The sequence below is a fragment of the Podarcis tiliguerta genome, assembly GCF_965153285.1.
Source record: "Podarcis tiliguerta genome assembly, chromosome: 1".
NCBI classification, from domain to species: domain Eukaryota; kingdom Metazoa; phylum Chordata; class Lepidosauria; order Squamata; family Lacertidae; genus Podarcis; species Podarcis tiliguerta.
The window spans coordinates 120,638,437-120,782,615 of record NC_139534.1 but is presented as its reverse complement, the minus strand read 5'-3'; the positions used below and the strand labels follow the sequence as shown (position 1 = coordinate 120,782,615).

At 43.2% G+C, this 144,179-nt stretch overlaps 2 protein-coding genes and 1 long non-coding RNA gene across 12 annotated transcripts in view; 2 read left to right on the top strand and 1 right to left on the bottom strand.

The window, feature by feature from the left end:
• Window positions 1-14,775, top strand: part of CKB (creatine kinase B) — an 18,553-nt gene extending 3,778 nt beyond the window's left edge. For all 3 annotated transcript variants that reach the window (XM_083439014.1, XM_083439016.1, XM_083439015.1), the window contains exons 3-8: window positions 1,235-1,389; window positions 4,985-5,117; window positions 6,576-6,747; window positions 9,175-9,298; window positions 10,539-10,728; window positions 14,370-14,775. In XM_083439014.1, coding sequence (XP_083295140.1) covers window positions 1,235-1,389; window positions 4,985-5,117; window positions 6,576-6,747; window positions 9,175-9,298; window positions 10,539-10,728; window positions 14,370-14,548 — 953 coding nt within the window. In that variant the 3' untranslated portion in view covers window positions 14,549-14,775. The remainder of the gene's footprint in view (window positions 1-1,234; window positions 1,390-4,984; window positions 5,118-6,575; window positions 6,748-9,174; window positions 9,299-10,538; window positions 10,729-14,369) is intronic.
• Window positions 14,776-43,758: 28,983 nt separating this feature from the next.
• On the bottom strand, window positions 43,759-111,701 carry MARK3 (microtubule affinity regulating kinase 3). 8 transcript variants are annotated; one of them, XM_083435917.1, is made up of 19 exons: window positions 110,635-111,701; window positions 99,107-99,145; window positions 94,583-94,774; window positions 90,443-90,496; window positions 87,478-87,526; window positions 81,863-81,928; window positions 76,882-76,952; window positions 75,325-75,381; window positions 73,865-74,101; window positions 72,895-73,014; window positions 69,984-70,083; window positions 69,645-69,757; window positions 67,385-67,538; window positions 63,795-64,012; window positions 61,339-61,442; window positions 54,575-54,832; window positions 51,144-51,170; window positions 46,185-46,229; window positions 43,759-44,361 (listed from the first exon to the last, which is right to left on the bottom strand). In XM_083435917.1, exons 1-19 carry the CDS (start codon window positions 110,695-110,697, stop codon window positions 44,016-44,018), a joined length of 2,313 nt encoding a protein of 770 aa, XP_083292043.1. In that variant the 5' UTR covers window positions 110,698-111,701; the 3' UTR covers window positions 43,759-44,015. The 8 variants fall into 8 exon arrangements, with proteins under 8 accessions (XP_083292043.1, XP_083292046.1, XP_083292044.1 ...); XM_083435920.1 differs by lacking the exon at window positions 46,185-46,229; XM_083435918.1 differs by lacking the exon at window positions 51,144-51,170.
• On the top strand, window positions 48,211-49,629 carry LOC310677703. The gene is made up of 2 exons (XR_014511374.1): window positions 48,211-49,430; window positions 49,552-49,629. It is a non-coding gene; the product is annotated as an uncharacterized lncRNA (long non-coding RNA).
• Window positions 111,702-144,179: the final 32,478 nt, after the last annotated feature.

Genomic DNA, 144,179 nt, shown 5'->3' with positions numbered 1-144,179 from the left:
GGATGCTAGACTAGGTGGCCTCTAGGTTTGCAATTTTTTGGGGGGGAGCGGTCTGTGTTAACAACTGGACAGGCTCCTGAACTGTGTGCGATTGCATAATCTAAGCAGTGTGACATTTCCAAGCAAGGTTTTTTTTTTTTGCCTTCATGGTCCTATACTGGTTCCAGGCAATACATATCTTGGTTAGCTCCATTGGAAACTAGTTCCTTAAAGGATTGCCCACCCCCAGACAGCATAAACACACACAGCATGAAGCTAGAATGCATGCCATGGTTATGTGAATTGCAGGATTTAGCACTGGGTGCAGAACTTGGTTTCCTGGGAAACTTGGCCGGCTGATGGAGAGAAAATGTTTGCAGTCCTTACTGCAGTTTCTGCCGAAACTTCAGAAGCCAAAGGATTCTCTTGATAAAATTCCAGAGGTTTGAGTGTGAAGCTTCTTCGCTGCATAACTCCTTGTTCCTGCAATATTAAATGGTGCAAAAAGGAAAGAAAAAAATAACTAGAGTTATGCAGGAAGACGGTTCTCCCTCCCCATCAAATTGCATCATGCGTACCAGCTTCAGAATCTTGATTAACTGGGTCAGAATTTTAATATGAAAATACAAAGCCCTGTAAATGAGAAATGGTGGCCAGACTCTTTGAAGAGGCCAGTATGGGGCTTTCCAAGCTGTAACCTTCCACTGGGTGATTATATTCGTACGTGGAATAGATGCAATTGAAATCAATCAACTTTAGTCCTTCGGTTTCAATGGGTCTACTCAGAATATGAATGACGATGGATAATTGCCCATTGTCAGTAATCTGCCAGGCTCTTTCTCAACACTAGGCAGTGCCCTAAAGCTAGAAACCCTTTGTAATATCAGTGAACAAAAACCAGTTAATTGTGACCGTCCAAGTCTAGTTTCGGGATTTCATAATGTTGAATGGGGACAGTGATCCAGGCACCTTTGCTAAAACTAGCTTTATAAAAATATTGCATTTTTGTTGTTGATGTAAGCTGGTGTTCCAGATGGTCATATGCATTTGTCTGCAAACTGCAAAATTGATTGAATTGGGCTTCGGCCTTTACACCACAGCGAAACATGCTTTACTTATACCTTATAAAGTGAATGGCATACAAAATCTGTTTTTGTTCTTCCTGATGACTTGAGTGCATGAAGCTGTTGGTATCTTGGAACTAGACTCGAGCACCATCCAAACGTTGGCTTTTCTGGCTTCTTGACCTCTGTAGGGCACCCCTACATTATGACAGTAGGATGTGTAGCCGGTGATGAGGAGTGCTACGATGTGTATAAGGAACTCTTTGACCCCATTATTGAAGACCGACATGGAGGCTACAAGCCTACAGACCAGCACAAGACGGACCTGAATGCCGATAACTTGCAGGTAGGAAAAACCTCTTTAGGTTTGTTGGAATTGCATTTTAAATTGACCTTACAGGGCTGACAGGACTTCAGTACATCTGGAGGGGGGGGGGCAAAAGCTCCCTTGGCCTGGGACAATATCATAGGTACTTGCCAAATGTTACACCCTGCCTAGGCGCCGCCTCTTGCAAAAGCGGAACAAGCTTCTTTGAAGGCATCCTTAGTTTGACCTTGATATTTGCATGGGTTGACTAGGATCACTGCTCCTGCTGGAAGAATAGTAGACTCAGACCTGTAGAGTTGGGGAAGGGACACCGGGGGCCAACCTCCTGCAATGGTGGGATTTTAACAAAAGCATCCACGACAGATGTCCATCCAACCTCTGCTTACAAACCTCCAAGGAAGGAGAGTCCATCACCTTCCAAGGGAGACTGTTCCAATGTCAAAGAGCTCTTTCCACCAGAAAATTCTTCCTGATGCTTAGTTGGAATCTCCTTGAAACCTGAAGCCACTGGTTCGAATCCTACCTTCTAGAGCAGGAGGAAACAAGCTTGCTCCCTCTTCCACATGACAGCCCTTGAGATATTTGAAGATGGCAATCATATCCCCTCTTTTCTAGGCTCAACATACTCAACTCCCTCAACCCTTCCTCATAAGGCTGGTGGGAGAAAGTAATAAACTCCCCCAAAGAGCTGGTTAGCACAGCCACCGAGACGGATCCAAACCCATATTTCTTAAAAGAGGTGATTCTTTCCATTAAAAAGCCCTAATAATGGCTGTCTAGGCATATATGCAGACATAGATAATGATAATTTATTAGGCTTGGTTGTGTGTAGGGGGGCAAACGCCTTTTTGTAGATTGGTACTTACTGTGAGTGCCTGGTGGCTATTGCTTCTTGGAGAAATTCTGGTGGGACATGTTCCTCTTAAAGCAGGCATATGGTGCCTCTGAATGAGATTGGTGCAGGATTAGTCTCTCCCCTTTGCTTCTCTGCTGCTTCTGCAAAGTTAACCCCTCCTCCCTCTGTGCCCCACTCACCCCAGTGGGAAGCTTTGAAGGAAGAACAATTCCTAACAAAGGAATAGAGTAGCCAGCAATATTTTGATCGTCTGCATAAAACGGATAGTGCTACATGTGGCTGAGAAAACTGATCTGTCTATACCTGTGGTTCTCATACTTTTTTCTCTGGGCCACACTTTCAGAAGAAAAATTTGCTCATGCCACACAATTTTGTTGTTGTTGTTGGAAAATGAAAAGGAACAACTCTTAGCAGTGCTTGATTTATGGCATAGAACACAACTATTTTATAACATGGTTACAGGACATCCAGGAAGTATAAAACAATGTGGCTACGTATGATCAGGAATCATTCCCAAAATATAATAGATTGTCCTTGGATTGTCCTCCCCGACACATGCTGAGAACCACTGATCTATCCATTCACACAGCCAGGGACACTGGGATTGAATGAGCCCTAGATCACGTTGATGGCTGTTGGTTTTAGTGGTGCCATTAGGTAATCTTGGACTTTTAGATGTAATGAGCTTATGGGGCCCCCCTCTGGTAAGCTGTGTTACTTCTGAATGCGGTAGGCTTGACTTGCTGTTCTGTGGGTCTCATTCTGCTGTGTGGGGCCCGGGATCTCAGCCCCCAAGTCCTAACCTGAGTGAGCTACTGGCTGGAGTTGACCAGCAAGCAGTCTTTCTGTGTGTTTGGAAGGTAACTTCCTTCCTGTTTAATGTTCTGTGTGTGCACATAAACACCTGCACACTAAATCTATGGTCCCATCCACACCATATACAGTGGTACCTCGGGTTAAGTACTTAATTCGTTCCGGAGGTCTGTACTTAACCTGAAACTGTTCTTAACCTGAAGCACCACTTTAGCTAATGGGGCCTCCTGCTGCTGCCGTGCCGCCGGAGCACAATTTCTGTTCTCATCCTGAAGCAAAGTTCTTAACCTGAAGCAATTAGGAATCTGTAACTTGAAGCGTATGTAACCCGAGGTACCACTGTATATAAAAATATAAATGTACCACTTCATATATAAATGTACCACTTTATATATATATAAATTTATACCACTTCAACAGTCAGGGCTTTCCCCAACAAATCCAGGGAACTGAAGTTTGTTCAAGGTGCTGGGAATTGTTACTCTGTGAGTAATAAATGGCAATTCCAAGGGTTCTTGAGGTTGCAGCGGGGGAACTGTGGCTGTTGAAGTGGGATGAATTTCCTTGGAAGGGATGGTGTTGATGTGGCCAGAGCTTATTTAATTTAAATTGTAGCTGCTTCTCAGGATTGCTAGTTGGCCTGGTCTCACGGACAAACTGAATCTTGCCGCTTTCCCTCCTTGACCGCATCCAACAATCGGGAGGGCTGTGGAGCAGGGGCAGGACACCTGCCTGGAATGCAGAAGGCCCAGGTGGAATCCCCAGCACCTCTAGGTAGGGCTGGGAGAGATCTGAAAACCTGGAATATCTGTCAGTTGGTGTGCCAACAAATCCAACGATGGAACTGAAACTTGTATTTTATCATGTGAACCACCCTGAGATCTTGTGTATTATCATCATCATAATAATAATAATAATAATAATAATAATAATAGCAGCAAACTGCCTTATTAATATAGTAATCCCAAGAGCATTCTCTTTAGCAAGTCTGCCCTTTATGGCCAAAGTCCTGTGTCTTAATACAAACACGAGCCATGTAACTATGACTTCTTCCCTTCAGGGATTACCGTATTTTTTCGCTCTATAAGACGCACCAGACCATAAGACGCACCTAGTTTTTGGAGGAGGAAAACAAGAAAAAAAATATTCTGAATCTCAGAAGCCAGAACAGCAAGAGGGATCACTGCGCAGTGAAAGCAGCGATCCCTCTTGCTGTTCTGGCTTCTGGGATAGCTGCGCAGCCTGCATTCGCTCCATAAGACGCACACACATTTCCCCTTACTTTTTAGGAGGGAAAAAGCGAGTCTTATAGAGCAAAAAATACAGTACTTTGCACTTCTCTGCGTGTGGATGACAAAATGCTGCTTTCTGCAGAACTCTAGGACCAGCGCTTTTAATTTAGATCAGGGTTTCCCAAACTGGGGTTTCTAGCTGTTGTGGGACTACAGCTCCCATCATCCCTAGCTAGCAGGACCCAGTGGTAGGGGATGATGGGAATTGCAGTCCCCAAACAGCTGGAGACCCAAGTTTGGGAAACCCTGATCTAGATGCTGGCTGCGCTTGAAATGTTCTGGCTGCACCATCGTCTGGATTGCTCAGTTGGCTAGAGCATGGTGCTGATAACGCCAAGGTTGCAGGTTCGATTCCCACAATTGCATCTTTATTCCTAGACTAGAATGATCATCAAGGTCCCTTCCAACTATATATATATATATCGTGGCAGCTGAGAACTTGTGATCTGCTGGCTGGGAAATGCATCTGCACCATCTATAATGCATGGCTGTGAGGCAGGCCATTAAAGTTTCAGCGCAGAAGCTTCTCTGAATGACTTGTGTTTTAATTCCCGGGTGGTTGCACTCATTAAATGCTGGCCGGGACAGCCTGATGAATCGCCTGCGGTTGCGCCGGGGTTGGTTCTAAGACTTTCCTTCCTGTATCTTGCAGGGTGGCGACGACCTGGATCCCAACTACGTCCTGAGCTCACGTGTCCGAACTGGTAGGAGCATCCGTGGCTTCTGCCTGCCGCCTCATTGCAGCCGAGGAGAGAGGCGTGCTATCGAGAAGCTGTCCGTGGAAGGTAAAAGGTTCTGGCATTTGCATGCTGCAAAAAAAAAAGCAGCGAGCAGAGACTCTAGCCCTGAACGTAACCTGATCACGTGGGACGAGGAAGAATGCAAAACGCATGAATCATTCAAGCCTTGTATAAGATGACATACGAGTTCTAGTTAAACAAGGCGTTTGGGACTGAATCCTCTCTGGGTGTGCCCCCCCCCCCAGTTTAGGTTCTTGGCAGCATTTAGGAAACTGGCACCTCTGTTCCATAGCACCTCTTTAAAAGACAAAAAAGGACTGCATTGTTGTCTCCAAAAGGTGAAATGTGGAAGAGGAAGTTTATTGTGCAATAAAGGCAAGCACACAGCCAGACAAGCCACACCTGCGGCAGGAAGCTGGAGGAGTTCTGTGTTCTTTCCCATGCTTGCATAATAAGCCTTAGCTCCTCCCAGGTATGGAAAAGCATACCTGGCCGCAGATAAGCATGCGTTGCTCCTTGGTATCCGACAACTTAATAGGGCAACAAAAGGGTCAAGAATAGTGGGCTTAGATTCCTTTTTTCTCTCTTCCCCCATCCCTGACTACCTGGGGAAATTGTCAGCTAAGCTGGTGGAGAATTAAAAAATTATATATAAGCACACCTGAGTTGCCATGCTAAGCTTGGATTTGCTGCCATCTTAATATGCTGAGGTCATGTCTGTGGCATGCATTTGAAGCACATGACTTCACCCAAAGAATCCTCGGAATTGCAGTTTAGCGGAGCTACAATGATCAGCACCTTCGACAAACAGCAGTTTGCAGGATGGGGGAGGGGAGCCACACGAATCAAATCTTAGCGTTGGGACCCAAGGGTCATCTAGACCAACTCCCTGCAATGCAGGAATCTTGGCTAAAGCATCCGTGATGATTGGCCACCCAACCTCTGCTTAAAAACCTCCAAGGAAGGAGAGTCTGCAGCCTCCCGAGGGAGACTGTTCCGCTATCAAACAGCTCTTACTATCAGAAAGTTCTTCCTGATGTTTAGTTGGGATCTCTTTTTTTGTAAATTGAAGCCATTGGTTCGAGTCCTAGCTTCCTTTATGATGCGCACTTGTATAATTGAAATAAGAACGTTGTTTGAATTCCCTTAGAGATTGTGACGTGTGTTATGTACTGAAGTTCTCACCCTGGGCCAGCAGGGGGATACTGTAGATAGTTCAGGTCCACATATGCAAATAAGGGATCGAAAGTGACGTCCAGTGATTGGATAGTTACAGAAAGTTGTTACAGTTACATTGTACTGGAGCTCTATATAAGCAGGCTGACTGAACCCTTCAGTTCAGTTCTGTTCTGGCCTGTGAATAAACAAGAGCTGTTTGAAGAATCGCTATATCGTCTGATATGTTCACCCACAACTTAACAACGTGTTAATTCATTTTTTTAAAAAACAACAACAAAAGAACCCCAGTAGTAATTCTGCAATCCTCTCTCTTGCTTTTTCCAGCTTTGGCTAGCCTGGAAGGGGACCTGAATGGGAGGTACTATGCTCTGAAAAACATGACGGATGCGGAACAACAGCAGCTCATTGATGACCACTTCCTCTTTGACAAGCCGGTCTCTCCTCTGCTCTTAGCCTCCGGAATGGCACGCGACTGGCCTGATGGCCGGGGCATCTGGTGAGTAACACCCAGTAGAGGCAACCCTTAAAAAAAACGACGGAAGGAAAGAAATGGGGGGTGCCAATATTAACTTGGCTGGCAGCACCTAATATGTGTAGGTAGATTCTGGTCTTGCATGTCTTCAACAGACAGGAGGAACAAGCCCTGGTCAGGAAACAGGAGAATTAAGACCTTTTGAGCCATGATTAAAAAGCAATTGCTTCCAGTGTAAAATGGCCTTAGGGTGCAGCCTTTGGTGCCCCCAGATGTTTTGGATAACAACTCTGACCACTGGACATGCTGACCAGGGCTGGTGGGAATTTTAGAAACTTCTAGAGGGCCACAGGTTAGCCACCACTCTGTAACTAAACTCACTTGGAGCCATTAGGCTGATTCCAAGGGAGGTGTTGAGATCGACTGCTCTTCTGATAAAACAGTTTCACGACCTATTATCGAGCAGCTGTTCCCAAAGCAATGGTATCCACTTCCAGGATCTTAGCTTGGCCTCAAAGAATAAAGGCAACGTGAAGCGTTCCCTAGATTGCCCTGATATTCAGTTGTAGTGTGTGAATTTTGTATTGGGAGCAAGCCAAGTCATGCGCCAGGGAGTGCCGGTTCTGGGATGGGAATGAATCCCTGCTATGCAAATAAATCCAGCATAGCTCACTTCTCCAAGGAGCCTGGATTGTAGATGTGGGCATCCCCCTCCAGTATGATTTAGGGTTGTTATACGTAAGAGGATGAGAGTTTTAAATGGCACAGCCATGTCTTGGCAAGAATATTTGGAAGTCTGAACTTGTCCCAAAGCGAAGATCAGAGCTAGGAATTGAGGATTTCAAAAGCAGAATGCCACTGACTATTGCAGGCACTGAAAATCTTTCAGTAAGATTTTATTACAACCTTTCATAATACAATGCAGTAAAAAACCAACTGATCTAAACGAGAGACGGAGAAGAATGCAAAGTCCTCTCTCACAGGTAGATCTTAACTTGTCCCACACCGAAAATGGTGAACCCTCCCAGCTCTCACCTGCAAGCTTCCCTTTCCTTCTCCCATCCTGCCTCTCACACAGAGTCCTTCACCAAGCTTCCCTCGCCTTCATCTGTATGCAAAACCCCTCATAAACACTGAGTAAAGGTAAAGGGATTCCTGACCATTAGGTCCAGTCGTGACCGACTCTGGGGTTGCGGTGCTCATTTCGCTTTATTGGCCGAGCGAGCCGGCGTACAGCTTCTGGGTCATGTGGCCAGCATGACTAAGCCGCTTCTGGCGAACCAGAGCAGCGCATGGAAACGCCGTTTACCTTCCTGCCAGAGTGCTACCTATTTATCTACTTGCACTTTGAGGTGCTTTCGAACTGCTAGGTTGGCAGGAGCAGGGACCGAGCAACGGGAGCTCACCCCGTCGCGGGGATTCAAACCGCCGACCTTCTGATTGGCAAGTCCTAGGCTCTGTGGTTTAGACCACAGCGCCACCCGCGTCCCTTAAACACTGAGTAGACAATAACAAAACAACAACACAAAGAAACAAAGTAGCAGCAAAAACAAAGTGGAGGGGAAATTAGAGATAAAAATATTAAGAGTGAAAAAATAAATTAAGAAGAAAGGTAAAGAAAATTATCATTGAGGAGTTTATTTGCAAGGCACCTTCAAAGCCTAATGCCTCATAGATTGGATCCTAACTAGGCTTCCATTCATGGATGGGACTAAGATCCAGTAGATGTTCCTATTGGCAGAATTTCCACTAATTTACCTCACTGCACTGCAGCTCATGCTCTGCCCCCAAATCTCTAGAGCAGGGTTTTTTTTTGGTGGGGGGACACAATAAACTCTAGGGACAAGGGGAGATCTTGATAGTTGCTTCACCCCACAGTCTTCTACTGGTGGGAATGATAAGTTAGCAGAATTCCAGTTGTGGGATCCACCTGCCAATGGGATCAGACTCAGGATCTCGGTCCAATCCCATTTTATCCTTGCAACAAACCGAATAGGCTGAGAATAGGCTGAGAAATGGCGATTTGCCAGGGCCCCCTACTTGGGATCCGAATGCAGATCGCCAGGTTGTGAGTGCATTGTGTTACCCATTGCACGACCCTGATTTGTCGCTGGTTTAGAAACCCAAAAGTCTTTACCAGATGGATCCCTACATTTTCAAGGTTTTCTTGTTCAGCTGAAAGCTAAAACAGTCGATCTGCGGTGTGCATAACATTTGGTTGAAGGCAGAAAGCTCAAAACACCCTGGGGTAGTTTTGATGGCCATCTAAAAGGGGGGTGGGCTTCTGCAAAGTCACCGTGGGCACAGAAAGCGTCTGTGGAAGATATCTTGAAAGCTACAACTGCAGACGGAGCAAGGTTTAAAAATGTGGCTAGCTTAACTTAGATCTATGGCTCGAGGAAAGGTTAAAGGAACAGCTCTCAATGCCGTCCCTGTCTTGTGTTTTTTCAGGCACAACGACAACAAGACATTCCTTGTGTGGATCAACGAGGAAGATCACCTTAGAGTTATTTCTATGCAGAAAGGTGGAAATATGAAGGAAGTTTTCACCCGCTTCTGTACTGGGCTAACGCAGGTAAATATAAGTGTGTGTCGAAGCAAGTGGAAGTCTTTTCCCTCCCTCCCTCCCTCCCTGTGTGTGTGTGTGTGTTTGTGTTTTGATGTGGTGCAACCTTCTCTGCAGAGCTCAAAAGTGCTGACCTAAGTGTCGGCTCTAAACTCAATGCAGCAGAGTGTGGCTTTGCAAATTCCCAGTTCAGGCAGAGGTGGTGGCGCAGTGAGAAGAGAATGCAGCTGCGTCCTGGCAACAGAGCCCCTGTGCCTGCGCTTGAGTGCTTCCTACCTTTGTATCCGGAGGAATGAGAGGTCTCAGGCAATTGACCTTGGCCATGTGCTCCTAGGGGGAAGGCCTGTCTCTGAAATTTCTGGAGAGTGCTGGAACGCTGGAACACTTGCATGCTTAAAGCTGTTGTCCTCTACAGATGGAAACACAGTGCTCTTTGAGATTTCCTGCATGTACGCAGCAACCTGATAGGCTCAAATAGATGCTCTAAGAGGCACATCCATAGTGGTAGGCTTTTGTAATCTGTTCCTAAGGTGTACCCCTCTGAAAGGGGTAAGAGGGCAGGCTTCTCTTCTGTGTTTCCAAATCTTGCATTAATCATCTGGGTATTTGGTCACTGCCTCTAAGAAAAGAGTCAGTCGAGTGTGAGGCAGTAGCTACATATTGAGTGGGGAACCTGTCTCAGCCTGAGGGCCACTTCCCTTCACAATCCACCTTCCAGGGGCCACACGCTTGTGGTGGATGGAGCCAGCTGCAAAAGTTGGCAGCGAAACAGGTGCAGTTTGCAGTCTCAAAGCCAGAAGTTTTCATGCTCTTCTACCTCTTCATCCTGGCAGGCAAGAGGCATTTTTTTTGCCTTTTGAGGACATACTCCTGAAGGGCTGCATTAAGCCTCTAGGCTGTGAGGCCATGTGGTATAGTGGTTAGAGTGCTAGGAGACCAGGGTTCAAGTCCCCACTTAGTCACAAAGCTCACTGGGTGAGCTTGGGCCCAGCCACTGCATAAGCTCCTGGTTTCATCTCCCTTTTATCATCGCAACTGCACAGCTCATTAGGTCAGGCTGAGAGGCTGTGGCTGGCTTCCTGGCTGAGTGAAGATTTGAACCCTGGTCTCTCAGGTCCCTAGCCCAACACAGCTGCAGCTGACGGACTTCTACCACTCTGCAATTATAGCCACGAAGGGGCCTTGTAGCTCCTTAATCTTGGGAGAGGAAGGGATTTCTTCATAATGGCCTGTCTTTCCCCCCACCTAGATTGAAAACCTCTTCAAATCCAAAAACTACGAATTCATGTGGAACCCTCACCTGGGCTACATCTTGACCTGTCCATCCAACCTCGGGACAGGTCTCCGTGCCGGAGTGCACATTAAGCTACCCCACCTTGGCAAGCACGAGAAATTTGGTGACATCCTCAAGAAGCTGAGGCTGCAGAAACGGGGCACAGGTGAGGAACCCAAAGCCTGGACTTGGGGCTTTATATCAAATTTACTCCATGCTGTTTTGGCAAGAGCAAGTGGTACTCCGGCTCTCCCGCAGACCAAGCCATCAAAATATGCGAAATGATCACAGCAGGCATTTTTAAAAAACGAACATTGAAAATTAGGGCTGCACATGGCCATTCTCTTGATTTGGTGGCCGGATCCAGCACTTTGGAACGGCCCTGATATAACCCTGAGGGCAGCCAGACACTGGTCAAAGCACTGAACCCACTTCATGCAGTTGGAGCTGGGGAATCATGTGCAGGGTTTTTTTTGAGGGTGGGAGAGCCCTGATTAAACATACGGGGGAAGATAAGGTGATGACAATAACTTTATTTACATGCCACCCATCTGACCGTGTTGCTTCAGCCACTCTGGGTGGCTTCCAACAAAATATTAAAACACAAAAAAGCCCTCAAACATTTCTAACCTCCCTGTACAGGTGTCTTCTGAAAATCAGATAGGTGTTTATTTCCTTGACATCTGATGGGAGGGCATTCCACAGGGTGGGTGCCACTACCAAGAAGGCCCTCAGCTCTTCCCTCTCGGATGCAAGCAGGCAGCCCACTGTTGGCACCTGCCCCACCGACAGCCCTGGACTGGGTCACCTCCATTCAGTCTGTGATCCAGTGTTAACAACCATAAGGGAAACCGGTCAGGGCAGCGGACACTTTTTCACCAGGTGCCAAAAAGGAGTGGTGTTCTTCAGCACAAACATTGGGAGAAGACAAAGCTTTCTATTAGTTGCCTCCCACAAATAAATTTTATTAGTTTCCCACTATTTCCCAATAATAGCCCAATTATAACACTCAGTAAAAAGGTAAAGGGGACCCCTGACCATTAGGTCCAGTTGTGACCAACACTCGGGTTGCAGGGCTCATCTCGCTTTATTGGCCGAGGGAGCCGGCGTACAGCTTCCGGGTCATGTGGCCAGCATGACTGAGCCGCTTCTGGCGATCCAGAGCAGCACACAGAAATACCGTTTACCTTCCCGCTGGAGCGGTACCTATTTATCTACCGTATTTTTCGCCCTATAGGACGCACTTTTCCCCCTCCAAAAATGAAGGGGAAATGTGTGTGCATCCTATGGGGCGAATGCAGGCTTTCACTGAAGCCTGGAGAGCGAGAGGGGTCGGTGCGCAGTGACCCCTCTCCCTCTCCAGGCTTCAGGAAGCTATCCGCAAGCCCTGGGAGCCTGCAGGAGTCCCTCCCCCGGCTTGCGCCGAGCTGCCTGCACCCCGAAGCCTGGGCGCGCTGAGCAGTTGCGCCGGGGCTTCGGGTAGCTGTGCGCAAGCTGCGGGAGCCCTCCCCTGGCTTGCGCAGAGCTGTCTCTTATCCTGAAGCTCCGGCGCGTTGAGCAGTCGCGCCAGTGCTTCCGGTAGCTGTGCGCAAGCCATGGGAGGGCTCCCCCGGCTTGCGCAGAGCTGCCTCTTATCCCGAAGCCCCGCCGGGGCTTGGGTAGCTCTCCGCAAGGCGCGGGAGCCCGGCGCTGGGCTCCTGTGGCTTGCGGAGAGTTGCCTGCAAGCTGAAGCCTGCTAGATAACAGGACCAGTGGTCAGGGATGATGGGAGTTGTAGTCCCAAAACATCTGGAGGGCCAAGTTTGGCCATGCCTGGCATAGAGGGACTCTGTATTCCTAAATTTCTTAGAGCCGCAGCATGCTACTCGTGTTTCGGAATTTATATCTCCTTATTTGAAGGACCACCCCAAAGCCAGCCTCATAAGTCAAAATAATTAGAAATAACACAGCAATACCTCCGGTGCAATAAAATAAGTCATGAATTTGGATCCCATTGTTTGCTTTATTGTACTAGCCTGGCTGTGGGGAACGTCTTTCATCCCTTCAGGCTATCCTTTATATGCTGCTAATATATAAAAATATCAAAGTGGTTTACAACAACACATAAAAACATATAACGAAAAGAATATTAAAAAGTTAAAAACAGACCCATTTCTGTCTGGCTTCAGGCCTGGTTATGGTACTAAAACAACCATTACTGAGGATCCTGACTTTTATTAGGAGAAAGAGGTTAGAGATCATCTATCAATTCTCGTTGGCGTCTCCCTGTCATTCATCACCATTGACGATGGTTTCTTTCTGGAGAGACTGTTGGGAAAAGGGAGTGCCATGCTTATTTAGGAATATATATATATATATATATATAGACAGTGGTACCTCGGGTTACATACGCTTCAAGTTACAGACTCCGCTAACCCAGAAATAGAACCTCGGGTTAAGAACTTTGCTTCAGGATAAGAACAGAAATCGCGCAGCGGCAGCGGGAGGCCTCATTAGCTAAAGTGGTCTTCAGGTTAAGAACAGTTCCAGGTTAAGAGCGGACCTCCGGAACGAATTAAGTTCTTAACCTGAGGTACCACTGTATATATATCCCACAATTCATAAATATCTCAGAGCAGCTGACAACAATTATCCCATACAGTAGAAACAATATAAAATATTTAAATCAGAGTTCGGCAGTTACAGAAGGATATTTTCTTAATTGTTGGCATAATTTTGGCAGCGTGCAAACATTTGCAGAAGGTGTTCGAAGGTGCGATTAGAAGGCACCTGCTGAATCTCTTTCGGAAAAACTCCACAGGGGCGGAGCAGTGACACTAAAGACTCAGTTTCTTGTTGCTGTCAGAGAAATCTCGCCAGCTCAGGAGATTGGCAGCAAGGCTCCTGCAGACTGTTTCGGGAGACCGAGCTGGATATTACGGTTCAGGTGCTCCCTAAACTACCCTGGACCCAAGTTGTTCAGGGCTTTATAAATCAATACAAGGATTTTGATGTTTCATTGACTTCACTCCTCCTTGCTGGATCAGTAACAAAGGAGGGAAACAAAAATGGCTGCCAGCCATATGGGAAAGAAACCGTGTGAGAAAAGGCTGAAGGAACTGGAGCCTGGGGAGTGGTGGGTCCAGCTCTGTGCGCCTTTTAGCGGCCCCCACATTGTGGGAAGCGAAGCTACAGGGAACCAGGCAACAGGGTCTTCCCGGTAGTGGCACCTGCCCCCGTTGAGCACCCTCTCATCAGATGTCAAGGGCAGTTGTGCCAACTTGAATAAAATACTGTGGGGGCCCAGGTAAGCCCTGCCCTGCATAATCAATCGCATGATGAAGTGCACACACATCATTTGAATGGGAACGCCCATCAACTTTGTGGGGGCCCAGCGCCCCTCAAATATTTTATTGTGGGGGCCAGAGCTCCCACAGTCCCTAGGAATTGGTCAAGGAGATGAGGAACTAGGGAATCTATTTAAAGTTTTATTATCTTTTTATATACTGTATTTTCCCATGTATAAGACTATATGTTTGTTTAGTCGTTAAGTCGTGTCCGACTATATTCCCCCCCCTTTTTTTTTAGTTTAAAATTGGGGGTCCTCTTACACACGGAATGTTGAAATTGTTTATTTATTAATTTTGGGCTCTTATACATGGAAAAATACAGAATGTTGGAAGCCACCCAGCGTGGCTGGGACAAGCCGGTCAGATGGGCGCGGGGTACAAATAATAAATTGCTATTATCTGCAAGGCCAACTTGGGTTTTATGCAGAATTCATGGCCTCTCGATTTGATCCCCCTTTTCCTTTTTGGTTTTCCTCAGGTGGAGTTGACACGGCTGCGGTGGGAGGCGTGTTTGATGTCTCCAACGCTGACCGCCTCGGGTTCTCTGAGGTGGAGCTGGTACAGATGGTGGTTGATGGGGTGAAGCTCCTGATCGAAATGGAGAAACGCCTTGAGAAAGGCCAGTGTATTGACGACCTCATCCCAGCTCAGAAATGAAAAGCACTTTAACACCCCAGCTCTCTCCCCCATGCTTCTTCCTAACTTATTGGATAATTAATTAAAAAAAAAATGATGCTCCAATCAAAATCCTGGAGTCGAAAGAGAAATTCCCACTTAGTAACACTTGTAGAAAGTCTTCCATCCATATGTGTTAGAGTTTATTTTTTTGATGGCTGAAATGTCACGGAGAAAATGAAATAAAAACCATTGTTTGGCCTGACAAATGATTGATTTGTTGCCTTCTGTTTTTCAAGGGCATTTAGCGGCTAAGCAAGGCTTCTGGCTCCTCAGAGGAATTGGGGATGAACTAAGATTATAAGATAATTTATCATTTGACTCTAGCTTGCTTCACCAACATCATTCTAGGACCATTATGCAAATCCTGAATTGATATATATCCAGAACTCTCTCCCTACCCCCACCCGCATGCCTCCCAGTTGGACACCCTCCCATCAGATGTCAAGGGAAGGGGTGCCAACTTCATAGAATCATAGAATAGAATCATAGAGTTGGAAGGGCCATCGAGTCCAACCCCCTGCCAAGCAGGAAACACCATCAGAGCACTCCTGACATATGGTTGTCAAGCCTCTGCTTAAAGACCTCCAAAGAAGGAGACTCCACCACACTCCTTGGCAGCCAATTCCACTGTCGAACAGCTCTTACTGTCAGGAAGTTCTTCCTAATGTTTAGGTGGAATCTTCTTTCTTGTAGTTTGGATCCATTGCTCCGTGTCCGCTTCTCTGGAGCAGCAGAAAACAACCTTTCTCCCTCCTCTATGTGACATCCTTTTATATATTTGAACATGGCTATCATATCACCCCTTAACCTCTTCTTCTCCAGGCTAAACATGCCCAGCTCCCTTAGCCTTTCCTCATAAGGCATCGTTTCCAGGCCTTTGACCATTTTGGTTGCGCTCCTCTGGACACGTTCCAGTTTGTCAGTGTCCTTCTTGAACTGTGGTGCCCAGAACTGGACACAGTACTCCAGGTGAGGTCTGACCAGAGCAGAATACAGTGGCACTATTACTTCCCTTGAATAAAATATTGTGGGGGCCTAGCCTGCATAATCGATCACATGACGAAGTGCACACACACACCATTTGAATGGGAATGGCCATCAACTTTGTGGGGGCCCAGCCCCCTCAAATATTTTATTGGGGGGGGGTCAAAGCCCCCACAGCCCTATGGAGTTGGCTCCCTATGGTCAAGGAGACAGACTGCGGCATGAGGAATGGCAGGCAACCCCAGATGAGCTATACGGTGGTACCTCAGGTTACAGGCGCTTCAGGTTACAGACGCTTCAGGTTACAGACTCCGCTAACCCAAAAATAGTACCTCGGGTTAAGAACTTTGCTTCAGGATGAGAACAGAAATTGCGTGGTGGCGGTGTGGCAGCAGCAGGAGGCCCATTATCTAAAGTGCTACCTCAGATTAAGAATGGTTTCAGGTTAAGAACGGACCTCCGGAACGAATTAAGTTCTTAACCTGAAGTACCACTGTATATTGAAGGGTGAGGGGGAGCCCTGCCCCCACCCCTCCTTTTCACTAGAGCTCAGGGACAGTGTACTTTAGGGTTTTCTCCACCTCATTCTCGAAGCAGCTGAAAGATGGTTTAAGACTTAAGATGGTGACTATCTTCAATGTCTCCTAATGGGGAGTGGCTGGCTGGAACGGGCAATGCTGTGCAACATTGGCACCAACTCCAGGGGGCCGTGGGTGCTTGGGTACCCGCAAAAATATAATTGTGGGGGCTTGGCACCCACAAAGTCCATGAAAAAAGCCAGCAGGGGGGCTGGCTCTGAGAGAGCAGTTCAGCTCCATCCTCTGCACAGCCAGCAAGAGAGGTATCCTTTTCAGGGGGGGGGGCTTGGATGTGGAGGCAGGGGCTGAAACCCCCCCCCCCACGGAAAAGGGTACCTCACTGGCTGCAGATTGGAGGAAGAAGAGTCTTCACTGCTGCCATCACCCACCAAAAGGTGCACGTGTGCCGTCACACACACTGCATGCAGGTGTGTGTGTGATGTCGCATGTCTGTGTTGTGGTGGTGGGCACCCACAAACCTGAGGGTGTGATGGCGCCCCTGCTATGCAACTGGTCTGCTGGCTTGGGCATCACTGCTGCTTACTATGCCCGGGGTAGGGACACAGTACAGCAACTTGGGCCTGGGCATGAGCACCAACAAAGCCAATCGATCACTCTTGCCAGCGCACAGGCAGAGTTGTGACCATACAATACAATAATCTTTATTGTCATTGTCCCATGCAGAACAACGAAATTGAAAAAAATCTACATCAGACATTCAAAAACCAACAAGCCTGCTATCCCAGCTATCCCAGCCTGGTTAACCCCCTAAAAACTCTGATACCCCAAAATTAAATGCAATATACTCCCATAGAGACTACCTTACACTGCGCTTAAAACCCAAATCACATTTGGATAGAAACTGTTTCTCAGGTGGCTAGTCCTAGTCTTTATAACCCTGTGCCTTCTTCCAGATGGGACGCAGGTGGCGCTGTGGGTTAAACCACAGAGCCTAGGACTTGCCGATCAGAAGGTCAGCGGTTCGAATTTCCGTGACAGGGTGAGCTCCCGTTGTTCAGTCCCTGCTCCTGCCAACCTAGCAGTTCGAAAGCACCTCAAAGTGCAAGTAGATAAATAGGTACCACTCCGGCGGGAAGGTAAACGGCGTTTCTGTGCGCTGCTCTGGTTCGCCAGAAGTGGCTTAGTCATGCTGGCCACATGACCCGGAAGCTATAGCCGGCTCCCTCAGCCAATAAAGTGAGATGAGCGCCGCAACCGCAGAGTCGGTCACGACTGGACCTAATGGTCAGGGGTCCCTTTACCTTTACCTACCTTCTTCCAGAAGGCAGAAGCTGAAAGAGATCATTTCTGGGGTGCGCACTATCTCTGCAGCTTTCTTATGACACCTGCAAGCATAGATTTGATCCAAGGTGGGAAGAGTGCACCCAATTATTCTCTCCGCAGTCTTTACAACCCTGGACCTTTGCCCTGTCTCTGCATTGCACAGGTGTGCAACAGTGGTGCCAGATGTGTGGCGGCACCTTTCTTCACTGCTGCTCCTGCTTTGTAGGAGTTCCAAGGCACAGCTCTGGGCATCCCTCCTCCTGATCAAAACAGCCGCTGCATTTCATGGTTGGGAAGTCCAGTGCCCTTTCTTTGTTACGGACCACAAAGGCAGTGTGGTATGGCTGAGAAATGCAGGCAGAGACCAAAAGCCGGGGTTTTCATTGTCTCTTCTTCTGCCTTCATGCAGGGCCTTCATCATGCCATTTTATTCATACAGCAGCCCTTTGAGGGAGATTGAATTGAGGGGTCGCAACAGGCCGCAAACCACCCAAATCTATGGCTACATAGAGATTTCAACATTGTGTTTCTACCGTGTTGGTCCCAATGCTGTAAGGAGTGGACTACAGTGGCTTTGAGGGTTCATGTGTCTTGAAATACCTGAAGGGCCTGTCAGGCTTGTTCTCCTGTGGTTCCAGAGGTCTCAAACTAATGGGTGGAAATTGCAAGGACATTGGAGCAGCTTTTTAAACAGTGGAACATACTGCCTTGGGCAGTGCTCTCCGACCTAAACAGGCATTTAGGTAGAAGTTGGGCATATGCTAAAGTTGCATCCTACATTCAGCTGGAGGGTTAGACTATAAGATCTCCTTTCAACTCTATAATCCTGCAAGTGACCTTCAGGTATACTAAACAAGATTGAGTGTCAAATGAACATACAGATTAAATATATATATATATGAGAGTGTAACAGTGACATCAAATTCTCCAAGCACTTCAAATTATTATATCAAGATCTCCTGGGCTGCATCCCAACTGATGCTTCATCAGAATGAAAGGGAGAATTTTTCACAGCTGTGGACTCCATTTATAACTCCTCTTTCGACTTTCCAAAATTGTGCTAGGTCATCTGGTACACTACTTCTGCAACAACTCAATGCAGTAACAAAGGGTTTGTTGTTCCCAAAGACTATTATATGAAGGAAAAGTTTCAAAATCTAGAAAGGGGTGACCTTGCTGTTGCTAATAATAATAATAATAATAATAATAATAATAATAATATCCTGCCCATCTGGCTGGGTTTCCCCAGCCACTCTGAGCGGCTTCCAACTGTATATTAAAAACAACACAGCATCAGACATAAAAAACTTCCCTAAACAGGGCCGCCTTCAGTTGTCTTTTAAAAGTAAAATAGTTGTTTATTGCCATGACATCTGCTGGGAGGGCGTTCCACAGGGCAGGTGCCACTACCGAGAAGGCCGAAATGCTTCTGCTCTAACCACTGCACAACACTGACCCTTTTGCCCACTTGTCAGGAGGATGGCACAGATGGCTAGCCTACCCTGAGCACTCAAACAACTGCCTTGCTGAGTGATTGCACGACCACCAATCTGTTTTCACTTGGACCACATCTGCATCATACATTTCATGGCTGTCATGGCTTCCCTGCAAAGAATTCTGGGAACTGTAGTTTGTCAAGAGTGCTGAGAGTTTACAGGAGACCTCCTCAGCACCCTTAATGAACCGTACTGCCCAGGATTCTTTGTGGGAAGCCATGACTGTTAAAGTAGGACAAAAGTGCTTTAAATGTATGTTGCAGGTGTGGCCTCAGTAAGTAAGCTATTCACCCATAACTATACTTGCGCCTGACCTGGGACGCGGGTGGCGCTGTGGGTTAAAGCCTCAGCGCCTAGGGCTTGCTGATCAAGAGGTCGGCGGTTCGAATCCCCGTGGCGGGGTGCGCTCCCGTTGTTCGGTCCCAGCGCCTGCCAACCTAGCAGTTGCACCCCTGGGTGCAAGTAGATAAATAGGGACCGCTTACTAGCGGGAAGGTAAACGGCGTTTCCGTGTGTGGCTCTGGCTCACCAGAGCAGTGATGTCACGCTGGCCACGTGACCCGGAAGTGTCTTCGGACAGCGCTGGCCCCCGGCCTCTTTGAGTGAGATGGGCGCACAACCCTAGAGTCTGTCAAGACTGGCCCGTACGGGCAGGGGTACCTTTATACTTGCGCCTGAGAGAGAGCTGGATGTTCTTTCATTTACAAACACTGCAACACCTTGAGAATTATATTCAGAAGTCTAATGGGGGTCTGGGGACTGATTCTCCACACGGCTCGTTGAGATTGCAAACATATTGTTGATGCTTATCTCTATCAATTTGCAAGCCGAGAATATTTTTCTTCCACTCAGTGTGATATGTGATTTGCAGGTAAACCAGGAGAATCGAAACCTGTTCAACATTTCAAAAGGAGATTTGGGGCCATAGGAGCCAACTTCCTGGGGCAATGGGTGCCCGAGCACCCACAAAATTCCCCACAGATTTCGGTGTCAGGGCCATGCGCGCTGCGTGGCACCCACGGCCCTAGGTACCCAGGGCCAAGCTGGCACTCCTGCTGTTGACATGCTGTTGACACCCAGCTCTATTTCTCAGTAACGTCTGAATCAGGAGAGACTGTGAGACTGGCTTAAGCCTTTTCCTGGACGCAGTGGTGGAGGCAAGCAATGTTTCTGGACACCGGCTGCCGGAAACTACAGGAGTGGATCGTGCTCATGTGCTTGAATCTTGCTTGTGAGTTTGCCACAGGCCTCTTGTTGGCCACTGTGAGAAAGGTAGGCCGAACTAGGTGAGCCATCTTGTGTTCTTATGGATGAAGGCTAACAAACTGAATCTTGGTAAAATGGAGATTCTGTAGGTGAGTGGTTCCCAGGTCTGGAAGTTGGGGAGTTCAACGGTTCTGGGCAGCGTCACACTTCCTCTGCAGGAACAAGCTTGTACAGTGGTGCCCCGCAAGAAGAATGCCTCGCAAGACGGAAAACCCGCTAGACGAAAGGGTTTTCCGTTTTGGAGGTGCTTCGCAAAACGAATTTGCTATGGGCTTGCTTCGCAAGACGAAAATGTCTTGCGATTCCTGGGTGTTTTTTTCCCTCCCCCCCCCCCTTTTACCCAAGCCCCTAAACCGCTTAACAGCTGTTAGCTAAGCCGCTTGACAGCTGATCTAAGCCGCTTATCAGCTGATCTAAGCCGCTTATCAGCTGATCTAAGCCGCTAATAGCCTTTTAACAGCTAATCCGCTAATCCCTTAAGCCTTTAATAGCCGCTAATAGCCTTTTAGCAGCTAATCCCTTAAGCCTTTAATAGCCGCTAATAGCCGCTAAACCGCTAATAGCGCTAATAGCGCTAATCCGCTAATGGGCTTGCTTCGCAAGACGAAAAAAACCGCAAGACGGAAAGAGACTCGCGGAACGGATTCTTTTCGTCTTGCGAGGCACCACTGTACAGTGGTACCTCGGGTTACATACGCTTCAGGTTACATACGCTTCAGGTTACAGACTCCGCTAACCCAGAAATATTGCCTCAGGTTAAGAACTTTGCTTCAGGATGAGAACAGAAATCGTGCTCCAGCGGCGCGCCGACAGCGGGAGACACCATTAGCTAAAGTGGCGCTTCAGGTTAAGAACAGTTTCAGGTTAAGAACAGACCTCCAGAACGAATTAAGTACTTAACCCGAGGTACCACTGTAGTTTGGGGGATGCTCTCAGAGCCACCTTTGTCACCAGAGGCTCAGGTGACCTCTGTGGAAAGGAACACCTATTATCAGCTTGGGTTGATAATGGGACAAACTGTGCCCTTTCCTGGACAGGGATGCTTCATGGGCTGGTGACCTCACAACAGGACCACTCTAATACTCTCTACCTGAGGCTTTCCCTGTGGTGCTGAAGTTAGTGCAGCTTTCTGAACAACTTAGGACCACCTAAGGGTCTTGGGACTAATGATGTGTCTGATGCCCCCCCCAAATTCCTGCTGCATTTGCTTTCATATGTTTTTCTATTCCTGCCTTATCAGTTTTAGGTTGTACATTTTGTAAGGACCCCACAGATGCAACAATTGCCCAGAGAATGAAGTCTAAGCAGCTTGGTAAGACAAGAAATCCTTTTGCTTCGGTGAGTGGCTTGGCAAACGTGATTCAACCTTTCCTTGCTTCCACGAAGGAGAAATATCAAACGGGTATATACTAAATAGGAGGGATGAGTGTTCCCTACTACAAAGTAGATACATACCCTAAATTGATTTAGATCATTCATATATATATATATATGAATGAGGAATTATGAAAGTGCAGAACAGAACAGAACATGGTGGCCACAAAGAATAAATCGAGGTGTTCTGACACGAGCAATTATTCTTACTGTGTATTATTGCGATGCTAGCAAAATCTCTGTCACTGTGTGTGTGGGGGGAGGAAGGTCTTATAAATGATGTACGTAGATGTCAGGGAGTGCAATTTGTTGCTTGTATGCATTAAGCCAGGGGTCAGCAGACTTCAGGCTTATGAGAGCTGTGCTTTAAATTAGAAATCTGATGTGCACTAGCCAAAGCCAGATGTAACCATATAATTATTGGGGTGTGCACGCACACACACACTCACTTGGCTCTGGGTATGGCAATCATGGGGTTTTTTTTAGTGGAATAAATAATGTGCACTGACTGCCTGCTAAGGTTGGTGAAATATACTCAGAGTCGCAAAGTGATTTCATGCTCTTTATTCAGCTCATAGTGGTGAGGAGGAATGAATGAATGTCCCCTCAAAGTATCTGCTTTATATACATTATTTACACAATGGGCTGCACATGATTGGCTAATTCTGGAATTCTACTGTAAGCCAATCAGGTTGTGGATTCACTTATATCTGGAGCATGATTGGTTGGTTCCTGCCAACCAATCATACTGCTGCATTGTTCAATGACCAATCAGACTGCTGCATTCTGAATCCTATTGTTCTAGGACCAATCAGACTGCTGCAATTTGGATCCTATTGTTCTAGGACCAATCAGACTGCTGCAGTTTGGATCCTATTCAACTCAGTACATAACAGCTGGGGAGAGAGATTCCATTCAGTCGCCATTTCAAGGGGAATTTACTTAATCCACCCCTTTCAGGAACAATACGAGAACTGAAATACACCAATCTTCAAAATTTGCACTTCTCGAAATGCATTTCACCGGGTAAGTTAATGTGCACAAAAATGAACACATTAGTGAAAATAACATACCTTGTGCATTATGTTATATATTATAACAACATACACAATGCATTCAATTAGGAGAAATTTCACCAATATGTGTATATCTGGCAAAATAGAAAATTGTGTGCATTAGGAGAATTTTGTGCATTAGGTGTGGAAATGTGAAGACCTGGATTTAAGACTGGGAAATTAAAAATGGAGAAAAACGAAAATTGACAGATTCTCTGTCCGTTCGACTTCCAAAATGTTCGGAAACCAAAGCGTGACTTCTGATTGGCTGCAGGAAGCTCCTGTAGCCAATCGGAAGCCGTGGAAGCCCCGTTGGACGTTCAGCTTCCAAAAATAGTTCACAAACCGGAACAGTCACTTCGGGGTTTGTGGCATTCAGGAGCCAAAACGTTTGAGAACTAAGCTGTTTGAAAACCAAGGTATGACTGTACTCTGAAGGACACTGTCTGGGCTTCCCACCACAAGAAAGTAAAGGATGCGTGTTGACCAGTGGCGTAGCGTGGGTTTCAGCACCCGGGGCAAGGCAAGTAATTTGTGCCCCCTAACCCATGGATTTACGCCCCCTAACCCTAACCCCCAAATGTTGCGCCCGGTGCGGCCGGCCCCCCCTGCACCCCCCACGCTACGCCACTGGTGTTGACTACATGAAACAAATGATGACTTGGAATGGATAAGTCACGCTCCACTCTGGAATGAAAGTACTATTTTTGCCCAGCTTTCAAAACATACTCAGAAATCTTTAATGCCTCTTGGTTCCCAGCTATGGGACATTTGGCACAACTGAGTGCTTTCCTTGCTAGGTAGCTGCAGCTATGCTTTGATCTTGGCTCATAATCCCTCCTTTGCTAATTCTCAACATGTTCCTTCTTGTCTTCCTACCCCACTGAGGGAAAAATAATAATGCTTGAGTTCACATATGAAATTAATCAGGACTAAATTAAAACTAATGGGGGCACTAATAATGCAGGAGGCCCCTTGGGCGCAGTGACTCCCCCCCCCCCACTTGCGATGAACATCGAAATCCACAGTGATTCACACCATTGGAAAACACAGAGGCAAACCAACCACATTGCTCTGCGATCTCTGCAGCTTTGCACGTTTCTGTTTATGTAAACGGAGAGCATTTGAGTGTAGTTTCCCCCTTTACTGCCAGCAGGGGGAGATGTTGCTTTACCTAGCTGTGCTTTAAGGGTGTCACTGGTGAAAAGAATTGCATATGGCGGACTCCCCTTCATTGGAGGCTTTTAAACAGAGATTGGATGGCCATTTGTCGGGAATTATTTAGCTGTGTTCTCTGAATTGCAAGGAGTTGGACTAGATGATCCTTGGAGTCTCTTCCAGCTCTACAATTCTGTGAACTAAACATGGGTCCCCCAACTGTCTGGGGTAGCCAACCTGGTGCTCTCCAACCATGGCTGGACTCCAGCTCCCATCCTCTCCAGGCAGCATGACCAACGGTCAGGCACAATGGGAGTTGAAGCTGAATGATATTTGAAGGGCACCACATGGCTACCATGGCTAGGCGATATCTGGTTTTCAACATTGTAATAATAAAATTTAAGCAGGTGGTGCTGTGGGTTAAACCACAGAGCCTAGGACTTGCCGATCAGAAGGTCAGCAAGTCCCCACAATGGGATGAACTCCTGTTGCTTGGTCCCAACTCCTGCCAATCTAGCAGTTCGAAAGCACGCCAGTACAAGTAGATAAATAGGCACCGCTCCGGCGGGAAGGTAAACGGAGTTTCCGTGCACTGCTCTGGTTCACCAGAAGCGGCTTAGTCATGCTGGCCACATGACCCAGAAGCTGTATGCCAGCTCCCTTGGCCAGTAAAGCGAGATGAGCGCCGCAACCCCAGAGACAGCCACGACTGGACCTAATGGTCAGGGGTCCCTTTACCTTTACATATAATAAATGTTCATAAATGTACCAACCAAGCACGTACATAGATCAGCACAGGAAGACTGACCTGAAACCATTTTGACTCCCAAACTGACCAAATGTTTTCTCTGCAAAGGGTCAGGGAGCTTTCCCATTGTCTCAGGAATTGGGTAATCACCATCTTAAAGGAATGGCCAGACTACCAGGAAAGGCAATTAGATAAGGCATTATCAAATAACCTGGCAGACAGGAAAAACAACAACATTCAAATTTCTGTTGTAGACCACCTTTTCTGTGGTGTAGGTATGATGTTTGTGGGGGGTGGTCTTGGGTTACAGCCCTTCTGTGATGTACGTATGATGTATGGAGGGGTGGTCTTGAGCTCCAGGGCAGGGAATTTAAAATGTTTATATAAAGCCTTGCACATCATTGTTTGAGGTCCTCCTCCTTTCCTGCGTGTGAGGGGAGCACCCTGTTGCAGCAGATCAATAAAGATCAGGCTTACTAGCTGCTTTGCTTCTCAATATTCTCTGGTTGGCCTCTGGTTATTTTCTCCTACCAATAGGGAACCCACGTAAGGACTCTATATGGGCTCTTGGATACTCCATAAGGGGAAAAGGGCAGATTTTATTTACAACAACATCGCAGTAAATAAATAAGACATCGAAAAGCCCACCACCAAATTAAACAATTTCCACATAAATCAGAGGGAGATCTTACACAAAAATACAAAGAATTAATATCAAAAACCAGCAACAACCCCTTAAACAATACCCAGCCCAAAAATCTGCTCAGCACCCTCAGCTTTTGTAGCTGGAGTCAGAGCGGGGCCTGACCTCACAGGCCAGGTGGAAAAAGGCCCACAAGGCAGGGAGCAGGTCTTCCAGGACTCACAGCCAAAGTAGCCTACCCTTGAAGTTACAACAACAACAACAACAACAACAACAACAACAACACTCCTCCATCTGACTGGGTTTCCCCAGCCACTCTGGGTGGCTTCCAGCAAAACATAAAAATAAAATAAAATGTCAATGCTAAAAGCTTCCTGATTCAGGGCTGCCTCCAACTCCCCTGTTTATGGCTCCTTTTGCAGTGTGCTGCTGGCCCAGACTTTCTTTTGCTTCCATGTACGGCTTTCTGTTCTGCTTTCTGATATATGCAAAATATAGACCCAGCTTTTGGAGCAATGAGCTCCCCGTTGTGCTTTTGCACTTCCTCCTCAGCCCAGCAGCAGGAGGGGCATTGATCCGACACACGGGCACTGCCAGGGCGACTCTCATTTGACTGGCTCGTTGCTGCCAGGCATACGTAAACAGCAGTTCGACTTAAAAATAAAATTTGAAAAAGTCAGCTGCAAGGAACAGCAAAGGGCACCGCTTTTGTTTCCATGGGAACGAGGCAAATAAGTGCCATGTCAAGGAAGGCTTTGTTTGTGCAGGAACAATGCTTGCCCCTCTTAGCGTTACCTAGCCCCAAACTAGCCCCATATCTCCATGCTCTCGTAAAAGAGCTGCTATAGGGACATAGGAACCCGCCTTATACCGAGCCAGTCCATTGGTCCATCTAGCCCAGTATTGTCTACACTGATTGGCACAGCTCTCTTCTAGGAGTCTCTCAGCACTACCTTGAGTAGCTGGAGGTTTAGGCTGGGACCACCTGCATGCAAAGCTGATCGTCTCCTACTCCCCTACACAGTGGCGTAGCGTGGGTTGTCAGCACCCGGGGCAAGGCAAGTAATTACACCCCCCCCCGCTGCACTGTCCCTCCCCCAGATAGTCCCTCGCTCTCTCTCCGCACCGCACCGCACGCCTGGCACTCTCCCCTCCACAGTGGGCGGTGACCCGGCGGCTCGGATCGGATTCGCACAGCCAGCACTGCAGTGAGAGAGAGTGAGTGAGCCAGGTAGGGGCAGAGAGCTGTGAGTGCGAGCGCCCCCCCCAGATGTTGCGCCCGGTGCGGCCGGCCCCCCCTGCACCCCCCACGCTACGCCACTGCCCCTACAGTCCTTCTCCAGTTTTGTGGCTGGGGAGATGGTCACTTATTAACATTTTACATTATAATAAACTGGCTACACTTTCAGATTTGTTTTCAGGCACAATCCAAAATGCTGGCCTTTGCCTATACCAGTGGTTCTCTTGAGGATGTGAAGAGGATGACAAGTGCAACAGGAAGATTCAAGGACAAAGAAACAGTTAAACGTTTCATCTCAGTATAGTGTAGGATCAAGATCAGAAAAAAGATAAAGGCTTCTTTGTGTTGATGAGATGAGAGTTAGTTTGTCTCCAACCAGACCCAATACAGTCATACCTCGGGTTGAATGCGCTTCGGGTTGAGCACGTTCGAGTTTCGCTCCGCAGCAACCCGGAAGGAACGGAGCGCGTTCCTTCCGGGTTTTGCCACTCACGCATGCGCTGACGCTCAAAATGATGCCGCGCGCATGCGCAGAAGCGGAGAAACACAACCTGCACACACGCAGACATGCAGTCGCATGTTACGTTCTACTCAGGATGTGAACAGGGCTCCGGAATGGATCCTGTTCGCATCCAGAGGTACCACTGTATAAATGAGATTACCTGGCCACAGCAAGCTCACACCTCTCACTGAGTTTGTATAAGGCATGTAAGAGTCTCATTTATAATTATATTTTGGGAATGATCCATGCTCCTATGTAGCTGCATTGTTTAATAACTTCTGGATGTCCCTTGATCATATTCGAAAGCAGTTGTGTTCTGTGTTAGAAATCAAATGCTGCCAGGAGTCGTTTCTTTTTGTTTTCCAACGTGTTTCTTAGCAAAATCAATCAATCTATCAGTGGGCACATGAGCAAATTTTTATTCTGAAAGTGCGGCCCAGAGAAAAAAATGTCCGAGAACCACTGTACAGACCTGCAGGGACACTTCCTGGAATAGTACAGAGTTTTAGAGCTGGAAGTTGCAAAAAGAAGCTCTGCGAAAATACTTCTGGCGAAAGGAAGCCCACCATCTCTCACGGCAGTCTGTTCCCTTGGTGACCAGGTCTTAACTCTTGTTAGGCATGATGTCCAAAGTCCGTTTTGGGGGCCTAATCCGGTCTGCCAGTTGGTTTAATCTGGCCCCTGTGGCAGTTTATTTTCTGAGGTAAAATCCTAAAAAACCTCAACAACTCCAATCCTAAAAAAAACCCTCAATAACTTCCATCTTAAAAAAAGAGCTCAACAACTTTGGTTGGCCCCTTGGTTGGCCCTCACGGCCCTTCACTTCATCAAATCCGGCCCTACACCAGCCAGTGTGGTGTAGTGGTTAAGAGTGGTGAACTCGTAATCTGGGGAACCGGGTTCGCTTCCCCGCTCCTCCACATGCAGCTTCTGGGTGACCTTGGGCCAGTCACACTTCTCTGAAGTCTCTCAGCCCCACTCACCTCACAGAGTGTTTGTTGTGGGGGAGGAAGGGAAAGGAGAATGTTAGCCGCTTTGAGACTCCTTAAAGGGAGTGAAAGGCGGGATATCAAATCCAAACTCTTCTTCTTCTTCCCTCTTTGAAAAAAAAGTTTGGACACCACATCGGCCCAAGTGTAATCAGGCTCCTTTGGCCAGGAAGTGATAAATTTGAGAGGCATGAAATTAAAAACACTCATGTGCGGATGAAGGCAGAGAAACACCCACATCGAACCATCAACCCATGAATGCATTAACACCGTGGTGCAGACACAGCCATAGTCTGAAACCTCTGGAGAGCACCAAGCAAAGGCTGGCTTAAGAACTAGTTAGGGGGCTGGCAGGCTGGTTCCAGCCATTGTTTCCTCTCCGCCAGCACTGTTCTTCCCCAGCTACTTGAAGCCACCGATGGCAACAGCAGTGCCATTTATTGTTGCTGCTTTCATTCTCACAATTGTTTTGATTTCACAGATCATTTAATATTTACCGTACTTGACTGCTAATTTGCATTTTTCTGTGTTTTAAACATAACAGAATGCTCTTCTGGGGCTTTGCCAGGACAAAGAAAAGGCTATTTATTTATTTATTTTAAAAACCTACACCAACCAACACTTTCATCAGCAAACCAAATTAAATCCTGGCATTCCCTCCCTTGTTACTAAATTGCTGTGGCTTTTCGAGGAGCTGTCTATGGCAAGACAAAAAAAAGCAGCATCTTTCTTTGCGTCTTTGCATCTGAGCGCCACCTTGTGGCCACTGCAGTCATTACCACTTCATAGCCTTCACTTTGTGCTAGTTTTTAGCCCTGATATAAATTCCAGAGTGGTAGTCCTGTTAACTATTGTCTTCGTCCATGGAGTTTTCTTGGTAGGGATACTGGAGTGGCTTGCCGGTTCCTGCTCCAGGTGGATCGCGTTTGGTCAACACTCTCCACTATGACCTGTCCATCTTGGGTGGCCCTGCACGGCATAGCTCAAACCTATCCATTCTTAAGGATAGGTTCCGCCCCCATCGTTCTGCCCGGACGCTGAGGTCCAGCGCCGAGGGCCTTCTGGTGGTTCCCTCACTGCCAGAAGTGAGGCTGCAGGGAACCAGGCAGTGGGCCTTCTCAGTAGTGGAGCCCGCCCTGTGGAATGCCCTCCCACCAGAAGTCAAAGAGAAGAACAACTACCAAACTTTTAGAAGACATCTGAAGGCAGCCCTGTTCAGGGCAGTTTTTAATATTTAATGCTGTATTGTTTATAACACTCGATTGGGAGCCACCCAGAGTGGCTGGGGAAACTCATCCACGTGGACGGGGTATTATTATTATTATTATTATTATTATTATTATTATTATTATTCAATATAATTTTTATTCAGTTTACAAATAAATTAATACAATTAATACAATTTTTTAAATCCATTCTCTTTTTTTTGACTTCCCTCAACTTGGCTGGTACTCCTTCCCTTCTTACTTTCCTAAACATTTCTGAAATCTCATCTAATTTATAAATTAAATCTTGTTTCACTCCAATTCTAATCTTTCTTCTTTACAAAGGTTCATTAAAAGTTGTTTTTTTAATTATTATTATTATTATTATTATTATTATTATTATTATCTGCCTTAAACTGAGTCAGGCCATTGTTCCATCTAACTCAGTACTGTTACACACTGAGTGGCAGTAAAACTCTGATGTTTCAGACAGAGAACACTCCCTGCCTGAAGATACTGAGGATAGAATCTGGGACCTTATGCATGCTCTACCACCGAGCTGCAGCCCAAGGTTTGCAAAAATACCAAAAGCCCTTAATAACACAGGAACAGCCCATGCTGCACCATTTTGTTGCAGAACCCACGTGTTCGCCCTATTTCTACGCATGGTCTTGGAGGAGGCAGGATCCAACCGGCGATATATGGCCTCCACAGTCACTTACAGACTCATAGTTAAAGCCGTATTTATGGAAGACAATCTTACTCGGCTACAAGTGACTGCCAAAGAAGAAGATGGGAAACGTGCAAACGCCCTTTTAATTTATCCCTATCTGGGCAGATGAAGACAATTTGTAAAATTAAAATGGCAATTTAACTGCAGTAAATTCTCTTCCCCCTCCCACCCAAAACGGGCAGAGGGAAGAGATGGCCTCACTCTTCCTAGCCGCTTGCTATGAATAAAACCCTGTGTGTTCCGTCACCAGGGGGGGGAAACAGGCGGCACTGGGTCCCAATGGTTTCAAAGAAACGTGTGACCAAATCTGGCAAAATGCTAAAGGCCGCACTTCTTACTGTGTGATTGCTTGGTGGCATTCAGCAGTGAACAAACCGCTCTGTGGTTGTGACATTAAGCTGCTGGACTCGGAACGGCCAGTGCTTTGGTTTCCAGAGCAACTGTCAACACAGCCACTTTGTACTGCAGAGAATCCATGTGCGTCCTAAGGGCAAACAATGTTTCCCAGAGCTTCCTGCCCTTGGGAAAACCCTTCTGCGCTGATTTTTCTGCCCAGAGCCTCACATGCTGCAGAATGCACTTCACCAACCTGCTGCCCTCCAGCTGATCTAGATAACAACCTCCGTCAGCCACCAACCAGCATGGAGGGCATTAGATTGCTGAAGGCTGAGCTGCTTCCTCTGCATGAATAGGGCAGGAGCTGGGGTTGGAAAGCCCTTGTCCCCAAAATGAAAACACACACCACATTTACAGAACCCCTTCAGGGGAAGTTACTTGCAATTGCTGATATAAAGGTAAAGGTAAAGAGACCCCTGACCGTTAGGTCCAGTCTCAGACGACTGTGGGGTTGCAGCGGTCATCTCGCTTTACTGGCCAAGAGAGCCAACGTTTGTCCGCAGACAGCTTCCGGGTCATGTGGCCAGCATGACTAAGCTGCTTCTGGCGAACCAGAGCAGCGCATGGAAACGCCGTTTACCTTCCCGCTGGAGTGGTACTATTGATCTACTTGCACTTTGACGTGCTTTTGAACTGCTAGGTGGGCAGGAGCAGGGACCGAGCAATGGGAGCTCACCCCGTTGCGGGGATTCGAACCGCTGACCTTCTGATCGGCAAGTCCTAGGCTCTGTGGTTTAACCCACAGCGCCACCCGGGTGCCTATTGCTGATATACATGCAGGTAAATTTGAGGATTCTCTGGGGTCGTAGTCACACAGCTTGGAAATTCAGAGTTTCAGGTGAAATTTTTAGGCAGCAATCCCGTACACACTTCCCTGGGAGCAAGTCCTACTGAGCTCTAAGAGGTTTATCTCTTGAGTGTGAAACAGAAACTTTAGTAGAACAGGTTGTTCAATTTGCCCTTGCCCGAGACTTCAGTTTGTCTCAGCTACGCAGTTGGAAACAACATTAAAGCTATAAGGCACAGCAGGAGAATCAGGAGAATCAGCTTCTGCAAGTCACGGAATTGTTGAGTTGGAAGGGACCCTGAGGATTAATAATAATAATATTAATAATAATTTATCTATACCCCACCCATCTGGCTGGGTTTCCCCAGTCACTCTGGGCAGCTTCCAACAAAAGATTAAAAATACATTAAAACATCAGTCATTAAAAACTTCCCTAAACCTTCAGATGTCTTCTAAACGTCAGATAATTGTTTATTTCCTTGAAATCTGATGGGAGGGCGTTCCACAGGGCAGGCACCACTGCCTGGTTCCCTGTGACCTCACTTCTCAGTGAGCAAACCATCAGAAGGCCCTCGGCACTGGATCTCAGTGTCCGGGTTGAACGATGGGGGTGGAGACACTCCTTCAGGTATACTGGATCAAGGCCGTTTAGGGCTTTAAAGGTCAGCACCAACACTTTGAATTGTGCTCGGAAACAGACTGGGAGCCAATGTAGGTTTTTCCAGACTGGTGTTATGAGGTCTCGGCGGCCGCTCTCAGTCACCAGTCTAGCTGCCACATTCTGGATTAGTTGTAGTTTCCAGCTCACCTTCAAAGGTAGCCCCATGTAGAGCGCGTTGCAGTAGTCCAAGCGGGAGATAACCAGAGCACGCACCACTCTGGCAAGACAGTCTACGAGCAGGTAGTTGTCTCAGCCTGCATTCCAGATGGAGCTGGTAGACAGCTGCCCTGGACACAGAACTGACCTGTGCCTCCATGGACAGCTGTGAGTCCAAAATGACTCCCAAGCTGCACACCTGCTCCTTCAGGGGCACAGTTGTCCCATTCAGGACCAGGGAGTCCCCCACACCCACCCACCCTCTGATCAATCCCCTGCAATACAGGAACATGCAGCTGTCCTACACGGGGATCAAACCTGCAACCTTGTGGTGTAAGATCATCAGCTAAATACAGTAGAGTTAGGAGTCAAAATTTGAAACTGAGAGCCCTGGAAGTAAAACTATGGCAGGGGTCCAGGCAAGTTTTTGCGCAACGCTTGGGTTTGGGCGCTGGTAGCAAAAAGCAGTAAAAAAAACCAAACAGCCTGTATCTCCGATATTAAAAGTTTGTGTGCTATTTTTTTTTTTTAAAAAATAGCCTGTATCTCTGATATTAAAAGTTATTTTATTGTATATAAACATTCTTGTGGGTAAGTTTTGGCTTTCTATGATATAGTGGCATATAAATATTTTTTATAAAACAAACATGAGGGCATCACTGGATGTGTCAGGGCACTGAGCCTTTGCACAAATAGCAGTGGGCTGCATGCATAGGACTATGGAAAGAGTTCTCCATGTAACCACCAATGGAACAAATGGATTTTTAGTGTTGCAGCTCCAGCCCTCTGGAATCAGTCACCAGATGAAGTTAACAGGTGCCAAGCGTTGTTATGTTGTAGATTGTAAATTTTTTAGTTTAAGAAGCCTTTCCTTGAAGTGGGACCCAGTCAACTTCGGGAATATTAATTGAACAACCATAAAAAGGGTTTTATTGCTTTAGGAATTGTTAGAAATAGTTTTATTATTTTTAGAGTGCATTCTTTTTGTATTTTATCTTAGTGTATACTACTTTGGCAACTTCTGGTTTATAAATCTGAAAAATAAAGAAACTGGGGTGGGGGAGCAGGTGGTGAGGTATTTTCACAAAGGAGGTCAGGAAGCCCCATCTTATTTCAATTAGTTGATTTAAGAACAGGCCAGCACACAGATCTGAAGTAACAACAATGAGGCAAAGATACCCTAATGTCTGTATCCTAGAACAGTCAGTCATGGAATTGACCAGAGAAGACATTACCCTGGACTTTGTCTTTAGTGTAATGCAAAATGTTGTGTTGGAACTGACTGGAATTGATTGGTTGGGATCATGACCAAACACATTTGACACAATATGTAAGTGGGTGAGTTCCAACCCATTTGACTTCAAGAGAGAAAAAATTCCCAAAATGAGAGAACTGGCAAAAAGGAAAATGGAAAGCTCAAGTCAAGAGGGTGAAAGCTCTCCAGAATGCTACATGTGGTATTCAAAACCACAATGGCAGGTCAGCTAGAAAGGTTATGACATTTGTGAAATTTTAGTTGGGGGGGGGAGGGAGACATGCTAGAAACATAGAAAACTACACATGGTGAGGAGGAAGCAGAGAGCAAGATGTTTTTAAGCCTCTCATAATAATACTCTGGGCTGACCAATGAAACTGAATGCTATTTTATGTGTATTTTTATGTGCATATAGCCATTTTATGTGTAGATCTCAGGGCGGTTCACAACATGAATGTTTCAGGGGGGAAAGAAAGCACTTCTTCACACAGTGACCACCAACTTGGATCACCAAGGACAAATTCAACTGAGAACAAGGCTATCGGTAGCCATGAAGGTTACATAACACCTGCAGTATCGCAAGCAAAAAGCCTCTGGATACCAGTTGCCGAGAATCACAAGTGAGAAGAGGGCGGTCGCTCTCAGGTCCTGCTTGCAAGTTTCCACAGTGAGGAACAGGGATGTTGAAGCAGACGGACTTTGGTTGGATCCAGCCGGGCTCTTCTCCTGTACTCACGATAATGTCATGTTTTGAAGGAATTGGCAAACAGAAGCAGAGTGCAACTTTACTAAGAAGCCTTCATCAAATGTCTTATAGAAAGGGTGTGTTTTAGAATAACTGTACCAGCGACCATAAACATGGAAAAATACCATTCAGCAAACTTATTGTACATTCTAAATAAATGGTGCTCTTGTCATCACAAAGTATTTTCTATAACTTGTGTTTTGAGTCTCTGTGTGTGTGTGTGTGTGCGTGTGAGAGAGAGAGAGAGAGCGAGCAAGTAAGACCCAAAAACACAAGTACAGTGGTACCTCGCAAGACGAAATTAATTCGTTCCGCGAGTCTCTTCGTCTAGCGGTTTTTTCGTCTTGCGAAGCAACCTTATTAGCGGCTTAGCGGATTAGCGCTATTAGCGGCTATTAAAGGCTTAGCGGATTAGCTGCTAAAAGGCTATTAGCGGTTTAGAAAAAGGGGGTGGGGAGCGGAAAAAAATCTCAAGACTCAGCAAGACATTTTTGTCTTGCGAAGTAAGCCCATAGGGAAATTCGTCCTGCGAAGCGCATCGAAAAACGGAAAACCCTTTCGTCTTGCGGGTTCTCCGTCTTGTGAGGCATTCGTCTTGCGGGGCACCACTGTAATAGAAAATACTATGTGATGAGAAAGCTCCAATTATTTATTTATTTATTTTTTATTTATTTTTTAAATTTTTATTAAGGGTTTTCTTGTTTTACAGAAGTAAGTGTAATGCCTCGTTGTTGTTTTTCCATGTAACATTTTTACAAATCCATTTCATTTGTTGAGGCATTAGGGGGAGAAGAAAAGAAAAAAAGGGGGGGTGGAGAGAGGGAAGATGGATGGGGGTGGGGTCGGGTGGCGGTGTTTCTATTGTGTTTAATGTATGTAGAGTTTGGGGTCAGCGTTGTTTGTGTTGTTCGCTTGTGTTCCTTTGGTGGTGAGAGAGATTGGGGTTGGCCTAGGGTGTGATTGTTTGCTTGTTATTGGCTGTGGTGATCTTTGTTTTCGTGTGTGAGTGAGGTGGGTGGGTGTTTTGGATCAGGTTAGCCATATTGATTTGTATGTTGTTGGTGGATTATTGTCATTGTCCTGTTGGGCTGTGTATGTGATAAAGGGGAGCCATACCGGGGTGAAGGCGTCTTCTTCTGTTTGTCCCCGTGTCAGTTTCAGTTTATTAGTTAATTTTTCTAGTAGGGCTGTTTCCCATACTATTTGGTACCATTGGTCCATACTTACTCCTGACAGGTCTCTCCATTGTCTGGCTATGATGCTTCTGGCTGCTGAGAGTAGGTGGGTTATGAGTTCTTTGTGGTGTAAATGGGCATTGTTGTCTTGGAAAATGTTTAGTAGGGCCAATTCTGGGGTGATGTCTATTACTTGTTTAGTTATTTTACATATTTCTTGTATGGCTGTTGTCCAGAATAGTTGGATTTTGGGACACTCCCACCACATGTGGAGGTATGTGCCTGTGGAGATGCACCCTCTCCAGCATTTTGGTGAGGTTCCTGGGTGTATTAGCGCTAGTTTCCTTGGTGTTAGGTACCACCTGTAGGTGAGTTTCAGTGTGAGTTCTTTTCTTTTCGTTGATATGGATTTAAAGGGGGGTTTAGACCACATTCTGGTCCATTGAGTGGGGTTAATCTCATAGCCTATGTCATTCTCCCATTGTTTTTTGATTGCATCTAGGGGATTTGCGGGGTTTTGGAGTAGTATTTTGTATATTGCAGATACCGTCCCTTTACCGTTTCCCTTTGTTGTCAGGAGGAGGTTTTCGAAGGTTGTCAGGGGCCTAGTTGCTGCTGATTTTACTGTTGGGTTGTTTAAGAGGGCATGTAATTGGTGTTGTGTTAACCAGGGCATTTGGGTGTCTTCTAGTTTGTCTTGTATTTCTTGTGTTGACAAAGGTTTGTTATTTTTATAAAAGTCTATTAGGCGATATAGGCCTTTGGTTTGCCAGGTTTTTATCTGGAGGTTTTGTGCTGCATAGTGGAATAATGGGTGGTGCGCCAGGGGGATTAGTGGGGATGGGGTTGGGGATAGTTTGCCTATTTGTGTTTTCCATGCTTTGAGCATGGTCTGTGTGTATCTGTTAAGTGTTGTGGGAATTTTCTTTAGTTTGTTTGGGAGGAGTGGGTATGTTGTGGTGCAGGTATTTTTAATTGTTTCCCTCTCTAGGTGTACCCATTGTTTTGTCTCATCTTCTAGTATATATGGGATTATATGGCGTATTTGGTTGGCATTGTAGTATGCTTCTATGTTGGGGATTCCCCATCCTCCTTCTGAGGTGGGGAGGTGCAGGTATTTGGGGCTTATTCTTGGTTTTTTATGTGAGAAGATGAAAGAGTGTAGTTTTCTCTGCCAACTGCGAAGTTGGGTTGAGGGGATCCAGATTGGGAGGGCCTGGAATAGGTAGGTTAGTTTTGGGAGTGTGATCATTTTGATCATGGCTATTTTGTCTGAGAGAGTGAAATTCATGCTATTCCACCTCGTTAGGTCTTTGTTAATTTGTCGCCACAGGGGCTTGTAGTTGTGGAGGTACAATTTATTGAGGTTTCTGGTTATTTGTACCCCTAGGTATCTGAACTTGGTGTGACAAAGTTTTATTTTGGTGACCTTCGTGAGTTCCTTTTGGATGTGAGGAGGGGTGTTGAAGCACATAGCTTCTGACTTTGTAAAATTTACCTGTAGGCCCGACACCATTGCAAATGTGTTGAGTTCTCTGATTAGGGAGGTTGCTGTGCTTATGGGGTCTGGTGTTGTGACCATTAGGTCGTCTGCAAAGAGCCCTAATTTATAGGTTCTGCCTTTTATTTCCACTCCCTTGATGTCTGTGGCTGCTCGGATGCGGATTGCTAAGGGTTCCAGAGCCAGGATAAATAAGAAGGGAGACAGCGGGCATCCTTGTTTCGTGCCTCTTTGGATAGCTATGGTATTAGAATCTAAATTGTTAGTTCTGCATTTTGCTGAGGCTTGGGAGTATATTTGTTTGAGGATTTGTAGGAAGTTGGGGCCAAATTTCATGTTAGTTAGTACTGCTAATATGTATTTCCACTCTAAGCAATCAAAGGCTTTGAGGATGTCTAGGGACATAATTGTCAGCGGGAGTTTGGTTGCCTTGCTGTGCTCGATCAGGTTCAGTAGTTTCCTGATGGGGTCTGTTATATTGCGGCCAGGGACAAAGCCCGTCTGGTCTGGGGCTATTAGCTTGTGTAGGAAGATTTTTAGGCGGTTGGCCAAGATTGATGTGAATATCTTGTAGTCTTGGTTTATTAATGAGATTGGGCGGTATGATTCTACTTTGAGGCTGTCTTTTAGTGGTTTTGGGATGGAGACTATTTTGGAGTGGGTCCAGGTTTTGGGGATGGGGCCCCCTTTTATGATGTCATTGAATAGGCGGGTCATGTAGGGCATCAAGGGTTCTTTGAATTTCCTATAGAATTCTGCTGTGAAGCCGTCTGGTCCTGGGGCTTTGTGTGGTTTCAGGTTTTTGAGGACTGCATCTATTTCCTCTGGGGTGATAGGGCTGTCCATGAATTCCTGTTCCTCATCAGTTAGGGTAGGTATGGTCAGTCCTGCTAGAAATTTTTTGATTTCCTTCTCTGGTGGGTTATGGGAGGTGTATAGGTTGGAGTAGAATTCTGCAAATTCTGAGGTTATTTCTTTGGGGGAGAATGTTATGTTGCCGTCTTTTTTGGTGATGCAGTGTATTCTTGTTTTGAGTTCTTTTTTCCTACATCTATTTGCTAGTAATCTGGAGTTTTTCCCTCCATATTCGTAGAAACGTTGTTTAGAGTATAGAATGTTGATCATTGTTTTGTTAATTTCTAGGGAGTCTAGTTCTCTCCTTTTTTGTTCTATAGTTTTGAGGAGTTTTTTAGATCCTGTTTGTTTGTAGCGTGATGAGAGGGCTGTGATGTCTTGTTCTATTTTGCTAATTTTTGAGGAGGTTTGTTTTTTAAGGAATGTTTTCTCTTTTATGCAAGCTCCTCTGGTGACCGCTTTCATTGCGTCCCATAGGAGGGGGGTTGTTATATTGTTTACATCGTTTTCCTTGAAGTAGTTTTGGAGGGTTTTTGTGAGACTCTCTCTAGTTTGTTTGTTTGTAGTTAGGATGGGACTGAAGGACCATGTTGGGGTGGTTTCTGTTCCTTCTCCTATTTTAACTATGACTTCTACTGGGGCGTGATCTGTGATTTTAATGTTACCTATGTTTGTTGATTCCACTGAGGGGATCAGACCCTGTGTGAGTAGAATGCTGTCCAGTCTGGACACTGTATTATGGCGTCCCGATTGGAATGTATGGCTGGTGTCTCCCGGGTTTTGCTCACCCCAAATGTCGTAGAGACCCCTGTTTTTTAGCATTTTTAGTAACTTGTAAGGGTTCCTAGTTGTTGGGGGTTTCCTTCGGAGGAAGGTTGTCCATGGGGTTGTAGGGTGGATATCTCTCAGGGATATACCTTTCATATTTAGATTGAGGTCCCCTCCTAGGATTGCTTCCCCTTCAGAGAAGGAGAGGAATTTGTTTAGTGTCTTCTGGAAGAATTCTAGTTGTTTCGTGTTTGGGGCATATATGGAGCCGATTGTCAGTTTGATTTTGCCATCTAGTGTCCCTTTGGCGAAAATGAATCTGCCTTTTTTGTCCTTGAGGACTGTTGTGGCAGTGAAGTTCAGGTCTCTACTGAGTATTATGGCTACACCACGAGCTTTCCCTGAGCCTCGTGCGACCCATTGTTGACTGAAGCGGGGGTCGTTCAGGAGTTTGCTGCCTTTGGGTGGGTTGTGTATTTCTTGTAGGAAGGTGATGTGTGGTTTCATGGAGTTTATGTATGAGGTGATGCGTTTTCTTTTGATAGGGTTTCCAAGCCCCCTCACGTTTAATGTAATTGCTTTTAGGTTAGCCATCTTGCTTATCTGTTGTGTGGGGCGATTCCCTGCCAACCCGTTTGGGTTGTCTTGTATCTCTCTCTTCGTGTTGTTTTAAGGTACCAGTGGGGTTGCGCTGACCTAGGGTGTGGTGGGTGGGTGGCTAATGGGGTTAGAGTAAGGTTTGGGTTGAAGAGTAGGGGGTAAGTTGTAGAGAGTTTCCTATATGTAGTCATATAGGTGTTTGTTTGGGATATTTTCGGCCATCTGGCATTTAGCCGGTTGGTCCTAAGTCTCAGCTGGTGTGGAGGGCCGTCTTCAAAGACAGGCCCTCCCCCCTGTTGTTTGCGGTAGGGGGTGATCAGTGAGACAGTGTGAAGTGACTTTGTAACGTCGCTGTCAGGTATAAGGTTCATAAGCAATGTTGCCAATGTTGTGAGCAACATTGTTGGTGTGTTGGGGTGGGGAAGCTCCAATTATTTAGACCTTTGGTTTGGTTACACTTTATGTGCTTCTACAAGGAATTCTCATAACCTATTTTAGCTGCACAAAAAAGGCCTAAATAGTTGTTTTTTTAATTCTAGAGATCTAGATACTCACGTGGCAGTTTAAGTGCCTTGAAATGTTTACTGCTTTAACAAAATGGGAGAAGCAATGCCCATTACAGACATTGTTCAACAATCAAATATCTATACATAGCAAGCAGTTTCAAAAACCAGACATTTTATCCTCTCTTTTACAGTAATTATAACCTTTATCTCAGCCACCTGCAACTTGAGTTGATTATAGAGAACACCAAGGCTGGCTTAGGATGCTTTGAACCAATAGGTAAAGAGTCCAGTCAAAGGTGACTATGGGGTGTGGTGCTCATCTTGCTTTCAGGCTGAGGGAGCCGGCGTTTGTCCACAGACAGCTTTCCGGGTCATGGGGCCAGCATGACTAAACTGCTTCTGGTGCAATGGAACACTGTGATGGAAACCAGAATGCATGGAAACGCCATTTACGTTCCCACAGCAGCAGTACCTATTTATCTACTTGCACTGGTGTGCTTTTGAACTGCTAGGTTGGCAGGAGCTGGGACAGAGCAGCGGGAGCTCAACCCGTCGTGGGGATTCAAACCGCCGACCTTCTGATCAACAAGCCCAAGAGGCTCAGTGGTTTAGACCACAGCGCCACTGACGTCCCTTTTAACTAGTATAGCATGTTTGCAAGGAAGTTTTACACAGATGTGAAATAGGATGTGAAACATTCAGTATTGGCCTCCTAGGCTGAACTCAAGACAGGTGCATCAAGTATGTTTTAAAAGTAATGTAAAATAAACTCTTTCCACGCTTGTACTTTGCTGGACTGCGGGCCACAAGCACTAAATCACACAAGAGGACCCACATGAAAATTATGTTAGGTAATTAAGCCCATATCAAATCTAGGTCTTGAAGGACATTTCATATAACCAGAAGAGTGAACAAGATGATGCTGTTCTGTGCTTAGATGCAAAGAAGACATACCCATTTTGGTAGCTGTCGCTAGAAGTGTTGTCTCATAGAAAAGGTTGGTCACTTCTGGGTTCTTAAGACCAACAGATATGGAGAATCTATACAATGCAAATCATAAAATATATTCTGCAATGCAGGGATCCCAGCAGGTTTTTTAATTTTATTATTTTGATTAAAGGTTTTCAGTGATGATGATTTCACAGATGGTGTGCAATTCTTTGGTAAAGTTAAAGGGACCCCTAACCATTAGGTCCAGTCGTGGCCGACTCTGGGGTTGCGGCGCTCATCTCGCTTTATTGGCCGAGGGAGCCGGCGTACAGCTTCCGGGTCATGTGGCCAGCATGACTAAGCCACTTCTGGCGAACCAGAGCAGCACACGGAAACACCATTTACCTTCCCACTGGAGCGGTACCTATTTATCTACTTGCACTTTGAGGTGCTTTCAAACTGCTAGGTTGGCAGGAGCAGGGACCTAACAACGGGGGCTCACCCTGTCACGGGGATTCGAACCGCCAACCTTCTGATTGGCAAGTCCTAGGCTCTGTGGTTTAACCCACAGCGCCACCCGCGTCCCCCCCCCAATTCTTTGGTAATGACTAAGAAAAGGGAGGTATGGATAAAGGCCCAGGAACCAGACTTAGACTCAGCATGATAGTTCATACCGACAACCTTACAACCGCTGTCTCACGCTGTCCCTTTTCCTGATACAATGGAACGGAAAAGGTTTCAGATACGAAGCTTGCAAACCCCCTGATTCTGTGAGCACACAGATTTGTTCCAATTGCTTCCACGTCTCAAAATATGCTTGGTGTCTGTGTCTGCATGTGCAGAATCTTTTTAGTAGTTTAGATATGTATGAAGAAGAGGGTCCCAACTGCCTTTACACTTGCAGGCAAAGGCAGCCCTCTTTTAATCACCTTTTTTTGTTTGTTTTAAGGACAAAATCTCCTGTATACAAGTTAACAGTTTGTGAAGGAAGAGTGGCCACTGGCTTTTGCCCTGGCAGCTATTAGGTTCATTTAGTACAAACTGGTACCCCTCCAATTGTTTTGCACTAAAGAATAATAATAATTAAAAAAATTCCATACCTTACCCACTTGACTGGGTTGCCCCAGCCACTCTGGGCAGCTTCCAGCAAAAAAACAACAACAAACCACTAAATCTACCACCTTCCTTTATCATTAAACATTCTGGCTGGAGCTGATGGGAGTCCAAAGTTTCTGGAGGGTTGCAGAAGGCCAATTTAGAATAGAAAAATTGACAGGGAGAGGTAGTACTTTCCTCACTTATTTTTGCAACCACCGGTAATCCTCCCACCCCCAGCATTAATGGTCAAGACGGTCAGCATTTTAGTCATGGGACAATTCTCCCATTAACTGGAATTCAAGACTTCTCCCGCTCTTGTCCTTTCTTGGCTGGCTTCTGTACTATAGAAAATGGGTTCTATCCCATGGTGACTTTCTGCTAGCAGAGATGCTTCAGCTTGTGCAAGGAGGGGTAGACGATTTTTCTGGTCCCTCCTACCCTCTGTCCCCCAAAAGCTCCTCCCGAGGGTTGGGGTAGCCAGCGTTCGAAACTCCCATTGCTTCAGGCTCATTTTGCAACAGGGAACTTCATTAGTGTGAGCCTTTTCTCAGCTCTGGGCGCAGTACTGCACCTAAGATTTCAGATTAAAACTGCAGAGTGGAAGGAAAGGAGGACCCTTTTCTGCCTCCTCACTTCCAGCTACTCTCTGAAGACTGGAGAAGAGACCCTCTTAAGAATATTAGGGTGGGCAGGCAGGGGAAGGACTAGAGCATGTGAAAAATGAACGTAATGTTTTAGCTGCAGTTCATTCATTTTCAGCTTTGTATTCTTGTTGTAACTTGGCTTCGCTGCGAAGAACCAGGGACCCAGGCAGAGGGCCTTCTCGGTAGTGGCACCCGCCCTGTGCAACGCCCTCCCACCAGATGTCAAAGAGAAAAATAACTACCAGACTTTTAGAAGATATCTGAAGGCAGCCCTGTTTAGGGAAGCTTTTAATGTTTAATAGGTTATTGTATTTTAGTGTTTTGTTGGAAGCCGCCCAGAGTGGCTGGGGAAACCCAGCCAGATGGGCGGGGTATAAATAATAAATTATTATTATTATTATTATTATTATTATTATTATTATTATTAGTGCCATTCCGTTGTTGTGCCCATAACCTAGGTTTAAGGTGCCATTTAGCTCCTAGCTTTCATATCTCAGTTTCTAACACTGGAGGAAACCCCTGAATAGTACGGGTTATGGTATAGAGGACTGCAATTCGTAGGGAGGGTGTCTCACCTTGTGCTAATGAAAGAGCTTTTATAACACAAAGCCGCCACAGGATAACAAGAAAGAAGATTCCACCTAAACATTAGGAAGAACTTTCTGACAGTAAGAGCTGTTCGACAGTGGAATTTGCTGCCAAGGAGTGTGGTGGAGTCTCCTTCTTTGCAGGTCTTTAAGCAGAGGCTTGACAACCATATGTCAGGAGTGCTCTGATGGTGTTTCCTGCTTGGCAGGGGGTTGGACTCGATGGCCCTTGTGGTCTCTTCCAACTCTATGATTCTAACACCCAACGAAAGACATGTTCCAGTAAGTCTGCTGATAAACACATTTCAACCTCAACATAAAGGGTTGCATCCAAAACAGTGCCAGTGAAATTCCTCTGGAACAGTGGCTATTCCATTTCCTCTCCTATCCCTGCGCATGGCATCCAGATCTTTTTGGGAGCGTTCCCCAACCTCCCAGAGCTGATTTCGAGGGTGCGTGGGGGACTGTGGAGGAGAGGTGGGGAAAGTTCTGTTCTGCTAGCACCACTGTCTTGCGGTAGCAGAAGGGGAGTGCTGGATACTGCCCATCTGTGTTAAAAAGGAGACGTTACGTGCACAATTCCCCAGGAAAGTTCCCTGAACCGGCCCCAGTGGAGTGAACAGGAGCAATGCAAGAGCAAAGTGGCCCAAAATAAAATGACAAAAAATGGCAATTTGTTCTAGTAAAAACCTTGAGGAGAAAGGATCAAGAAGATAAAATGCTCAACTTTTGCTTAGCAATGAAAAAATAAAAACTTGAAGCATTTCCCCACAGTTTTAATTATCACAAATGTGTAGTTTTAATTTTGATTCCAGACTTAAATAATAATAAATAGGTGGGAGAAAGATTGCAAGACTTGAGGGGGGGAAAAACACGAGTTTTAAGTTACCTCATGAGAGCAAATAAGAAACCACAGGAATACTGTTCACAACCATAAACCCAAACCCTTCATACTATTCTTAAACACAGCAGTGAATTGCAAAGCCTGAATTTACTGGTGAGCTCGTTAGCTTTGTTTAACGTATTCTTAAGTGTCTCCATCTTGGCCGTTTCAATTTTAGCACCAAAAGTAGCCCAAAAAAGAGGTACCAGTACAGCTCTAATGCTTTAAATGGTTTACATATAATACTTTTTATATTATAATTATACACACATACGGTACATTCACACATCCACACAAACAAGAGGAATATTCAAAGGTATATATTTGTGTGTTTCAGATTGTTCGCCAAGACTCGGAGCAATGGAAATAAAGCAGAAGGGAATAATATTTTACATAGTAGGCAACTTTAATGCTGTAGTGCATATATATATATATGTATATATATAAAAAGTCCAATTCTCCCTCCCAGCTCAGCAGCTTGTCTCAACAGTTTTAATATCATGATTCAGAAGATGCAGAAATTATTGCCCTAAATATTATTCTATACATTTCCATTGGTGTTCTCAAAAAACAAAACAAAACAAAAAAAAAAAACCACTTGAAATTTGCTACTTTTAAATTTACAAACTTGATTGCTCTTCCCATTACAGCTTTAATTCATTGGCAATTTTGGAAGCAATGTTTTTAAAAGCTATGGATGTTCCCGATATCCTCTTGAAGCGAACTCCGTTCAGCGACAGTCTTGGCAGCTTACACACTTCCATCTCCCATTGCACGAGGTTCTCTGCGTGGCCGTCTCCATGGACACAGAAAAGCAAGAAACGCTCCCTCTGTTCATAGTCACAGTTATTGGCATCCAGGACCTTGCGGATTTCCCTCATCATGTCGTTAGGGTCCATGGAGCTGGTGGTCTTCATGCTCCAGGTGAAACGTAGCGAGCGGGGCTTGGCTTCTTTGTTGTCATCCTTCTGGTCAACGGACACGTTGCGGCTGAAAGGAAACAAAGCCTTAGTATTCATACCAGATGAGCCCGTTTCCTTCCCGAGTTGTTATGTCAGTGAAAGCCATTATGTTAGTAAAAAAGACTTTGCAGCATGCATTATTAAGCATGCTCTCTCGGCAACTGCTTACCAAGCCCCGCTGCGATTAAAAGCTCCCGTTAGTGCCTAGCAACATCTGAGTTAGGGGGAAAGCCCAACAGAGCTCAAGCCAACGGGGTGTTATATGAAAATACGTGGCGCTCACCTCCAAGGCTTCCTTCCCCTCCCCCCTTACAAAAACAGGAGGGGGAGATGTGAAAAATCACACATTGCGGGTGTGATGCAACCTTTTCCCAGGACACTGATTCTCTCTGCTGCAAATCATCTTCCACTTCCCATCATCATGGAGTGCCAAATATGCATAATACACTAAATGTAGAATTTGGTGCTGGGGACTTTTAATGCAGAACTCCGCATGTCACGATTTAAGTCTTCCCAACATGGGGCACTATCAATTACATGTGAAAGATCCCTTAGGTCCCCTTTCCCCCCTAACTTTGCTGGAAGCAGATGAGGACTTTCAGACTGACTTCCTACTTTCCTACAAGTTAAGAGCAGTTTTTTTTAAAACTATCACATTCAAGTAGTAATAACGATGGTTTAAAAACTGCCCCTTAAGTTTAGTTCCAGGAAGGATCATAGAATTAGCCTCTACTTTTATTTTAAAATGAATAAACTCTGCAGACAAAACTGGAAGGGATTGTAAGTGACGGGGAAATGTTCAACTACGGTGATTAGAATTGAAGCATACTATCAAACCTGGTGATCTAGTGAAAGCAGCAAGCATGACTCCGCCAGCAGCCACTGAATGAATGCTGCCAGCAGTTCTTTGGGCTGCACACTTCTGGGTGAAAACACGCTTGTATCAAATATACAAAAAAGACAAATTCCCCATATTGATGCCTTCCCGTCCCAATTTCCCCTATCCTTTTTGGAAGGGCTATGAAAAAAATTCGAAGTCACAGGCATTTCTAGAATTTCATATCTACTTCAACCTGTGAATTAGCAGCCCTGCTGCCTTGAAGGCAGGCAGATATCAAGTTTTGGGGGGAAAAGGCATCTGGTAGTGTTAAGCTTTGTGTATGGAATCAAAACCAGACACAATAAAGACACTTCCAGAGGTAACTGTTTAAAGTGGTGTCCAAAGACAGGAGCAGCACTTTATTCCATGATCCAGTATTTGAGTGTTTCTAACAGGATCTCAGCATAATTCAATCCAGGTTTTCATATCTGTTAATGAAATCCCAGAACTTCTGTAGGAAAACGAGCCCACCATTCAAAACCAAGGCTCTCTTATAGACATTTCTGTGATTAATTCTTAGTCACATGAATCTGGCCTTTGTGCTGAAAGGTAATAAAAAAAGAAAAGCCTTCTACTGTAGGCAAAAAACATTTCTTCTTATATTTTCCCATTCTCTACTTGACAATGGCAGAGAGTTTTCAATGACAATTTCAGACTAATTGGGGAAGTCTCCTTTCTGAACTGTCCCGAAATCTGCTGGCTCTCTCAGCTACAATCTAATAGTCATTGCATAGCTCCGAGAGGCTAGATTTTGGTCAGAGTGTATGCATGAAAAGTCAGAATCATGTAATATAAGTGATTTAATCACAGCTTTGAGTATAGGAGGCAATCTTAGTTTTACATATTCGTTAAGTTTGACAGATACCACCACCAGTGTCCTACTGCTTAGATCCCTCGAAGGAGTGGAGGGGGGGGAAAGAGTGTAAAACATCTAAGGTTAACATTTTAAGCAAAAAAATAGTTACCCTCACCTTGAGCCCTCAAATCTCCCGTTCCTCTCATATTCAGTTGGGAGCCTCAATGAAAACAATGCCGAAGCACAAAGAAAGCAGGAAAGAGAAGACAAATCTTACACTAGTATGGATAAAAGTTGGCAGAACACTGCATAGCAACATCTCACTTAACAATTTACATTTGCAATTAGATGCTTGGCTTTAAACATTCAAATGATTAGTAGACTCAGAATATCAAACATGCCTTTGTCCAAATAAAATATATTTGGAAGCCTCAAACGTTTGCTATTAGGGCTGTACATTGATCTACAAGAAGACAGCTATGTGTGATCCTCAAAAGAAGATCCTCAAAAGAAAGGACTTGCAACAATGGTGCTCGATTAAGCATTGGGCTGCTCACATAACTGTTAGGCAGGCAGAAAGAATAAATTACAAACACTAGAAATTCAGTTCAGGTATACCAGACAAGGCCCATCATAATATACTTTCAGGACTCTCCAGCCTGTCATCTCTCAGTTTATATATAAATGGACGAATTTCATGATCAGCTGGTAACTGTTTCCCCTATTTTAAGAAAATTTCCAGCTAGAAATTTCACCACTGTATAATTCCATTCGCTTAGCATTCCTCTGCCTTACCTGTCAAGAATAAACCTTTAGAAAGAAACAGAAATAGTGCAAGGCACTTTTGAACTGCTGCAGAGAAGGGTGGGAAGAAAATGTGAAGACCTTTAAAACCAACTTCTGTCGATACATATGATTTTCAGCAGTTGGGTAGGTATGCAACAGAAGAGTGGGAAATCCTTCCTATACACTGTTCTGCTCCATTTAACACCTTAGCTTTGATCACAAAGGCTGAACTGAAACCACTTAGAAGGAATGGAAATGCTTCACACAGACCTTACCCCAACCCTCAATTTCAGCACCACTCTTGTTGCCCTCTACAGAGTTTTGTGTTAATTTGATACAGACTTTTGATTAGCTTTGGATGCAGAAGTTCTGCAAAAACTTCTGCCCAGGGATATTCACAATAAGCCGTCTATAAATCCAGCAAACTGCAGTATATCCACACCTCTGTAAAAAGTTTACTGCTCATCTCTGCAATTTGTAGTTTCATCTGTTCAGCAGAACATGCTGAACAGAGGAAAGAATCTGCAAGGGATTCTATTTTATTCCTTTTTCTCCACCACTACACAGAAAGCAACTGGAACAAACTCGGATTCAAGGGATTTAAACGACTATGTGGTATGTTGAATTTGGCTGCAATCTCCAAATGAGCTTCACTGACTACTTCAGATTGGAGCAATAGAGCTACTGAACTCTAATGGAGGGGAAGAACACAGGCTGAACTTTCTGAATGGCAATACGAATGGATGGAGAAAGTCGAGGTATACCGGAAATAGAATCCAGTAAGAAAAACTGAATTGTCATCTTATCCCACAATCCATTGATTTGTCAAACCAGTTATATAAAGGGAATTTGTACCAGTAAATGCACCAACTGTTCAAAATCTTTTCATAACAGCAAGAACTGACCATGCTTCAAGATAAAAACTAAGCACCCAATCACAGAAATGTAGGAGGCTGCCTTTAACTGAGTCAGACCGCTGGTCCATTCAGCTCAGTATTATCTATACCAACTGGCAGCAGCACCTCTCCAGGATTTTAGACGGGTGTCAGGAGATGCCAGTGACTGAACATGCGCCCTTCCACATGCAAAGCAGATTATCCATCACTGAGCTAAGGCCCTTCCCTGTCCACTTGATTAAGAGTGACCGAGACGTTCTTAAAACGGCAGAATTCATGGCACATAAGTATTTGCAATGAGTCCCCAGAAGAACATATGGCTTTCATGAGACACTTCCTAGTTGCACAAACAGGATGGCTTCAAGAAAGAGAGGGCTACAGAATGAAATTCATCTGATAATTCAGTTGTGATTCACTTATACAGTACAATTATTCCCCTGCATGCATGAAAGTGTGAGAGTGTCATGTGCATGTTAACATTCTGAAATAAAAAGGATTCTTGAAGAATTCAAAAAGTGAATATCCATTGCACAAGCAGATGGGCATCCTTAGGATGGTGGTGGGAGGGGTTTTAGTGAACTTTGTTTTTTTACTGATCTTGTTATCCTATCCTGATGGTTTTGGTGCCCTGTTATAACAATACCTTTGGTGCCCTGTTATGATGATACCTTTGTGTTTCACTGTAATTTGACTGGCAGATTGTATTTTTTTTATTTACATATTGCATTCTTCTTTGTTAGCCATCTGGCACTCTTTGGGAAGGCACAATATAAATATTTCAAAATTAAAAAGAGCAATGCAGTAGGCCTACAAGTGACGAGCATTTAACTTGTGTGCATTCGGCATTATGGACTTGGCAAAACTATTCTTCAAAAAATTAAAAAGGGAGTGGAAAGGGGGTGGTCATCTGGGGGGAAAAAACTTTGGCACCCTACCTGCCATTAGCACCCAATGTGTTTTGACGATACACTATTTTGGCTTTATGTACTATCCTCAGAACATAACCCCCACATATGTTGCAGGTCTACTGTACTGTAAACAAACCGCTGGTTTCATAATCTGCTAGCTATTGGGATGGGGACATGTGCTTGCTTGAGAAAATTTGACAAAGTGCACTAATATCAGATTTGCACTGCAAAATTAAATTAAGGATGTCGAGCAGTCCAGCTAAGGTTGTGCTTTCAGGGGATTCAAAATATTTAACAGAACAGGTTAAATACACATAAATAAGTGAAGTGATAAAACATTCAATGCAGCCATATCACAAACCAGGGTACCACAAATGCTATGTATCCATTACAGAAAAAGCCGGTATCGCAGGGGGAAAAGGCCTAAAAGCATGGGAGCAACCACAGGTGGTCACTGGAGACAGTCCAACTTCAAAAAGTTCCATAAGTGACCATACAATTGAAAATGCATTGACATTGTGGAGATGTCTTACCTAGCCTTAGAGGACAAAATAGGATGTTATCTATTTAGAGTCATCACACGACACTTCTGTACTTTCAAAGCTCTGAATAATCAACACACTTTAGGAACTGCTGCGGTTCATTTCAACTGCCTCTCAGCTGATGAAACACGCAACCAGGCACTTACAATCAATGATACAGCAACAGGTTTTACGGAAACTGCCTGGGCTCTAGCTCGTTTTTTGTCGTTGGGTAACCTATTAATGTGTCCCAAAGATCATACACTTTAACTCTAGCTTAATCTGGAAAACTACTGCGCCCTGGTTAAAGGCGTCTTCATATACCTGAACCATATGTCAGGAGTGCTCTGATGGTGTTTCCTGCTTGGCAGGGGGTTGGACTCGATGGCCCTTGTGGTCTCTTCCAACTCTATGATTCTATGATTCTAAAGGCTCCACTCCAGATGTGGGCAAACACATTTTTGTGTTCCTTAGATTCATGGACTGGTGGAGTTGGAAGGGACCCCAAGAGCCATCTCGCCCAACCCGCTGCAATACAGGAATCTCAACTAAAGCATCCAAGACAGATGAGCATCCAACCTCTGCTTAAAAACCTCCAAGGAAGGAGAGTCCACAACCTTTCAAGGAGTCTGTTCTACTGTCGAACAGCTCTTACTGTCAGAAAGTTCTTTTGACAGATTCCAGCTGGAGTCTCCTTTCTTGTAACGGTTCCGAGTCCTACCGCCCCAAAGCAGGAGAAAACAAGCTTGTTTCATCCTTCATGGGACAGCCCTTAAGCTCTTTGAAGATGGTTATCATATCTCCACTCAGTCTCCTCTTTTCCAGGCTCAACACTCCCAACTCCTTCAACTGTTCCTCATAAGGCTCGCTTTACAGACCCATCATCATCTGCACACTTTTCAGTTTGTCAATATCGTTGTTAAATTGTGCTGCCAAAGCTTACAGTGCAGAACCTTAGCTTTGCCCCTACTGAAATTCCTTTTGTTACTTTGGGCCCAGTTCTCTACCACTGAGCTGTGCCGTTTCTCTAATGCCAGCAGCGCTGTGAATAGCAGAGACACTCTGAATTGACCAACACTCGTAAGCATGGTGGGGTGTGCGTTAATCTTTTAGAAACCAAAAACTATGTGAAGGGGGGGGGAGCAGGACCAATTTTTCCCTCCTTGCCACAAGCTATGAATTCATATGCCAAAAGCCATGTGTGGCAAGCTCAATGCTATCTCTGCAGGATGGCTTGAAACTTACCCATTTCTTGCACTTCAATTTCTTTCATACTGCCTGGTCTACTGTTATCTTAACATACAAACGTCTCTCTCTTGTTTAGCTGGTTCTCAAATGTGGCAGGCCAAATGTAACTGCTTTTTCTATGAATACCAAGCAAACAGTGGAGATCCTTACCTCCAGTGCTGCCTAACAATGCTCTTTTCATCAAACAGATGAGAAGCGTATCTCCATTCCAGAACCATGAATGCAAACTCAACCAAGCATGTTGCTAACAAGAGAGGTGTTTATAGTTCTGACTATGTCTCAATAGATCTTCAGGGTATTATTTGTATTTTTAAAAAAGTAAAAACCCAGGACTAGGTTCCAAATATATTATCACCAGTGAGTGGCAAATAAACTAAAATGGCTCTTAAGCTGAAATTACGATTGATAAAGCAAGTAGAGAATTACTTACCTTTGTATTACACTTTTAATCAATATTACTGAACATATCATTTTTCAACCATAAGCATGCTAAGTGTATTAGTATAAAGAACAAAATTATTTTTGGGTACTATCAAAGTAAGTAGAGCGCATAAGACATGCTTTGCATTTCATTATTATTCAGGTGCCAGAGATCCATAGGGATTATTCATTGGTTAATGAATTTCTTTACTTATCTTGGGTACGTGAAGAGTATTTAGTTCTCAGCGGAAAGTTTAGTTTTGTTTCAATTTGTTTTAAAGAAAAACCAAGGCTAGAAAGCCAAATTCAATGTTAATTGCGAGAGCTGGTTCTGAAAATAGAAGTAAAATCCTACCTTTTGATAAACCTGAATGACATGTTTCTAAAAGAAATTAAGCCAAAATAATAATTAAAATGTGTTGGTATGAAATTTGAAAATCCATTCAACAAGTGAGACACATAAGACTAACTCAATGAAATACGGAAACAGTTTCAAATTCACTCTGGAAATACATGATGGTTATTGGAATGGATGGATGGATCTTCAGCGTTAAGGAGAATTCAACACTTTCTTCCTCAGTCACTCCCCTGCACATATGATAAATCCTTCACATCATTTCTGCTTTCTGAATTTGATAGCCAAGTAAAGGCAAATTATATTACAGTTGTCTATGTACAGTAGACACATGGTTTAGTACTAGAGTCATACCTCATGTCGCGTCCGCTTCAGGTTATGTATTTTCGTGTTGTGTCCTGCGGCAACCCGGAAGTACAGGAACAGGTTACTTTCGGGTTTCACCGCGCGCATGTGCAGACGCGGCACTTCGGCTTGCGTCAGTATCATGTTACGGATGGGTCTCCAGAACGGATCCCGTCCATAACACGAGGTCCCACTGTATGTTCACGAGTAAGTAACAGTTGTGTTGGGCACGCATGCTCTCCTCTTCCCCTCCTGGACAGTGGGGAGAACTTCAGTGAAGTTTAGCTTTGCTTTCCATAAAACTTGATATTGTTATGTACGAACTAGTGGTAATGGTTTAAAGCAAACTGTAGTTAAGCAAGCCTACTTCATAACCTATGGCTTTAAGTTGGCTTTTAGTTTTTTAAAAGAAACTGACTAGTGCAGCAACCTAGGTTTCGTGGGATGTTAAATTAAATTCTGACTAAGTTCCTTTTTCCCAGCTGCATAGGAGGAAATGGAGTATCCAAGCCTGAGGCTTGCAGCAAATTTCTACTGTCCAGCAAGTTACACTAAACCATTGTTTAGCATTGTGTGCAAAAGGTGACTTTTAAAGCCCTTAGGGTTACCAAGAAACAAGACAAAACCCAAAATAGAAATAGAGTATCTTCTGGGAACAGGACTCAGAACTTAAGTTGAATGTGATTTCATAACCCTTTCCAATTAATGCGCACAGGAAAAACAGGAATGCAAGACCTTGTGCTCACAGACAAGGAAAATGCTTAATTTCTACAGCAGCCAGAAGCCCCTAAAACAGAACTATTAGTGACAACAAAATTTCCAGTGGAACTAGAATGGAAGTTTGAAAACTTGTCTATAATCACATTGTGAAAGGACACAAATACTGCGAACTGCTGATGCAACTAAACAGCTTATTCAAGGTGTGAAAAGCAAATAATTACAGCGCCAATTATCGCTTACGTGTCTTAAGTGCAAAAGGAAATGATGGCAAACCTGGCAAGGCACTGTAACAATTGAAGTCCCTTGCAAAAATCATTTTAAGTTGAAACAGCTAAGTTGCTTCTAAAGTGAAGTCTTTGAATGTTGTGGAAAGTCTGTGAAGCTGGGTAGTGAGGCTTAAGAGTTCATTGAACCCCCCCCCCCAAAAAAAAAAAAATGCATGACAGATGACACACAGACACCAGACCTGCGAAGGCTGCAAGATCTGTGAAGCGTGGACAAGGATGAAATATATATGTCTGTATTAAATGGTAAAACAACATTAACTAAAATAGGCTGAGCAAAATATATGTCTCAGTGGTCCAACAACAGTGGCTTACAGAAAGACAGCTCAGTGTTTATCTCTTTTTCCTGAATGAGCGCTGTGTCACAACAAAGCACACACAAAAATTATTTGACATTGTCACATCATCTGGCCTGAGAGCCTGGAGAACTTCTCCATTCAATCTCTTTCCCAGTCCTGCTATTTGAGACCCCTTTTAGCTAGAGATGCTGAGGACTGGGGTTCTCTACATAAAAACGATGTCCTCTGAAACCAAACTATTATTACTACTATTACTATAATAAATTTACTAATCCCTTCTAAACCACTGCCCCAATGGGATTTATACATAATTAAAAACAGTAGAAATATATATATATATTTAAAACAAGACTAAAACTTTTTAACAAGTGGACACACCATTGTAAAAGATCAATTTATCCTACTGGTAAAGCCTACTGGAATGAAAATGCCTTCCACTCTTTCCGGATAGTGGGTGCCTGTTGCATTTCGACAGGAATGTTATTGCACAGGAGAGGGACTGGCACGCAAAAAGCCCTGCTCCAAGTTACTGCTGAGTGGGCTTCTGAGATCTTCGGAACTTGCAGGAAAGACTCTCCTGCAGACTGCAGTGATCTACTGTGTATTTAACGCTGTCACTCAAATAACTGGGTCCCAAGCTGTACAGGGGCTTATATGTGGGCACCAACACCATGAACTTGGCTTGGTAGCAAACTGGCAGCCAGTGCGAATCCCACAAGCAAGGTGTTACGTGCTGACCGTAGTTGGCACTCGCAAGCAACCTAGCTGCTAGGTTCTGCACCAGCTGTAGCTTCTGGATCAACCACAAGGCTTTCTGCACCCTTCAGTTAATTAGTGGTATGCATAAATCTGTTATAGGAAACTGCATCTAAGAGACCCATGTTAAGAACACTGTTCTGAGCACAGACAGATGTCTATGAGGCCATTCCTGCTTCCGGAGCATGTCCTGGAAAGAGCAAAGTTGTAACTCTTAAGCAAGGGAAAGCTTACTTGCAAAATACAAATCTGATTAAGTTTGGAACTGTATTTTACATTTCTCAGTCTCCCGTTTTGGGACTAGCAGTCGCAACCCTGCACACCAGTACCTAGGCTATCCATCTGCTTCTGTTTTCTTTAGGAAGCTTTGCATCACTAAATCCCGAGGTGTCTAAAGCTAGGGTTTTAGGGTTTTTTCCTATGGAATACTGACTAATCATTCTCCTGGGTATACCTCAGCAGTTAATCAACAGTATGTGAAGCTACAGAGTAGCTAAGCTTTCAAAGAGTCAGGATTCCTGAAAAGTTCAGCTAGCTTATACTAGCAAGTGGGCGAGAAATAAAATTTCACTTCTTGCAAAGGGCTGAAGTGAGCTTCTGTTGATTAGATTTCCCAAGGGAAAACTTCAGTTATTAGCCAATTGTTCATCATTACTGCAGGCTACTATTCTTGACATGTCTAGCCTTCTAAAGACAGGCTGATTTAAGCTAGCTTTCCCGCCCCTCACAATTTAAGTAAACAGTCTTGTAGATTACCGATGCAAACCATAATCCTCTCTGCAGCACCAGAGCAACCACATTGCTTTTTGGAGAAGTGTGTATATAGGTTTGATAAAAGAAAAGGCAAATACTAAAAGCTAAGTTCTATGTATGTCACTTGAAACTCCCACTACTTGGAAGGTGAATATTAAACTTGTAAAAGCTGAACTGCAGCGCATGGTTAGATTAAGTTCTTGGATATGGAGAATAACCGTGCCAAGCAAATTTCTGCTAAAATTATGTTTTTAAAAAAATAAAAAATACATACCTCCTCGTCAGCTTTGAAGTCAATTTACTGAACAGGTTAGTGGAGCCCCTGCTTCGTGTCTGCGAAAGTGGGGTTGCTTCATGAGACAGGCTGGGTGATGCAGGGGGCCCATTGTAAGTGGCAGTGCGCCGTTCTCTGAGCTGGCCATGGAAAGTGCTGCGACTGGCAGTTCCTCTTGGGAAACGGATACGGTCCGGTGTTGTTGCGCTGCTAATGCTGTGAGTTGAAGCAACCGGAGTTCTCTGATCAGGAATAGCGCTGGAATAAGATCACGGGTTATGTTAAAAATTCCACCACAGAAACTCCAATCTCTACAAGGCTAACACAGTACAGGTGACTCCCCATTTTTGTTTTGGGCCAGACTCCTGTATGCATATGCAAAATCGCATAAAATGGGGAGCACCCTGGAGAGTCCTAACGGCTTGCGAGGAGACCCACCTCAGAGCCTGAAGAGGTCTCCTCATGAGCCAGAGGGACAGCAGGACTTTGTTGAGCTGCTCAGCTTCGCTGCCTAACAGCTGAAGTGCGGGGTAGCACAGCAGCAACAATGCTTGCCAAGAGTCAGCTGAGACAGTCCCACTGCCCCTCCAGCTCACACAGAGAAGCCCCCTGGAGCCCAAAGAGGATCTTTTCCACCTCATGAGGAGACCCTGGGGTGGGTCTTGCACACAAATAGATCGCAAGTAAATGAAGAGTTGCCTGTACATGTTTACAAGGAGCATTAGGTACCTCTAGAACACGGTTAAGAGAAAAGTTTATAGAATACAATCTAGAGGTAGCATTACTACAGCACATAAATGATTCATTAAAAAAAAAAAAAACTCACAAACACTCTAGAAGAAACCAGGAGATCTAAAAACCTGGGTTTGCAGGGCAAAAAGAAAACCCCTACTGCAAGAAAGGAACTGAGCATTTTCTATGTTGATAATCTGAGAATAGATTTCCAGAATATCACTCTAATCGAAAATATTAATTCTAATATTTTCCGAAGCTATACAAAATCACAACACATATTACATTATCTGAAGGAATTTGGACAGCAGTAAAGAACACTCAAGATGTTCATTAAGGGATCACAGCACAAACAACCTTGACCACCAAAAGATAAAGGGAGGGCAGGGAGAGAACACACCTTCTAGGTAGCATCAATTTCTAGCACTATCTAGAACTAGAATTTCCTTAGTGCAGAGTTAAGCAACAATGGGTGCCAGTTAGTTTCACAACAATGCCAGCATTTCTTACATAGACCTGAAGTTATCTGCACCATTGTTTACTGGAGGTAACATCATCTTCGCATGCACAGAAGCCGACATGGACATCGACTTCTGGTATCGCAGCCGAACACTGGTGGAGGATGTAGTATAAACTGTATCAGGGCTAGCTGCACAAGCGAACATTTCAGCCAGGCTGCGAGGGGGGGTTGGGTTCAGGCAGAGGCAGAAAGAATAGCATGATGGACCAATGACAAAGATGCAAACTCAAAAGCGAACACCTTTTCTCCCACAAACATCTTCCAACTTAGACTGAACGCTCATAGGCACAATCATGTCCACAATGGGTTAGGGAAACATTTCCTTGCTGGTCACAAACATACGAAGCTGCTTTCTATTGAGAGGCAGGCTGTTCGTCCATCCAGCTTAGTACTGTCTACTCAGAATGTCAAGAATCTCTCTAAGGTCTCAAGCAGAACTCATGCCTAGCCCAACTACCCAAAACCTTTAACTAGAGATGGAAGGGCTTCAATCTGGGATCTTCTGCATGCAAACATGTGCTCTACCTCTGAACTATTAGCCTCTTTCCTTCTCTAAGTTACTTTCGAATATACAAATGGCTGGTCCCGTGCTGTTCTTACTGTAATTATTTGCATGTTTTAAACAGGTTTCATATATATATATATATATATATAGTTCTAGTTTTACCAATGTTTAACTGTTTTTCATGATTGCTTTTTCTATGTTTTTAGCAGTTCTTGTTTTTAATCTGTCAGCAGCCTTTAGTAAACAGAGAAAAGGTGGGGTATAAATTATTAATAACAACAGCAACAACAACAAGGCCATTTCACTACTGCAGTAGTGAAACCTAAGCAAATACTTATCCTATGCCCATTAAAAATTATGCGATCGGCTATAGTTTTTCCAGTCAAAAGGGAATTCACTGACCACATTTGCATGCAATGCTGAAACTAAACCATTTAGAACAAGGAGTGGATTGGAAGCTTTTCCGTCTGTGTTCAAGTAACAGAACTGGAACTGTGGTTAGCATTCACTTTGTTCCTTAATACACACACTGCTAAACGATGGCTTACTGTTACATGCAACTGTAGTCTCTACGCCGTCTTCTCCTGACGGTGCAAGACCAAGGAGACTACAACAAGACTGAAAATGCTGTTTATGAGTCCCCCGCTTGGGGAAAAAGTACTAGACCAAGCATTTCCGGCCAAATCTTCACACCCCACAAGTTATGTATTTTATAACTGCACACAGATCCCTCACTTCTTGCATTACTCACAATCAATCAAGCACTGCTCACTTCAGTCCCATATTCTGCAATGCTCTTGCTCCCTTCCTCCTACCCTGCACCTGAAGGGAGGTTGGAATTCAGATGGCAGGGCTTCAGACAGTGGGGTGGGTGGGGGGGGGGTGGACACCCCATTGCTACCCAGAATAGCACATGGTCTTCAAAAGGATATGAAAGCTCAAATCTTCATGAATTAGCTTGTCACAGAAAGGAGTTGTTTATGATCCTTAACAGCAGAGGACAAAATACATCTCGACTAAGGCATGTTAATCCAGGGCCATATTACAAGTGTAGAACTGCGGAGGAGGACGGATGGCATGGGACTTCCCACCAGGTTCATGGACGGCTAAGATTCCACCCAAGAACTTCCAGTTCATAGTTCATGTTCTAAATTAGCTACTGTTTTTTTATAGTGATTAATTAGCAGGACAGACTCTTCTTAAAGGTTAAGGGACCCCTGACCATTAGGTCCAGTCGTGGACGACTCTGGGGTTGTGGCGTTCATCTCGCTTTATTGGCCGAGGGAGCCGGTGTACAGCTTCCAGGTCATGTGGCCAGCATGACTAAGCTGCTTCTGGCGAACCAGAGCAGCGCACGGAAATGCTGTTTACCTTCCTGCCGGAGCAATACCTATTTATCTACTTGCATTTTGATGTGCTTTCGAGGTGCTAGGTTGGCAGGAGCAGGGACTAAGCAACAGGAGCTCACCCCATCACGGGAATTTGAACTGCTGACCCTCTGATCGGCAAGCCACAGTGCTGCTGACCTTCTGATTTAACCCACAGTGCCACCCGCATCCCTTAGACTCTTCTTAAAGGTACCCCTGCCCGTACGGGCCGGTCTTGACAGACTCTAGGGTTGTGCGCCCATCTCACTTAAAGAGGCCAAGGGCCAGCGCTGTCCGAAGACACTTCCGGGTCACGTGGCCAGCGTGACATCGCTGCTCTGGCGAGCCAGAGCCGCACACGGAAACGCCGTTTACCTTCCCGCTAGTAAGCGTTCCCTATTTATCTACTTGTACCCAGGAGTGCTTTCGAACTGCTAGGTTGGCAGGCGCTGGGACCGAACAGCGGGAGCGCACCCCGCTGCGGGGATTCGAACCACTGACCTTTCGATCGGCAAGCCCTAGGCACTGAGGCTTTAACCCACAGTGCCACCCGCGTCCCTAGACTCTTCTTAGGCGCAGTTAAATTATGGAATTCTCTACTGAAAGATGGCAACCAACTTGGGGATTGGACAAGTTCATGAAGAAAAAGACTACCGATGGGTAGTAGTAATAGAGTCAGAGAATCACAGAATTGTACAGTTGGAAGGCTTCCTGGGGGTCATCTGGTCCTACCCCCTGCAATGCAGGAATCTCAGCTAAAGCATCCATTATGGACGGCCGTCCAACCTCTCCTTAAAAACCTCCAAGGAAGGAGAGTCCACTACCTCCTGAGGGAGTCTGTTCCACTGTCTAACAGCTCTTACTGTCATGATGGTTATATTACCTCCAGTATCAAAGGTAATATGTTTCTGAATACCATTCCTGGGAATCATGAGTAGGGCAGTGCTATTGCGTTTTTACTCTACTTATAGGCTTCCCTTAGGCATCTGGGTGCCGAAAAAGAATGCTGGACCAGATAGGCCTTTGGTCTAATCCAGCAGGGCTCCTCTAAGTTTTTTATGCCTTAGCAATATGCATCATTCTTCATGTAAAACACCAGGTGTTTTAGGTAGCCAAGAACTACAGAAACAAAAAGGTTATGGGTGGCCAGAGACAAGAGCGAGTCTAAAAGGCAGGCTCTTCCAGTCGTGCCAGTAGAGGAAGTGGTCACTTGCAGATCTTTCAAATACTGACCAGTCTTCCTATCCTTATTCACTGGAATAAAACATTCTGTCTCTGGCATACACAATCAATGACAAGCGTGTCCAATTTGAAAAGACGACCTACTTTGCACAGCCTCAGAGACAAAAATATACCAGGCTTTTCTCCTCCAAATAACCTCCGTTACTGAACTACCTAGTGACCTGCCAAAGCCAGTTCAAAAACTATTTCATCCACTTTTTTTTTCCAATTTGAAAAATTACAGGGCAGATATCATTCTTTTGAGAGGTTCGAAGCTGCATGATTCGGAACTAGTAAAGTAAAATATCAAATTCCAAGGGTCTTATGTGACTACACATGTCCTGCACAAATTATTACCCTGCAGGACCTTTGCCACAATGTAAGTAGTTTACCTTGAACTACTCTGCACACTGGATTTTATATGAACATTCACAACTGACACTTAAAGCAGTTGTGCCATTAAACACGCACACACAAAATCGTCGACGGGTGTGTGGGTGAAACCACAGGCCTTCCCAGGTATCTTAAAATCTACTTCTCACTGTGCTGTCATAGTGAACTGCCCTTCTTGCTTCTTTTCTGCCACCGCCTCCTTTGTCTGAGCTGCATATTCTCCAGTGGATTACAGGCCCTGGTGGGAGACGACAGGCAATTTAGTCATCCACAAGAATGAGCTAATTTGTTTCCTATAATGTTTCTTCATGTCATGCTGGTGTCTTACTGCACTGCAGAGCAACAACTCAGCCTTTAAAAAAAAAAATGCTTGGTGGGGGAAAAGCAGTGAATCCCAAGCTGAGAAAACCGAGAGGCTGCCTGCAATCAGAGACTAATCAGAAATGCATTTTGTGCTGTTTCTGACAAAGTTGCCCTATTTGCGCAAGGACATCTGTTTGTGCTTGTTTAGTCGTGTCCGACTCTTCGAGACCCCCATGGACCAGAGCACCCAGGCACTCCTGTCTTCATCTGTTTGTGCAGTGGAAACCAATCCCCCCCTCCAAAGTGTTTTCAGCCCCCCCAAACCCTTTAGATCAGATCTAATGCAGGATTTCTGTTGTGCAAATGGATATCTTTGTGTGAATGGGATGACTCCACTGGATACAACCTTTTGTTTCCAGGGCAGAAGTACTGTGAGTATTTAGCAGACCTGCAGGTGAATATGGTTTAAACTGGAATTTATTGTGGGATCTGAGATGCCAAAGAAAAATGGATTTAAGAATGCAGCACATAAGAGTGTGTGCGTGTGTGCATTGACACATGCACAATACACACAGATGTTTCTTTGGGTTCAATGCAACCCCCCCCCAAAAGCTATTAAATAAATTAGTCTTTAAAAAATTACTGCAGTGTGGAACATATCGCATGTGTTTCTTCTTTGGAGGCAAACCCCCCACCCCCACCCCTTAGTCTTAATTCCCCTGTTTTATTGCAGCAACACACTTAGCACATGTTGCAGACAACACACATGACATATTGTATGTTGCTCTTCTAGAAGACAAAAGCATTCCTTACTCGGGAGACAAATAATGAATTACTGCCTCTCCCAATAGTGGATGCAGCTGAAATACACACCTGAGTGCTTTCAGAAATAAAACGTGCCATTTTCTTCCAGCATCTTCCATGCTTTGACTCGCTTCCATAGAAGTAATTTTCACTTTCATAGATACTGAATCTAGATCTCTACCCTACTTTAGGACTTGTAAGCCAGGAGAGAAATCTCTCAGCATGGACAAGTGCTGAAAACTAAAATTATATATATTTGGTGCTGTCCTCCTTTCCTTCTGCTTCAGGAAAAGCCTCAACGCTAAAAGAAAACTTGAGTGGGAGCTTTGAACGGAAGCAAGCATACCAACATTACATGTAGATTCTGCAGACTTCACAATCAATCATCAGCATAATCCAGTCAAATTTAAGCTTACCCAGGAATAAGTTCCATTCAGCTCAATGGGACCTACTTCTGAATAGACTTGAATAGGGTTGCAGTGTAAATCTCTATTGACATCTGCTGAATTTAAAGTGCTTCGCGTGGGCTGGATCATGCATTTTGCATTTTATTTTCAGGGACGTCAAGTTAGGATTTATCAAGGTAATTCTAAGGTCAAATAGTGAGCTTTTCTGGTGCATGCTCTAGCTGATGGGCACTGTAGTTCAGAAACATCTCAGGGGCCAAAGGTTCATCGCATCTGTTTTAGCTTTTGTTCATGCTTACTATTTGCAGAAGAAAAACAGTTGCATACATGCTCCCAGCGTTAAATGGCGCCCCCCAAAAATTCAATGCAGGTTATCATTTATGTAGCTGCCTTGCTTTTGTTATCTTTGCGCCTCTTTGATATCCTGCAGGATGAAGGTCTGTTGAAAAGTACCATAAAGAGAAAAACTGACTTTTGTAGTACGGAAAGCTTTCCCCCTAAAATCCCCTTACCTGCTCTCTTTGCCATTTTGAATGACTGAATGTCTGTCTGCGGTTGTTCTTTCGCTACAAACGTATGTATTTCGCCGCGTCATGGCCCCAGGCGCAGTGTTGTTCTAAAAAAGAAAGAACACATTTGTCCACATTGTCCACAAGAACACATTCCTTTTCCAAAAGGAAAAAGAAAGGGTCACCCAGGATCTTATTAGAAAAAAGCAGGTTTATTTGATTATGCTTAGGCTCCAAGTTATCTTACAGCTACTTGTGAAAGTAAGATGTTCCAGCGTTCATATTTCAGCTGCTACGTATTATTACGAATTTGAACAGGGTCAGTTCAAATCCAGCTTTTTACTAGAATAAGCTCTCAACTCATGTGGAAACTGGAACTCAAGGAAATGCAAATTATTTATATACATCTTATGGTTCTTCCGAAATAAAAGATTTTTCAACTAAACTACGTGCCAAATAAGAATACAATTCAGAGGCTAGCAGACGCCGAGGCACAACTCTTAAATATTATTATTAGGTTCACTGGGAACAAAAACAAAAACTTAACACAAAAAAGCAAGGCTGGAAGGAAAACACAGTTAAAACAAAGAATAGAAAGGAAGAAGAGTTGGACAAAACGTTTTCAAATATGTACACATACGCACAGAGGAAGAGAACCACAAGCCCACTCAAAAATGACATTTTGTTTGGGGGCAGGAGCACAAAGAAAGTTAAATAATTACTTTGCCTCTGTCTTTACAGAGAAAGAGTGTGGAGATATGCCCAAGCCGGTGGTCAATTTTCCAGGAATGACAGAAGAGCTAGTGGATAACAGAATGGTTTTTAAAAAGTGTTAAGAAGTACTGAAAACAGACAAAGCATATGGTCAGGAAAAAGGCTTTAGAGGGAACAGGGAGTGCTTGAAAAGGTTGATCTCTCTCCCTCCTGAATAGTGCAGTGAATCTAGAGTGGGGTAAATCCCAATAAGGACTAGTAACGCAACAGGCAATTCCATTGCCACCCCCTCCTCCCACTCTAAGTTTCAAGGAATGCTGCAAGAAGAAAGGAGGTCACAGAGTCTAGCGTTCACTGGCGAGGGAAATCTAGCAAAAGCTGTTGTCTCTGTCTAAGTCCTAGGGCTAAGCAAAACACCTTGATAAAAAGCTGGCTAATTCAAAGTGTAAAGAAAAACAGATGGGACATGCTCAATTATCCTGTGCATCTTCTTTGAAGATTTAGTACTACAACAGAAAAGGAAAATATAACGGATATACACCATTAACTATAGTAGTGGACACACGTGTGTGTATGTACATACACACACACACATATATATAAAATGCAACTAGATAAAAATTGGTATGGGGCATATGGTGGTAGAAAGTAATTTATTTGTTTTAGACCGGTGGGGGGGGGGGGGATTCAGGCATGATAGGGTCTTCCACTGCCTGCAATATGGCACAAACAAAGGCTTGTTAAACAACTTCCCTGGACTAAATTTATCAAGATCCCAAACATCTTGCAGAATTTACGATCCGCAAAACTATGCCAGATTCAAAAGGGGAAAAAATACTTTTGCTGTCATTTATCTTTATAGCGTTGACTGGTTGAGTCAGAAAAGACTCAGAGAAACATACTGTGCTTCTCTGGGTGTTACTTTCCAGATGCTTCTGCTGAGATCTCAACAATAAATCCAAGCAAGGAAAATAAGGTAAGAAGCACAGAAAAAACACTGAAAAAGAAAACAAAGGAACATGTTTGTGTGTGCTGAGTATCCAGGACTCTCCTTCCCCAAAGGAAGGCATGGCTAAACTGGAGATCGGAGGATGGCTCCTCCCCCCAAGCAAGGATCTTTGAGCATGTGACCCTGCCTATCCAGTAAGGGGGAAGGCTCATCCCACATGTAAGGCTGTCCTCAGGAGCCTCTGGGGGAACATACTGTGCTTCTCTGGGGGTTACTTTCCCTCCTGGACCTTTCCGAGGGACATACAAAGACCAAGAATCAGAATGGCTCACAAACTCTCGCCGCTGCAGGGGGAAATGGGGGACCACAACTATCTGAATGAGAGACCTCCCATTACATTGCTCACTTCCCTCCACGGAGAGGTCGGAAGGCAAGGGAGCGTGCAAGCTAGAAGCTCGATTCCAGTCTCTCCCAAGATACAATTCTGAGGGCAAAATATCTGAGCTGCCAGACCTCTCCATTTCAAGCGCGAGGCCATTTCAGGCAAGGTACATCCACTCGTCCCACACCTGATATCAGGTGCGAGGCAGGTAAGGGAGGGGGCTAGGCCAAAAGGCACTTTGAAAAGCCCACTGTGCAGCGCTTCCAAAATGTTCAAGGAACAGTTGATGGTTGAACACCTTGTAAATTAGCTATGCCATAAACTACTTCTGATACATTAAGCCTAAGAGATAACTAAGAGAAAGATGTGCATGCAAACAAGCTCTTTATGGTTTTTTAAAATCCCATGACTTACATTGGGTGCAGCAGAGCTTCTCTTACGCTCAGGAATATCAGCCTTATTTGGATTGCTGGCATTCCCAAGCATAGGGCTAGCAGGAGCAACTCCTCTTCCTCCAGCAGTGCTGCTGCTGGATTTCCGAGACTGGATACCTTCTTCTTTGAGGTCACTGTCTGTAGTGCTAGTTTGACTTCTTTTTGGATATGCCACTACTGGAGGAACAGATGGACCAGCTGAAAATAACACAGAGAATGGATTAGACATTTTGATTCCAAGATATCTTAAGGCAAAGTAGTAACAGTATGTGTCCTTGATCCACCCATGAAAAAGAAGAATGAAGAAGCTCAGTGGTGATGATCAAAAGCGTTTGACAGGTATGGTTTTACACGACGTTGACAGTATAAAGAGTAAAGAGAATGTGGGCTGCTCTTCAGGCCTTTGCACAAGTAGTGCAAAGTCTGAAGAGGGTTTTAAAGTGTATTTGACTGATTACACATAGAAACCCTCCTGCGAGGAGGAATTCTCATGTTTTCAGAAGAATGCCTGCATATGGCTGGAGACACTATTAGTAGGTGGTTCTGCAGTCCAGATGCATGAGATTCAAGCTATAGTAAAGGTCATATTCCCTCTGAGTGATCTGGCATGTAGCTTTTGGTGCCCTTGAATCCATCATTTTTCATTAGAGGCTCAAGTGGCCTTGAGGGCTCAGAGTGTCTTTTACCAATTTATCTGGAGTTGGATAACCTAGCTGCAATGATCCATGATTGGCGTTCGAATTGCTGTAGTGAGCTGAACACAGGGCTGGAAGTCCAGAAATTTCAGCTGGTGCAAAGTAAGGCAGCAATTTTTAAATAGAAAGTAGTTGTTATGAACACATCTCATCGGTCTGTTCTGACCTGCACTGGTTTTAAGTTAGCTTCCAGGTCCAATTCAAGATGCTGGTATTGAGTATAAAGTTCTATATGGCTTATATCAAATAGAACACCTCCTCTTGGATGTACCTATCCATACCCAAAGGTGATCTATGGAGGCTCTTCATCATGTAGTCCCGTCCCCCCCCCACCTGAAGCTCAGAGGGTGTCTACAAGAGAGAAATCCCTGTAGGTATGCAATGCTCTTTCTAGAAAAGTTCATGTGTCACCAACATTGTTGTGCTTCTGGTGCCAAGTTAAGATATATATTTTTCTCCCAGGCTTTTTAATATTTGATTTTGAGTCTCTGTGTATGATGTTTTAGTACATTTGACGGCTGTTTTAGTTCTGGTTCTCTTTGCTAGCCTTTAAAAAAGGTAAAGGACTTAAGTGCAGTCGCGAACAACTCTGGGGTTGCGGGAGCTCATCTCGCTTTACTGGTCGAGGGAGTCAAAGTTTGTCCGCAGACAGTTTTTCCGGGTCATGTGGCCAGCATGACTAAGCCGCTTCTGGCGAAACCAGAGCAGTGCATGGAAACGCTGTTTACCTTCCCGCTGGGAACTGCTAGGTTGGCAGGAGCTAGGACCGAGCAATGGGAGCTCACCCCGTCACGGGGATTTGAACCGCTGACCTTCCGATCGGCAAGCCCTAGGCTCAGTGGTTTAGACCATAGTGTCACCCAGGTCCACGTTGCTAGCTTTTATCTTTGCACTAACATAAAAAGCTGAAACTTTAAACTTTTGCTTGCCTACTTCAAGCCAGACTCCATGAGAAAAAGCTGCCCCTTTTCAGGTTGCAGTTAAACTTTGCCGTGCATTCAGCTCAGTAGAAGGTTGCTTTTACTAGGTCATACAAGGCAAACACCTGTGTGTTGCTGCTCTGCATAACTAGTAGACTTTGTTGAAGAGATGACAGCCACTCAGGAGAGAGGAAATTCAAAGAAATACTGCTGAACACCCAGTCCCCCAAGTTCTTTTAAATACAGGCTGACCTAATAGTGTCAAAAAGAAAACAAAGACAAACACACACAAACACAGTTGGATAGAAAGAAGGGGCTTTTGTGCTTTTTCTTAGAAATTTCACAAGATACTTAATTAAGTCTTCTCTAGAACAACTATGAATGCCAGGGGGTGTACTGGCAAAGCAAGCACACGTGATTAAACTGATAAGGAAAAGCAACCCATTAGCCAACCAAACCTGTAGTTGTGTGATATAGATATTTTTGCCAGAAAGCACTGAGCAATGTGGGGGAAATGAAAAGTCTAAAATGAACATTTTAACACTATAAACTTAGGAGTAATTTAACAAGTTTATTTGTGACACTCCACATTCTGATTTTTTGTTTGGAAGATTTTTAATGATAGGCTGCTATCAAGGTGAGGGAGCCTTCTATGTAAAAAACAAAAACAAAAAACCCCATACTGAAACCACCTAGTTAAAGGTCTCAATGAAACTGATCCACATGGCAGAACAAAACAATGAACTTGTCTCTTCTGGAAGAAATTATTGCCTGCCAAAGAAGTTTCTTGGTCAGTATTGCCAACAGAAACCAAACCTATGAGAAGTAATAGGGTCTCCCTTTTACCAAGACACTCAAAAAGTTAGTGAGAATTGGAGATGCTAGGCAGTCTTTAGGGCTCTTCAATTTGCGGAATGGTGAGGGGAGAAAGGGTTTAAGTATTTCTGGGTGGGTCAAATCCCATACAAATACATCTGGATAAGTCCCACATATGAAGTTGCTCAAGTATCTGAAGATAGCTCCTAGATATTTGAAATATATGTCTAGCATCTCTTTACAGTTCTATGAAATATCTCTGTAAATACAATGTACAGTGGTGCCCTGCAAGACGAATGCCTCGCAAGACGGAAAACCGGCTAAAGGGTTTTCCGTTTTGGAGGTGCTTCGCAAAACGAATTTCCTATGGGCTTGCTTCGCAAGACGAAAATGTATTGCGAGTTCCTGCGGGTTTTTTTTCCTCCCCCCCCCTTTCCCAAGCCGCTTATCAGCTGATCCGCTAAGCCGCTTAACAGCTGATCCGCTAAGCCCACTAAGCCGCTAATAGCGCTAATCCGCTAATGGGCTTGCTTCGCAAGACGAAAAAAACCGCAAGACGAAGAGACTCGCGGAACGGATTCTTTTCGTCTTGCGAGGCACCACTGTAGACATTTTCATTGATAGCCATTACTGGCAGGGGAAAACTCTCTGAAGTGAAACTAGAGATGACATGGGCAATTGGGAGAGGACTGATAGCTTAACTTCTGAAAGAACCATCACTCTCCGTAACAACTGTCCTTTCAATTTGCCATGAGTATTTGATCAAGTGGTGGTGGCATTACTAATCGCAGTAGAACAGGACCACACCAAGTATCTAACTGGCTACTCTTTGTCTCACTTTAGAATTTACACGGCGAGAATGTTTGAAACTGGTTATCTCAAAGCATTACCAAGATCTGCAGTAACAGCAGTTGGGGCATAGAATTGGTCTCTCAATACCAAATTAAAACTTCCCATGGTTCAGCATATGCTGAACTCTTCATCCTCAACACAATCTTTTCTTTAGCTTTTCAAGAAGCCTTCCCCAATCATGGGTCATCCAAGCTTGGGAAAGGCTGTTTTAGAGAGACTCTCTCATAAGGTAGCTTGCAATCGTCTTTCTGCAGCAAGAGTTCCCAAATAATGAGAAGGCCACTCACCGTGGTCACTGTACCGTCGCTGCTTCTGGCTGGAAGATATACTTCTCTGCACTTTGTGATGGGGGGATTGTCCAGTACTGTTGTTGAGATCGCTACTTGGCCTGACTTTTGCAAGCGAAAGGTTGCTGCTGGAACTTGAGTCGCTGGCATCCAACTGAACAGAAGCAGACAGGGGAAAAGTTTGCATTATTAGTTCTGTGGCCCCAAATGTAACAAAGGGATTTGTAAAGGGAGCTTGAAATCCAACACTCCTTGTGTCTACAGGTCAAAGCACAACCAAAAGTTACCTGCTTTGAGGATTTGAATGGGAAGATGAATGAGCTGAGGAAATTAGTCAACACATGAGAGGGAAGAGCTAAAGGCATGAGCAAACAGATTCTTTTAAAACTTCTCGTAACAGGAGGCAACTGACCATCCCTGCCCATGAAGCATAGGGGGCAGCATCTTAGCAGCACCGATGAGAACTGTGTGCCTCTCAGGTGTCTCAGGCTAACCTCCTAGCACCTCCCATTAAAGAATTTCAAGAGCATGGATAGGAAATTCCTTTCCTTGACACCCTGGAGAGATGCTGCACTTAGGGGTTGACAGCAATGGGGCATGTTGACCACTGGTCTCATTCAGAAGAAAGCAGCTCTCTATATACCTAGTCAATCTGACATTCTTCAGAGTTTGCTAACTCACCAAGAGAAACAAAATAAAAAGGTTTAAAAAATAGGGTTGGCTTTCAGAACTTGGGCACCATGTTTTCGCTGTACTGAAGAACAAGGCAAAGTATGTGGCAGTGCTTTAGCCTGAAAACCTTTTGGCGCAGATCAAGTGTGATGTACTGCATTTTTCTCTAACTAGCTGAAACTTAATCAATAAAAGGATGCTTCTAAAGAACCATCTGTCAGAGTGCTTTGTCTTGCAGCCCAGTCACCACTAAACAAAATATTGCAAGCCATGGACGCTACTCACTTAAATGATGTGTAACTTTCAACTGGCCATAACAGCATGACCTCCAATAAGGAGCATGTGTCATTTATTGCCTTCACTTACACAAGTCTACAAGTCACGTTAACTAAAATATTACTATAGTGGTTACCCTGTGGCAACAACTCTCTTCAAACCTAAGAATGCAAGAGCAGTAAGTTGAAGTAAATACAGTTTGAGAAAGCCTGTAAAGCACCTCACTGGAGTTATGCTAAGACATGGAGCAGAAATATTTCAAATATATTCACTGCCTCTAATCTAAGTTGACAATGCAGCTTGCTGAATCGGGACCCAGTCGCTCCAGACCCAAGACTGTACGTATTATTGGAAGTCTGAACATTTCCTTCCACAGACACTGCAATTATCTTCAGTTTGCCAGCAACATGCTTGATAGGAGTTCCATAAATTTGGAGGACCCACACTTATGGTGCAAGAGTTGCCCTAACCTTGCCAAACCTAGAGGCGAGAAGTTCTTGTTCAACTAGGTTCTAGGTCAGTTTTAAAATAGAATGGAAGCATTAAGAATGGTCCTGGGTCAAATTAATATTACAGTGGTGCCCCGCAAGACGGAAAACCCGCTAGACGAAAGGGTTTTCCGTTTTGGAGGTGCTTCGCAGGACGAATTTCTCTATGGGCTTGCTTCGCAAGAAGAAAATGTATTGCGATTCCTGGGTTGTTGTTTTTTTTGCTCCCCACCCCCTTTTTCTAAGGCACTAAGCTGCTAATAGCCTTTTAGCAGCTAATCCGCTAATCCCTTAAGCCGCTAATAGCCGCTAAACCGCTAATAGCGCTAATCCGCTAATGGGCTTGCTTCGCAAGACGAAAAAACTCACGGAACGGATTCTTTTCGTCTTGCGAGGCACCACTGTATTAATACTTTAAATAGAAGAATGGGAAAATATTAAGCACCTGGCAGCTTGGCAAGAGAGGTAAGATGACTGCAAGAGTCAATAATAAGCTACCTCATGTATATCAAGATGCTTGAAGAGCCAAACCAGGTTTCTTCTTTACATCTAGGTCTGTGGGCCAAATGTGGACATCATAATAAACCACGGTTGACTATGATGGGAGTGGGCCACAATAAGACTCAGATACTTGCTCCTCTCATCCTCCAGTGCAGCTGCAAGGAGATTAGAAGCTTCTACTTCTAACTTCCTCCTTGCATCTGTGATGAATGAAGGGGAAGGTGAGGCTCAATGCTTGCTATTAACTCATTCCCAACATGATAGAGCATTGGTTATCATGAGTACAAGCCAGTTCTCAGCCATGGTTTGAGCATTTTACTCACCTCTGATGATTTTCTCCCCAGTAGCAAGTATGTAGCAGTGATTTCATCGTATTTCATTTTACTAAGAGATTCTTGTATTTCTTCTTGAGAATATCCCATTCCAACCATAATGTCTAGAATAAATTGAAAGTTTTCTTAAATGCACAATGTTTTACTAGCTTGAGCAGTCATACAAAATTACTACTTAATAATGGAACAAATTTAAAACCTTGCTATGGGAGACGTCCTTAGCCAAGATCTAAATTTGAGCATTTAAGCAAGCAATAAAGTGCTGAGCCACAATCCACACCATTTGTCATTATTAAGTATGTATGCTGGTGATCTTCATCCTCTGCTTACCTATTCTCTTCTGGTCCGAGATGTCTAGCTCTGGTTCAACAAAAGGCTTCAGTTCATCATCCTCATGCCCTGCATTGATCCATCTGTCCTTCATAATTTGCTGCAAAGATAGTTTTTGCATGAGTATTACCAGTAACAAAGATCTGTAGTCAAGGCCAAAGCTTAAGATTTTTGAGCTGCTTAAGTGAAGGCAAATGAACTAACTTGTATGAAAAAGAAACCTGCCCTTTCCACCCCTTATTTACTCTGCCTCTACCAAAGGGTGTGGGGTTTGTTTGTTAAAACCCCTATACTGTATTTTTCGCTCTATAAGACGCACCAGATCACAAGACGCACCTAGTTTTTGGAGGAGGAAAACAAGAAAAAAAATACTCTGAATCTCAGAAGCCAGAACAGCAAGCGGGATCGCTGTGCAATGAAAGCAGCAATCCCTCTTGCTGTTCTGGCTTCTGGGATAGCTGCGCAGCCTGCATTCGCTCCATAAGACGCACACACATTTCCCCTTACTTTTTAGGAGGGAAAAAGTGAGTCTTATAGAGCAAAAAATACGGTAAATTCTCTCATATTGAGACACTATGGGGAAGACAACCCCACTTCACGGTTGTGTTCACTGAGTATGGTGGTGCTCGATGCTGTTCAGGATAACTGTGTTGAACAGCTGGTAGAGAGGTTAAGTCTGACTACTTCACGGGTAGGAGCTGGTGGCTGGAGAGAGCTTGATTGTGGATGAGTGTTTGGGTGAAAAGTGTGAGGTTTTATTGGGGCTGGTGGAGTCCTGGATTAAGTGTGGTTTTAGCCTCACAGTGTTGGGCTGTCAGTGGCCTAGTGTGGTTTCTTGTATATGTACTTGAGAGATTGTTAGGACTGGTACCCGTGAAGTCTGTGTGCTGTGCCTGGGTGACAGTGTAAGTGGATGTGTATGTGCAGGTTGACTGAGGAACAGGTGTGCTAGCAGATGTGGAATTCATGTCAATATTGAGTGGAATCCCGTGTTACAGACTTTGATGTTTCATATATTGCATTTTGTTTTTATTGGGTTTGTACTCAAGTGTCGCACTACAGTGATCAATGCAAAGATTTCACCTTGTGCAACGGAAGGTTCTCCGCTCCCCCTGCACATGCCTAAATCTGTTCTGGGGGTTGCTCCAACCCCCCAGGGAAGAGTTGGGAACAACACAGGATGCATGTGTACCGTGGCAGGAGAGGCCACAGAAGCGCTCTTGCATTAGAGCAAGAATTTAGTTTAATGCTGGTCAACATTTCACATTTCTTTTTTTCCTTTTTAAAAAATTCTTTTAAAAACTGACATTTTTTTCTGATGAAGAGCAGTATGCAAAAACATAATTTATGTTTTTTGTTATATAAAAAAAAGGATAACGAAGCGAATAACAAGTGCTGCGTAAGCCGTCCTATTTGCTGTCAGCGTGGGCAAAAACAACTCTAGGGGACATATGAGGATGGAGGGGAGTGCTCCACTGGGACCTGGACTAGGAAGAGTGCTCAAAAAAATTAAAATGTAAATATCTTTAACAAAAGAAGCCATAGATGAGAAAACACACACACTAAAAGGAGTAACATGTTTAAAGCGTTTCTATACCTAATACTGAATATTACTAACTTAATATTAACTATTATTCAGGCAACAGCCCGTACTAAACTGTTCTTCATCTTAATAACCTGGCTTTAAAGGATATGGCTTTTATTCAACCACTTGATATGCTGCTTTGTATGTGAGTCACCATGGGTGGACTAGGCCCCCAAATGTGGCATATAAATACTTTTAATGAATAAAATTTATTTTCTCAAACATAAATATATGTATGTGGGTTAAACCACAGAGCCTAGGGCTTGCCGATCAGAAGGTTGGTGGTTCGAATCCCTGCAACAGGGTGAGCTCCTGTTGCTCGGTCCCTGCTCCTGCCAACCTAGGAGTTCGAAAACATGTCAAAGTGCAAGTAGATAAATCGGTACTGCTCCGACGGGAAGGTAAACAGCGTTTCCGTGCGATGCTCTGGTTCGCCAGAAGCGGCTTAGTCATGCTGGCCACATGACCCGGAAGCTGTACGCCGGCTCCCTTGGCCAATAAAGCAAGATGAGCGCCGCAACCCCAGAGTCGGTTACGACTGGACCTAATGGTCAGGGGTCCCTTTACCTTTATATATAATTTTGGTAATAAAAGGCAGCATCAGAAATCCCAGAATGTGGTTGGTAGCCAAAACGTCAGTTCATAAAGGGTGTACTGACACTGACGTATGTTTCATGATCTGCCAACGATAGGTAGGTCTAATGAAAGAGAGCTAGTGCGACTTCCAAGTCCTGCTTAACGTGAAGAACGCCCTCTAGGTGGAGCACCGCACCTCCATAACAATCACAGCAGCCTCGAGCTGCCCCAAGAGGAGAGATCATGAGTCATTACAATATCCTGACTTCTATCCAACTGAAGAGTAGCACGACGTGCTTCTTCAGTACAATACAATGGGATGATGCTATGAACATTTCCATTTAGACCAATGGCAATGTCGAGGTAGCTTTTGTGTGTGGGTTTGAGCAAGTCACTGTATGACCACCGCAGATGCGGCTTAATGCACTTGGAATGAAGTATTCCACAAGGTAATGGCACCATTTCCCTGCAATTCCAAAATGTACTGTTCTTTCATCCGGGGGAAACTATTAGAGAGGACCAAGAGTAAACAAGTCATCTGTAAAAGGCATAGCTATCCCTATTATGTCCCTCGCAAACCCCTAATTGTACACTGCTTAGAAATTACTGTATAAAGTGGTGTAGAATTTATTTAAAACAACAACAAGGCCAAAATTACCTGGATGCACAAGCAATTTTAAAATTCAAAATTTCTTTGAATGAAGCAGGAGGGGAGAAACGATATTATAATGGTGAGGAAGATAATACTACCTCAAGAGTGCCTCTTTTAGTTGGGTTTAGCACCAGGAAACGTTTCAGTAGGTTTTCACAGTCCGTTGACATGTAGAATGGAATCCTGTATTTCCCTCTCAGCACTCTTTCTCTCAGTTCCTTTAATCAAAACACACACTGTTACCGGAAAAATCCTAGAGCTCCCTTGGACAAAAAGTAAAGACACCAACCAGAGTAAATTGGAGCAAATCAGCAGCCTGTAGGCTTGGCCTTTATTGAACTGTTGCAACAGGGTGCTCCCCTCACTTGCAGGAGAGAGGAAAGGACACAGAAAAATGGTGTGCAAGGCCTTATAAAAACTTTTGAAATTCCCACCCTGTAGGTCAAGCCCACCCCCAGAAACATCATGCATACATCACAGAAAGGAGGGGGTGAGGGAGGGGTGGTGGTGGTAACCTGAGTGTCCTGTCACCTGGCTGGTTCCCTTCTCCCCCTCCCCATTTTCAGAAGACAAAAGGTAGTTGCAGTTTCCTGCCCCCTGAGGGGGAATCCAATCACTGTTCTTTTGTTATAGTCCCTGTTGAATCCATTCGTGTATGCAATCCGTTGTGTTGTTGATGGTCTTCTGTCTGGGACCATCAGGGTTGGCATTGCAACTGGGCAGGGTTCCTGTGTATGTACTGGTATGCTCAAGGATTATGGCTGCCCTGTATCAAACCTTCCCCATTTTGTAGTCCTTCCTTCATGGAGTAAAATAAAAGTGGAACAGTGCAAATCCGGTGTATGGCTGATTTTCTATGAATCTATAACAGAAGCGTAGTGTATGTAGTTTGTGAGTGTGTGTGTGTGTGAAGTTTGTACAAACTGAATGATTGGGGGGGGGGGGTGTTCCTGCTACAACACCAAATAGGAAATTACAGGTGTGCTATTAAGTATTGACATAAAAAAAATGACAGTCCAGGAACTCCCCATCCTCCTCCCACCCTTTAAGCATAAATTAGGTGCGTACCTTTAGATTCTGCCCATCAAAAGGCAGAGAACCGCTCACAAGAGTGTAAAGAATGACGCCTAAGCTCCAAACATCTACTTCAGGTCCATCATACTTCTTGCCTTGGAAGAGTTCCGGAGCAGCATATGGAGGACTGCCACAAAATGTGTCCAGTTTATTTCCAACTGTAAACTCATTGCTAAAACCAAAATCGGCTATTTTAATGTTCATGTCTGCATCAAGCAACAGATTTTCAGCCTGGAGGGGAACAACAGAGTAAGACGTGAGATTTCCCTCCCTGGAAACGAACAGTTTCTTCTAGTCGAAGTCCTTCAAGATCCAATTCATATAGTCGGGCGTATTAGCATGTGTCTTAAAGAGTTTGCTGATTTGCTCACTTACATTAAGTACAGCCAGGTTTTCAGAAGAGACTAAAAAAAAATATTGTTTTGTCTATAACAGAGCCTTCTCTTTAGTAAGGAACCCGGTTTATTGTAAAAGTGGGTTCAAACTGGTTCAAATATACAAATAAACGGATTTTGTGATACACCAAGAACGGGTGCAAGCCCCAAAGAAGATGGAGCTGTGAACCAAGGGAAGTAAGCAACTAACATAATCCCGTGAAATGGGGGTTCATCTCAGGGCGGTTCACAACATAAAATCACAATATAAAATACAAAATAAAAATTAAAGACAACCCAATAACCCGCCCCTTCCACAACACATTTTAAAAGGGCATTTTAAATCAGCCAAAGGCCAGGAAGAAGAGGAATGTTTTGCCCGACACCTAAAGATACGTGACGAAGGTGCCAGGCAAGCCTCCCTGGGGAAAGCATTCCACAAGCAGGGAGCTACTGCAGAAATGGTCTGTTCTCGCCACTCTCGGGACCTCTCATGGAGGAGGCACACAAAGAAGGAACTCAGAGGATGATCTCAGGGTCTGGGTAGGTTCATATGGAGACAGGCGGTCCTTGCAGTCCTGAGTCATTCTATGTTATTTTAAATGTGTTTCTGGCAGGAGGGTTATTGATTTGTTTTTGTTTGTTTTTTAAATGTATTTTGTGTTCTCATTTTGAATTTTTATGTCATAAACTGCCCTGTGATCTTCAGAAGAAGGGCAGTGTACAAATTTAATAAATAATAATAATAATAATTCTCTCTTTCACCATGACCCATGCAATCCTGAAAGTGAGAATTGAGCTAGCAAAATCTGTACTTACAGCAGAGTCTATTTACTACCAGAAATCATTTCTACTTCTCAAACTATTACCCTCAGCCTTAATAATATACTAGCCTGCAGTAACCAACTTGGTAGGTATTTTACTCTTCACATGCCAACTAGTAGTCAAAATTCATCACAGAAATTCATCCTTTACTTTTCCAGTAAAGAACAAGGAAAATTGGTATTAATCTGGGAACAGAACAGAGTATGAAAATACTTAATAAAGTTCAAATACAAAATCTTGTGTTTCTCTTCTTACCTTGAGATCTCTGTGAACAATATGCTTTTGGTGGCAATACTGCACTGCAGATACTATCTGGATAGAAAACAGGCTCAATTATATAAAGTGACATATATCAAACAAACAGTATTGCAATAATAGGTTTTAGCAGGAGTTGCTAAAATTGGGAAGCAATTATAAAGTCAATATAATGCCCATTATGAGTAACAAAATTACCAAAAGCTCCAAGCCTAAGCACACTTAATTGTGGGTAACTCTTACTGAAATCAATAAGAATTATTCAAAAAAGTGCATTTAGGATAAGAGTCAAAGTGACAACTGAAGGCAAGCCTATTACTTACTTAGGCTAGTGTTACCCTTCAAGCAGATTGTTATGGTTTCTCTGTATGGTAAACAAGATTAACAGTCAGTCAGACAGTATGCGACAAGTTATAGACATCTTATAAGTGATACTTATGAAAATCCCTAAGATTTTTCCAGCTCTTACTGTTGACTCAAAACATGGCATTCCCTATTGCTTACCCGCAGAACTCAATTATTGCCCATTTCCATGCATATGCCAAAACTCTGCTATGCAACTTGAAGATATTATAAGAGTGCCACCAGACACAAACAGAATGAAAGGTAAATTTCACCAAGAAATTTCACTAAATCAGAAGCCTGTTCTCAACATCAGGGTTCAGAACACACATAATGACACAGACAGGCAAGTTAACATCCAGACTGCCAATCTCACAAGAATCTCAAATCTCTTTAAGAAAAGGTTCATTTCTAACTGTAACAGGTATCTCTTCTACTTCCAACTGTCTGAGTAATAGATCAAAAGTTAAGCTACTTTCCCTCTGCGCTTTCACAGCAGATTGGCTTGCAAGATGAACAGTGAGAATCACAACAGAGAATAGGAGCAGGGGGCGGATGAAAAGAGGAACAGCACACTCGCAGTTTGAAACAGGAGGAACTCAAATCAAGGACAAGCTGTTCTGCAGCCAATACTTGCTTTCTTTGAGCAGTTTCCAATTCATGACCCTTTATTCCACTGCAAACTTGTTATAAAAAATAATGTCTTCAGACATAACACCAAACCATGGCTTGGCACTATGTGAATTACCCTCGTTTTCATGTGCCTACCGTTGCACAGTCTGATTAAACTGCTTCCTTTTGTGCAAACCATAGTCTGATGATACATACTAGCCAGCAAACTATGGTTTGTGCTTGCCCTCGAAACCAAGATTGAGACTAAAGTTTAGCACTTCTATCTTAACACCTTTACTTGGAGTTTATCCTTATTGATTCCAATGCAACTTACTTCCCAGGAAGTGTGTGTGTGCCACAATAAAATAGTCAAGGGCTTCATTTTCATACGCACACTGAAAAATGTAGGAGCTACTTCCCTGTAGTGATAGATAATCCAATGTGGATTCAGCATGAATGTGAAAGTATTTGCTGATTGGGCCAATTTTGCTAGTATTTCCCAACATCAACACTCCCTCCAGGAGGGAGAGCAATCACTGACTGGGGAAAATGTCAATTAAATTAAAACATTTAGAAGTCTAGTACAGAATAGTCCATACATACCTGTCTAAATTTAGCTCTTGCTTCCTTTTCCTTCATTCTTCCATGTGCAACTAGATAGTCAAACACCTCCCCTGTAATTGAGATATATGAATGGTGAAATCTTTTGAGCATTTAAGTAATAACTAATTTATTTCTGACTGTGACAATTGGATTTTCACGTTCTGGAGAATTCAAAAGCCTGCCATATTTTTGTGACTTTTAGGCTGGCCCTAATGACAAAATTACCCAACTGTGAACAACAGAACCTTAATAGCAGCAGCAGTTTATGAGGAGAAACAAAACATACAAGAATTTGAGGGGAAAAAATTGGTGTGTGCATGAACACATGATATATGCAAATTACAAGATTAACATAGCTGCCAAGTTTTGAAATTTTAATCAAGTAGTCAACAGAGTAGCATGTGTTTTTACAGGGAAGAAAAACATTATCTTATTAAAATCTTGTTTGACAGGGAGGGCTTCCTTACTGCTTGATGATTTGTAGGAACAAACATATGATAAATATTATTACTTTCAGAAAGAATTTTTAAAAAGCTTTTATCAGTGACACACAACCATCACACATTCTGTTTCTAAGGCTTTTAATTAATGAAACCAGTCAGAGGAACCAATTAAAAATACATGCTAAAAGACTACAGTCACAGTACACAGTAAGTGATTCATTCCGAATCAGACAACCAAGGCAGGAAATTCTCAGACAGTGATATTAGATGTAGCCCCTGACAACTCACCCTGCAGGCTTGTCTTTCAACATCTCTGCAGAATGATTTTAGCTCTTTTGCAATAGTGACGTGGCATGGGAATTAGATATAACACTACACTGGTTCCATCCACACACCTATAATGCTCATGGAATATATAACTCTGTGCCAGCATTTCAATCTCTTCGTGTGATTTAAATGGGTATAATCAAAACAGTGTAAACTGGGGTGGTGGTAGAAATGGGAATTTGGTGTACTTTGGCATACAAACAACTTATAAGACCATTTGTGAATATGAGCCCTTTCACAGATTCTATGCTCAACTGTTTACTTACTTACTTACTAAATAAATAATTGTATGCTGCCATTTGTCCAAAAAGCACAAGCAGTTCACAAACAAAAATCCAAAATGAGAACACAAGAATACATAATAAAAGAAAAACAAACTAATAACTCTGACTCCCACACACATTTAAAAGGATACAGAATGTTAATCAGCCCAAAGCCTAGTTGAATAGGCATGTTTCACCTGGTATATCTATGTATCTATATGTGTGTGTGTGTGTGTGAGAGAGAGAGAGAGAGAGAGGGCACCAGGAGAGTATCCCACAAATATGTAGCCACTGCAGAAATGGCCCGTTCTCATTTTGCCACCCTCCAATCTCTCATGCGGTAGGCACACAAAGAGGGACCCTCCAATGATGATCTCTGGATCTGGGTCAGTTCATTTGGGGAGAGGCTGACCTTGAGGTATTGTGGTTCTGAACCATTTAAGGCTTTATAGTTCAAAACCAGTACTTTGAATTGAGCCCAGAAACTAATTGGCAGCCAGGCCAGTATCGGTGTGATATGCTCAGACATTTATTATACCATAATGAAGGACAAAAGTGGTAAGGACCTAACAGAAGCAGAAGACATCACGAAGAGGTGGCAAGAATACACATAGGAATTATACCAGAAAGATATGGATGTCTCATACACCCCAGGCAGTGTGGTTGCTGACCTTGAGCCAGACATCCTGGAGAGTGAAGTCAAATGGGCCTTAAAAGCACTGCTAATAACAAGGCCAGTGGAAGTGATGATATTCCAGCTGAACTATTTAAAATTTTAAAAGATGATGCTGTTAAGGTGCTACATACAATATGCCAGCAAGTTTGGAAAACTCAGCAGTGGCCAGAGGATTAGAGAAGATCAGTCTACATTCCAATCCCAAAGAAGGGCAGTGCCAAAGAATGCTCCAACTACTGCACAATTGCAGTCATTTCACACACTAGCAAGGTTATGCTTAAAATTCTACAAGGCAGGTTTAAGCAGTATGTGGACTGAAAACTCCCAGAACTGCAAGCTGGATTTTGAAGGGACAGAGGAGCCAGAGACAAAATAATAATAATAATAATAATAATAATAATAATAATAATAATAATAATTTATTTATTTGTACCCCGCCATCTGGCTAGGCTTCCCCAGCCACTCTGGGCGGCTTCCAAAAAAATATATTAAAATACTCTAATACATCAAACATTAAAAGCTTCCCTGAACAGGGCTGCCTTCACATGTCTTCTAAAAGTCTGGTAGTTGTTGTTCTCTTTGACATCTGGTGGGAGGGCGTTCCACAGGGAGGGCGCCACTACCAAGAAGGCCCAAATTGCAAGCATGCGCTGGATTATGGAGAAAGTTAGAGAGTTCCAGAAATACATCCACTTCTGTTTCATTGACTATGCAAAAGCCTTTGACTGTGTTGACCACAGCAAACTATGGCAAGTTCTTAAGGAAATGGGAGTGCCTGATCACCTCATCTGTCTCCTGAGAAATCTCTATGTGGGACAAGAAGCTACAGTTAGAACTGGATATGGAACAACTGATTGGTTCAAAATTGGGAAAGGAGTACGGCAAGGCTATATATTGTCTTCCTGCTTATTTAACTTATATGATTAATTCATCATGTGAAAGCCTGGGCGGGATGAATCCCAAATCGGAATTAAGATTGCCAGCAGAAATATCAACAACCTCAGATATACAGATGACACAACCTTGATGGCAGAAAGTGAGGAGGAATTAAAGAACCTTTTAATGAGGGTGAAAGAGGAGAGGACAAAATATGGTCTGAACCTCAACAAGACTCCCTGGAAAAGACCCTGATGTTGGGAAAGATGGAGGGCACAAGGAGAAGGGGACGACAGAGGATGAGATGGTTGAACAGTGTTCTCGAAGCTACCAGGATGAGTTTGACCAAACTGCGGGAGGCAGTGGAAGACCGGAGTGCCTGGCGTGCTCTGGTCCATGGGGTCACGAAGAGTCGGACACGATTAAACGACTAAACAACAACATACTCAAACCACCTTGCCCCTGTGAGCAACCTGGCCACCAAATTCTGCACCAGCTGAAGTTTCTGAACCGTCTTCCGAGGCAGCCCTATGTATACTGCATTGCAGTAATCTAACCTAGAGGTTACCAAAGCAGAGACAACAGAGATTAAGCTACCCCTTTCCAGGTAGGGGTGCAACTGGGCTACCAGCGGAAGCTGATGGATTAATTTGATAATGATAAAAAATAATTGTACCATTTATACTCTGCTTATATCATCACATGATTTTATCATTTACACTCAGTTTTTGCATCATGTATAAATTAACTGTTTGTTCACAAATAATTCAGAACAAAATGTAAAACAACCAACACAGCAAATGTAAAAACAATCTAATTTTAAAAACTGTAATCTCAGCATGACTAAAACAAAACTTAAGCAGAGCATAAAGGACTGAACACCTTTTAAAATAGGTTTTCAAAACCCATCTAGACACGAGAAGAGAAGGGACCTGAAGGATCTTCCCCAGGCAGAAATAATATTCCTCAGTTTTGGCACCATAACGAAGAACACACTCTTCCTCTCTCTTGTCCATCCTTCCGCCTCTAAAGCTGACCTCATGACTTACACAGGTTCCTATAGAGGCCAACCTTGGGATAATTTGTTCCCAGGTCATTAAATATTTTGAAGGTCTGCAACCACTCTTAAAGTTGAGCCCAGAAACAAGCATCAATGTAGCTGGTAAAAGATTGGAGGTATACGGTCTGATCTCGTCAGTATTCTAGCAGCACATTTTGGACCAAGTGCAGCTTCTCCAATGGTTTTTTAAAGGTCTTTGGATTGCTTCATGCAATAAGATCTCACTGTTTAGTTTACCGGTAGTTCCATCAAACTGAGGGAGCAGCAGTTTGCACACCTATTCACTATATAATTCCTCTCCAGTGCCAAAGGTAAGTCAAAATTGCCTTTGAAAATTACAGAGATGGCATGAATCTGGCCTGGGAAAGGCTAACAGTTCCAGGTTGCCCTAGGTGCCAAAAGGCCTGCTTTGAATCAACAGTGAAATGATGCACAGAAGCTTTACTTGTTTTTTCCTCTCTTTTGGGGGGAGGGGAAAGAGAGAAACTCTATGTCCAGTTTCTTTAACTCAGAACCCATTGAGCTAAATACAGTCCATCAGCCACAGCCCACCTCCCATTTTGCTGTGGCAAAAATAGTACAATTGTTAAGCACTTGGAAGGTCACAACATATGGCTGGAGGGCTGTGTTTGGCTCGGGAGATCACGTGTTGTGCAGCAGTGCTCTGCATTTTCTGTTCCCTTAAAACCTTTGTATTTTTCACCTGGTTGTTTTAAAGTGCTAGTCTCTACTTTACACTGATACATGCATCCAGGGAATATAAAGGGATCTGGATTTGTTTTCCCTTTCATATTGTTTAATTATGCAACAGTGAAAGAAATGCTGAAAATATATATATTGATATCAACATGTCTGCAGTTGATAAAGTTAGCACTATGGTCCATGTAGTTTTGCATATGTATATTATATTTTTGGAAAATGTATACCTTATGTTAAAAGGAAACTGATATATCTGTCTTCAATGTGGAACACTTTGTGTTGCTTTATTTTGTACACCACTCTGAGGGCCTTCCAGCTTATAAAACATGAACACACACACACACATTTAGACTGAGAAAAGCAAATCAATAGTACAAGTGTCCACTGAAGGTACAAGGCAACTAACTGGAATTTTTGGAGTCTGACCGTATGATTAACTTAACTGCTTCAAGATAACAAGAAGGGCAGTAAGCTCTTACTGAAGTCTGCAAATATTTACATGCTCTTACATTTATTATGCGGAGAGTATAAGTGGTGGTTTTGAAATGTTATTATTTTTTCCAAACATGGACATTATATATAGTTTATCACTTGATTTTTTAAAATCCTATTTGGTTTGAAATAGTTTTGTACTTACCTCCACTTGCATACTCCATGATTAAGTAGAGTGTTTTTTCGGTTTCAATTACCTCGAATAATTTAACTGGAAGAGACAAGAACTGATTTAGAGATTAACGTCAGTCTTACCTATATAGACAATATTTGTTACTGGACTTCAGTTTTATTTACCATTTCAAATAGTGACCTTAAACACCATGGGGAGGCAGGGTCAATACATATTTTCCCTGCCAGGCACATGAACATTACACACTGGTGCCTTATAGACACTCAGGTCAAGTGTCTACCAAATATCCTTTTACTGGAACAGCTAAAGGCTGAATCTGCAAAACATGTTCTCTGCCACAATCTCTCCCCAAGCTGAAGCCCTGAGTCACAACCCAGAGAACTGTTTGCCTAGCGCTGCAATATACAACAAAGCTTTTGATTTCCCCCTTGAGCAACTCAGCCCCCAAACCGCATGATAAGCCGCAACAGAAACATAGGGGGATTTTAAAGCAGTATATAGTAAGGAATAAGTATTAAAATAGAAATACCAGAAGCAGCAATGAACATCAACCTAAGGGGAGCTCCCTGGACTGCTGCTGTAAGTATTTGCTATGTATTTGTTGATGCAGGACTAATTTTGCAGTATTGAGACCACTTACAAAATCAATGAAGCAGGTCCTCTAAGTGCTTTCAGGAAGCATCAATTGATTGTGTTTTAGAAAACTGACAAATCACATTTTTCCTAGGCACACACATCAAAGACTAATACAGAAACATCCTGCTTTTTCATATGACTATCTACACTAGACATTAAAGTAATAGTATTTAAGAACTGAAGAATAAAAAAAAAAACCAGCTCTTCAAATGTAACTGGATAAAGGCATAAAATAACCATATCTGATAAATAATTATTTAATAATAGAATCTGAAATAAGCCATTTACATCATCTATGAAACTACCAGACCTGCTCCCAAAGTATTATACTTATAAGGCATCTAATATATTTCTTCACTAGGAAATAGTTTGCTTCGTGTATGCTAAGCATAGCTTGGTTGTTCCCAGGACATTGCTTCTGAAAAGTTTACCAGAAAGTGCCCCTTGTTTCAAAGGGCACAACGTTTAGGGAAAGGGCTGCAGGCCTGGCAATCACACTTCTGTTTTCCATTCAGAAAGTCAGTGCTGGGAGAGATATTCCAGTCTGGAGAGCCACTCTCAGTCTGTGTACACAAATACTGGGCTAGATGAACCAATGGTTTGACTCAGTATAAAGCAGATTCTCATGTTCCTATGGTTGTGATAATCCAGCACTCAATTATGTAATAACGTAATATAAGACAAGAGCTCGTTGTCGCTAATATTTTAAAAATTATTTCCAATTGCCAATCATTCTTACAGAACATGAAGAACTATGAAGAAGCTCTCAGCTTCATAATACATGCATACATCATTATTCAATTATTCATGCTAGGGTATGATTTGTGCTTAAATCCTAAGTGGTGGGTATTTATAGATTGAGTTGGATGAAAAGTGCTCATCTAGCTGTTGGAAGAGATTTATGGGAATAAGCTACATTGACTTTCAGTGTTACAGTAGAGTCACTAATCACTTCCAAGTCCTATCTTGACATCTCCCTTTATAAGTTAGCACTGTTATCTCTGGATTGCATTTTTATATATATTAAAAATTCCCATGCTTATCAATCTGAAATTCCCTCTAAGGTAAAAGGTAAAGGTACCCCTGCCCGTACGGGCCAGTCTTGCCAGACTCTAGGGTTGTGCGTTCATCTCACTTTATAGGCCGGGAGCCAGCGCTGCCCGCAGACACTTCCGGGTCACGTAGCCAGCGTGACAAGCTGCATCTGGCGAGCCAGCGCAGCACACGGAACGCCATTTACCTTCCCGCTGGTAAGCGGTCCCTATTTATCTACTTGCACCCGGAGGTGCTTTCGAACTGCTAGGTTGGCAGGCGCTGGGACCGAACGACGGGAGCGCACCCCGCCGCGGGGATTCGAACCGCCGACCATGCGATCGGCAAGTCCTAGGCGCTGAGGTTTTACCCACAGGGCCACCCGCGTCCCTCTACAAACCTGATAATGCAGAAACTGATAGTAAATTACACTTCATATTGTAATTGTCAAACCACTGTGTGGAGACTCAAGAATTAGCTTCAATCTTCTGCATAGCCACGTCACAATATGCACAGCTTAATTACTTCCTGCTTTGATTAACCAGTTTGTCACTGGCAACATTCAGACGTAACACTAAAACATAGTTTAGCATTGACATGAACAAGACTAGCCTTCTTCCCCAGTCTCGTGTGTTCCCTATAATACATCAAGAACTGGAACTCCCCATATGAACCAACCCAGACCAGGCAATCATAGTCTGAGGCTCTTCTTTGTGTGCTTCCTCCATGAGGTTCAGAGGGCCTTTCTGTTGTGGCTCCCCACTTGTTTATTGCTCTGCTCAGGGAGGCTCAGTTGGCACCTTCATTAAATATCTTTAGAGGCCAGGTGAAAATATTCCTCTTCCCCTAGATCAGGCATGCCCAACTCCCAGGAGACTGTGATCTACTCCCAGTATAAAAATACTGGAAGTGATCTATCCACGGGGAGGGGGAGCCAAAGTTGTTGTGCTTTTCTTGGAGGGGGGAGTCTACGTTGTTTACTGTTTTTTTTGGGGGGGAGCAAAGTTGTAGAGCTTTTTTAGGGGGGGAGGAGCCACAGATGTTTAGCTTTTTTTAGGGGTGGGACTCGCTCACCTAAAACAACAACGCAGCGGAAACGACTACTTCCGTATCCAAACTCATCAGCAAAAACCAATTAAAGACCACCCATTTGACATGACGGAGGAACAGAGCAAGGGTGGCGGGAGACTGGGACTTTCACTCCATTGTTTTTCTCTTTCTCCGATCGACAGGGATTCTGCGATCAACCGCGATCGTATGGGGATTGACCTGTTGATCGCGGTCGACCAGTTGGACATCCCTGTCCTAGACCTTTGGCAAATTAATCTATGGTCTTTTCAACTGTGGGGGGTGGTATTGTTCATTTGTTATTATGCTATGTATTTTTGTGTTTTTATATTGTAAACCGCTCTGTGATCCTCCAACGAAAGGCAGTATAGAAATTGAATTCATCATCATCATCCACTAGGAAGAGGATGACAGAAGCCTTTACTTTCCATTTCCCTTAAATGCCGTTTGATATGCTATCTGGATAATGGTTTGTCACTAACTAGAAGAAGTTTAATAAGAAAAGTCCATATCCCTTGTTCTGAAGAATGAATATTTTGAAACTGAGCAGAATTACTCATAAACCATGACACAAAGAAATCCTGTTCAAGGGAAAGCATTCAAGCTCCTCTTACTTGCTATGCAAGGGGAGCAACTAGATAGAGAAAGCCTGCAAGAAGGCCAAGCTCATTCACTTTGCGCTAAACTACCATTTCAATGCAACATCTGAATGCAGCCAATTGTGTCTGAAAGTGGCAAATTATTGCAAACCAAGATGATCTGAAGGCGGCTGTCTATTTTTGTTTTTAATTAGATTTTTAATTAGTTGTCCCCTCACATACATACACGTAAAGTAGTAACAGGCATCTTGGAGAAATAGGCTAGCGTTATGTGAAGACAGTCAAAAGCATTTAAAAAAAACAGAACTCTTTCAAACTATTACAGTATAATCCTAGAGGATTCCAGAAGTTTAATGTGATCAGTATTGACTGGACTTCAGATTTAATCTAAGAACAGTTATTTCCTGGCAGTTGAAGACTAGCTTTCTCTTTATTTTCTTCTCCCTGATGAATAGGTGTCAAAGCTACAAAGCCTACCTAATGTACACAGCAGAATCTAAGCAATGTTAATTGGAAGAGATCTTGGCTACTTCTGAATGCTAGATGCAGGTAGCACAATTAAATCACTATTGCAAAAGATACGTTTGCTTCAATTTTAGATACAGCATGTGAATGTGTCACTGGGTTCTGCATGAACTATAAATGCTACCAAGTTCTGATACTAGTTTTCTATACTGTATATTAAGTCTGAACTTTGTATCAAGAATATTGAACTGCATAGGAATGGAATTCCCTCAGAAACCACACTTATAAATGACAGTATCAATTACCACTTATTTTTACACTGAGCTTAATTTTAGGTTGACTTGAATTTTCATAGTAAATGTGATAGAGGTATTGGGGATTATGTAGAAGCTGTCAGAGAAACCTGAGTCGACTGGAGATTTAAAGTGCTGAGTCAGGGAATAGCTGAATCTCTTATTTAGGAGTCATGGGATTTATTTTATAAGCTTAGAAACATGTTTGAGCAACAGCATGCATCTCTTTAAGCTCTGACTATCACCATTCTCTTCAGGAAAAGCAAAAGGGAACTTCAAAACTGGAATGTATCTTTAAACCAATATACCCCTTAATACTACAAAATTAAGTAAAATATTGTAATTTAATGTTCCTCTTTAACATTCTCCAGAACAAGACATCTAGAACATCAACTGGGTTTGCTGCCCAAAAATGTCCTCTGAGAGGAAGCTGCTAGACTTATTGTACCCAAATATGTAGCAATGGATAGGCAATGGATAGGCATTCATATAGGACAGGCTGGCTAGTAACCATGCAAACAACTGTCTCTCTTGCTTGAGTTATCAAGAACCAACTTGTTATTCAGGCTCTCTGCTTGTGGTACACTATATCCTGAGGGTTCCTATGATGAATACATTATTTTGCCTAGCAGCAAGGGAGAGGCATTCAATGAAGGCAAGTTTAAGCAACAAGCGATGGGCTTTACTGTTGTACATCAATTTACAACTTCTGTAGAAAGCAGCAAGCAAATAAACTAAATGAATACTACACAGATGTTGTTGTGATGAAGTCCATCTTGCCAGCAGGGTTTTTGATTTCCCCCCTCTTTTTAATTGGACATGAGGAGTTTCTTGCACAACTTTGTGGAAAGGTGAGATTTGCAAAAGCAGTTTGAATGCGGCACAGGGGACAGCCACTGAAATCTTGTATTGTGTACAAAAGCCCCATAGGCTGAAGAGACATAACATATTTTTTAAATAATTTTTTTAAAAGCCATTAATTTCAGTTGGAGGACACTCAAATATAAATTTAGAGCAACACCTCTGTGATTGACATGTACATGTATGGAATAATAGAAACAGAAGCCTTCACACATTTTATCACATGGGGTAACGTGTAAGTAATACACAAAGCTAGGTAAGTTCACCTAAAGCAAAAACATGAACCCCGTCAAAAATTACTGGGATAATGGAGAACCTTCATATTCTCTCTATCTCTGAGGGATGCATCAAAAGTAGCACTAGCAGAGTTGTACTGAGACAGGGACACACCTACTTCCTCAATCCCCTGCCTACCCCCGAAATCTTCTTCAGCTGGTCCCCCATCCTTCAGAAATGAATTTTGAGGGCGAGCAGGGCACCGCATGAGAGAGGAGAGATTTCTGTTCCACTAGCACACATGCCTTATACTAGTGGAATGGGAGCATTGGATGCCGCTCATATTTTATAAACACACACATACTTTTAGTCAATTAACTAATGAATATATATTTATAAATATAGTTATTCCCACTTCTCAGCCCTCAAAAGTAAAAGGCTTTAACACATGCCTTACCTATATTGGGATGGTTTAAAATCTTCATTATCCTCACTTCCCTGAACAGCTGGAAGGGAGAGAAAAAAATACAACCGTTTATGATAAAAAAAAAAAAATCATCAGCCGTTTCTTTTTATTTTAAAGGGTGTATAGTCACATTTTAGGAACTTGGAAAAGGGTTCTTATATCTGAAAATGGTTTAAGAAACACCCCAGCAAAAAGCAAGCCGCACATATTGGGACACAAAGCTGTAACAAGCTGATGCTGAAGAGATTTCAGAAGGACATTCAAGCTTCTTTGCATGTCTTCTTAATCTGAACTCTAGAAATACTTTAGTGCTCCAAGTGCCAAAGGATGAACATTCCAGGAATAATTATACAGTTTGATATGTATCTGGAATCTGTCCAGTTCTGGGTCAAAATAAAATGTTTACCTCAAAAGGTTTCACAATGATTTTTGTGACTGTGCCAACAAGCTAGCACAAGTATCTAATAAGAATAGTGGGCAGACGCGAAGGAGAAATTTCACTGCTGTATGCTTTCCTAGTGGTGACATCCAAGGTATAGAAGAATGGCCCGGTTTGCAGTGTTCAAATGAGACTGTATGATCTGTGTATGTCTGAATAAAACCCACAGGTCTTGCTAATTAATTAAGACAACTCCCCAAAATTTAGTTGCTTATGCTCTAAACAAGGGCTGTGCAATTCCTTCCCACAAATACTGCTTTTTTAAAAAAAGGTAATAAAACCTCCCAGAACACTACAGATTTAACAGTGCAGCTCAAGACCTCTAACAGTAATCTGCTTTTTCATATTGCAAGATAAACAAAAAGCAATCATAAGAGTTGGCAGCGGATTAAGTCAAATGTCAGCTGTATGGGGCTCTTCCTGGGATACCTGGCAGATGTACGGGATTTAAAATATATATACTATATTAAAACTTCTCTTTTTCGAAGTCTGAGATAACATTGAATAAAAATTCCCAAACTCCTCATGTATATATTTAGCAAATTGCTCCATCTATTCCTGAGACTGATGGTAGCAAATCACTCAGAGGGCAACATCACAAAAGGATTCCTTTGGGGTTTAAAATTATATCAAGGAGGAGGAGAAAACTCTTGAGTTTCCAGAGATGCCTACACAGAAGAAAAAGTGGGACATACAAAAGTTTATCCATCTGTTGTTCCTTTCCTTTCCTTTCCTTTGTGTGTAAAAAGTCTATTATTGAATTATGTTGCTAGGCCATTTGCCTTATACTAAATGCACATTCATTAATTAGCAAATTTGAATCCATGTTTAAATATTTTTAGTTCTTGCCTCACCAACAATGCAACTTCCATTGAAGCATTGACAAATAAAGTACATGATAGACAGCACGTATAATGTGGAGGGTGTGGGTGCCCATCTTTTGAAGGCTCCCCAAGAATGAAAAGCCTGGTTCCTGGGAAGTGCAGTAATCTTGCAATTCTCTGCAAAGGAGTGTTCTGCTCTCACATCCTTTCAAGAAACCCAGGATTCCAGATGGCTGGTACTCTCAAGCATCTTCTTGATTATTTTCTAAAAGCTGCCCTTAATGCTAAAGGAGGGAGAGCAATCAAGTGGTTTTGTATTAAACCAACGACTCTCCTTAGAGATATATTAGGGCACTGCTAAAATAGTATGGTAGAAAAATATGGTGAGTCAGCATACAAACTAGGTAAAAGTAAAGGGACCCCTGACCATTAGGTCCAGTTGTGACCGACTCTGGGGTTGTGGCGCTCATCTAACTTTATTGGCCGAGGGAGCCAGCGTACAGCTTCTGGGTCATGTGGCCAGCATGACTAAGCTGCTTCTGGCGAACCAGAGCAGCGCATGGAAACGCCGTTTACCTTCCCGCCGGAGCAGTACCAATTTATCTACTTGCACTTTGATGTGCTTTCGAACTGCTAGTTTGGCAGGAGCAGGGACCGAGCAACGGGAGCTCACCCAGTTGCGGGGATTCGAACCACCGACCTTCTGATCGGCAAGTCCTAGGCTCTGTAGTTTAACCCACAGGAAAGCAGCATAATTTTATAGTCTGAAAGTCTAGCAACAATCCAGGTTACCACGAATAGCTGAAAGGAAGCCGGGAAAAGTGCACAATATCCAAGAGAAAAACCATGGGGAGGGTGGAGTACTAAGTCCTCCCCACTTTTCACCTGAAAGTCACACCCAGGTTGCTTTGCCCAGTAGAGATTCCTGGCTTGGGCTTGCAGTATTTCAAGAAAAATCCAATTGGATTGAGATGGGCTGCAGTGAGGGAAGGGGACAGGCTAAGCCCCAACTCCATCCTGCTGCTTTTCAGTTTTTCCACAGGAGTTGGGTTCCCAGACTTGAAACTGTTATTCACTTTGTATCTGTGTTGGTACTATTTTTAACTGGTTTTATATGTGGAACTGTTTTCAAAATGTTTGTGTTGTTTTTATATGGAAATGTTTTAAATTGTTTTTAGACATGTTTTATGGTAACAACTGTTTTATAAATTGCATATTCCACAGTTGTAAACTGCCCTGAAACATGGTGCAGGGCAGGAAAGGCGTCTAGTAAAATAAATAAACAAATGTGCAGCTCCAGTCTAAGAAAGTGCATCCCAGTAAATGCTTAATGTTTAATACATTTTGCCCATGAGACAAAACAGCGGAAGAAACAGAGGCTCTTGTTCAGTTTATGCAGCAGTTTGGAGTACTAGAATAAGGAAATAAGACGGATAGGTGTTATTTCAGACTTTTTTCATATGTAAATTCCTAGTTCAAATGGGATCAAATTCGTCAGATAAGACTGTGCACTTTCTCCCACCCCCTGCAAAATGCAGGAAAAAGTCAGCATTAAGTTGAAACCGCCATGAACTGTGGACTTCACCGAAAAATGCCAACACAAAGTTAAAACTAAGTCAGGGCTAACATGAAAAATACTACAAAGGGATATGAACTAAAATACCTGAATGGTTAAACAGCTAAGTGAACCTACCTTCTGTAGACTAGTTGGGTTCAACTGTGTTTTGTCGATTATTTTTATTGCAACCTAGAGAGAAAATGGTTCACAGTTAATACTTTGTTAACAAATGATTTCGTGTTGCAGTTCAGAGATATTGGTGATGGTAAGTGCACCACCCTTTGAGCACAGACTGCACAATACAAAATGACAAACACATCTGACATGATCTGAAGATTCAAGCATTAGTACTTAAAACCTGTGGATCGGGGATGCTGTGAATCTATCATGAACTTTCATAGGAGTATCAGACAATCTTTATCCAAAATCAATCACAAGCTGCATTCCATCACATGCAACTTATGTGGCACCTGTATTTGTGAGAACCTAACCTGAAGGCAGTCATCAGCATCCTAGAAAATGGAGTTGGTGCTCAAAAAGCAAACATGCAACTTGGCCACCAAAACAAAACAGAAATAAACTGTATAGAAAATAATTCAGGGCTCACATTAGTTTATCATGAATGAGATCTGAAAGAGGTTCTAAATATTGCTGCTTGGGATCTGCACAAAAATATGTTGAAGTCGTGTTCCTGTTCACTGCTCACATCTGTCCATTAAGCCCTCTATGACATGCCATTCCCTCCCTGTTTAACAGCCATTATTCCATGGTCACTAAACATGCTCAGACCACTCTGGGAATGTCTTTTTTTATTCTGCTGCTCTTCATCTGAGGATCACAGGTCAGTTTACAATATAAAAACACAAAAATACATAACATAGTAACAAATGAAAACAATAACCTCCATGGTATTTTATTTTATATTTTAACTATTAAATATATTATCTCTCTAAACCCTAAAGATTTCTTGTATTTCTGCAAAACAGGGGTTTCCCTAAGCCTGCTCATACCTAAGCCACCCATAATGTCTGGGGCAACCCAGTCTGAAGGGAAGGGTATAAGTAAATACCATTATTATTATTATTATTATTATTATTATTATTATTATTATTATTATTATTACTTTATTTCCCTCCTCTGTGTGCATAGGTCAATTCTGGCATCATAAGCAATAGCACTTACACCTGACATTTGATATAGACAGAATGATGATATAGTGCAATATGGGGATTTGCAAATAACAGGAAGAACAAATCCCTGTCCTTCAAGGACTGAGCCATGAATGGAACACTGGAACCAATCAAATGAAATTGCTACACATACTCAGACAGACATAGTTACATTAGATCACGCCACTTTCAGAAGCTCTGTTCAATATTGCAGCAAAAGAGAAATATTTCAGCAAAAGAGAAAGAGCAATGGGTACAGCGGCAGCAGCTAGGGAGGTGACAAATCACATGACTGTTCTATATACTAGAGGCAACAGCACTGGCAGAGCAGGTGTAATTCTAAAACAGAAAAAAGAATTATGAATCCAGCCTTTGAAAGAATGCCAAAGTCTCAAAGGTACCCTTAAGGCAATTTAAGGCAATTCAGTTTTGTCCCAAGGGCATGTCACCTCAGCAAATTTATGAGGTGTTCAGTTAACCATGTTTAGTGACTGCTACTCCTAATAGACAGAAATTCAGCCTGTTGTCCTGCATGTAAGAAGAAATCTGTGGATCAGCTCAGCATATGAGAGAGGAAGAAAAATTCTCTTTATTCACATATCTCAATCATTTAAAGCATTTTTACGGTGCTCTTCATCAAGAAGGGTTGTTAAACCCCTTGGCATACACCAAATATGAAAGTTTTAATACCAGGGAAGATTTAAAAGCTTCTCACAGTGTACACTGAACTTTCTATCTGCAGATGATGAAATTTCAATTTCCTTCCTTCCTTTCTAAGCGGCTGCTGCATCTCAGACAATTAACTTTAACAGAAGTTTCTACACAAGCGTTACACTGAGCTATAAGCCTCTTTGCCTTGATTCAACTTTCAACAATGTGTTCAACACAGATCATCCGTATACACAGCAGCGCCAGCCAATCCTGGTAAAGACGACACAATGCTGCAAGCCCCTTCTGCGACTCACCAGATGCACATTGATCCATAGCTTTATCACCTCCAGACCAGATTAACTGTAGCACCGTATACTAGGGGGATGCTGCAAAGCTACTCACAAACATCAGCTAGTATAAGACAGCTGTCTGTTGGCAGATTGGCCTTCCTTTTCTAACTAGTGTTATCACACTTGCCTGTGATCCACACTGAATTCCATTGCACTTCTAAGTGCTCATTTCAAAAGGTAACTTTTCAAATGCTAGGAATCCTCAAACGCGAAGACCAGCAGTTGAGCATAAACAATAGGTCATGCCTATTATCCAACCCTATCTTTTCTTTAAAACAATACCTGGATTTGCAATCGTATTTTATATTATATTATCTCGAGTACCCTCTGGACAGACACTCCTTGAATTTATCAGATTAAGTCATCCATCTACTTCTGAAGTAGCTTTCTGAAAAGTATCTGGAGATGAAGGCAGCACCTTTCCATGAATATGAAAGCAAATACGTGACCGAATAGCATATTCACTGTTAAGTGCATGTGGAGAATGTAAAATTGTGGGACACAGCTGGATCAAGAGGATGTCCACATATTTGAGTTCCTTTATCTTTGTCTATAGGAATTAGTATTTTATTCAGTACATAAATAAAATGAAAATAAATGCCTTTCACAATGATGCCAAGTCAAAACGGCAGCACCATAAGCAGCAAGAACTCCAGAAGTTATCAAAAAGTGAGCCACCAAGCCATCCAGATTTGCAAATGCAAGAGAGATTAAGGAATGGCCATATCTTTTAAGCAGTCTGCATCTTTTAATCAGGTACAAGTTCAAGGTGGCTTAGAGAAACATATTATCACCAGTTCCCAGGGTGCTGGTGACTAGCACAAAGCAACAACCTGAGTAATTTTTCTGCTAAGCCTGCTCCCCCCTCCAAAAAAATGTCAGCGTTCAGTCCAGACTTCAGTCCAGTCCATTTGCAAGGGAAACAAGAGCCTTCATTTCTCCCAATTGTCCAAAATTACATACTAGCTTTGAATGGTTTCTGTGCTCCCCCATTATTAAGGTCTGCCTCACACTTCAGTTCAAAAATAAAACTACATTCCACACATGCCAGCTATTTCTTATTCTTGGAACGTGATCCTGAATGAATTTAGAAGCAAGTTTCTCTGAATTTAATGCAGCTTACACCCAAGTAGGATTACAGTAACATTAGCATACTGCATAAATGAAACCCAGATCATGAGTTTATATAAAATGTAAAGTGATGCATTTTTTGTTTACGATGAAAGAATGTATGACACAAACCTACTCAAGCATGGCAGATCCAGGTTAACCAAAGGAACATAACCTCAATTTTAGATTAATTATCAAAACTGAAAACTAAGCTGGACTACAATTGGTCCTAGACCTTTTAAAAAGGCACAACGACAGTCAATACATTTAAAACAAAACTAAAACAATACAAAATAGACACTCGGGGCAAAGACCCATTTACTCAGCTGGGAAAGCCTGTCAAAACAAAAATGTCTTCGATTAGAACTGGAAAGTACAGATAGTGAGCACCTGTTACATCTCAGCAGAAATACTATTCCACAGAACAGAGCCAGTTGAACCACTACTATATTTAGCTAGCTGGTTTTTCCAGGTGACACTAATCTACAAAACTGATGATTCAATTCTATTCCTAAAAAAAGATTTTTTAAAGAGTGCTGGCAAAATATTGCTAGGAATACCTATGAAGCACAGAAATTCATTTGAGTCAGGAGGTGGGAAACCCATGCACTGCTATTTATTTCTTTTATTTTTGCAATAAATGTTATTCTCTCTATTCTGGTTTACACACATTTCAATCTGGAAAAGTATCTTCTTTGGATCAAACCTTTGGGGTTTTTTATTCAATATAAAGATGGAGTATTCATGCACAGTTTTGAGGTAACATGATTATGTGCTAAGTTCACACTATTACTGCATTTGCTGGAAATTGCTGTGTTAGGGACTTCTTGATAAAGCCAAAATATGAGTAGTAGCAGCATTAATTATGGTAATTAAATTTGTATATTGCTCTTCATCTGAAGATCACAGGGAGGTTTACAATATATTGGCTGCTCTTTTATGCTTAGGCATATTTAAAATAGCTTTTTGTTTTCGAAACATGAACAACACTGTACCTCTCTGCCAGTAAGAATGTGTCTGGCCAGTTTGACTTTTGCAAAATTCCCCTTTCCAATCGTTTTAAGAAGCCGGTAATTCCCAATATGGGGTTGTTCATCTGCACAGGAAGCTATAGAATTCCTACAGCGGGCACCAGACCGACTAGGTCGAGGGGGAGCTTCCTGCCGTCCTTCGCCATGAGAGGTATGCTGTAACAAAGAAACACACATATTTAAGACAATGTACTTTGGAAAACATTGTTCCAAATCAAAGAGAGAACAGACTCCAATGAACTAGAACTTGGCGATCACAATTAAATTAATGGGGCAGTAGATCAGGGCAGACGAACAGTGTTTCACACAGTGACTTTTGTCATCATAAAAGGGAAATGAACAAATTCATGGAGGGATACAAACCATGATACATAATAATATGCTGTATGCCCATCAACAGTTCCTCAGTATTATCCAAGTACAGTGGTACCTCGGGTTACAAACTTAATTTGTTTCAGAAGTCCGTTCTTAACCCCAGGCGTGCTTTTGCTAATGGGGCCTCCTGCTGCCGCCGGCACACAATTTCCATTCTCATCCTGGGGCAAAGTTCTCAACCCGAGGTACTACTTCCGGGTTAGCGGAGTTTGTAACCCAAAGTGTTTGTAACCCAAGGTACCACTGTATTAGATCTGTAGTGCTCTTGTGGCATCCAAGGAACTGATTATTAGCTCCACCCTCTAACAGTGCACTTGATGATTCCTTAAACAGTGCATTTCAGGATTTGGCAAATGTGTCTTAAGGAATCATCAAACAGGAGAGTTGGCATTAACATAGAACAAATGTGTGCAGATGCAGCCACATACATATAGGCTACAGTCATACCCACTTACTTAGGAGTAAACCTCACTGAACTCCACCAAACTGTCTTCTGAGTAGATGTGTATATAACTGCATTGTTAGGCTTTGTTTTGGTCCACAAAATCCAATAGAAACAGAGCCCAAGCATGTGTAAATCTATTTGCTCACACCCCCTTCACTTCCCCAGCTCTTCTAATACATTTTTCCTGTTTCCATTTGTTCAGCTATTCTGGCCTCTCCACCCACCCCTCTCCACACTGTCCAAATGCAGGTGGTAACCTCATTGAGGCAGAGACCTGCTTTTCTTATATTTTCCTTGTATTTCACAATGCACACTGATGAAACTGTAGAACATAACAAAATGGAAGTGAATCATTGTTCCTCTTTCAACAAGGGCTGTAGCTCAGTAGCAGAGCACATCTCTCAAATGCAGGAAGTTCCAGGTTCAATTCCTGGTATCTCCTGATATGTCTGCAAAACATCTATTTGACAACCTAGAGAGCCTGTGTAGACCAGAGGTAGCCAACATCATGCTCTCCAGATGCTGTTGGACTACAACACCCATCATCCCTGACCACTGGCAGGGTGCTGGGTGTCAAACAACTGCTGGAGGACATTGACATGTTGGCTAAACCTGGAGAAGACAATTGCTAGGTGAACCAAGGGCCTGATGCAGTATTGAGCAACTTCCTACATTTTTCACCAAATCTCTTTTCTAATCTTCTTTAAAATATGTTACTAATAATATCTACAAAAACATTGCTTAGGGTATAAAAAGAGTTCCCTAGAATTGTCTACATTGTTAACTGCAAGACAAGGACATGATGAACTGCAGGCAATAGTTTTAGACAAACTCAGTAACATCAATGATGCCAACTATATTCTTCATCCAGAGGACCATAGATGAATTATCTAATTCTATCACAATTTTTAAAGCTCTTGCCACTAAAATTGCTTAATCTGAAGTAGCAGAAGTGCTAACGTATAAGAAATGATAAAGAAATATAATAACGTAAGCCAACTGCTATAAAAAGCCAACTGAGTAACATGTAGAAATGCATAGAATAGCCACACCTACAGTGATAACAAAAGCTTCTTCATTCTGCCTTTTTCACTATTAAGTCCCAAAGAAAGGGAAATTAAGTACTGAAGAAGTGTGTGAAAATGTATGAAGTGACTGACGCACAAACAAAGTAGCAGAAGGTTTTGAATGGCAAGACAACTGAAATGGTGTGTCGTGTTCTATTTGTTTTTAAAGGGGAAGTGGCAAATGTACAGGATGATGTAGCGCTTGGCAAAGCCTAAACTGGCCTATTTGCTCTGACATTTATGGGATGTGCATCTGTGTACACACACAAACACACAGAGGAAGGGAAAAAGAAGATGAGAAAAATGACCAGGTCATTGAGAAGACATTCTGGTCCAAGTAGCTAGACAAAATAAGCAAACTGTGATATGGTTACCTTACAAACATGCACCTAAATTGTTTCTCTACACTCAAAGTGCACAGCACTTTCTACTAAGGGTGTGCACTAACCAAAAGCCCTTTGCTAAAGAGCTGTGATTAAAAAGCTTTGGTAAAATCATTGGCTATTGCATCTAGAGTAGAGAAGCCAGCCCATTCACACAAGAACTTATCTTGCACAGCACTGCTTGCCTCCCTCTCAAACTCCCCCCACCAATCTGTGCTGGAGGTTCCGCCACTCAAAGCAGATCTGGAGGGCCATGAGGCACAGGGAGAGCAGAGAGGAAGTTTTCGTGTGTAAGTCCTTGTGGCAATGGGATGTTTTCATTGAATAAAACCTAACCCCCTTAAATTAGTCCTGTCATTGACAAAAGAGCTCTCCCTCCTACCACCCACTTGCTTTTCTTATAGGGCAAGCTTGGTAGAAATGTTTAAAACTTTGCAGATACAATGCACGGCTTTTTCACACATCCGTATCTCTGAATCGCCCCAGGACACTTCAAGGTCCATATTTTAGCTCAAGATGCTTCTGAAAGCTCTTGCTTTGTCCTGGACAAGCCACAAATCTGTCTGGGGTGCCCTATTTCAGTTACTGCTTTGGGATTCATTCAAACCTGATGCAGTTCTAGTTTCTACTATGTTAAGGATCATCTCATTGGCAGTAAATATTGGCCACCAAGACAACTGTAGAGACTTCATTTTAGTTTAGTAGTTGTGGCATCTTGCCAAAAACACCTCAAAGACTATCAGCTGGCAAAACAAAGTGAGAAAGAACTTGCAGCCAATGTAAGATGAATTTAATCCCTCTCATTCTAAACATCAAGTATGTTGTGCATGGACAATAGCATTCCTTCTGAATTTGAAATAATTATTTTACAAGATTCTAAATAACCTACACTAGCAGCTTTAGGTTGTGCACACACAACAGGTCCCCCTACACTGTTCATAAAGGGAAAATATTGTGTTGTTTTGAGATTTTTACAGCATTTTTTCTTTAGTCCTGTGCTTGAAAATGCCTCAATAAGGTGAAAGGCTCTGTGGAAAAATATGGTAAACTAGCACATAAAGGTGATAAAATGTAAAACCATGCGAAGAGTTCACTTCCCTTTAGAAACCACATTTTCTCATTTCCTCGCTTCAGTCTTCAGCCATTCTCCTATTTTCATTTTTCTTCTATCTTTTCCAATATACTCCACAATTTATATCCAAATGCCACCCCATCTCATTTATCTTTTCTCCCCATTATCCTTACATCATTTTATCCATCACTTCCAACCTGATGGGCCCTGACCCAACCAGCTTATCCTTCCATCAGATGCAGAGCTTTGGTTTTTAATTACTGATGGAAGCTGTGGGAGGGCCTCAAGAACTAATAAAAAAAACCAACACAGAGTATTACATAATGTGTGCAATATAATCAGCAGTCTTTGTTCAGAGGCTGAAACTTTGTGTTGAGTTCTCGGTATTTCAGTGCCAAGTGAAGAAGCCAATGGATCAAAAGCTAGTGGAAAAGTAAACCCTAGAAACATCATTGCATGAAGACTATGTTGTGTTCCTGGGCAGCCCACTTCAGGGCTCCCTACCAATAGACACAGTGAGGCAGCTTAGGATTTACTTCTCAAGTAACAGATTTTGAGGTACCATTAAATAGGCAAAAGCTGCCCACCACATAAGATAATGGTGGTGCCATTTGGATATCCCACCAAAACTTCTGCAGTGCTCAAAGTCAAAATACGGAACAGGGCACAGTACAGGTCAGAAAACAAGAAGAGGAAACCTTTTTATTTTTCAATAGAAATAGTCAAGCCTTCATTTATGTGTATTCAAATCCTTCATTGTGGAAAATTGATCCAGGATCTGATTTAAGAGCTGGCAGCCACTGAGAAGTCAGCAGTATACAGGAAGAAAGTAGCACAGATAAAAGCTGACAAGCCCTGCTTGAACGAAACTATCCTGACAAAGCAAGAAGGGGCGTAGATTTTGTCCTTGTGATGGGAGTCACTGCCTTCTCCAGTTTAAAAAACTTTTAAAAGTCTACAAAATGCTTATGGACAGGGTTTGTGATTTCACAAGCTACTTCCTTGTCAGCGACTGAGCAAGATCTTATCTTCTGGAAGGACAGGAATAAAGCAGCAAACTAAGGAGAGAGAAATAAATTGCGTCACATGCATACATAGAAAAAAGGCAGAAACAAGCCAGCTTTTTGAACAAAATTTATAACCCACCTTTTCAGAAAAGCTTTCCCCTACTGATGTTCCGGCATCCTTTCCCATTAAGAAATAAGCATGAAGGAAAGCAAGAAAAGGAAAGAAAAATGAACAAAAATAAAACCTGGGAAGTGTGGTGTTGGAATTTTAAGGAGATACTTGTGCCAACTTTCAATTTGTACACATTGCAAAAAAGTTAACACATTGCAAACATTAGTAGCAACTCAAAGAACAACCGGTTAAAAATTTCATGACTGACTATTCCAAAAAAGTAACCTGAAAATGAAAAACGTGTCATATGAAATTTTACACACACTGAAGGGAAAAAAATCTTATAATATAAACCGTGTGCATGCTTAGAAGAATTAGTTTATTTAAGGAAACCTCTATTTATTGTATTCTGCAGGGAAGTTGTAAGTGCAAATGCTTACCTAAGCACGAAAGGCAACAGAAATAATTCCTATGTTCAAGTTGAATAATGCACAGCAGCCTAAACCTATCTATGAAATATTTCAGCTATAGTAAAAAGAATCATCATTAAGCTATATCTCTGGATCCCAGATAGCGGATAGCAGTACATGATTAAATTATAAAGCAATAAACCTTAAGAGCAAGTGTGCAGGAGTAATTGAGGATACATCTTACATGCCTTCAGTTTTACCCTACCACATAATCTGTATTTGCACTCTACACAATTCCCTTCCCTAACTGCATGAACACACTTCTGTAGCATGGGCATAGCCAGGGGCAGGGGGGGGCGGGTAGGGGCAGCTGCTCCTCCCCTAAATCAATACAAATATAAGGTTCTGCCCCCCCCCCAAGCATGCCCCCACAACAAAAAGCCTGGCTACACCCATGTTCTGTAGTCTAGACAGGGAGTTGTGTAGGCAGCAACCTGCTCCATCCAGAGAGATGCTGTCGTGAGTCAATAGGTGGGAAGTGATCTCTCTAGAAAAGGGAATTGTGCCCCCCCCCCCCATCCAACCAACAACATCACTATTTCTTGGGAATTCTTTAAATGGGTTTGATTTGGAAATAGAACACAATAAAGGGAATATGTTAAATTTCAGATCAGAAACACCCAAGTATTTGTGCTTAACAGCATTCGAGTAGTCAAGCATCTCTATTACAGGAGCATCAAAAACAAGGTTCTGTCATTCCACAGCATACAGAAATGACATCTGTTGGGCTACTTAACTTGAAACTTTGCATACATTATTTTTCACATTTATCGCCAAAGCAGAATGTCTAGTTGCCATTTTGGGGCAAAGCCGCTCTAAGGTCCTATTTTTCAAAGGAATGCCTGCCTTTGGTTGGTTAAACATCTGGTTATTTCATATGGCAACCTTGAGTTAGGTTAAGAACTTTGAGAATTTAAATAAGGAAAGTCACTTTATCCAAGGACAGTCCACATATATATTGGCCTATTCCTACCTCTCTTTCTTAATGGTGACACAGACCATTCATAACATAGGAATATTCCTGGGCAGTGGGGTGGGTAAGTGAAGTCAAGCTACAACAATTAATTATAAAATCGTTCATAACTATAACGACTGCACAAAAAAAGTATTTTGGTTCCTGAAATTCATTCTGATTGTGCAGATAAAATATAATGATAGAACTCTACAGGATGTTGTATTAGTGTGTGAAAATAGTCAAGATCCAATGATCTCCAGACACGCACCTCCAGATGGGTTGAGATGTCATGTGCCCTCTTGGCACCCAGGCATCTTCACTTGGTTGCAAGTGGCCAATAGGTGCAAAATACGCCTGGCTAATTTTAAACACTGCTACGTGCACTACAGAGCCCCATCCCATGCAGCAAGACCCGCAAATACCCTGCCCATACTGACTCCTGCTCCACACTAAAACCTCCACACACACACCCCGCAAACCCACATAATTTAACACATGAACACCCTGAGTGATATCTAACAAAGCAGTTCCGTTAGCAAAAAGAATTCCACTTATGCAATGGAATTTCTCCTCCATCTCCTATTTTCTCCCCATGCCCCCCCATCTGCTCCATTAAGTCAAATGGGAACCCGTTTCCCCCCACCATATATTTATTGTTGTCAATCTCATGTTGAGGGGGGAGATAGGAACAAAGTAACATCTGAAGCAAGAGTAATTTTTGAGGCTTAAGGGAGTCTGCCTGCCAGAAGGTTATCATTGATCAAGGAGGATACGGAAGTTAAAGAATATAGTGCAATCCTGTGTCAGAATACTCAGAAGCCTCTCTGAACAAAAGAGGGCCATATCTGTTCATCTGCACACATTTTAAATAATTAATAATAATAACAAAATGTATGCAGGTAACAGCTTGTTTGTAGTTTCCCCTCTTCCCAGAATAATTCCATAACTTGGAAATAATGCACAGCTACCGTACAAGTTTCATGCCAGACCAAGCACTGGTAAGGATTAAGTGCACTAACTGGTGGAATAAGAGGCTGGGTAAATACTTTGGGGGTGGGGAGAGAAAGATTGTGATTGTTTAACTGATCCTGAGAGAGAACATGCTATCTTGAAGGTTGTATACCTCCTTCAGCTGCTGGCCGTGGCTCATGGGTTTTGGAGGTGACTCAGATCAGTACGAGACTTTTCTAGGTCAGCCTAATGGCATTTTCAAATGTATAATTTAACTTTCAAAAAATGATATGGCATGGCAGGTCATTAGGAGAATAAAATAAACACTACTGTTAAGCTCTGGACCATGGTCTCCAGCTGTTTTTGGACTACAGTTCCCATCACCCCTGACTACTTGGTCCTACTAGCTAATGATAATGGGAGTTGTAGTCCAAAAACAGTTGGAGACTCAAACTTGGGAGCCCTGTCCTGAACCAGCCTGAGCTCAACTTCTAACACTGTGAGCTGCATTTCAGTCTATGTATTATTCACAACACAGTGCTCCATAGTGTTTGGAGTGTGAATGGAAGTGTACACATAACAGAACTGCCAACTATATTCAATAATAGTTACAGAACTACTTTCTTATGTTCAACAAACCCTAATGTTTTAAATGCATTTTCTTCACTTCAAGAAAAGAAAACCTACTTCAGAGTGCAAATTGTTCAACTCTTCCTAGTTTCAACAGTTGCTATTTAGAATTTGCTGGGCAACAAAGAATGCAAATAATCACTCTCGGATGCACCAAATACAATTAGGTGTATGTTACATTCTTGCCAAAACTATTTTTTAAAAACTTGCAAAATTACAAATGTATTTGAAATCCCAAACTTTTTTTGAATTCTGTTTCCTAATGTAGCTAGTTATAGAACAGCTAAAGGAAACCTATTTTCACTTCATATCATGAATACACAGTGATGCTGGGATAGTAGAACAAGTTCATAAAATGATACAAACTGTCCTTGAACAGGGTCTTTGCTATACTGTATAGAAAAATTCAATCTCAGTAGTACTGTTCCAGCTTTGATATTCTTTCAGGCTGCCTTTTGTCCTTAAGGCCTTGACACTCAGCCTCACCTTCTATCTTATTTCATCCACTTACCCTTGAAGTCCCCAACTCATCCTCTTGGCTTCTATGAATTTAGAGCAGCTCAGCCTATGGCTAGTGCAGACAGAAGCAAGATGTACTGAATTCAAGGGGACACACACACACTCTCTATATTAGATATATAATCTAATTGCCAAATGGTGCCTTAAACCTGGGTTACAGTCTCCACAATGGAATGTCTAGGTGCTGTTTTCATTTGTTTGTTTGTTTTTGCAATGGACTACATTTTTTTATTATTATTATCATTATCATTATTATTATTTTCTATACCGCTTTATATTTTAAAGAACAAATCTCAAATTGGATGACAACACATTAAAACATCAAATACAACAATGCAGAACAAAACAAATTCAAGCTTCAAGGAAAATATTTCAGATCCTTCTCTAAGTGACATCATGCTTTCCCCAGTCGCCAACCCAGCATCCATCTCCATATGGTTGCAATTGGACCTGTGCCAGTCACAAAACGTGCCTGGCGCCTGGCTAATTTTGAACACTGATTTCAGTCTATGCAAGGTCCCTCCAAAAGGTTTGGGGAAGGCTGTGGATAGTTTTTAAGAGGTCAGCAAAAACTGATGGATAAAGCATTGGTAAGATTTTGTAAGTAAAGAACTTGTGGTCTTCTGTGGACTGTGGCTTTGCCCAAATTTATATTTCTGTTCCTATGCTCATTTTCTGCAAGGTTGTTTTAACCATGTGGGACTTCTGCAAGTGAATTAACACAGAATCCACAAAGCACTTGGTTTGTTATGAATATATTAGACATCAAGTGCAACATGTCTACCATAATCATGTAATCACAGTGAAAACTTTTACTAACAGAGAATCTGTGCAGCCTTTGCTCTTTTACACACATTAAATTATTTTACAATTTCCATTATTTTATACAAACTCACTTTCATATGGTGTTAAATCCTGGGGATGGGGCAAGTGTTCTTTTGTAAACAAACCAGTCCCTAAAAATAGATTCAAGGGAACATATTTTGCAGTTAAACACCTTGAGCAACTGTGCTCTACTTCAATGGGAACTGAATGCAAGGTCGATTTTGTGTAAGAGCTAGACAACAGGACAGCCAGAAGATTGCAACCAAAAGTCACACTCCAATTTAAATGATAAAATATTTCATTGTGCAAAGGCAATCCTTTATGTTCTCTTGGCTACTAGCTTCTTCTCCTTCCCAATCATACAGCTCCTAAGACTGTTAAACTGATTGGCCAGGTATACCTGCCAAATAATCAGTTTTAAAAGTTGACAGCAGACAAAGTATAATCTTTACGAGAAATACCATGACCACCTTAAACATATCCTAATTTTTCCTCCACATTAAAAAGTACACCCTAACAAATCAAGCCTTCAAAGGCAACTAGTGCGAAATTATTAAACCTACAAAAAGGGCATAATTCAAGGACAGTAGTGCATTAAGTAGCCAATAGAAAGCTAACAATATTGCTCTGTCAAGGCCTACATGACTCACTGGATCACCAGCATATGTGATCAACAGAGTTCTTCTTACTGTAACATTTTCATGTGTCAGTGTAACTGCATTTCACATACAGTTTAACCGTGTAGGTCAAAGGCAAGCACACATACTCTAAATATAGAATCCCATCTGCAGCCAACCTGCAGACTGGGGAAGACTGACAAAGCCGGGCATCATCATGCCAAGGAGCTAGAAATGGGAACAGCCTGGCAGCCAAAAGAGTTTAAGGCCTTTAAGGCCAAGGACTATTAAAATGCAAAAATTCAGCCTCTCACTTGCACTATTATTTTCTCAGCTCCTGCTTAGTTACGTAAGCAGAAGTAATCATTAGTTTGGGCCACAAGAATGCTGTATTAAGGTGATGTTATTAATAATGAGTACAACTTAGCTGCTATTAGTTATGGAAGACACAAATTTAATGCTAGAGCCGTGCAACAGCATAACCCCAAATATCCGGGTGCCTATATGAAGGTGGCATTAGATTTAATCACAAAATAAAAAGATAAAGGTGCATAAAGTGTGTGTGTGGGGGGGGTGGACTAGAAAGAAGTGACACATCCAGAATAAGGAATGATCCAGCAATAGCACAACAGCTTTATTGTAGTGCAGGAACATTCAGAATGGATTTTGTTTTTAAGAAAAGGAAGAATCTGTAGCATGCATCTGAGATTTACTATATCATCCAAGTCACACTGACTTTGTTCACTGATCAAAAGAAGTTTTTACTGACCTCAGCACTGAAGTGTAAATATAGCAGCTGAAGAGCAAGATGTAGTCAAGCCTGAATCATCAATAAAACTGCATACTAAGTCCAATTCCCATATAGCTATTGTTAGTAATTATGTATGAAGCCAGAAGGACACCCAATGGTCAAAGATCTGAGATTGATGTTGGAAAGCCCCTGTTCAGATTTTTATCCTGTGATTCAGTGTCGTGCTATTTTTAAATAGTCAATTTTTGGCCAAAAAGTTCACTTACAGATTTGATCCCCAAGGCTAGCTATAATAGGAGCTTTGGGAGTTCAGTATCGTAAAGGTCAAACTCCAAATCTAAGAGGGATACATAATACCACCTCAATTATTCCATTGCCTTGAAATAACCAAGGATATACATACCAAGTGATCTAAAATGTGCAGATCTATATTCAGATTATCAAAGTATGCATATTTTGTAAGATAAGAATGGCCACAAAAGGCCCTTTTTTGATGCAGTAGATATCTCTGATTCCACAGTGCAGTTCCAGGTATATGTATCTGACTGATGGCACAATACTGTGCAAACTAACCAGGGAATAATGAACACAGTGGAATTTACCTCCACATAAAAATGTGTAAGACCATACTGTGAAAAGAGTAGCGATGCACAGCCCAGCAGCAGATATGTGGACCAGACTTCATAGCAATGCCCACTGCTGATGTAAAAAGTGTTACTACAGAACGGAACAGGCTATATAAACAGACCTATTAGCAAAGGCAATGCAGTATCTTTTCATTGATCAGCTATTATAGCAGAATTCACTATGACATCCTCAAGGCCACTGTACAGGCGGACCGTACAGAAAATGGGTTTCATTTCACACCATAAATATGCCTTCAAAATGACTGAACAAAATGTGTAATAGCTTCCAGGAACCTTGATAGTACTTCCTATGGGATGATGGGTAGTCTAGAAATACAAACAAAGGATGGACTGTAGCTCTGGGTAAAGAATCTGCTTTGTGTGAAGAAGTTCCCAAAATCAATCCCTGGCATCTCTGAGTAATGCTGAGAGAGGACCCCACTTGAAATCCTAGAGAGACACTACCAGGAAGCAGATTCTTCTGAGCTACATGGACCAGTGGTCTGACTTGCTATGGCTGTTTCCTGTGTTCCTAAATAAATAGCACCCAGAAAAATGCAATTCAAACAGAAAGCATTAGGAGTTCCTCCCCCTTAGAACAATGCTTTCCAAGTCAGCTTACAGAGCAACTCCTGAACTACCTCAATATTATTATTATTTTTTAAAAAATTAAAGTAATCCAATTTTCTGCTGGAGAAGTAGTGTAAAGACAGCTTCAAATGCCATTGAGCGTTAATTTTCAGCATTAAATAAAGCCAGTCTTGCAAAAAGTGTCAGAAATTAGCTAGGTGCCATGCGCATTTTGCGACTGGTGCAGGTCCAATAGCGACCACACAGAGATCTCTGGATGCCAGGTTGGTGACTGGGGAAAGCACCTAGAAAGGATCTGAAATATTTTCCTTGAAGCTTGAACTTGTTTTATTTTGGATTGTTTTATTTTATGTTTGAATGTGTTGTAAACTGTTTTGAGATTTGTTCTTTAAAATATAGAGTGATATAAAAATGAAATGAGGAACAACAACAACAACAAACTTCACAGGGGGGGATGTACCTAGAGATTCCATTGTGGCGATGATTATAAACTAGGTTTAAGGTGCCATTTGGTGATTAGATTATATATCTGAGTTTCTAACACTCTAACATTATCTAACCTACAAAACTCAATAATCACTTCACACAAGTTACATACACCCATGCACCACATCATGTGTTAAAACCATGAAGATGCTCATTTCCTTGTCTCAAAGCTACTGCTTGTAGGAAGGCCTGGCTCAAAGATTACATTAAACCAAGAACAAATGGCCTCTCAATCCTTCAACAGAAGCAAACTACAAGCGCTAGTTCACACATAACAAAGCTAGCCTCTGGGGTGTTGCCTCTCTAGCGTGGTAGAAGAAGCAGGAGAAGGGCAACTCAGGGACTTCTGAGCAGCATGCATTAGCATGCAACTATGGGATAATATGATGTGTGAACCAGCTCCAAGTGTGAACATTCCCAAGAGGCTACAGTCTCTGACAGGACGGGACATGTGGGACAGGCTGTTGCTGGTATGCGAAGAAGCGTTAACAGTGGAGCACACAACATCTCAGAGCTGCAACTGTATCAGATGTGGGGAACCTTTGGGCCTCCAGTTGTTGCTGAACCATAAGTCCCATCATCTCTGGCTACTGCTAATATTTGCTGGGGCTTATGGGAGTTATCATTCAGCAACATTTGGAGGGTCAAATGTTCCCCACATCTGAGCTAGATAAACTCTAAGGAGAAACTGAACGCTTAAGTTCACATGAAGTAGCCATAAATGTCAGAATTCAAGAATCAAGATGAGATTCAGAATCAGCTATCTGAGTTCAGAGCACAAAGGCTGTCTTTGGACATTCATATATATTTGTAAAGCTTAAATTGATTTTGGAGCATGTCATTGTGCCTAATGGTTTTACAAAAGAAAAATGGGCTTCTGCACTGACTTGTAGGATATGTCTTCAAAATTAAATATAGTTCAACTTCAAGCACAGGCAAGAACAATGCTCATTCAGCATTTTTCTAGAAACTAATACGAAACTGTAGTAAACATTATCTGTCTTTGCCAATAAATGTTGTAGATTGCTACCTTGGAAAGTTCAGCATTGGCTCAATTACATCCCTCCCAGGTAACAGAAATAAGCTTTAAAAATTTAGTATAAAGAAATTCAGATGGCAGTCGCATGACTAAACCAAAGAGCAATTTCGTAATTTATTTAGGTGGCTTATAATCCGTTCTTCATTAAAATCAATCCTAGAGTAAAGGACATACGAAAGCAAAGCAATAGAAAAAAGTAAAGCACAAAAATAGATCAAATTCTGTTATAGCACTTTGGGAGCAACAAAAATCTCTTGCAGTCAACAAAACAAGTGCCTGAGTAATTAAAAATGTATTTACATGGTGTCTAATACTTACGACCCAAATCTGCAAGACGAGGGCTTTCCACCATCAGAGTGCTACTATAAAAGACACCTTCTCACATGTTGCTACATAACACACCATCAGCAAGTACAGCTCTGTTGTCCTACCTGACCTCAAAGATTGGTGGGGGGTAAACATATAGGAGAGCAGGCAGTCTAACCAATACTTGGGTCCTAAGCCCCAGTTTTCATTCTTTCTTTCTTTAGGACACACTTTCAGAATGAAAATTTGCTCATGCCACACCTAATTTTTTATTGGTAAAAAATACATTGGAGATAAAAGAAGACACAACTCCTATCAGTGCTTGATTCATAACAAAGTGCACAACTATGTACTTTATAATGCAGTGTTTCTCAAACCTGGGTCCTCATCTGTTGTTTGACTGCAACTACCATCATCCCTTACTACCAGGACCAGTGATCAGGGATGATGGGAGTGATAGCCCAACAACAGCTGAGGACTCAAGCTTGATAAACACTGTTATAATATGATGATGGAACATCCAGAATGTATAAAACAATGCAGCTACATTAGAACATGAATCACTCATGATTGCCACTGAATCTTCCTGCCACACTTCCTATCCTATCCTGCCACACCAGTGTGGTGCACCACATCCTTTGAGAACCAATGACCTACCTGTTCCCCCACTAAGCACTGTCACCACACTTGTAATGGAAGACTCTTTCAACCTGAAGAAATTACAGGTGTAAAATTTAAATTATCAAATTTAAAATGCAACCAGGAAGCAATGAGCTGTGTAATCTAACGCTAAGGATCCTCCTGCAATCTAGTACTTGCATGGTCAAGTGCAGGCCTCAATATAAATGATACTTTAAAACTCACTACTACCCACGTGCATCCTCCGAAACCAACCAACCCAATTCAGCTTAGTTTGCAAGCTGGGACATGATCAAAGAGGCAATGCAACTAAGCAAAAAATCTAACAGCATACTGCTTTAATTTTATATTTTTAACAAATGCGCTATACACAATAAGTTTAAGAATTTATCTAATCTAGAACTTGAATATACACACTGGAAAATGGTATTAAGACAGTTTCCCACCAAATACTTCTAAGCCTGATGAACTTGTTGATGCTAGAGTGATCCAGTTAGTAAAAGAGTTAAGGGATCAAACCTACTGAATAAACCTCAAGACTGACAATGAACTACAGAAGTGTCCAACACAGAACAATTTTCCCTAAAAGACAACTCTGCTGGCCTGGAATGAAGTCCACAAAGATTCTATAATTGAATTACTTAATTAACTCTGGCTGAATATAGTCTTTAGTTCTTTTTATAATCTGTAAACTAAAGTAAACAAAGAATAGAGAAGTTTTATCTACTATGTCAATAAATCCAGAGACTTGACAATGCAACAATTGTTCCGCTAAGCATATTTTCCACCTCTGTATCTAAGCTTGTTGCAAGTATCCTCAGTCAATCACAATGAATAGGCCAGCTAACACACATACAACAAAAAATATGCATCTAAGTATATTTTTCTCAACAGTGGATGGAGCCTATTGAAGATCTTCCTTTTCCAACAAGCCTTTTAAATGGAGATTTTTATTCCCATCTAGATAGGTGTACTGAACTTGAAATTGTTTTTATATATTTTTAATTGTTTAACTGCTTTGGGATCTTTTGTGGGAGGCAATTCATAAATGAGACAAATAAAATGCCTTCTTTCTTGGAGCCTATCAGAGATTCTTAAGTTTACAGTAAAACTGGCTATCTGATAAGCAGAACACACAGATTTGTCACTTGTGTCTTCAGTCCTGTATCAATGGACATGCTGCCAATTGCTTTGACAGAAGGAATTTGCATTTGGAATCCTATTGATAGCAAACCTAGTGTTCCAAAAGTTAAAGAAAATATTCAACTTTTTCTCTCCAAATTCCAGAGACACCAAACGTCCAAACCTTTATTGTAATACAGCATAAATAGCTCTCAATTCACATATTTCATTTGAAAATAATTCAGTTTTCTTTAGCATTTATGCAACCAACCTCAAATGCTATATATGAAGGTAAATATAACATCTAGATCAAAAGGAGGGGGGTCTTTTAAAATCACCTAAGTGACTGCCAACACAAGGGGTTACTTGGTCACTTATGAGATATACAAATCAGATTTGAAATGTATGTTATCTAGGTCACTCAATCCAATCTTTGTCAGAGGAAAAGAACCATTTTTTACCATTCTAAGTTTATACATGATCCACTTGTAATGATTAGCATATATTATGCCCAAGAACATCTGCTCTGATTATGTTACATTCTAAAGACATAAGACTAAAGTGTGAGGGACTTAGAAAGAGAAGTAGAAGTGAGAGGGATCCCAAGTTTAAAGAGAAGGTTATTGCAGGCAGGCCTTGATAAGAGCTTCCCTACTGATAACATTCTTCACAACAACCTGTACAACATCTGTCACCAGATGTCCAGCTGCCAGACAATGAATGTCATAACAGTAGAGCAACGGATGCCCTAGGTGATGTCAAGATGTCCTCTGAAAGGATTTCAATTATCACAATTTGACCCCCTATTATCAATTTCATCCGAACTTCAAACATCCGTATTTTCATAGAAAACGGCCCGTTTCCACCCACTATTTAATAACCCATGTCATGATACATCTTTTAAGATGGAGGCAAAATATACTGTGCTGCATACTGTGAAATTTAACACCAGGCATTAAAAAAAAAAAGGCATTCAGCTTACTATAAAATTCTCATTACAACAATGGACAATCCTGAAGTACACTCACGTTTTCATTCACGGTGGGCAGTTCATTCACTGTGGGCAGCGGAGTTCTAGTGGACATTTTCATCCACTTGCGCGGAAGCACCGTTTGCAATGGCAAAATCCAGCTAACGTATGGTGTATACAGATATAGAAAATCCTAACACCCTCCCCCCCTCCGAATAGTTTTATATATATATATATGTATATGTATATATATATATTTACAAAAAAAATCGCATTTTTACTGCATGATAGTGGTTACGAAGCACCACCATCAAGGGTGGGGGTGGGTGGGAAAAGAAGGGGAGTGTGGGGAGGGAAATCCGGCTTGCTTCCCCCTTCTCCACCACGACCCCCGTTTCTCATCTATATTCCAGTCTGATAATGGAGCATTGTATCCTCCCGGGAGTCTTCAGGGATCATCCTACAGACCAGATTAGGATCCTTCGAAGGCGGCGGCGGCGGATTAAAGAAGACGGGGATTCTCACGGAGCACAAAAAAAGAGGGGTGGGGGAGAAAGAGAAGTGTGTGCCTGGGTTAGGGGGGGCAGGGAGGGAGACAAGGAGAGACCAGAGCCGCTTCTGAGGAGGGAGGGGACGGGGCTGCGGGCGAGCAAGGGCGGGGGGTGTTTCGGGGCGCTGCAGAGACGGAGTCCAAGTGAGAGGGGGGGGGATAAACCGGAGTCGGGGAAGATGAACCCCCTCTCAGAGCTGCCCAGAGGAGGCTTCTGTCCGCCTCAGAGGACCCCAAGACCCGCTTCACCGGCCCTCGGCGCTCATGCCTTTCGCCCCCCGCCCCGACTCCGACTCCTCCTCCTCCAGAGAAAGTCCCGGTTCCTCCTGCCGCCGCTATGCTAACAAGAGCGGGCCCTCCTTCCTCAGCCTGAGGGGTCTGGCGCCGAGCCTTCCCTTCTCCGACAACACCGAGCGCGGAGGAGACCCGCCGCCGCCTCCACCGCCGCCACCGAGCGGGCTTCCTCCTTCCTCCCCACCACCCAGCCCGCTTCAGCCACAAGCAACAGCAGCAGCAGCAGCGCCGCCGCTCCCGGATGATCCAAGATGGCCGCCCGGCTTCCTCTGCTCCGGCGTGAACCGGAAGAGACCACCCCCTGCACGGAGAGAGGCCGCGGCTCCTAATGCTGGGGCTGCGGGGAGAGAGGCAGGGAGACTGGGGAAGAGGGCGCAGGCGCAGGCGCGCGTGCTGCGTTTCCCAGCCCTCCCCTCCTCCCTTGTTGCTAAGGTCCCCTGGAAGGAAGGGAGGGGGAGGAGCTTTGATTTGGGCGCGCGCTCTGGCTTTCTCGCGGGGGGGGGGGCGTCGTGAGGGGGGGGAAGGGTATTCTCGCCTCAGAAGACGATATTATTATTATTATTATTATTATTATTATTATTATTATTATTATTATTATTATTATTATTATTATTATTATTAAAAATTGTATACCACTTTTTATCCTGGAAGCTGGGTTATCTCCTCAGAAGATTGTGAATATTATTATGTATTAAAATTGTATACCACTGTTTATCCGAAGATCGCAGGGGTGGAAGCGGAGTTAGCGCCTCAGAAATATTATTATGTATTAAAATTGTATACCACTGTTTATCCGAAGATTACAGGGGTGGAAGCAGAGTTATCGCCTCAGAGGATTATATATTACTATTATTTATTAGATTTGTATACCACGCTTTATTCAAAGATCACAGGGCTGGAAGCTGGGTTAGTGCCTCAGAAGATTATTATTTATTAAATTTGTGTGCCACCCTCCATCCAAAGATCAGAAGGCTGGAAGCTGGGTTGGTGCCTCAGAAGATTGATAGTATATTATTATTAGAAACACTCCCAACTTTTCTCTGATGAAAATAGGGGCACCCCATTCCATAAGGATAATTTGACTATTTATACCTCACACATCTGAGCAGCTTCCAACATATATAAAAACATACTAAAACGTTAAGCATTAAAAAAACAAAAACTTCCCTATACAAGATTGCCTTCATACAGCTTGCGGGTCAGATAACTCCATACCCTCCAACATTAGTCCAATAGGGAGAAAATAGGGACATCCTAAGGAAAAGCAGGATATTCTGGGGTCAAATCAGAAACCAGGACAGCTTCTGTAAATCAGGGACATCCATGGAAAATAGGGACATTTGGAGGATCTGTTCTCGCCTCAGAAGATTGTTATTATTATTAATATTTATATTTATTAAACATGCATACCACCCTTCATCCGAAGATCAAAGAGCTGGAAGCTGGGTAAGCACCTCAGAAGATCATTTATTTATTTATTTGTTAAATTTGTATAACATCTTCCATCCGAAGACCACAGGGCTGTTGACAACATAAAAATACAAAATGAGAACACAAAATACATAAGAAAACAAAAACAAACCCATAACCCTCCTCTGACAAACACATTTAAAGGGCCACAGAATAATAATCAGTCAAAGGCCTGGTTATAGGGAAATGTTTCTGATAGGCCGCTGAGGAAGAGCATCTATTTTTGTATTTTCATATTTGAACCGCCCTGTGATCCTCAGTATGGAAATTTAATAGATGACAATAATAGTGAAGAGTCTGCCCTCCTTTCACACACAGCTAATAATATATTATACCTCCCAGCAGTAGTCATACATATTGATGATAATAATAAAAGAAATCCATTTCCTCTCAGAGTAGGGCATGCTTAAAGTATGGGGTTGTTGCAGTCAAGAAAAAGAAAGGCTCAAAACCAAAACCAAATTCCCTAAATCAGATTTATTCTGGCGAAAGCTTTTGTGGTCTGGAGCAGAGCCTCTGCCTTGCATGCAAAACGTTCAGTCCCCAGTGGTATCTCCAGGCAGAGGCTGGGAGAAACTCCTGTGTGAAATCCTGGAGAGATGCTGCCAGTCGGTGTAGGCAATACTGAGCTAGATAGACAAATGGTCTGACCTGGTGCAAGGCAGATTCTCTTATGTTCCAATGTGTGTAAGAAGCATAGCTGCCAACCTTCCCTTTTTTTGCAGGAAATTCCCTTATTCCAGCACCATTTGCCGCTGCTTCCCGCTGCTATCCTGGATTGTTGGATATCCCGTAGACTGTTCCCAGGACAGGTGAGACTGCTGATCCCTTATTTTCGAGGCTGCTGATCCCTTATTTTCAAATCTGAAAGTTGACAGCTATGGTAAGAAGCTGGCTGATGTTGAAGAAGCTGTGGCACCTCCCGAACCAGTGGTGTTCAATATTTATATAAATGACTTGGATGTCACATGAAATACAGAGCAAGATTGTTTTTCTACTGCTCCAGAGAGTAGGACCTGAACCAATGGGTTCAAATTACAAGACAGGAGATTCCAACCAAACATAAGGAAGAAGTTCCTGAATTGTAGGGGGTTGGACTCGATGACCCTTGTGGTCTCTTCCAACTCTATGATTCTATGATTCTATGATTCTATGATAAGGAAGAAGTTTCTGACTACCTCAGAAGCTGGTGGACTCTCCTTCACTGGAAGTTTTTAAACAGAGGTTGGATGACCACCTTCTAGTGATTTTGACATGAGCCAACAGTGTGACGCGGCAGCTAAAAAAGCCAATGCAATTCTGGGCTGCATCAATAAGAGTATAGCATCTAGATCAAGGGAAGTAATAGTGCCACTGTCTTCTGCTCTGGTCAGACCTCACCTGGAGTACTGTGTCCAGTTCTGGGCACCACAGTTCAAGAAGGACACTGACAAACTGGAACGTGTCCAGAGGAGGGCAACCAAAATGGTCAAAGGCCTGGAAACGATGCCTTATGAGGAACGGCTAAGGGAGCTGGGCATGTTTAGCCTGGAGAAGAGGGGGTTAAGGGGTGATATGATAGCCATGTTCAAATATATAAAAGGATGTCACATAGAGGAGGGAGAAAGGTTGTTTTCTGCTGCTCCAGAGAAGCGGACACGGAGCAATGGATCCAAACTACAAGAAAGAAGATTCCACCTAAACATTAGGAAGAACTTCCTGACAGTAAGAGCTGTTCGACAGTGGAATTTGCTGCCAAGGAGTGTGGTGGAGTCTCCTACTTTGGAGGTCTTTAAGCAGAGGCTTGACAACCATATGTCAGGAGTGCTCTGATGGTGTTTCCTGCTTGGCAGGGGGTTGGACTCAATGGCCCTTGTGGTCTCTTCCAACTCTATGATTCTATGATTTTTTTAGCTGTGGTTCCTGAATTGTAGGGAGTTGGGCTAGATGACCATTGGGGTCTCTTTCAGCTCTACAGTTCTATGAATCTAAGTCTACAGATATGTCCATGGGCAAGAAGGTCCTGCATGTATATATAAATGTGGTATATAAAGACACAAAGACACACATACACACGCACACACACGCCACTATGCAAATATGTGAGTGATTCTAGGAACTGAAGTACCTGCTAAAAGTGGTGTTTGAATTAGCCCTTAGGGAACTTGAGTGTTCTTTCACTTCCCCCTTTCATTTAACCGTGACAGTTGCAAAGCTGATATTGGCATTTGTCTTAACACACCATGGAAGTATTTTTTGAAAGCATCCTGTCTGAATTTTCCAAAACACTATGTCATGGTTTTTGTACAGTTTGCTATATGAGCGTCTTCCTTAATGAAGAAAGCCTTTCAGGGCTATGAGCTATTGAGCCACCCCACCTGCTTGAGGTGGGCTTTAAAGGAGCCATTTATCAGCTGGAAGGTAGGTAGCCAGTGAATGAGAAATAATACTGCATTTTTCAGCTACCTGGCAAGAAAGCAACAACGTGGGAGAACTGGGCTTCAGTAATATGTTCTTTTTGATAAACACTAGCACTATGTGTCTTCTATCAGATGGGTGAGTGCTCCTCCCCTAATTTTTTTATCATAATGAAATTTACACAGGGAAAGGCTGTCCTTGGAAGTTCCTACTGCTTGGGGAAGCGGGGAACATGAAGGTTAGGATTTAAGGTCTGAGAGAGCCTCTTGTCTGAAACTATGGAATGCCACTGCAAGTCGGTGTGCGCTACTCTTCCCCAACCTGGTGCCCTCCACAGGCTGTGAACTACATGTCCCATTAGCCTCAGCCAGCCATAACTGTGTAGCCTGATGGGATGTGTAGTCCACAACATCTGAAGAATGCTAGGTTGGGGAAGACTGGTGAAGTCAATACTGATTTAGATGGTCTAATAATCATTAAAGCAGCTTACTGTGCTGTTAGGCTGCCCCACCATAGCTGATTTGCAGGATTTGATTTGATTTGCTTCATTGTACTTCTGTGCTGCTTTTCATTCAAATGAATCCCAAAGCGGCTTGCAAACAATAAATAACAATAACATGATAGAACATCACAAATACAGCGTAAATCATAATTAACAGATCATCAGTAAAACAACTACAATCCATAGAACACTGTTGACAAAGCAGCAGCTAAAAAATAAGCTAAACATCACAAGTAAAACAAAAGTCATATTATATGATTAACAAATCAGTAGTGGAGGTGGGCATGACAGAGATTTTTAAATTTCTACATGGTGTGGATGAAGTGAATAAAATATTCCTTCCTCTGTCATAATACTAGACCTCAGGGGTCATCTCAAAAAATCTGTTGGCAGTAGATTTAGAACAAAAAAGTAAGGATTTCACATCATGCACAATTCCTTTATAGAATTCACTGCCACAAGCTATGGTGATGTGTACTAGCCTAGGTGGCTTTAAGAGAGGATTAGACAAATTAACGCACAATAAGGCTGTTTGACCATGGTGGGTTCAGCCACAGGTATGAGCTGCTGCAGGTCAGCAGTGGGAGTGGTCATTTGCCTTTAGCTGCAGTGACTGGGCTTCCTGGAGGTATCTATAGGGCAATTATCAGAAATGCTGGACTAAATGGGGGACAATGCAGCTGGTCTCTTCTTAGAATGGCTGTAGCTCAGTGGTAGAGCATCTTTATTGGGTACAGAAGGTCACAGGTTCAGTCCCAGGTAAGGCTAGGACTGGGAGAGACGCCTACCTGAAACCCTGGAAAGCCATTCCCAGCCAGTGTGGCCCATATTGGGCAAAATGAGCTAATGGTTTGACTTGATATAAGGCTTCTGATGCCAGTTAAGATTTTACCCATACGAAGGAAAGTTCATAGCTGAAAGAGGTCATAGCAGACCTCTTGAAATTAATGGACCTATTTTAGTTACACCCATTGATTTCAACGGGTCTACTCTAAGTATGACTTAGATTGGCTACAACCCAAAGGTCATACCGGTTTTTCATGTGGCAGACTACTTGAAAGTTTGGGACCTGGGAAAACCTGGCAAGTGTAGATAACAAACAGGCAGGGCAAGTGAATTTGTTCCAGAAAAAAATCTGGAAAAACCTGCACGCTATGCATTTGTCATCTAGTTTTGCTGCATGTTCAAAATCTGGCAGTGTTCTTTGGCTTCTAGGCTCACATGCTGAGGGAAAGAAAGACAAATGAAAATGATCCGTAGGGATAATTTCCATTTGACTTTCTTTCCTCACCATGAGACTCTAACATATAGCATATGAGCACTGCCCTGTCTAGATATATTGTTTTTCAACTCCACGAAACAGCCCTTTATTATGCAAATAATTTTGCATTTCTACTCTATCTTTATCCTCACAGTATCTGGTGCTTTCATGGGAAACTGAAAAAACCTTTTCTTTGAACCTGTTGTTTGTATGAACGCATGAATATTGTTAAAGGGTGCAAAACAGGCATTTGAAAATGGAATGCACAATCTAATTAATTTGTCTCCAGCTTTTTCAAAGCTAGTGTTCACTTTTAACCTCCACCAGCAGTATGGCACCCTTTGCTGATTGCTTTTGATATCTGCGGAGTTGCCTTGTGCCTGTAGATGCAAAGGGAAGGATACTGAGCCCTATTCAACAGCCAGAGCAATATGTGTTACAGGGAGGTTTCATCTCCTTCATCTTATATCAGGAAGAATATATTACTTGCTTGCTTATCTTAAATACTTTTATCCCACCATTTATTTACTTATTTGGGGGGTCTATGGGGTGTTTCGGGACAGGTAGTACTTCAGGTGGGGGACATGTCATGCTCCTTCTGGGGTAGGTTGTCCACCTTTGGTCTCCACCCTGCACTCAGTACTTACTTGAAGCTCCTAGAAGCTGCCAACATGCAACAGCGGCCATACCCCAAGAAATGGCTTCAACTGGCTGGCTAAACCAGGTGAGGATAGCCGATGGGTCTCAAATCCTTGGTGACTGAGGGACTTCCCCTGCATATAAAGATGGGCTCCAGTAGCTTGAGCTGATGAGACCAATCATGGATCCAAAGGTCAAGAAGATAGTTTCTGCTCCTACCGTAGAGGGAAGTGAAAGGCAGCTAGAGCTCATCAAACTGGGAAGGTAGCCCAATCTAGGAGAAGTAAAGTTCTTTAGGATGGAGTTTTTGGGTGGTATTCAACTCAGTTTAACTCACAACACACCTACTGAACATTGAACCCTTTGCAATGTTAATTTCAGTGGGTCTGCTATGAATAAAACTTAGTTGACTATCATCCTTTGTGTTCCTCCTTCTCTTTTCTCCATTTCTCTCTTCTTCTGTTGTTAAAAAAGAAGCTTTAGTAACAGTTACAGGCAAAAACATTCCTCTTGAACTAGGCTTTTGAGTTTGTGGGATTGGGTAGGGGAAGCGGTGTTATTGGTTTCTTTTGTTCATGCTTTTATTGTGCATTTTGTGTTTTTTTTTCTTGTATTTTTAACAGAATCTTATGCTGGGTTTGTACACTTATTCCCAGTTGCTTAAGTTAAATTTCCAGTTATCTCTCAGCCATACCTGCTTTAAAGCATTATTGCAAAGATAAAATGAGACAAGCATGTCTGGAATGAGGGTGAGATAAAAAAGTGGAAAAAAGTAACCTAGAACCTCTAAAAGCCTCACAGATATAACACTGAGGGTGTCTCCAGATTATGGCTATTAGTTCGAAAGCCCGTCAAAGCGCAAGTAGATAAATAGGTACCGCTCCGGCGGGAAGGTCAACGGCGTTTCCATGCGCTGCTCTGGTTTCGCCAGAAGCGGCTTAGTCATGCTGGCCACATGAGCCGGAAAAACTGTCTGCGGACAAACGTCGGCTCCCTCGGCCAGTAAAGCGAGATGAGCACCACAACCCCAGAGTCGTTTGCAACTGGACTTAACTGTCAGGGGTCCTTTACCTTTACCTTTTACCATCACATCCTGGCAAATTCAGGATGTCCAATTAAAGTTGACTTGGAACTTTTGCACAACAAATCAGGGGGTTGGATTAGATGACCCCTAGTGATACCTTCCAACTCTATCATTCTGATTCTACTTGAATTGACTTTTCCCCAAATAGGACTTCTTGTGATAAGGAAAGTGATGGGCAGATTCACTGGAAAGCTGGGATAACATTTGATTGAGGCAACATTGTCTAACTTCTATGAAAACAAATGGGATAAATTACATCATCTAGCCTCCAACAAGCCTTTCAGAACCTTTTAAGAACTTCCCCAGTGTACATCTGCATTGGAATTATTTGAACGGATCTGCTTTAGAGCAAACATGCATACAGGACTGTGCTGTGTTTTTTTGTTGCTAGCAGCCTCAGCTGACAGCCGTAAGCACATTTATGGTAGGAAAGGAAGGGGTCATATTTCCAGCTGAATGTGCTTAGGACTGAGCTATAAGTTTAACATGCTTTACGTTTAGTGTACTATAAATCTGCAAACACTTGTAATTTGTGAAGCAAAAGCTGCTAAGGGCAGAAGATCAAACTTCCCCCGGTATTCTTTCTTTGAAGCCGGTGCAGTGATGCTAATAATTAAATTTTGCCCAACATGTTTTAAAACCAACAAGCTTGTTTTATAGAAGCCTTCTATTCATATCTCAGCACGTCCCCCGTGGAGATTCATCTCCTTTAGGATGCTTTGCCTTCTGAGTCAGGCATGTAACTGTTCCACCTACACTGTATTTCCTGTGCGGTTAATATTGAATCAAAGACTCCATTCACAGGGATGGGAAAGGAAAATAGATGACTCCAGTCCGTGTGATGTTTTCAAGTGCAAATTAATAATGGATGGACCTGAACATTAGCAGGAAGGAACCAATTCTGCGGCAGCAAGAGAGACAACCTGAGCTGTTCTGCATGTTGCTTTGTAGTAGCAGGTGTTGGCACCCATCTGTCTTGGGAGATAATGGAGGAGTGTGCCTTTAGAGGTGAAGTCAAAGCGTTGGAGAGTTACAGCACCTGTTGGGGCTGTAGAGACAGATGCGGGAGAGATATGTTTTGTTGCAGCTGGGGCAGATGAAGGCATCCTGTTGGGCTGCTTCAGATGCATCATGGCGTTTCCTCTCTCTGGGCTCCTCCCAGTGGTCATTCCTCCTCTGGTCACTGCTGCGGATGCACAACCTGACTGTCTGTCTCCAGGCACTGCAGTGGTTTGCAAGGGATTCCCACACAGCAGGATTGATATTGCCAGCCTTCATGTCATGCTTGCAGACTTATTTGTAGCACAGAGTTGGTCTGCTAACTGGCCTGGTGCCTGAAGCCAGCTCCCCATAGAGCACATCCTTGGGATCCTTCCATCTTCTGTTCTGTGGGCATGACCAAGCCAGCATAGATGTTGCTGAGCCAGGAGTGCAGACATGTCGGCTTGGAAAAGCACATCTTTGTCTGAAGCTCTGGTTGCAGTAACAGAACAGTGGTCTAATACTTAGAGGATAATCTCCAGTGTTAGTCATCATTGGGGTAGATGCACTTAAAGGAGTTGAGTAACTACGCCTATCATTGGCTATCACCATAGTATTAACATTAAAAAAACATTAAAACATTGAAAACAAACTATAAAATATCTCTTAGAGTCCCCATACAAGTTGGAATATACTCGGAACCCAGTGCATAACACAAGTAATAAACAAGACCATCAAAATCAACCATTTGCATGCTCTTCTGAATGAAATGAATCCCATCGAGCTCAACTGAGTTTACTCCCAAATAATGTGAGCACAGATTATAACTCATTTATCTATTAGCTGAGATTAGTTAGATGACAGCTCTGAAGTTCACTTATAGAACTTGGATCCTTTGTCTTTAGTGAGACAAGCAAAAGTCAGGGCAGTTGAGTATGTGAGAGCTGGGCTAGAAGCAGGAAGAAGACAGCGTGTGAAAACCATACCTGATTTCTGCTTGATTATGTATGGGGCTTGATTCTGTGACTATGGCTGTGACTGTGGGAGAATCAAGACCTCTTTGGGCTAAATGCTGTGAGGCCCTTTATCATAGACTCTGGTTGTATTTATGATTATTGTTGTTGTTTAGTTGTTTAGTCGTGTCCGACTCTTCGTGACCCCATGGACCAGAGCACGCCAGGCACTCCTGTCTTCCACTGCCTCCCGCAGTTTGGTCAAACTCATGCTGGTAGCTTCGAGAACACTGTCCAACCATCTCGTCCTCTGCCGTCCCCTTCCCCTTGTGCCCTCCATCTTTCCCAACATCTTTGTATTTATCCATCTTTGTATTTATGATGGCCATCTTCAAATATCTGAAGGGCTGTCACATGGAAGATGGAGCAAGCTTGTTTTCTCCTGCTCCTGGAGGGTAGGACTCGAACCAATGGCTTCAAGTTCAGGAAAGGAGATTCCGACTAAACTTCAGGAAGAACTTTCTGGCAGTAAAGGCTGTTCAACAGTGGAATGGTCCCCCTCAGGAGGTGGTGGACTCTACTTCCTTGGAGGTTTTTAAGCAGAGGTTAGATGGCCATCTGTTGTGGATGCTTTAGCTGAGATTCCTGCATTGCAGGGAGTTGAACTAGATGACGCTTCCAACTCTACAATCCTATGATTCTATATGTGTAAATAAACCATATACTGTAAAGGCACCACAGTCCCTGCTGTGCCTCATTTCCAAAAGGAGACATGAAGCCTGCATAAGCTCCTGGAACCCCTGAACCTCTCACTGCTCAGAGATTGGTGTGCAACAGTATTTTGCAGCACCCACAACCATGTTTTAGATTTCAAAATGTCTCCCCAGGCCCCCCCAAAGCCGAGGAGCCCTGTTAGGGTTGCCATATTTCAAAAAGTAAAAACCAGGACACCCTGAAAGTTGATTATTATTTTTGGGGCAGCCCTACCTGTTATGGATGGACAAAGGAGAGTGAAAACATGAAGGTATTGTTCAATCAAACGAGCCTCCAGAAACCGAATGGTCAGGTCCCTGCGTTCCCTAAAAAGGAACAGGTAATGTTTTCTGGAAATGTTATAGTTTATTATGCTTCATCGACTGTCGTCTGACGTATTTAGTCTTTAAATATTTTATGGCAGCAAGTTATAGCAGCAAACGAAAAATGAGAAGAAAGACTTGTGCATCTGTCAAAACAAGGAAAATGGAAAATAATGCAGGGAAGAATAGCTGTGTTTTTCAAAGACACAAAAAAGGAATAGAATATTAAGTACTATTTATACCAGACAGACCGGTGGAAGACATAATGTGCCCACATGCTAGAAGGTATGTGTGGTTAAAATGAGGGAATATTCATGCAGCTTTGGATCATTATGGTATTGACTTTCTAATTACTTAAGCATGTAGAAGACAGCTTTCCTGCTCTACCATAATATTCTATTGTCAGAATGCAATTAAAAGTTGACTTTTATTTGTTTGCATAGCATTTATATGTTTTTCTGTGCATCATACTTTTCTGTGAATTCCCCTGTAACTTTCCTAACTGCAAAAGCCAATCTTCAATTTTTAAATTTTTTTTAAAAGGATGTTTGTTTCACTAGGGCAACTGAGCACTTTTATCTACAGCACAAACCCAAATTTCCAGTACTGTATGTGTTTGAATCTGTCCCTGGACAGCTGTGCTATGAAAAATTGAGAAAAATCTGAATAACAATCTACCCTTCAATATTACTCTGATGAAAATAGGGACGTCCTGTTTAATGATGATGTGGATGATTCTATGCTGCCCATCTGCCTGGGTTGCCCCAAGAAAATATTAAAAACACAATAAAAGCTCAAACATTAAAAGCATAATTTTATAAACCTTGATTATGTCCTTCCTCAGTCCCGTTTCCTTTCTCTATATTAAAAAGCCGCAAATGTTGGAGGTGTGGTGCTCCACCCATCTGGTCATTTTGGTTTCCCTTTGCCAAATCCAAAATATACCACTGTCAGAGTGTCACCTGCCAGGGCCACAGCTCTTCTGTGACCTTACTGAAGGCATAGCAGCTGAGGACCCGATTTAAACGTGAAGGCAGCCATGGGGAACACCACATGGGTGAGCAATTTTAGCTTCCCTGGCAAAATCTTTAAAACAGAAAGGCTTTGCAGAGCTCTGAGGAGTTTCTTTGCTGTTCACACTTCTCTGCCTGGTTCTTTCAAAAAAACAACTCTGGCAATTGTCTGCCCACATGTCTTTACGGTTACATAAAACCCCGAGTTGTATGTGGCCCTCCTCACACTTCTCATGCTACTTCTTCTGTTCCATGATCCACAGTTCTAAAATAAAATCATTTTCTTGGCATGAAAATAGATGCCTCTGTGTCAATTCTGCCTGTCTTTTCCCTCACTTGGTTGCACAACTGCAGCAAGGAACGGCTTGCAGAAACAAGGTGTGTGACTCACAAAGGTAAAGTGTACTTATAGAATTAACATAATTATTTAGCATATATTTTGGCTGACAGATAACAGGAGTCCTAACAAGAAAAGGCAACCTTAGGAGAAAAAAAATAACAAGCTCAACAGCAGAGCGAGAGATGCCCTAATTTGGTTCATGTAACAGAGTCGGTTGACAAATTGTGCAGCAATGGCAAACCTAGACAGCATCTTACAAAGCAGAGACATCACCTTGCCAACAAAGGTCCGTATAGTAAAAGCTATGGTTTTCCCAGTAGTGATGTATGGAAGTGAGAGCTGGACCAGAAAGAAGGCTGATCGCCGAAGAATTGATGCTTTTGAATTACGGTGCTGGAGGAGACTCTTGAGACTGCATGGACTGCAAGAAGATCAAACCTATACATTCTGAAGGAAATCAGCAGTGAATGCTCACTGGAAGGACAGATTGTGAAGCTGAGGCTCCAATACTTTGGCCACCTCATGAGAAGAGAAGACTCCCTGGAAAGGACCCTGATGTTGGGAAAGATTGAGGGCACAAGGAGAAGGGGACGACAGAGGACGAGATGGTTGGACAGTGTTCTCGAAGCTACCAGCATGGGTTTGACCAAACTGCGGGAGGCAGTGGAAGACAGGAGTGCCTGGCGTGCTCTGGTCCATGGGGTCACGAAGAGTCGGACACGACTAAATGACTAAACAACAACAACAGAGTTGGTTCTGCATAGGTACCATTAAAAGAGAATTTGAGAGAAAGACAAAGCAGCTTGAGACAGGAAAGGTTAAAGGAGAGATTGTTCTTATGGTTTCAGATCTGCTGAATGTCAATGTATAAAAGTGGTGTTGTAGAACAAACAGGAAAAACGTGTAGGGAAATGCTTTCCCACCCTCCAATATGCCGCCTTTATTTAATAACAATAAAACGTTCTTTCTGCTCTCCTTGTCCTGAGGTCCTAAAGCAACCCTGAGGTTACTGTTATCATCATCCATCTGCAAAATAAATAAATAAATAAACAATCACAATTCCAGTGATAAGAATCATATAATCATAGAGCCCCAGAACACTTTGATCTTTCTACATGTCTACCACATATGATACATGGGAGTAGAAACCGGGAAAGCTTCTGTCCACCCAGAACTATCTCTGGAAAATAGGGACACTTGAATAATAATAAAATTTTATTATTGTATTATTATTTATTAAAATTATTAATTAAAACCCCGCCCATCTGGCTGGGTTTCCCCAGCTACTCTGGGTGGCTTACAACATTTATAAAACATCAAACGTTTCAAAGTTCCTGATACAGGGCTGCCTTCAGATGTCTTCTAAAAGTCATGTAGTCCTTTATCTCCTTGACATCTGAAAGGAGGGCATTCCACAGGGAGGGTCTGTGACAAGCTGTTTCTTATATAAAAGCCTTGTCCCCCCCACCCTCACCCCCACGAGGAAAAATGTCAAATATATGACCTTCCCTCCACAGACTGAAATGGCACAGGCAGGTTTGAGTAGATCATGAGGAGTAGTTTAGGACTTTGCTTCAACTCAGTGGCATAGCGTGGGGGGGGTGCAGGGGGGGCGGCCGCACCGGGCGCAACATCTGGGGGGGCGCGCTCGCACTCACAGCTCTCTGCCCCTACCTGGCTCACTCTCTCTCTCTCACTGCAGTGCTGGCTGTGCAAATCCGATCCGAGCCGCCGGGTCGCCGCCCACTGTGGAGGGGAGGGTGCCAGGCGTGCGGTGCGGTGCGGAGAGAGAGAGAGGGACTATCTGGGGGAGAGACAGTGCAGCGGGGGGCGCAATTTACTTGCCTTGCCCCGGGTTAGGGGGCGCAAATTACTTGCCTTGCCCCGGGTGCTGACAACCCACGCTACGCCACTGCTTCAACTTGGGAGTTGCAATGCCAGAAGCTTGCATTTGCTGGAGCGCCGCAGTACCAAGCAGCTGATATGTGTAGCTTTTACATGATCGTCTGAAATGAGGCAGCCAAGTGTCTGTCTCAGCACAGATTGTCTTGCTGGCAGCTACAAGTGCCTGCAGATTAGGAGCCTCCCCTTCGCTGCTGTGGAGCTAATCTTAACTTAGGGCATTAGCGTCAACAGGTGCCTTCAAGGGAAGAGGGATGAGGGGATATTGCTACAGCTGGAGCAAGTATTTATAGTTGCTGTATTTTTATTTTTTTTAAAAAAACCCAACAGCTTATAGATCATATCTCTGTTAATACAGTGGTACCTCGGGTTACATACGCTTCAGGTTACAGACTCCCCTAACTCAGAAATAGTGCTTCAGGTTAAGAACTTTGCTTCAGGATGAGAACAGAAATTGTCCCCCAGCAGCACGGCAGCAGCAGGAGGCCCCATTAGCTAAAGTGGTGCTTCAGGTTAAGAACAGTTTCAGGTTAAGAATGGACCTCCGAAACGAATTAAGTACTTAACCTGAGGTACCACTGTATATGTAACACAATCAGGAAACTCCCCCTTCACTTTTCTCGATTCTATATCGATGGAGGATTTCCCCTGGAATCTTCCTGCGACCACAAAACTGCGCTAAAAATAAACGTTTTCCTTTCAATGTGCGGCGAAATATGTGCAGATCTTTCTGCAAAATGCTCAGGCGACGCTTGCACACTCGCAACAATGACTCCTAGCGTGGAGCTGCCCTTGGCTTTCCTCATGGGGATTAGCAGGCCTGTCCATTTTTCATTTAAACCTGCAGGTCTGCGCGAATGTTTTGGGTTGGAATCTGCTCTGTACCAAAACAGCTTAGTCTTACCGTTTAATCTTAAGCAACAAGCAACATCTAATTACACTTGGCTTTGGCTATTGTACGAGTCCCTGGGGATTGTTTGGCATCCACACAGCTGTTCGCAGCACCAGAATAGGCTCATGGGTTGGTGGGCAGGTGTCTCGGGGTCCCATCAAGGACTCGGTCTGGATGCCCTGTAGGTTACGTTTTAAGATCAGGCCTCCCAGCTGCTTGTAATCAGGGTGCACTGAGTTTAAAGAGCTGTTCTTTCGCATGAAAGATGGCAACGTAGAAACAGGGCCAACTCCAGGTTAGAAAAGGCCTTCGGCAAAGTGTCCTGTGCTTTTCCCTATTTAATTCACTCCCCAAACCCTGTTTATACCACCCTCCATCCTTTTTCTTGAATTTCAGGGCAGCGTACAAGCAATCATCGTAACAAAAAGACCATATACAATACAATCCCATACCATAAAGCGCTGTGCTTTAAACCATCCGGCCTCATAGACTTGCCGATTGTAAGGTCAGCAGTTCACATCTGCATGACGGGGTGAGATCCCGTTGCTCTGTCCCAGCTCCCAAACCCTCCAAGTGTCTCTATTTTCCAAGGACATCCCTGATTTAGAGAAGCTGTCCTGGTTTCTGATTTGACCCCGGAATGTCCAAATTTTCCTTAAAGGTAAAGGGACCCCTGACCATTAGGTCCAGTCGTGGCCGACTCTGGGGTTGCGGCGCTCATCTCGCTTTATTGGCGTACAGCTTCTGGGTCATGTGGCCAGCATGACTAAGCCGCTTCTGGTGAACCAGAGCAGTGCACGGAAATGCCGTTTACCTTCCTGCCGGAGCAGTACCTATTTATCTACTTGCACTTTGATGTGCTTTCGAACTGCTAGGTTGGCAGGAGCAGGGACCGAGCAACGGGAGCTCACCCCGTCGTGGGGATTCGAACCGCCGACCTTCTGATCGGCAAGCCCTAGGCTCTGTGGTTTAACCCACCGCACCACCTGCGTCCCCAATTTTCCTTAGGATGTCCCTATTTTTATTGGATAAATGTTGGAGTGTATGGAGCTATCTAACCCCCAAGCTGTCTGAAAGCAATCCTGTATAGGAATGGGGTTTTTTAATGTTTAATGTTTTATTATGTTTTTATATATGTTGGAAGCTGCCCAGAGTGGCTGGGGCAACCCAGTAAGGTGTCAGGTATAAACAGTCAAATTATCCTTATGGAATGGGATGTCCCTATTTTCATCGGAGAAATGATGGTGGGTACGAGCTTCTGCCAACCTAGCAGTTCGAAAGCATACCAGTGCAGGTAGATAAAGAAGTACCACTGCGGTGGGAAGGTAAATGCCACGCTCTGCTACTCGTCACAGTGTCCTGCTGCATCAGAAGCGGTTTAGTCATGCTGGTCACATGACCCGGAAAACTGTCTGTGGACAAACCCTGGCTCACTCAGCCTGAAAGCGGAGAGGAGTACTGCCCTCCAAAGTCGAATTTGACTGGACTTAACCTCCAGAGGTCCTTTACCTTTTACCTTTATAATACAATAAACTGCACAATACAATACCATATACAATGAAATACATTCTGTAAAGAATATCAGGATATGTGAAATATAATAACGGGATTTGATTTCACTTCTTAATCTTTGTTGCCTCACTACGTATTTCCTAGGCAAAGCTGGGATTTTACTGCTGCTGGTTATTAAATTGTTTTCTGTTGCATGTTTTGCATGCATATTGTTTTACCCTGCTGATATTGTTTCAGTTGCTGCGCCTCTAATTCTTTAAGGTATTATTCTTTCCAGCTGCATTTGTGTGTCTTTCATATTTATTTACGGTATTTAGAGTTTGAACAGGGCACACCTGGTATCCCTGAAAGTTGGTTTTTAAAATATTGAAAATGAACTTTTATTATTATTATCTGCCCACATGAACCAAACTGGACTCTGTAGGCATTATCTGACGTCCTTTTAAGCATGCCCTCTCCAAGAGAGGTGCAAAGGGTGACAACATGAGAAAGGGCCTTTTCAGTGGTGGCTCCTCATTTGTTCAACGTTCTCCCCAGGGAAGCACATCTGGTGCCATTGCTGGTTGGTTTTAGGTTAAAACATTCTTCTTTATCCATTCTTCTTTATCCATTCTTCTTTATCCATTCTTCTTTATCCATTCTTCTTTATCCATTCTTCTTTAATTGGGCAGGTAACTAGACATGCTAGCGACCTTTGCTGTGGTATGGGCAGGGCTTGCTCCTTTTAAATACATTGCCAGAAGAGCATTTTTTAAAATTTTATCTTAATGCCTTTGGTATTTTATTTGACTGTGCAAGTCGCTTTGAGGCCCTTGAATGGCAAGGTGAGACATATAAATGCAATAAACGTATCTGAAACCAACGTGCTTGCTGAGCCAAGGGATTTCTTGGGGCAGGCTGTTGGCCCCCACACTGCAAGTTGACACAAGGCTTCTGCCTCTTGCTATAAGGGGGGGGGGAGGTTTGCTATTAGCTGTGCAGCAGCAGCTGCTAACGGGGCAGGCTGTTAATTAGAACCACATGAGGGCAACTCCAGCACTGTAAACAGTGTCCCTCAGAAAGGAGAAAATGCTATTTCTGGCAGGCAGGAGCTGAACCTTATAGTTAAAACCGTGCAATTATCCTAGGATGCTGCAAATGTCACTATTTGGAGAACGAGAAGAAGAAAACCCGAGTTCAACAACCCGCAGCTGACAGGAGAATGAAGGGGGTGACTCTTAAACAAACTGCAGTAGCAATAATATCTGTGCAGAATTATTCTGCAATATATTGCAATTGCACATCCCTTGAAGGGTTGAATAGTAGAACTCTGGCGGGATTTTTGTGTGGCTTTTTGTCTGGATTGTCTCAGTTGGTTAGAGCATGGTGCTCATCACACCGAGGTCACAAGTTCAATCCCCATATGGGACAGCTGCATTTTCCTGCATTGCTGGGGGTTGGACTAGATGATCCTCAGGGTCCCTTCCAGCTCTACAATTCTATGGAGCGACGAGGGAGCAAAGAGCAGGAAGTGCATAGAAGTGGCGTCCCCAAGCATTTAAGCCTTTCGCAGGAATCACCTCTATTTTTTAGGGGTGGGTGTGTCACATAAGAAAAGCCCTGTAGGATTAGGTAATGGGTAGGAAAACTAGTCCCATCACCTCCTGGCAAATAGAAGGGGAAGAAATGGAGGCAGTGAGAGATTTTACTTTCTTGGGCTTCATGATCACTGCAGATGGTGACAGCAGCCACGAAATTAAAAGACGCCTGCTTTTGGGGAGAAAAGCAATGACAAACCTAGACAGCATCTTAAAAAGTAGAGACATCACCCTGCCAACAAAGGTCTGTATAGTAAAAGCTATGGTTTTCCCAGTAGTGATGTAGGGAAGTGAGAGCTGGACCATAAAGAAGGCTGGTCGCCGAAGAATTGATGCTTTTGAATTATGGTGCTGGAGGAGACTCTTGAGAGTCCCATGGACTGCAAGAAGATCAAACCTCTCCATTCTGAAGGAAATCAGCCCTGAGTGCTCAGTGGAAGGGCAGATCCTGAAGCTGAGACTCCAATACTTGTGGGGCGGCGGACTATATTTTTTAAAAAAATATGAACAAATTCCTATGCCCCACAAATAACCCAGAGATGCATTTTAAATAAAAGCACACATTCTACTCATGTAAAAACATGCTGATTCCTGGACCGTCCATGGGCCAGATTTAGAAGGCGAATTGGCCAGATCCGGCCCCCGGGCCTTAGTTTGCCTGTTGTTGTTGTTGTTTAGTCATTTAGTCGTGTCTGACTCTTCATGACTCCATGGACCAGAGCACGCCAGGCACTCCTGTCTTCCACTGCCTCCTGCAGTTTGGTCAAACTCATGCTGGTAGCTTCAAGAACACTATCCAACCATCTCGTCGTCCCCTTCTCCTTGCGCCCTCCATCTTTCACAGCATCAGGGTCTTTTCCAGGGAGTCTTCTCTTCTCATGAGGTGGCCAAAGTATTGGAGCCTCAGCTTCACGATCAGCCTTCTTTATGGTCCAGCTCTCACTTCCATAAATCACTCCTGGGAAAACCATAGCTTTAACTATACGGGCCTTTGTTGGCAAGGTGATGTCTCTGCCTAGCAATGGCTATTCAGAAGCCTTCCATCCTGGAAGTAGTACACAACCAGCTATTAGTGTTGGTTGTCTTCACTCACATCCCATGGCAGCAAATTATACCATTTAGTAGCTATAAGCTATTATGCTATGTTGAAGTACTTCCTTTTGTACTTCGGGTTAGGTTGGCAGGAGCAGGGACCGAGCAACGGGAGCTCGCCCCATCGCAGGGATCCGAACAGCCAACCTTCTGATCGGCAAGCCCAAGGCTCAGTGGTTTAGACCACAGCGCCACTTGTGTCCGCATGATGGAATAGGATGTCCCTATTTTCATTGGATAAATATTGGAGGGTATGAGACTGCTCCATGCAGATAACCGAAATGCAAGGCAGTGAAAATGCCTTATATTTCAGCTACTCTGTGGGACATGAGTACCAGAACAGAACTTGGCTTCTGGAAAAAAGTTTTAAGCAAAAACAACAAAGTATCTGGTCCTCACAGTTGCGAAGTTTAATTGCAATATTGGGGTGCTACTTAGTTCAATGCAGCTTGAGCAACGGGGGGCATTGTTCTTGGTGAAACATGTTTTCTGGCTTCTATAAACTTATCCCAATAGCCTTTACTTTCTGCTATTATTATTATTATTATTATTATTATTATTATTATTATTTGTATCCAGCCAGATGGGATTGCCCCCGCCACTCTGGGCGGCTTCTATTCTGAATTCTATCCAATGCCAGCCCTAGGGATAAATGAATCTGTCAATTTCACTTCAAATTTACCTGCGATTCAAGATGCAGCTATGACCAAAACAAGCTGTTTCCCACCACCCCCTTTAAAAGACGTTTGAGCACTGATAGTTTCCCCCTACAGACCGGTTTTTTTGCTAATACATGTTTTGAGACTCTCCTTCCTTGGAGGTTCTTAAGCAGAGGTTGGATGGCCATTTGTCATGGATGCTTTCGCTGAGATTCCTGCATTGCAGAGGGTTGGACCAGATAGTCCTCAGCGTCCCCTCCAACTCTACAATTCCACGGTTCTGTGCCTTAACAAAACCTGCGCAGTGCGTGCAGGAGGCTCACTCCTTCATGTAGAGCTTGATTCACTTTCCTTTCTTACCGTAGTCCTTTCCAGAGAAATAGGTCTGCGGGCCTCAGCAGGTGCCCAGGAATGCCAGCTCTTGACGCCTGCCTTGCAATTTCTTTAAAAAGTGGCAAAGCTCTGCTCCCGGGGCCAAGTTCAGTTGGGGTGAAAGCCTTTCTGGAATGCTTTTCAGACCTAAAGCATTCTGGCAGCTCCCAGTATGCGATGAGTGCAGGCTGGGGACAGGTCGATGAAGCCTGCCTGGCTTCCTTGCGGGTCCCCAATATCAATCAATCAATTTTTATTATGGTCCAGAGACCCTAAAATAATTACAAAGCAATGCACAATTCATACAGCCTACCTCCAGGTCAAACAAGCACCCCCCCCCCCAAGGATAGGGATCATTGGTTCCGTACCCAACATAGCAAAGGTTTGGCATCAAGTTTGAATCCTGCCAAGACAGAAGTACTGTTTCTGGGGGACAGGAGGAGGGCAGGTGTGGAGGTCTCCCTGGTCCTGAATGGGGTAACTGTGCCCCTGAAGGACCAGGTGTGCAGCCTGGGAGTCATTTTGGACTCACAGCTGTCCATGGAGGCACAGGTTAATTCTGTGTCCAGGGCAGCTGTTTACCAGCTCCATCTGGTACGCAGGCTGAGACCCTATCTGCCCACAGACTGTCGCGCCAGAGTGGTGCATGCTCTGGTTATCTCTCACTTGGACTACTGCAATGCGCTCTACGTGGGGCTACCTTTGAAGGTGACCCGGAAACTACAACTAATCCAGAATGCGGCAGCTAGACTGGCGACTGGGAGCGGCCGCTGAGACCACATAAAACCATTCTTGAAAGACCTACACTGGCTCCCAGTACGTTTCCGAGCACAATTCAAAGTATCGATGCTGACCTTTAAAGCCCTAAACGGCCTCGGCCCAGTATACCTGAAGGAGCGTCTCCACCCCCAACGTTCTGCCCAGACACTGAGATCCAACGCCAAGGGCCTTCTGGCAGTTCCCTCGCTGCGAGAAGCAAAGCTACAGGGAACCAGGCGGAGGGCCTTCTCGGTAGTGGCACCCGCCCTGTGGAACGCCCTCCCACCAGATATCAAAGAGAAAAACAACCACCTGACATTTAGAAGACATCTGAAGGCAGCCCTGTTCAGGGAAGTTTTTAGTGTGTGACATTTTAATGTATTTTTAATCTTTATTGGAAGCTGCCCAGAGTGGCTGGGGAAACTCAGCCAGATGGGCAGGGTACAAATAAATTATTATTATTATTATTATTATTATTATTATTATCCTCATGGACCTCTTTGCCATGCTGGAGGCCTCTGAATAGATGAAGCAGGGCTCCAGCACCCCCTAGGGGTGGGGTCTCCAAGCTGTGCTCACATATTCAGAGGTCTCTAGCACACTGAGAGGTCCAGGATACACATGGATATTCATGCTTGATATTCCTCTGCCTGGCTCTGCCTAGCAGGTTCGGAATGAAATGTCGCAACAACAGTTGTTTTAAATTACCGTATTTACTCGAGTTTAACGTGCCATCAAATCTAACATACACCTCAATTTTCAGGACCTTGAAACCAAAAGAAGTACCGTATTTGCTGGCGAATGTAAATGTGCCATCAAAGGTAATGCGCGCCGCAATTTTCGGAATGTTATTTGGCCGAAACAGGTGAGCATTAGATTCGAGTTAAATACAGACCTTTCTTTTGACCCCAAGCGCTCGGAAAAATCTGCAGTCATTTGAAAACCAGGAAGTTAAATATATATAAAAAATTAACACCGGGGAGTACCTTTCAGGCAGTCAATGAGTCTATTTTGCAAAATTACAAATAACACGCCTTTTTCATCTTAGTTTTAAGAAATCTAAACTCAAACAAGTTTTCTTGAATTTGCTGAAAACCTTTCTTCTCAAATTCCTCCTTTTTCCAAATGCAGTTTTTCTGTACACATTCATAGCTCCCCTGCCAATTATTCTGGTTATTTCTGCTTTTAGTTAAGTATTTTTATTTATTTACTAGATGGCGCTGTAGAGCACAGAACTTTTATATGCGATTTTACATAGCAATTCCGCCCCCCCTTTCATTATAACGATTTAATTTATGACTTATTTATAGCATTTTTTCCTGTGTGTGGATCCACCCTGGGTATGCCCTGGAATGCTGAATGTAACTTTGGAAGCAGGGAGCAGAAAATGTGCAAGGAGGGGAATACTGTACAGGGTTTGATCTCCGTATAATTTATAATATCCTGAAGGAGGGCAGAGCTGACTGGCTGGAACCCAAGTAGGCACACTCCAGCTAGGAAGCGATGATACGCTGCAACATTTTGCTGCAGCAGGTCCCACTTGTCCAATCTAATTGCAAGGCTGGTAAACACAGTTAGGGATGATAATAAGCAGGTTTGCTGCAATTATTCTGGACTGTTAAGATTCTTTCTAAAAGCAGAAGCGAATCACAGTCATTATTCCCTTGGGTGGGGAGAGAGAGAGAGAGAGAGAGAGAGAGAAGGGTGATTTTCTTAAACAAATAAAAATGAACAAGTTAGAGTTCAGTAGCTTCGCGATTTTGCAGTGTTGCCATCAGTCCTCTGCGAATGCATTCTGTCCCCTCCCCTCCCACCTCCGAAACCCATTTTCTGCAATGAAATTGGAAATTATTTGTGATTTAAGACCAGCTTCCAGGCTATATAAATCATTATTACTGCTTTTGAACGGAAGAAAGTTGCATTGCACCTGGACCAACATGGTACTTATCCCTGCAAGAGTGCAAGTTTGTTTTCTTTATACAGTACATATAAAAAAATCAGCCCCGAGCAAAAGATGATTATATATTTTGTGGTAATTTCTTTAGGGAGTTAGTTTGCTGAAACTTCAGTCAGTGATCCCCCTCTGCTGCCCCCATATTAGAGAGAAGATGGAGCTCAGCATGAACCTGAATAACTTGATTTCTTCTTCTTCTTTTATCTGCTAGCTCACTAAGGCTGCAGAACTGGTCTAAGACATGTTGCTGCCTGAGGCGGAAGAGCAAAGGGCAGTGCGCACCCCCCCCCCACAAACACACCCCTTGCAAGAAGCCTAGACGCACTGTACCGTCATATAAAGCTGCCCAATTTATTTTGACCAAATGCAGAAAATGCCATAAGTACCTCTCTTCCTCCCTGGCAGTAAAAATAATCATAATAATCTAAAGAACTAACAATACAACTAAACAATAACAAATTAAAGAACTCATCATTTTCTGCCCTTTCAAGGCACCCAAAATCAGTAGCTGGGGGTGCCTGCCTCAGTTTGCCTAATGACAGGGTCGGTCCTGGAGGAGTCTTGATGGAAAAGCTTGATCATAGAATTTCAGAATTGAAAGGGACCCTGAGAATCATCTAGTCCAACCCCCTGCGATGCCAGAATCCTGCCCACAGCTGTTCCTGGGTGGGATGAACCAGCAACCTTCTGGTTAACAGCCAGACCCACTGCACCACTGGGGGAACATGTAAAACGTGGGTTTGCGTTTACCTCAGCTCTCCATGCATTGGATTCTCCAAAACAAAAACTTCCAACTTCTTCTGCAAAAATTTGATGACATCTTATCCCACAGGGAGCGGGGAAGCTAAGCAACAGATCTCCAAGGTGTCAGGCTGCTAGCCCTACCTGGAGATTTTACTCATCTTCTGTAATTTCTTCTCCCCTTCACACTTAACTTCCAACTTTTGCTGCCACCACCACAGATAACATGCCAGTTTCTTCAATCCCTCCTTTTACATTCACTTCCTGGGAAAGCTGTGGCTAGGGCTGATTGGAGCTGCAGTCCAGCAACATTTCGAAGGCCCACAGGTTTCCTACCCCTGATGTGGTTGTTGTTGTTTAGTCGTTTAGTCACGTCCAACTCTTCGTGACCCCATGGACCAGAGCACGCCAGGCACTCCGGTCTTCCACTGCCTCCCGCAGTTTGGTCAAACTCATGCTGGTAGCTTCGAGAACACTGTCCAACCATCTCATCCTCTGTCGTCCCCTTCTCCTTGTGCCCTCCATCTTTCCCAGCATCAGGGTCTTTTCCAGGGAGTCTTCTCTTCTCATGAGGTGGCCAAAGTATTGGAGCCTCAGCTTCACGATCTGTCCTTCCAGTGAGCACTCAGGGCTGATTTCCTTCAGAATGGAGAGGTTTGATCTTCTTGCAGTCCATGGGACTCTCAAGAGTCTCCTCCAGCACCATAATTCAAAAGCACCAATTCTTTGGAGATCAGACTTCTTTATGGTCCAGCTCTCAATTCCGTACATCACTAATGGGAAAACCATAGCTTTTACTATTTGGACCTTTGTTGGCAAGGGGATGTCTCTGCTTTTTAAGATGCTGTCTAGGTTTGTCATTGCTTTTCTCCCAAGAAGCAGGCGTCTTTTAATTTCGCGGCTGCTGTCACCATCTGCAGTGATCATGGAGCCCATATGCCATGTATTATTATTAGTAGTAGTAGTGGTAGTAGTAGTAGTATACTTCCTTTCATCTGCAGATCTCAGGGCAGTTCACAACCTAAAATGTAGATAGGGATGATTATATGGGTATTAATAATAATAATAATAATAATAATTTATGTCCCACCTTTTTCCTTTATGGGACTCAAGGCAGCCTACAGATAAAAACACAAATCTCTAAAAACATAGAAAAAAACCACAATCATTAGGAAAAACAACCAAAAAATAATAGAATTAAAACGATATAGAGTCGTAACTTGGAAGTCTAACGGAATCCGTTCCGGAAGTCCGTTCAACTTCCAAAACGTTCAAAAACCAAAGCACGGCTTCTGATTGGCTGCAGGAAGCTCCTGCAGTCACTTCTGGGTTTGGGAACCAAGCTGTTCGACTTCCAAGGTACGACTGTAAAAAAAAGGCCTGTTTAAAACATACAATTGATTACAATAAAACCAGCATAGCAAGAGCTATTTCTTGAAAATTCCCAAAAGCCTGTTGGAAGAAGAAGGGAGGTCCAGAGAAGGCAGGGCGCGTAGGCTTTTGGGTGTTCCCCTTGTGGAGATTCCCTGTTCCTTTCAAACAGACACTGACCATGTTTAAAATAAAAATTAAAAAAATTCAACCAGACATTTAAATCTACAGGGGCGGTTCCAGGTCTGAGGGGGCTCTGAGCAAAAGGTCTTCTGCTAGGGCCCCACCTCTGGCAGCAAGGAAACTGCTGGTTTGCAAACTGCATAGCAGGAGCAGAAAAACCAGGGCACTGGGGTCTGGAGAAAGCGTCTCAGAGAGACTCACCCCTTTCCCAGTGTGTCGTAAATCATCAAAGCCTCTGGCAGATGTCCGACTTGCTTTCCAAGAAGCAGACGATTCACCGTTCTTCCAGAATTATCGACACATAAAAGCAATCGCTTCAAACATGACTAACCCTTGGCACCATTCGGAAGGCCAAGAGCTGAACTTTAAAACAACGAAGGCATCGTCTTTCATTTCCAGTTTTATGGTGCAGAGAAGCAATCTGTTTTAGTTGCCTGTGATGAGCCATACTGTAATCTAGATGTTAAATGAGACAAGATGCAGGGAAATCGAGCTTCGGCGCCAAGTCTAGTAAATTATAGACTGGGATACACAGTTTTACAAAGGTGTACACATTTTGCTGCTAATGCCTGCTTTAGCTGCCGATCAAAGACTTTGAAGATTCCAGAAGCTATTCACACCCACCAGACCACACTTGGAATACTGTTTCCAATTCTGGGCACCACATTTTAAGAAGGATGTTGACAAGCTGGAACATGTGCAGAGGAGGGCAACGAAGATGGTCAAGGGTCTGGAAACCAAGCCTTATGAAGAGCGGTTGAAGGAGCTGGGTATGTTTAACCTGGAAAAGAGGAGATGAGAGGAGATAGGCCATCTTCAAATATCTGAAGGGCTGTGTGGCGATCACACAGGGTCCCCGGATGTTTAATGGTATATTGATCCCTGTGCCACCACTGTGCTTGCTTCCCCGCTGCCACCAACCAGATACTCTATAGTAAAACACTGAGTCCAGTCAGTTGTTAAGAGTGAACAAAAAAAACAAGTTTATTTTACAAACATTAACAAGTTGATGGTTTCTCAGATAATATTCCTGTCAGTATCTTAACTTTAGTTTCTTTACCTATACGATACGATATCTTTATTGTCATTGTCCCATACAGAACAATGAAATTGAAAAATCTACATAAGACATTCAAAAACCCCTAAAAACTCTGAAACCCCATTTTAAAATACAATATACTCCTATAGAGACTCCTCATACCTTCTGACTGATTATCTCAACTGTTTGACTGACTCCTCTTAACAAATTCTCTCACTCTCTTTCACCAGACTAGCCCAACCCACAGACTTTTCTTATCTGTCTCTAACTCCAGACTGTCTTCTCAACAACTCTAACTCTCTAAAAAAACCCCTCTGTGCTTAAACCTTATACACAGTTAACTCTGCCCCCTGGGTTACCATTGGTTAGTCATAGAATCATAGAATCATAGAGTTGGAAGAGACCACAAGGGCCATCGAGTCCAACCCCCTGCCAAGCAGGAAACACCATCAGAGCACTCCTGACATATGGTTGTCAAGCCTCTGCTTAAAGACCTCCAAAGAAGGAGACTCCACCACACTCCTTGGCAGCAAATTCCACTGTTGAACAGCTCTTACTGTCAGGAAGTTCTTCCTAATGTTTAGGTGGAATCTTCTTTCTTGTAGTTTGGATCCATTGCTCCGTGTCTGCTTCTCTGGAGCAGCAGAAAACAACCTTTCTCCCTCCTCTATGTGACATCCTTTTATATATTTGAACATGGCTATCCTATCACCCCTTACCCTCCTCTTCTCCAGGCTAAACATGCCCAGCTCCCTTAGCCGTTCCTCATAAGGCATCGTTTCCAGGCCTTTGACCATTTTGGTTGCCCTCCTCTGGACACGTTCCAGTTTGTCAGTGTCCTTCTTGAACTGTGGTGCCCAGAACTGGACACAGTACTCCAGGTGAGGTCTGACCAGAGCAGAATACAGTGGCATTTTACAATTAGTTAACCCTTTCCCTACGAACCCAGTACGATGTCACACACCTAGGAGGGCAAACGCCACAGGCTGTCGCAGGGAAGCTGTTTTTTAAAGAATCAGATAATGTGTTGGTTTAAGGAAAAAAATATAGAAAGGCAAATTCCCTGGATGCCAGGATTCAAGGGCAAATAACCTTTGGTAAGAGAAGATCTATCATCACAAAATATGCAGCAAAGCAAAGTATGGAAATCTAGGCTGTTAAACCTTTAAATTATATCATTCCAAAATAGTCCCCTCTTCCCCCAGGATAGGAAAAGACCACACATTTAGTAAGTTAAAAATAGTTTACTTACAAACTCTCTAAAGGTCAGAGACATGTGCTTTCCCACACATCAGTCAGAAAGGTTGCATAGGGAGTAAAATTTAGTCTAGTTCCAATGTGATGAAAGTTCCTAAATTATTGGTATATGAACTCAAGAATGGCTGATGAGAGCCACATTGAGTTACACAGGTAGACTGTGAACAAAGGCTTGGTTACCTAGTTCCTCCCAAGGTGAGCTAAGCCTGACAGGACAGCTTACTCTATGGCATTAACCCCATAATGCATTAATTAGGCTTAAGCATGTTGGTTATCGGAGGCCAGTTGTCCCACAGAATACACAGTTTGTTACAAAAAATAAAGATGGATAAATCTGCAGGCTATTTTTAACTGTTTTTTAAACTTACAGATGTACAGTGGTACCTCTGGTTGCGAACGGGATCCGTTCTGGAGGCCTGTTCGCAACACGAAAAAAACACAACCCACAGCGGCGCGTCTGCACACGCACGGATTGCAATTCGCTGCTTCTGCGCATGCGAGTGACGTCATTTTTGGGCTTCTGCGCATGCGCGAGTGGCAAAACCCGGATGTAACCCTTTCCGGTACTTCCAGGTCGCCACAGGATGGAACCTGAAAGAACGTAACATGAAGCGGACGTATCATGAGGTATGACTGTATTAAAGAAAAGCAAACAAAAGGAAAAGAAACAAAGAACCCTGTTTCTATGGCATCCAGCATTGGACCAGAACATAACACCTTGTGCACTAAACTGCCTGCATACTAAGATTGTCAGGAGGCCTTTCTCTTCTCTAGCAGAAGGACAATGTGCATATATAAAATGGAGGGCCTTGTCTGTGGTGGCACCCCGACTCTGGAATGCCCTCTCAAGGGAGGTTTGCTTGGCTCTGACCCTGCATTCTTGTCAACAATGGGATAAAATGCCTTCCCATCCCTTGTGCGTTTCATATTGCTGTATTTTTAGCTGGCTGGATACTTTTTATCCTTCTTAATCATATTGCAATTCTTTCATTTTAAATTTCTTAGCGCATTGCCCTGGAATCCATTCTTTTGGATGAAGGGTGGCTTGGAATTATTTTTATGTATGTGTAAGAAAGAGAGGAAAAGCAGGGTAAGTACAGAGAAAAGTGCAGTTCGAAACTGCAGTTCAAACAATGAATTAAACAATTGTTTAAAAACAAACAGCAGACTAGAGTGTGAGCCTTAAAACCCATCACCCTAGCCCAAATTTGCTTCCAATGCATCTTCCAAACTCAAATAAAAGTCTCTTGCCATACGCACGCCCCCTAGTGTCTTCTTGGCTTATAGCAGTTTATTATGGAAAGTAGTCAAAGGAAACAAACCAATTATTATTATTTCTCAACAATATTAATTAGGACTTTTCTTCTTAATGAAATGTTTACCAACTCTTCCTTCTCTGTCTTCTGCTGGCTTTTGTATTGCTAATTTCTCATTGTCCTCCTTGTATACCTTTAAGAAGGCCTCTTTTTTTTAGCCATAATTCACCACCACTCAGTTCCAGCATCTCTCAGGTGGGTGCCATTGTCGTTATAAGAGAACAGGGGAGGCGTTCATGGTGAGTTCCAGTACCTCTTTTTCTAGAAAAATAGCTCTGCCTTTAAGAGATAGTCACCAGGTGCAAATTTTCCCCCCTGTAGCTCAGGCGTGATCATTCTCAGTCTTTCCAGCATCCTCGTAGTGGAGCTTACAAGCAGTGATGTACAAAGTAAAAATTCTCCATCCTGTCAGCTTATATTTCTAACACCTTTGGCGTGATTCATCTGCGGGAAGGAAATCTGGGCTGGCATTTTCTCCAGGTTTTTAAATTCTGGCAGATGGTGGTCAAAGCAGGATACAGAAATCATTTTCAGCCTGAAGGTTGCTCGCTAGTGGGGGCAACTTCTGGGAGCTGCAGGCCAATATAGCAAGATGAGTGCCGCAACCCCAGAGTCGGTCACAACTGGACCTATTGGTCCGGGGTCCCTTTACCTTTATCATATTCATATCTCTTCTCAATATCCTCTTCTCCAGGCTATAAACATACTCAGCTCCCTCATAAGGCTTGGTTTCCAGACCTTTGGCCAACTTGGTTGCCCTCCTTTGCACGTGTTCCAGCACAGGGGTAGGCAACCTAAAGCCCTGGGGCCAGATCTGGCCCAATTGCCTTCTAAATCTGGCCCATGGACGGTACTGGAATCAGTGTGTTTTTACATGAGTAGAAAGTGTCCTTTTATTTAAAATGCATCTCTGGGTTATTTGTGGGGCATAGGATTTTGTTCATTCCCCCCCCCCCCCAAATATATATATTCCGGCCCACCACATGGTCTGAGGGATGGTGGACCGGCCCACAGCTGAAAAAGGTTGCTGACCCCTGTTCTAGCTTGTCAATATCCTTCTTAAATTGTGGCGCCCAGAACGACACAGTACTCCAGGTTTGGTCTAACCAATGCAGAATAGAGCAGTGTTATGATATACCTTGATTGGACACTTACTTCTGAGTAGATATGTATTCCATCAACACTCAAACCAGTATTATGCACTTTGATTAATCACAAACTCTACAGTGGTACCTCGGGTTACATACGCTTCAGGTTACATACGCTTCAGGTTATAGACTCCGCTAACCCAGAAATAGTGCTTCAGGTTAAGAACTTTGCTTCAGGATGAGAACAGAAATCATGCTCCGGCAGCAGCAGGAGGCCCCATTAGCTAAAGTGGTGCTTCAGGTTAAGAACAGTTTCAGGTTAAGAACGGACCTCCGGGACGAATTAAGTACTTAACCTGAGGTACCACTGTATTTGCATTGCAATTCCATCTTTGCTGAATAGCAGGCAGCATGATTTTTATTATTTCCACGTCCCATCTTGCCTCTAAGAAGCTCAAGCTAGCACATCTTGTGTCTCTCTCTACCCACACCCTGTGGATTTCATCATCACAACATCAACTAGAGCCAGGGCTTTCTCGGCTGTGGCTCCAATCTGGTGGAACGCTCTGTCACAAGAGACTAGGCCCTGCGGGACCTGACATCTTTCCGCAGGGCCTGAAAGACAGAGTTGTTCCACCAGGCCTTTGGTCAGGGCCCAGCCTGACTCCCTCCTCTGGCAACCTGCACAGAATTTTGCTTAACGGTTGCCATTAATTTGATTTTAATTAATTTTTATAATGAAATGTTTTTAGAATGTTGGATTATTTGATTGTTGGATTATTTGATTGTTGTTAGCCGCCCTGAGCCCGGTTTCGGCTGGGGAGGGCGGGATATAAATAAAATTTATTATTATTATTATTATTAACCCTGTGAGGTAGATTAGACTGAAATAGAGTGATTAGCCAAAAGCCAGCAGTTAACTTCATGTCTTAGGAACTGAACATGAATCCTCCTGGCCTTCTTAGACGAGTCTGACTGATACTCTGCTTCGTCTTCTCCCACGTCAATCTCTCCTGGTGTTTTGGAGTGAAAATTGCAATCCAAAACATGGGAGAGCATCAGTTTGGGGGTGGCTGCTTTATCCACTGGGCAACACAGTCTCTCTCCATACTGTTCACTGTGGTCAGTAAGATCCCTATTCCAGCCTCTCTGGAGCTCAGTTCATTTTATAAATCCAATTCTAATTAGTGCTTCAGGCAGACCTGTCTAAATAATTCTGTGCAGCATATTTAAATATGGATGTGTTACCTGCTTAGCTGGAAAAAAATAAATCAGGAGAGAGATCTGCTCAGCTGGATTTTCCCCCTTCCAGGTCTCTTTGAAGCTTCAGTCACTTATAGGATCTGAAGCTGTTCAGCTGCCTGAAGATTCTATCTTGCAGCCGAAGTGAACTTCAAAAAGCTGTAAGAGGGTCTTGAAATGTGTATCTGTGTCAGGTAGAAGTTTCCTGTTTTCTTTCAGGATGCAGCTTAGTTTGACAGTTTCTCTGGAGTGGCTATGTATCCAGCTTTATGGGGGACAGTCCTCTGTTTGAAGGACCCTCATAAGGGAGAGAAAATGGGTCTTTAAGTTCCCCATCAACCTGGTTATAGCGAGTAATTGGAAAAATGTAGAAGAGCTAGGTGTGAACCAATGGAATCGAAAAATATTATAATCTTAGAATATCTAACTGTGAAGATACATAAAATGAAAGAGTTTAAGGTTAGTGAGAAAGAGGAGGATTGGTTTGAGAATATATTGAATTATTTGGGCAGGTTTGAACAATTTGGGGCAATTAAAATGTTAAAAATTAAATAAACCTTGTGGAGGTAGGAGTGTTAAGGTATATAGAATTGTACATATGGTTGATTTGAATGTGTTATCATTGATTATGTATACCCAATGTATCAGCTGCCTGGGGGGGTTTCACTGTTTGTGTTTTGGGTGTTGGTAAAAAAAAATGTAGAAAGTTCCACGTCAACAGTGAGTATATGACTAACCTGATCCAAAACACCCACCCACCTCACTCACACACGAAAACAAAGATCACCACAGCCAATCACAAGCAAACAATCACACCCTAGGCCAACCCCAACCTCTCTCACCACCAAAGGAACACAAGTGAACAACACAAACAACGCTGACCCCAAACTCTACATACATTAAACATAATAGAAACACTGCCACCCGACCCCACCCCCTTCCATCTTCCCTCTCTCCACCCCCCTTTCTTTTTTTCTTCTTCTCCCCCTAATGCCTCAACAAATGAAACGGATTTGTAAAAATGTTACATGGAAAAAAAAATACGAGGCATTACACTTCTGTAAAACAAGAAAATCCTTAATAAAAAAACAAACAAACAAACAAAACTGAGTATATGGAGAGCAGATTGAGCAGGTACACAGCTCACCTGCCCACAGCTTCTCTTGCTATGGCAGGCATGTCCAAAGTCCATTTTGGGGGCCTAATCCAGCCCCTGTGGCAGTTTATTTCCTGGGGTAAAATCCCCCAAAAGCTCAACAACTTCAATTCTAAAAAAGGTCAGCAACTTTGGTTGGCCCTCACGCACATGTTCACTTCATCAAATCTAGCCCTTTGAAAAAAGTTTGGGCACCCCTGTGCTATGGTAACCACTGTAGTGCTATTTTAACACCCCCCTCCCAATAATCTGCATCTATTAATAGGCACATGCACATTTCATGCAGATCTTTTTTTTTTTCTTTTGGCAAAAGATAGAAATATATGCTGAATCCTGCCACTGTTCTACAGTCCCAGAACTGTGAAATTTTCATTTGAGGCATTTTTAATTGTCCTTTTTCTTGATTTTGATGAAACTTTGTATGGCTGAGCTAGTCAAATTCCCCAAAACTGGAAGAAGCAACAAGGGGAGGAAGTGATCAACGAAGTACAGTGGTATCTCGGGTTACAGACGCTTCAGGTTACAGACTCCGCTAACCCAGAAATAGTACCTCAGGTTAAGAACTTTGCTTCAGGATGAGAACAGAAATCACGCAGCGGCGGCAGTGGGAAGCCCCCATTAGCTAAAGTGGTGCTTCAGGTTAAGAACAGTTTCAGGTTAAGAATGGACCTCCAGAATGAATTAAGTTCTTAACCCGAGGTACCACTGTACTGGGAACCTTGGGAGGAAGCGATCATGTCATGCGTTTTCATTATACACAGGCGAGGGAAAGCAGAGTGTAGTCAAACATGCACTCAGGACTTTTAGGCTGCTTTCAAAAAGCTTAAGAAACTACTGGGCAAGATTCCATGGTAAATGCTCAGGAGAAGGGAGTTAGTTTCTTAAAGGTGAAATAAGGGTAAAGGGACCCCTGACCGTTAAGTCCAGTCGT

What these genes read in the sequence shown, in the direction of transcription:
- MARK3 (XM_083435917.1), bottom strand. Translation starts at nt 110,697, where the DNA reads ATGAAAATGTCCACTAGAACTCCGCTGCCCACAGTGAATGAACTGCCC. An exon ending in TTGTTCACAGAGATCTCAAG is followed by an intron (nt 74,102 to 75,324) that starts GTAAGAAGAGAA and finishes GTTCCCCTCCAG; the next exon opens with GCTGAAAATCTGTTGCTTGA. An exon ending in TTGATGGGCAGAATCTAAAG is followed by an intron (nt 73,015 to 73,864) that starts GTACGCACCTAA and finishes TTTTGATTAAAG; the next exon opens with GAACTGAGAGAAAGAGTGCT.